The sequence below is a fragment of the Rhinolophus hipposideros genome, assembly GCF_964194185.1.
Source record: "Rhinolophus hipposideros genome assembly, chromosome: 5".
Lineage (NCBI taxonomy): Eukaryota > Metazoa > Chordata > Mammalia > Chiroptera > Rhinolophidae > Rhinolophus > Rhinolophus hipposideros.
The window spans coordinates 10,695,315-10,839,493 of record NC_138051.1 but is presented as its reverse complement, the minus strand read 5'-3'; the positions used below and the strand labels follow the sequence as shown (position 1 = coordinate 10,839,493).

The 144,179-nt window shown below is 36.0% G+C and overlaps 3 protein-coding genes across 9 annotated transcripts; 2 read left to right on the top strand and 1 right to left on the bottom strand.

Annotated features, from left to right (window-relative positions):
• The first annotated feature begins 20,120 nt into the window (after positions 1–20,120).
• DORIP1 (dopamine receptor interacting protein 1) lies at positions 20,121–30,090 on the top strand. Of its 2 annotated transcripts, XM_081048543.1 has the most exons (6): positions 20,121–20,539; positions 23,106–23,630; positions 25,902–25,991; positions 26,263–26,352; positions 27,217–27,351; positions 28,151–30,084. In XM_081048543.1, exons 2-6 carry the CDS (start codon positions 23,107–23,109, stop codon positions 28,332–28,334), a joined length of 1,023 nt encoding a protein of 340 aa, XP_080904669.1. In that variant the 5' UTR covers positions 20,121–20,539; position 23,106; the 3' UTR covers positions 28,335–30,084. The 2 variants fall into 2 exon arrangements, with proteins under 2 accessions (XP_080904669.1, XP_080904670.1); XM_081048544.1 differs by lacking the exon at positions 26,263–26,352 and having other exon boundaries at positions 28,151–30,090.
• Positions 30,091–37,104: 7,014 nt separating this feature from the next.
• KLHL28 (kelch like family member 28) lies at positions 37,105–67,904 on the bottom strand. 5 transcript variants are annotated; one of them, XM_081049196.1, is made up of 6 exons: positions 67,793–67,895; positions 58,315–58,498; positions 50,806–51,704; positions 44,819–45,234; positions 42,688–42,896; positions 37,105–41,591 (listed from the first exon to the last, which is right to left on the bottom strand). In XM_081049196.1, the coding sequence occupies exons 3-5, from the start codon at positions 51,702–51,704 to the stop codon at positions 42,703–42,705; spliced, it is 1,509 nt and encodes a 502-aa protein (XP_080905322.1). In that variant the 5' UTR covers positions 58,315–58,498; positions 67,793–67,895; the 3' UTR covers positions 37,105–41,591; positions 42,688–42,702. The 5 variants fall into 5 exon arrangements, with proteins under 5 accessions (XP_080905322.1, XP_080905320.1, XP_080905318.1 ...); XM_081049194.1 differs by having other exon boundaries at positions 44,791–45,234; positions 67,793–67,886; XM_081049192.1 differs by lacking the exon at positions 58,315–58,498 and having other exon boundaries at positions 44,791–45,234; positions 67,793–67,904.
• Positions 67,905–68,138: 234 nt separating this feature from the next.
• On the top strand, positions 68,139–136,854 carry TOGARAM1 (TOG array regulator of axonemal microtubules 1). Of its 2 annotated transcripts, XM_081049923.1 has the most exons (22): positions 68,145–70,420; positions 83,359–83,515; positions 86,264–86,398; positions 92,824–93,129; positions 94,291–94,553; positions 95,717–95,949; positions 98,632–98,732; positions 105,116–105,268; positions 109,304–109,390; positions 110,544–110,719; positions 111,490–111,643; positions 111,858–111,992; positions 116,110–116,263; positions 122,966–123,071; positions 123,364–123,599; positions 124,012–124,170; positions 126,958–127,084; positions 128,355–128,473; positions 130,650–130,839; positions 132,718–132,937; positions 135,024–135,110; positions 135,706–136,854. In XM_081049923.1, exons 1-22 carry the CDS (start codon positions 68,375–68,377, stop codon positions 135,957–135,959), a joined length of 5,598 nt encoding a protein of 1,865 aa, XP_080906049.1. In that variant the 5' UTR covers positions 68,145–68,374; the 3' UTR covers positions 135,960–136,854. The 2 variants fall into 2 exon arrangements, with proteins under 2 accessions (XP_080906050.1, XP_080906049.1); XM_081049924.1 differs by lacking the exon at positions 105,116–105,268 and having other exon boundaries at positions 68,139–70,420.
• Positions 136,855–144,179: the final 7,325 nt, after the last annotated feature.

Sequence of the window (144,179 nt, the reverse complement as noted above, 5' to 3'; positions counted from 1 at the left end):
CTCAGGGCTCCTAATAAGAAGGAAAACTAGCAATCAAATGACTGGAGATCATCTTGGGTATAAAATCAAGAGACAGATCACCATCAGAGAGAGACCAAGCAGTAACCAGATAATTTCCAGAGCTTGACTGTGATCATGTTTCTTTCAGTCCACCTCTTCTAGGATTGAAGATTGATGAGGAGGTACTTCCATTTCTGCTCATATTTTTGAAAACTTCAGTAGAGGTATCTCACAAGCAGGGGAGGGAGGAAGAGATAAGAAACCAGTAGAGATAATATCTGACTAGTAATGTTATCTTTTCCCCAGGTTTATTGAGGTATTATTGACTCAGTTGCTAAAAGTGTGAGGCAGAGTACCAGAAAGAAGGGAGCTGCTCAGAAAAAAAGATCCAGAAATCAGCATAAAGACCCCTTGAGTCTTTTGCCAAATAGTAAGTTGTGTGCACATAGAGACAGAATCTACAAAGCTGCACAAAGAACTACTATTGGAAAAAAGAATAATTACCAGGCAGCTGTGAGCTGGAGTTCACCCAAGTCTGGGAGCCATTCTAGTTCTGACCTTACTGAAAATCCTGCAGCATTCAGAGGAGACCTCGGAAAGGCTACACTTTAGGAGCAGGGTCCTAAAACATAGACAAGCTTATTCTACAATTTATACAGAAAGGTACAGGACCTAACATAGCCACACACAAAATTTTTTTTTAAAGAATAAAGTAGGAGGAATCACTCTAATCAATAATAAGGCTTACTGTGTTGAGTCCCCAACACCACCCAAGTTCAATGATTTGCCAGGAGGACTCACAGCCCTCAGTCATATTCATGGCTATGATTTATTACAGCATAAGAATATGAAGCAAAGTCAACAAAGGACAAGGTACATAGCGCAAAATTTGGAGGAAAACAGACACATATTTCCAAGAGTCCTTTCCCACTTGAGTCACAGGAGTTGCTTAATTCCTCCCGAAAGGAATTGTGATAACATATGTTTTGAAATGTTGTCTATCAGAGAATCTCATTAAAGACCTAGTGCCCAAAGTTTTTTTGGAGACTGGTCACGTAGGCACATACTGCCTCGCACATATCAAAATTCCAGATTCTCAGATGGAAATCAGGTATTCAGAATAAATCATCTTTATTTGCACAGGTTAGGCACAGTGAGCACAGTTAGGTGGTAAGAGTCCCCCTGAAATCCTAATTCCAAGATGCGAGCGAAGGGCCAGCCTTGGAAGCTGACCTTTCTAAGAATAGCAGTGACAGGTCTGCTATATTAACTTTTTTTGCATGCCATATAGCTTCATCACTGTATAGCTACACTAACCAAGATAATGTGGCAGGGGGATAGACATAGAAATCAATGAAACAGAATAGAGAACCCAGAAATAGACCCACACAAATATACCCAAATAATTTTGGACGAAGCTACAAAAGCAATTCAGTGGAGGAAGGATGGCCTTTTTCAACAAGTGGTGCCAGAACAATTGGACATATATACACAGAAGATGAACCTTATCGTAAACCTCACACCTAACACAAAAATTAACTTCAAATGGATCTTGGACTTAAATGTAAAATATAAAATTATAAAAATTTTAGAAAACAACATAGGAAAGAAAATATTTGGGATTAAGGTTGGGCAAAGTTCTTAGACTTGATACCAAAAGCATAATTCATAGTATAAAAAACTGACAAACTGGGCCACATCAAAATTAAAAATGTTTGCCCTGTGAAAGACCCTGTTAAGAGGATAAAGAGACAAGCTAAAGACTGGCAGAAAATATTTTCAAACTACTAATCCAACAAAGGCTTTTATCTAGAACTTTCAAAAGTAGTAGAAAAAAAATCCAATTAGAAAATGGTAAACAGACATGAATAGACAATTTACTGAAGAGGATGTACAGATGGCAAATAAACACATGAAAAGCTGATAGATATCATTAGCCATTAGGGAAATACAAACGAAAACCACAATGAGATAGTGTTATACATACATCCATCTGAATGGCTAAAATAAAAAATAGTGGTAACACCAAATGCTGGTAAGAATGTGCAAAAATAGAATCACTCAAGAGCCCCAAAGATGCCACCAAAAAACTATTAGAACTAATAAGTGAATTCAATAAAGTAATGGGATACAAAATTAATATTCAGATATCAATTACATTTTTATACACCAATAACGACCTATCAGAAAGAAAAATTAAGAAAATAATCCCATTGCATCAAAAAAAAGATAAAATACCTACAAATAAATTTAACCATAGAGATAAAAGACCAGTACTTGGAAAATTTTAAGACATTGAGAAAGAAATTGAAGAAGAAACAAATAAATTGAAGCTTATACTGTGCTCATGGATAGAAAGAATTAACAGCATTAAAATGTCCATACTACCCAAGTAATTTATAGATTTAATACAATCCCTATCAAAATACCAGAACCAAAATAAATAATCCTAAAATTTATATGGAACCACAAAAGACCCGAATAGCCATGGAAATCTTAAGGAAGAAAAACAAAGATGGAGGTATTATACTACCATAGTAATCAAAACAGCATGGTTTTGGCATAAACACAGACACACAGATCAATGAAACAGAATAGAGAGCACAGAAATAAACCCACATCTATATAGTCATTTAATCTATGACAAAGGAGGCAAGAATATACAACCGGGTAAAGACAATCTAGTCAATAAATGGTTCTGGGAGAACTGGACAGCTACATGCAAAAAAATGAAACTAGACCACAGTCTTACTCCACATAGAAGAATCAAAATAGATTTGAAACTTAAGTGTAAAACCTGAAACCATAAAACTCCTAGAAGAAAACATAGGCAGTATACTCTAACATTACTCGGGTGATATTTTTTCTGATATGTCTCCTCAGGCAAGGAAAACAAAAGAAAAAATAAACAAATGGGACTGCATCAAACTAAAAAAGTTTTTTCATAGCAAAGAAAACCATCAACAAAATGAAAAGACATCTGACTGAATGGGAGAAGATATACATCAATGATACATCTGTTAAGGGGTTAATATTCAAAATGTATAAAGAACTCATGCAATTCCACACCAAAATCAAACAAACAATCCAATTAAAAAATGGGCAGAGAAACTATAATTTTATATATATAATGTGATGGCTCAGTGCGATGTCGGAGGGATAGTGGATGGGGGGATGGGGAAGGGGGCTCCACAGTGTGAGGGATATAAATGATGAACGTCTAAGTATTACCTTGTCTAGTGCACCTGAAACTAATAAAAAAAAAAAAAACTGGAAAAAAAAATGGGCAGAGAGACAACCAAGATGGCGCAGTAGGTAAATGCTGTGCTTACCTTCTCTCACAGTCACATCAAAATTACAACTAATCTACAAAACAACCATTATTGAGAATCATCTAAATTCAAGCTGAACTGAAGCCTTTCAACTAAGAACATGCAGAAGAAACCACCTCTGGGTGGGTAGAAAGGGCAAAGATGCGGAAAGGGCTAGTCCCACACACATGTGACCATTAAAGATCAAGAGGGATATTTTGGCTGTAGAGGTCCTTCACACCTGCCCGAGGAGCAAGAGGTCCCAGCCCCACCCCAGACCAGGGTTCCAGTGCCGGTCTGGAAGTCCCCATAATTTCTGTTTGTGAAAACCAGCGGAGATTGTAACTGAGTGAGACTGAGTGCGGCTATACTCCCAAGCACTTAAAGGGACTGTGTGTGGACTTACCTACCAACTAAACCTACAACGGAATCACTCGCTCTGAGCTCCAGAGCTGGGGCAGCAGCTGGAAAGGTGGCAGGGACATATGGTGGGGAACTGAATTGTCTAGCTTGAGACGGGGGCTGGAGAGGTGGCTTTCTCCTGGATGTGACAGCTGGCAGAGGCCATTGTTTCTTTGCTGAGCCCTCCCCCTTCCCTGCTTGTGGATGCAGGTGGCCACTATTTCTGACTCTCTGCCATTCGTTTGCCCCACCCTGGCAATTTGAGACCCAGCCCCGACCAACTTTCAGGCATAACCAGGCCACTTTCAGCGGCTTTTTCATGTAGACCATCTACCTTGGCTCAAGCTGCAGACTTTGCTAGGGTTTCTCAAAGGTTCAAGGAACCCAGACAAGCAGCATCTGGCTTGAGCATGTCCTGTACCTCTGGCTGAGCAGCCCTAAGCCGGCACTAGTGGCAGCTGGCCTTTCTTCACGGCTTGGCCTCTTAAGGCCCTTCCAAGCACAGCACCAGCAGCAGACATCTGGGGATTTCTTTCTGGCTCCCACTAGGTGGCCCCGGGTGGGGCACAGGCTATGGCTAAAGTAGACCTACAGAAGATCCCCTTCTGGTGGTCCTGGAGCTGGCACCCCAAGTGGCCAGCTTCAAAACGAGCTGGAGCATCACCTAGCTGTCTCCAAATATGACATACCCAAGGGGCAGATTGGGCAGGTGCCACAGTCCTACTGAGGCAGCTCCTGCTCTTCCACTACAATAATTCTTCCATTGTAGTCAAGGCCAGTCCTCACAATTAGTGAGCCCAACGGTCAATTCCTCTCACTGATGTGCATTTATCAATCAAGGTTCAACTACAAGACGAGGGCACACACAACCCACACAATGGACACACCTGGTGTGGCTCAGGTGACCATAAAGACTGCGCCACTGAACCCCACAGCACACTTACTACATAAGGCCACTCTACTAAGACCAGAATACATAGCCACCCTATCTAATACATAGAAACAAACACAGGAGGCAGCCAAAAAGTGGAGACAAAGAAACATGTCCCAAACAAAAGAACAGAACAAAGCTTCAGAAAAATAACTAAGTGAAATGGAGATAAGCAATCTATCAGACACAGAGTTGCAAACATTATTTATAAGGATGCTCACTGATCTCAGGGAGAACTTCAACGGAGAGATAGGAAGCATAAAAATGGAGATGGAAAACATGAAAGAAAACCAGTCAGATACAATAACAGAAATGAAAAATATATTACAGGGAATCAACAATAGATTAGGTGAAGCAGAGGATCCAACCAGCAATGTAGAAGATAAGGTAGCAAAAAACACCCAACTAGAACAGCAAAAACAAAAAAGAATCCAAAAATTGAGAAGAATTTAAGGGGTCTCAAAGACAGTATCAAGCATATCAACAGTCACATTATCGGGGTACCAGAAGGAGAAGAGAGAGAGCGCAAGGAATTGAAAAAGTATTTAAAGAAATAATGACAGAAAACTTCCCTAACCTGATGAAGGAAATAGACAAACAAGCCCAGAAAGCACAAAGTGTCCCAAACAAAATAAACCCAAAGAGGCAACACCAAGACACATCATAATTAAAAAGCCAAAGGTTAAAAACTATGGAAAACAGTATGGAGGTATCTCAGGAATCTGAAAATGGAACTACCCTATGATCCAGTAATTCCACTCCTAGGCATCTACCCGGAGAAATCCAAAACTCCAATTCAAAAATCTGTATGCACTCCTATGTTTATTGCAGCACTTTACACAATAGCCAAGATATGGAAACAACCGAAATGCCCATCGGTAGATGACTGGATTAAGAAGCTGTGGTACATTTATACAATGGAGTATTACGCAGCCATAAAGAAGAAAGAAATCTTATCATTTGCAGCAACATGGATGGATCTAGAGAACATTATGTTAAGTGAAATAAGTCAGAAAGAGAAAGACAAGTACCATATGATCTCACTTATATATGGAATCTAAAGAAAAGACTATGTGAATGAACTAATCAGAGACAGTTTTAGGGACGCAGAGAAAAAAACCGAGAGTGGTTAGATGGGTGTGTGGGAGGGGGTTGGGGATAAGGGGAAAGGTGAAGGGATTTGGAAGCAGCTGGTAACCACAAGATGGCCTCAGGGTTTTTTTGAAAATTAATTTGGGGAAGGTATTCTATAATGTTGTAAAGATTTTGTTGGGTATCCGATGGACATGCGTCCTATTTGGGAGACCACCTAAGGGATACTGTGGATACCTGATCATGGCATTGTACATCAGAAGCTAAACATTAATGAATGCCAACTATAATTTTATATATATAATGTGATGGTTCAGTGTGAGGTCGGAGGGATAGTGGATGGGGGGAGGGGGGTTCACAGTATGAGGGATATAAATGATGAACGTCTAAGTATTACCTTGTTTTGTACACCTGAAACTAATAAATAAATTAATTAATAAAAAAAAATAATAATAAATAAAAAAAATAAATAAATAAAAAAAAAATAAAGTACTCAAAAAAAAAAAAAAAAAAAGAAAATTAATTTGGGGAAGGTATTCTATAATGTTGTAAAGATTTTGTTGGGTATCCGATGGACATGCGTTCTATTTGGGAGACCACCTCAGGGATACTGTGGATACCTGATCATGGCATAGTACACCAGAAGCTAAACATTAATGAATGCCAACTATAATTTTATATATATAATGTGATGGTTCAGTGTGAGGTCGGAGGGATAGTGGATGGGGGGAGGGGGGTTCACAGTATGAGGGATATAAATGATGAACGTCTAAGTATTACCTTGTTTTGTACACCTGAAACTAATAAATTAATTAATTAATTTAAAAAAAAAGAAAAAAAAAAGAAAATGAGAATAAAAAAAAATGTGAATAATAAAATAGCAGTAACTACAAATAAAAAAAAAAAGAATCTTAAAAGCAGCAAGAGAAATGCTGTTAGTTACCTACACGGGAGCCCCCATAAGACTGGCAGCTTATTTCTCAACAGAAACTTAGCAGGCAAGGGAGTGGCAGGAAATATTCCAAGAGATGAAAAGCAATGATATACAACCAAGATTACTCTACCCAGCAAAGCTATCATTTAGAATTGATGGAAAGATAAAGAGCTTCTCAGACAAGAAAAAGCTGAAGGAGTTCATCACCACCAAACCAGTATTACAAGGACTGTTAGAGGAACTTCTTTAAGATGGGAAGGTGGCTGGGTGGGGGATGGGTGAAAGGGGAATGGATTAAGAAGTACAAATTGGTTGTTACACAGTAGTCATGGGGATGTCGGGTATAACATAAGCAATATAGTAAATAATATTGTAATAACTAGGTATGGTGCCAGATAGGTACTAACTCTGTCAAAGTGATAGATGGGAATGATGTTGGGGGAAGGGTGAAAAAGGTGAAGGTATTAAGAAATACAAATTGGTAGTTAATACAGTATGGGGAATATAACCAACAATGTTGTAAAGATCATGCAAGGTGCCAGATGGGCACTAGATTTATCAGGGGGATCATTTCATAGACTGTGTTCAATGTGCTGCACAGCTGAAGCTGAGGTAGAATAGTATTGAATGTCAACTATAACTAAATATATAGGTATATATATAGTCACGGCATGTGGAGTACAACATAGGGAAGATAGTCAATGGTATTGTAGCAGCTATATAAGATGTCAGAAGGGTAGTAGCCTGGGGGGTGGGTTATCACTTTATGAAGGGCTTAAATGTCTAACTATAATGTTGCTTTGTTGCTCTGAAACTAATAAATAAATAAATAAATAGATAAATAAATAAAATGGTCAAAGGACCTGAATAGATATTTGTCCAAAGAGCACATACACATGACCAATTGACATATGAAAAGATGCTTAACGTCACTGAAATATTACCATTTATGATGACATGGATGGACCTAAAGGGTATTATACTAAGTGAAATAAGTCAGAGAGAGACAAATACCATAAGCTCTCAGTTTTGTGTGGAATCTAAAGAAAAAATAAACAACAACAAAAAAACAGAAATGTATACAAAGATGTAGAAAACAAATTGACGGTTACCAGATTTTTTGGGGGGATGGGTTGGAGAGCTGAGTGAAAAAGGTGAAGGAATTAAGAAATACAAATTGTTAGCTACAAAATAGTCATGGGAATGTAAAGTACAGTATAGGGAATATAGTAATAATATTGCAATAACTATGTATAATGCCAAGTGGATACTAAACTTATCAGGGTAATCACTTTGTAAATGTCTAACCACTATGCTGTACATCTGAAACTAATTGATATTGAATGTCAAATAAAAGTAAAACAAATAAAATTAAAAAATAAAATTAAATTTATAAAACTGGATCACTCATACATCACTTGTGTGATTGTAAAATAGTATAGCCACTCTGGAAAGAGTACGACAGTTTCTTTAAAAACTATACATACAGTTACCATATGACCCAACAGTTGCACTCTTAGGCATTTATCTGAGAGAAATAAAAATTATATACACACAAAACCTATACACAAATGTTCATAACAGCTTTATTAATAATTACCAAATTTGGGAACAATTCAAGTGTCCTTCAACACAGGTATGGTTAAACAAATTGTGGTATATCCAAAACATGGAATATTACTTAGCAAAAGTAGGGAATGAACTTTTATACACACAACTTGTATAAATCTCAAGAGAAATATGCTGAGTTAAAATCCCACTGTGGCTATAAAAATGTATCACATGAGATTCTTGTGATGGAACTACTGTGTACCTTGATTGTGTTGGTGGTCACAAAATCTACATGTGATAAAACTTCATGGAACTAAATGCCTCTACACACACACACACATACACATACACACACATACACACCCATGAATGCATGTAAAGCTGGTGAAATCTGAATAAGGTCACTGAGTTGTATCAATGCAAATTTCCTGTTTCTAATATTGTACCATAGTCATGCAAGATGTTATCAATGGGAGAAAATAGGTGAAAGGTACATAAGAGCTCTTTGTATTATTTCCTACAATTGCACGTGAGTGTGGAATTATCTCAAAATTGAACTTAAAAAAAAAACTTCAAAAGAATCAAAATGATATGTAAGTAAATCAACTGCCTGCGAGGCAGTGCCATTAAGGACAACAAAATCTAGACTCACGACAACATAACATCCATTATGTAAAGTATAAATTAAAAATAACTAGACATGTAGAGAAACAGGAAAATATAACCTATAACCAAGAAAAAAAATCAGTCAATAGAAACTGACCTAGAAATGACTGAAATGATGAAATTAGCAGACAAGAATTTTATAACAGCTATTATAAATATGGTCAAAGAGTTACAGGAAAATATTAATGTAATTAAGGAAAAATAGGACATGTCAAAAAAGAACATAGTTAAATATAAAATAAACAAAAAGATTCTACAACTGTAAAATTCAATATCTAAAACAAAAAATTTACTGAATGGGTCTCCATAGCAGCCTAGACTCTGCTGAAGAGAAGACAAGTAAACTTAGAGACAGGAAATAGAAATGAACCTTAGTAAACATAGAAAGGAAAAACAGCTTTAGAAGAAATGAACAGAGCCTCAGTGGATTATACGATAGTAATAAGTGGCTACCATATGTATGTTGGGGAGCAGAGAGACACTGGCACACAAAAAATACATTTTTTAAAGAAAAAGGGAGTTTTCTTTTTCCAAATTTGATGAAAACGTAAACCCATAGATACAAGAAGCTCAACGAAGCAAAGCAGGATAAGGGGGGGAAGCACATGGTCATCAAATTTTTAAAAACCAAAGAGAAAACCTTCAGCATATCCACAAAAAAAGATACATCATATTCAGAGTCAATAAGAATTACTATTGGCTTCTCAAGGGAAAGAATACAAGTCAAAAAACAATAATATATCAGTGCTGAAAAAAAAGACTATCAAAAATTCTATATTTAACAAAAATAATGATTAAAAATGAAGGCAAAAATGAAGATATTTTCTGAAATACAAATGCAGAGATAATTCATCAGCAGCATATGTTCCAGTTACATATTACTGGGTAACTCTGTGGCTTGAAACAAAAAACTTTTTACTATATTTCACAACTTTGTGAGTCAAGAAATTTATGTAGGATATGATTCGGTGATCCTTCCTTTCCTTGAGGTATCAATCAAGTTTACTAGGTAGTATTCACTCACATACCTGGCTCCATACACATGGTTCCTCTCACATATCTAGCACATTGGCAGAGATGGCTAGAAGGCCAGGCTTAGTGTGGACCAAAGAGTCTACCTGTGGCCTCACCAACATGGGGCCTCAGGGTAGTTAGACTTCTTACCTAGTGGCTTCAAGAGCAAGAATTCTAGCAAATAAGATAGAATCTACATGGTCGTTTGTGACTAGGCCCAGAAGTCACAAAGCATTACTTCTGTCATACCCTAGTAGTTGAAGCAATCACAATCTCATGCATTTCAAGGGGAATGAACATAGACATCTAGAAGGGAAGAATGCCAAAGAATCTGTGGAAATGATTTTAAATTGCCATAATCTGCCCTTTGGCCCAAAACTTTCACATTCCTTTCTTATGCAATACACAGAGGGTGACAAAAAAATGTATACACATTTAACGAAAGGAAAAAACTATTAAAATTGTAATACTCAATGTATACCAACAACAAAAGATGAATACAAGTCACGTTTGACTTCTGCAATTACAAGAGGTGCTCGAAGTGATTACCATCAGCATCCAGACACTTCTGATTACAGCGAACTTCTGCTTGAGCAATGTTGACCAAAATGTCCACTTGTATACATTTTTTGGCACGCCCAGTATATTCACCTCTTCCCAAGGCTCCTCCAAACTCTCATCCCATTATGGCATCAAGCTCAGGTTCAAAGCCCACGATCTTAACATCAAATCAAGTCCAGTTATGGATGAGGCTCCATACATTTTTGAGTTCAGATTTTGATCTGAAAATCTGCAAACTAAAAAGACAAATTATCTGTTCCACACACAACTAAAATACAATGGTGTGATGGTCATAGAATAACTGCAATAAATAAAAATCCATTTAATAAAGGAAGAAAATAGGAAGTCATCAATTCATTGAAATTATAAAATCCAGCTGGGTACATGCTACCAGTTCATGATTGGGGCCAAATGTTGGTTCCTGGGAATGATTTTCTATGATTCTTGCCTCTTTGCTCTGAGATCTTGGTTTTGCCCTCTAAATCATTCTTCCTTTTCCATAGAACTATCCATTTCTGCAGCTGAGTAGTCTACTCAGCCTGCTTCCTGCCCATAGAAGTTTGAGGGTACAAAAGTCTCTTTTCATTTGATACAGTCTCTGTGTTTTTCTTTGTTTTGTTTTGTTTTTAGAGTGCAAGCTGACATAATTACTGTAAAAACTTTGTGGATGTTTTGTGTATCAATTTATAATCTCTTCCATTAGATAAAAGCCACATCCACAAATATCTTCCAGATAAGCCCATTTCTACCTCGGGTTCCCTGTGAGTCGGTTGTGAGAGAATGTCCTAAAGATTCTTAAAAGCTTTAGTGTTTAAGAGAGAAAGTCTGTACCATAAGCCCTTAAGAACCTTACAAGCTCTTTTATCTGTTTCTAAACTCTTAACAAAAAGCTTTACAATCTTGGCTTCATCTCTACCTTGAACCCATGCTTTTCTCACAGGACCTTGGATTTGACCTTTGTCCTATGGCTATATCTTACTCTGAGTATCTTCTGCTGAGAGAAACTAAGGATGAGAAATAGCTTCATTTTTTACATCTTGTTCCTACATAGTTTCTCTAAATTCTATTTTACAATTGAACAATTCCTTCTTTAGTACAGCTTTGTCTATCCATACCTTATGATACACAGTTAAAAAACAAACAAAAATACCAGAGGGTAAGGGGTGGGTGATAGAAGAGAGTAAAGGGAGTCAAATATATGGTGAAGGAAAGAAAACTCACTCTGGTTGGTGAGCACACAATGTGATATATAGATGATGTATTATAGAAACCTATGTAATTTTTACTAACCATTACCACCCCAATAAATTTAATTAAAAAGAAAACAACAGTTGACACTTTCAATTTTCTGCCTCAAAATCTAAGCCAGAACCGTCAGTTTATTAAATACATTTTATAATTCTCCATGTTATCACATTTGCTAAGCCATCTGCCATAACAAGATCCTCCCTCCTCTATCTTCCAATAACATTTCCCTTCCTTTCCTTTAAGCCCTCATTGACATCTTCCTCCAAACCTCTCAGGATCCACAAACAGGTCTTTTTGAAACCCTTTCAACTTCTGCTTGATATGTTGCCCCAAAGCCAATGCCACATTTTAGGTTTTTGTTGCAATAGCTCCCGGAATTTTCTTCCATTTATCTAATGCTGTGTAACTACTTCAAAAAAATAATTGTTTGAAACAATGATTTCATTATTCTATCTCACAATTAAGAGTATTGGGAATTTAGGCAGGTTTAGACTAGATGATCTTTCTCTTCCTGTGGCATCAAGGGAGGTCACTCAGTGGTATTCACCTGGTGAATGGGAGTTTTAGTGGGTTCAGGACAGTTTCATCCACATAGCTGGTACCATGGCGGGGGAGACAAGATCGCTGGGCTCAGCTGGCTGTGTTGAGCTGAATGTGCCCTCTCCTGCCTGACACTCTTCTCACATGATGGTTCTAAGAGCAAGTGTTCAAATAAATAAGGCACAACTTCATGGTCTTTTATGACCTCACCTAAAAAGTCACAGCGTCTCATTTCTGCTATATTGCATAGGTCAAAGAAATCTCTAGCCTACCCAGATTTGAGAGGATGGGGCAGAGACCCAGTGTCTTAGTGGACAAAGTGTCAAAGAATGTACAATTATTTTTAGAAACAACATAGCAAATCTGCACTACAAAAAACATTAAGGGAAGTTCTTCAGGCTGAAATGAAATGAGACTACATGGAAACTAGGATCTATACAAAAAGAATGAAGAGGACCCAAAATGGTAAACACGTAAGTAAATAAAAAGGACATCTATTTTTAAGTTTCTTAATTTCCATGTAGCGTTAAAAATATACGGCAACCACAACACAAAAGACAGGAGTTAAAAAAATGGATCTGACCTTATGCAATTGCAGAATCACTCATTTCATCAACCAGCATGGAAATTGCCAATGCTGTCAATCAAAGAAGCAAGGGAGATAGAAAAAGTGCCACTTTCAAATAGCACAATAGTAGAAGTGCTGACACCACATCACAATATCAGAGTGGGGAGGAGAATGAAATCAGAGTTTTTATTCCCTTGGGTCTCTCCTTGAGGGGTCACCAAGAGCTGGTTGTGTCTGTAAGATGGCCTCTTCAAACAGGCTCTCTGTCTCCAAGTTTAGATATCAACATCCCCCTCTCACTTTTTCAGGCACTCTCACTACCCCAGGGCATTTCATTAACCCTTGGGGTACACTCTGGACCTGTTTTGACATCTACTAACAAAGTTTATAGAGTCAAGCAAAAATTCAACTTTTGGAAAAATGACAGTAAAAACAGTGTACTACTAATAATGTGAGTCTTAAACAATACTTATTAAAACTAATATGTTGTTATCTGTGTACATTTAAGGAAAAACATTATTATTAAGTATTTGATATGAAAAATTTGAATGGACTGTAAACCCATTCTCGTTATTACAAGGAATTTCAACCTTAACACTTGTCAGGAAAAGAGCAATTAGATTTAAGAGTAGATTTGATTTTTTAAAAATCAAATCATCTAAATTCTGATTAATAACAATAAAAAAATGTTCTCGGAATTGAAGAAAATCAATGTGTTCTCTTCTAGTATTTGCCATCACCTGCTTCTGTGTACAAAGACTGGCTTAGGCTTTTGAGGTTCAGTCACAGAAAGATATGTGGAATTTGCCTTCTTCACTGACACGCTTGCTCTTACAGACCTGAGCCACTACGAGAGAAGACACCATGTTAGAGAAGCCACAAACTGGTCACCAGAGCCAGCGGAGCCCAGCCTTCTTCTGTCAATGGTAACTCTCCAGAATCTGAGGAATACATTATTAATATGGCTTGATGAGGATTTTGTGTAGTCATCTCCAACATAAAACCTAGTGTTAACAAGCCATGTGTAAAGTAAATATAATGTGAGTTAGGTGCCCCCTTGTGCCTTCCACTTGTTGCGTCAGGGGAATGCTCTGTCCGAGTGGCACTCAGACATTGACTCCCCAGTCAGCAGGAGTAAACTCGGGAAGGCCTCGCCAGACCCCCTGGTTGAACAATAGCTGACCAGCCGGTGGAACGCATGAATAGGATCACGTAGGTTGCCCTGTGGCCATAGTAACTTCATGTACATTGTGAAACTGCCGGAATCATGTCCCCCTGCTTTCTACCCTAGATAATTACCCTGAAACTTGTGATTCATTGTCTCCATGCTTGCTGATTGTAATCGCTATAGCCTAGCATTCTTTCCCGACTGGTAATCTGTTGGAAAAAACCCTATATAATTAGTGTCCTGCGGGAGCCCTAGTCAGAACTCTCTGACGGGGACACTCGCCGGACACACCTGAAGCTAACTAAGATGCTGTCTTGGTTCCCCAGCACCTTGGAAACACTGTTTGGGTGGTGAGAACTCACTGTTGCTCTTTATCTTACTTTGCTTTATTCTGTTTATCTTACTTATTGCCTCACTTAATAAATAGTGTTTTGCTGCCTCAATTCCGTCTCAGTGTGCATGGTGAATGCGTATTTGACACCCAAATTCTGTGGCCACTTAAAATGTAACCCTTTGCTGCTACACCGTGTTCATGATTACTCCCTGCAGGTGGCATAGTTTAGAAAACTGTCTGACAGTATCTACTAAAGTTCAACATGTGCATACCCTAAACCCAGTAATTTCACTCTTACACATATTCTCAACATACATAAGTAGCAAAAGACACATACTGGAACTTCAACAAACAGGACAAAAAAAATATGTGCTATTTCCAAAACAATACTAAACAGTAATAAGAACAATCCATATGGAACAATGTGAATGAATGCCATAATCAATGTTGAGAGAAAAAAGTTAGATACAAAAAGTATATATTTTATGATTCCATTTACATAAAGTACAAAAACAGGGACTACTAATCTATGCTGTTAGAAATCAGGATAGTGATTAGCCTTGGGCAGCAGGTAATGATAGGAAGGCAAGGCTGGGGGACGGATAATGTTCTGCTTCTAAATCAGGGAGCTGGTTAGATAAGGGTGGTAGTTTCAAATATATTCTCAGATCCTTTGACACTCCTCCCATTAGAAGGTGAAGTCCACTTCCCTCCCTTGAATGTGTGACTCACCTCCAGTATGCAGAATGCACTGACACTACATGACTTCCGATGCTACCGTAGGTTAGAAAAGGCCTTAGGGCCTCTACCTGGCTCTCTGTCTTGGGATGCTCGCCTTTGGTACTCAGCCACCAAGCTATGAGAAAGTCAAGGAGTGACGTGAGGTATTCTCGTCACAGACACAGCTCAGGTCCCAGTCAACAGGTGGCATTAACAGCCAAACATGTAAGTGAGGGAGCTTTCAGATGATTCCAGCCCCTAGCCTTCAAATTTTCCAGCCAAGCCCTGACTAACTTGCAAATTCATAAGGAAAAGTAATGTTGCTATTTCAAGCCACTCAGTCTAGGGGTGAATTGTTATGCAAGTATACACAACTGGAACACATCACAGGTGTGCTTATTTTGTGGAAATTTATCAAGATGCATACATACTTATGACATATACACTTTTTCTTATATATTAGTTTGGTTTGAATGAAGGTTTGAAATAAAAATTGTAGAAACAAGCTCAAATTTCTCATCAAATTTTCAAATAGATTTTATTAAGAAGTTTCATATAAATTCAGTATTTCATATCTCCTTAATACTTTGTCTTTTTCTTAAAATTATATAATATAAAGAAAATGTAATAAATATTTGCAGCACATGCCATACAGATACCTCTTAATTTCCATCAGTTTATCCTCACACACTGCCCAATTCTGATCATTTATAATGTGTGGATGTAAAAAAAAAGTTGGGAAGCACTCTTATATCTGCCCAGCACCATTCCCTCTTCTTCTGTTAATAGGATCTCATTGTCCTTCGGGGAACTACCTCCCTGCTGACCAACCAAGGTAGCTCAGATGTGATTTTCAGCTTTTTATTTAATTCTATTATACCTCACATCCTTTCAATAAATTTTTTATTTTAAGACTAGAGAGCCATATCTGCTCTCTAGTCTTTGCAATCTAAGAACACTTACTGATATGAGTACATATCTCCAGTGCTGGCACACTGTGTGACATATAATTGATGATGAATAAATATTAAATAAAATGTTTATAAAGTGACATTGGACAACTGATTTTTTTTTTATTGCTTATTTTATTTTATTTTTATTTTTATTTTTTATTTTTTTTTGTTTGGTGTAATTTTTTTTTATTAGTTTCAGGTGTACAAGACAAGGTAATACTTAGACGTTCATCATTTATATCCCTCACACTGTGAACTCCCCTTCCCCCATCCATTATCCCTCGACCTCACACCCAGCCATCACATTATATATATAAAATTACAGTTGGCATTCATTAATGTTTAGCTTCTGGTGTACAATGCCATGATCAGGCATCCACATTATCTCTGAGGTGGTCTCCCAAATAGGACGCATGTCCATCGGATACCCAACAAAATCTTTACAACATTATTGAATAAGTTCCCCAAATTAATTTTCAGAAAACCCTGAGGCCATCTTGTGGTTACCAGCTGCTTCCTAATCCCTTCACCTTTCCCCTTATCCCCAACCCCCCTCGCCCCCACCCATCTAACAACTCTTGGTTTTTTCTTTGTGTCCTCAAAACTGTCTCTGATTAGTTCATTCACATATTCTTTTCTTTAGATTCCGCATATAAGTGAGATCATATGGTACTTGTCTTTCTCTTTCTGACTTATTTCACTTAACATAATGTTCTCTAGATCCATCCATGTTGTTGCAAATGATAAGATTTCTTTCTTCTTTATGGCTGCGTAATACTCCATTGTATAAATGTACCACAGCTTCTTAATCCAGTCATCTACCGATGGGCATTTTGGTTGTTTCCATATCTTGGCTATTGTGTAAAGTGCTGCAATAAACATAGGAGTGCATACTGATTTTTGAATTGGAGTTTTGGATTTCTCCGGGTAGATGCCTAGGAGTGGAATTACTGGATCATAGGGTAGTTCCATTTTTAGATTCCTGAGATACCTCCAGACTGTTTTCCATAGTGGCTGCACTAATCTGCAATCCCACCAACAGTGCACTAGCATTCCCTTTTCTCCACATCCGCGCCAGCATTTGTTGTTTGTTGGACAACTGATTTTTGACAAAGGCAACACAGTGGGAAAAGAATGGCTTTCAACAAATGTTGCTGGAACAATTGGATATCCATGTGTAACAAATATGAACTTGGATCCATGCCTCAAACCACAAATAAAAATAAACTCAAAATGTGTCAGACCTGAATATATACAGGCTTAAATGTAAAACTTCTAGGAGAAAAGATAGGAAAAGGTCTTTGTGAGCTTAGAGTAGGCAAAGATTTCTTAAAAATGATACCAAAAGCACAATCCATAGAAAAATAGTTTAGATTTGATTAAAATTGAAAACTTCTGTTCTTCAAAATTTACTGTTAAGAGAGTGGGGGAAAAGCCACATACTGGGAGATCTTTACAAAGATAAAAAGATAAAGATAAATTTTTACAAAGCATATACCCGATAAAGAACTTATTTGCAGATAAATATAAAGAACTCTAAAAACAAAACAAACAACCCAATTTTTTTAATGGAACAAAAGTCTGAACAGACACTTCACCAAAAAAAAGATATATAGACGGCAAATGAGCCCGTAAAAAGATGCTCAAAATCGTAAATCATTAGGAATATACAAATTAAAACCATAGCAAGATATGAATACACATCTGTTAGAATGGCTAAAACTAAAAATGACAGTCCACACCAAGTGCTGGTGAGGATGCAGAGGAAATGGAAGTTGAATCCACTCCTGATGGGAATGTAAAATGGTATAACCACTCTGGAAAACAATTTAGCAGTTTTTAAAAAAAGTTACACATCTACCATGTGATGGTAGATCACATCTACCATGTGATCCAACCATTCCAATTCTAGACTTTCACCCAAGAAATGAAGGGAATATATGTCCATATAAAGACTTGTACACAAGTTCATAGCAGCTTTATTGGTTAAAGCCCAAAATTAGATACAACCAAATGTCCATCAACAGATAAGTGGATAAACTGCGGTACACCCATATAATGGAACATATTCAGCAATATAAAGGAATGAACTATTGATACACAGAACAATGTGGATGAATATCACGATAATGATATTGAGTAAAAGAAACCAGACCTCTAAAAAAGAATACATACCATCAGATTCTATTTATATAAAACTTTAGAAAATGCAAATGAATCTTTAATGACAGAAAGTAAATTGGTGGTTGCTTAGGTGTAGGAGGCGGGGAGGGCTGGGAGGAAAAAAATTACAAAGGAACACGGGAAAACTTGAGGATGATGGATATAATCACTTGAGTGTAGTGATGGTTTCAAGGGGTATATGTATGTCAAAACTTATCAAATTATATAATTTAAATACATTCCATGTATTTATGTCAATTATATCTTAATAAAGCTATCTCAAAAAACCCTGCAACACAGCTGACAGATTTTGAGGAAAGTAGAAAGGAAGCAGAATGAAAATCTCAGTAAAGGCCTAATGAGGTTTGTGAGTTATTTAAATATTCAAGCAATGCATGCTTCCTCCACCTCGCCAAGTCTCAGCAGAGTTTAATGAGCCATCTCCCTGCTATTCTCAAGAAATGGTCACAACCACACTATTGGGTCTGTTTGGGGGAAGAAAATGACCCAATCAGTATAAAATGAATTCCCTATCTTGAGAAAGGTTGTCAATTAAACATATAATCCAATTTATAAATATTTTTAACGGGCTTTCTACTTGCAGGGTGGTTTTAATATTGAGAATGAACTTTTTTGCATGTGAATTTCAACGCAGACACAGTATTTAATCTCTCAGAGCCTCAGTTTCCTCATCTGTGAAATACCATAATAAGAAAAACCAGAAAACTAAAAAGAGCAGACTTTGACAGTTATTAGTCGTTGGGGGGCGGCGCAAAGCCATCTTTCCTCCCACTCTGTTCTAGGAGACATCCATTTCTTCCCATCTCCACCAGCACTAATTATCTTCCATAAGTCAAACTTCTCTCTCAGCCTCCATCCCTAACTCCTTGAGAGAGGTGCATGAAGAAGGTCCCTGCTATAGCCCTGGCTGGCCATCACACTAGTCAAAAAGGGGTCCAATCTCAGCCAGACTGGGCTGTGAATAAGGACCACAATGATGTGCTGGGCTGACGCTGAGCTCTATGAATTGTGTATTACGGAGACTAAGCTTTACTTCCCAGACAATCATTATTTGTTGAATGGCTAGATGTGAGAAAATCTCAACAACAACCCATTTCTAACTGCGGGTGGAGGTAGTTTCCCAGGGTGGCCTGTGTTCTTTGGGAGCAGAGCCATGTGGGATTTGACTCTTTAAAGGAGACAAGAATTCGGGCCTACTAAACAGGAATAATGGTTGAACCCACAGATTCTAGCATAGCAACTCTAACTTAAATTTCCTGCTGTCACTTAATGTGTGGGGTCTATCATCTTCAAAACAAAAAAATTTCATCTCAAACTCATAGACACCGACAATAGTTTAGTGGTTACCAGAGGGTAAGGGGGTGGGGGGTGGGTGATGAGGGTAAGGGGGATCAAATGTATGATGATGGAAGGAGAACTGACTCTGGGTGGTGAACACACAATGGGATTTATAGATGATGTAATACAGAATTGTACACCTGAAATCTATGTAAATTTACTAACAATTGTCACCCCAATAAATTTAATTAAAAAAATTTTTTTCATCTCTACAATGAGACAAAGCTATCTTATTTATTTAAATGGCTTTAACTTCCATTACAAATTATAGCATTTTGGCCAATTATTACCTTCAACGCTATCATTTAACACACTAATTCAAATTTTTCCTAAATATATATTTAAATCAAAAGCTTGAACAATTATAACTTATTGAAAACACAAAACTTTCCCTTCTGAGTTAAGAATTTGAGAATACAAGACCTAGAAGAAAATTAAAATCAAGTAAGGTCCCAAAATGGTACAAACCGCAAATAGCCAAACGCGAGTGCCAACAAAGCTCCGCCTCCGTGCAAAGCCTGCCCACTTCCGGCTGCTCCATCCACCCGCAACACTGTAACCCCGCCCCTCTCTGCGAGGTCCCGCCCCCCGCACTTGATCCTGGTTCCCATTGGGCGAAGCTGAACGCTGTACACACGCCAGACACACGCACGTTTGGCCAGGGCGTCTTCGCGCCTGCGCATCTGCACCGTCAGGCGGCTGGGAACTGGGGGTCTGGGGGGAGGGGGGAGGAGGTCAGGCCGAATCTTCCTCCGTAATAAGAACCTACGCGTCCCGCGGTCCTGGCTCCGTGGGTCCGGTCGGATCGGGCCTGGGCGCGGGAGCTGCTGTGGCTCCCGCCGCGGCGGGTGCGATGGAGGCCGTGCCGGAGCCCAGCATTCATATCTGGAGCGGCCGAGACAGCCGGCGGTGCTAGTAGATGAGGCGGCGGGGGCGGCGGCGGCAGCGGCAGCACGGGCTCTCCATGAGCAAGCGGCGGCGGCGACGGGTGCGGCGGCACCGGCGGTTTTCGGTCCCCGGGGAGGTACGAGGAGTCGGCTTCCTAGTGGACGGAGACTGTCGGGTGTGGAAACGCCTTCCACGGCCCGGCCCTCCCGCTCATTGCCCGCAGTCCAGGCGCTCTGCGGGGCCACTGCACGGACGCAGACACGGCGCCTGGCGCCCCACCTCGGGGACCCGCCCGCGGAGCGGGGCCAGCCCTCTGTGCCAGGCCTTCCCGGGTGCAGCGGGCCTGGGGCCGGGTGGGCGTGGTCGGAACGCGGGCAGCCGCCGAGGGTGCCCACCGCGCTCAGCGGGTCCCTGCAGCGAAGCCCGGTGCTGCTTCGAGCAGCAGCGCGCGCCTGTTTTTCAGACTGTTTCGGCGCGCTGATTCTAGAGGGGACCTTTAGGACTCCCCAACTTTTAAGGCGTCCGGCATTCAGTGCTTTGGGCAAAGGGTCTGGTCCTCACGGCCGGCGTGGAGTACCCTTGGAAATGACCGCAAAAAAAAAAAAAAAATGTTTTGCCAAGGAAATAAGAGGTCGGGGGAGTTGAGCAGGTTTATTCAAACTGGAGGGCCTGTTGAGGCAGGAGAATAAAGACAGCAGAATATCTTCTCCAGGGCTCCTAATACAGTGCCTAACGAACAGTATTCTAAGGTGCGGCGAAATCTTGAAACAATTTTAAGTAAAGCTTTTTAACAGCCATTTCTCCATCTTAGTCATTTTTACTGTTATTTACTTTGGGAGAAATCACCATGTTAAGGCCGAAATTAGGTAAAGTGCCCTCTAATTCTTCCAATCCTCTCTACCCTCCTTTTTTTTCCAAAACAAGGCTAGTTTCATTTATACATATATATATATGCGCAAGAAGATCATATATACATATTATATAGGTATAGTATATGTAGTATACATATATACAGTATGTATACAATTGTAGTTTAATTCTCTTAGAATATAACTATTTCTTTACAGAGCTATAGTTACTCTTCATTTAGTCATGTCCAAAAAATAATTTGGAAAAGAACCACACAGATTTACGATTTCTTTCCAATGCAACATTTAGGAATCTGAACTAAAGCTCTTATGACATTGCTACAAAGTTCTTTAAAATTAAACAAATAAATCATGAAGGAAGTTATTTTCATTTTTAAAGTATTTAAAATGAAAGTATTTTAAAGTATTTAAAAGAGTGCCTTATGGTTTTTCAAATCTGCTTCAGAAATGAGTCCGTTCTTATTAAGAAACAGTTTGTGTTTTCCTAGGTTCCAAATTTGCCACGCCCTCTTATTCCTGATTGGTTGACTAAGCTAACCTGTTACTGACTATAAACATCTACATTTCAGACTAAATACAATGTTGAATATTTTAGAGTATACAGTATCTGTCTCCATGCAGAAAATTCTGTTTGTATGTTTAATATATTGTAGAACTGAATTTTTAGTCTGCTAGTATTGCAAAGTCGGTGTGAACTAAATTTCTCACACAAATAAAACACATAGGTCTGCAATATTGAGCGTTAGATTAATGTTGTGCTTGGGTGGGTGTGGCACTTGAAAAGAGGGTCAAAATAAGACACTGACCTCAGTAGCTCACCTCTCTTTTCCTATTCCTCAGATGCTTCCCTATGTTCATAAAAATATACTTTTCCATGTAAGTAATATATTGGGAAACCCTATGATGTGTTTAGTTTAGACATTTTTGTCCCAAGTAAAGTAAAGCAAGTTTTTAATTCAGTTTCATTAAGACATTCTTTATTTTTTTTAAATTTTGCTTTACATAGCATACATATGACATAAACATGTTTATTAGAATACTGTCGTTTACGTTAAAAACAAAATACTTCGCTATCCTCAAGGTTTCAGGGAGGACAGGTGCCAATTTAAATACGGAGGACACCTCAGTTCATTCCCAAGACATGCAGAGAAGGGAATCGGGATACTTAGCAAGTTCTGAATCAGATCTTCACAGCACGGTCTCTAGTTCAAATTATAGGATATCTAGCATGGTCCTAAATTGCAAGTAAAGATCCCAAACTTCATAGAAATGATATTTGTATTATCTGTACTAATATTTAGTTAAGTTCTCTTCACTTGTCTTTCAGAGTTAATTGGCCACTATTCTGTAGCCCAAATAAGGATTCCATTACAGTCTCTCAGTTTCGTGAAACTACACTTATAACGAGAAAATCAAACACAGCTTGTATTTTGGAGAGTGGAAGAGGTTTACATTAGGAATAGCCCTAGCCAAACTTAGATTGCATTTTTAAATAGCTTTACTTTCATTTAGGATTTTTTATTATAGGGGTTTCCTATGTCACATATAAAATCTGCAGTATAATTATATAAAGGCCTATCAAATGGCCATTCTGTACCTCAAAAAGAATGTATTCACCAACCTAATAGCTTCTTAAGTGGTCTTTTCAAAGACCATGCATATTGCCCCTAAAATGCCGCATAGGTTGAACTGTTTTAAAAATTTTTTGTTACACTGGGAGGTCATCTAACCAAATTTAATTTAAATCTTTAGCTTTATTTTCATTTAAACATATCATGCATTTAACATAGGAAGTCACAAATCTACGTGTTCTATTTTTAACTTAAAATGCAGGATGAAGACACTGTTTGAAGAGATCAAAGCATCAATTAAAAATAACTATAACCAAGATCGCTCATTTTGGAGGCCTGTTCTTCCTTGGGGAGGTGTTTTTACTATCAAAGCTGGCCGCAAAGCAGTATCCTGTACACCACTCTATGTCGAAATAAGACTGAAAAATACCTGCACCATAGATGGATTCTTGATGTTACTATATGTCATTCTTAATGAAAATGAAAGTTTTCCCAGGGAACTCTCTCTTCATTTAGGCAGAGAGTTTGTAGACTGCTTTCTTTATTTAATGGACACCTACAGTTTTACAACTGTGAAACTGCTTTGGATTTGGGACAAGATGGAAAAACAGCAATACAAATCTGAAGTTCATAAAGCTTCATTAATAATTGATTTGTTTGGGAATGAACATGATAATTTTACAAAAAATCTTGAAAATCTCATGTCTACCATGCAAGAGAGTTACTGTTCCAACTGGCGATGCCCAACTCGAGTGCAAGAAGATCAGCAGCGCACAATTAATATAAAGTAAGTTGTTCTAAAGTCTGTTTTGTCACTTTTAGCAGAAATAGTATTTTTTAATGAAGTGTAGACCCTGTGTAATTATTTATACATAAAGCAACCACACAAATGCAAGACACTAGTTAGTCCCATGACAAAAACATCCAGACATCTTAGAGTTTACTTCAGTCCAACCACAATGCTGTACACTGAAACTAAGATGACACTGAATGTCAACTGTCATTGAATAAAAAAATTAAGGAAACAAAAAATTTACAAAACCAACTGATAACTTTCAGTGCAAAATAATGAATTATTCAGTGTGCAAAATATTTTGCTCTTGCTTTGAATTTACTAATGTGACTATAGATAATTCGTGTCACAAATTTAACTTCTTAACACTTAAGGGGCCGATGACTTAGGCGGGTGGAGCTCCACACTCCTAACGCCGAAGGCTGCCGGTTCATTTCCCACATGGGCCAGTGGGCTCTCAACCACAAGTTTGCTGGTGCGATTCCTCAACTCCCACAGGGATGGTGGGCTGCACCCCCTGCAAGTCACCTTGAGCTGAGCTGCCGCTGAGGTCCCAGATGGCTCAACCACACAAGGGTGCTGGTTCGACTCCCACAAGGGATGGTGGGCTTTGCCCCCTGCAACTAACAATGGCAACTGGACCTGGAGCTGAACTGCACCCTCCATAACTAAGATTGAAAGTACAACGCATAGACACAGACAATAATTTAGTGGTTACCAGAGGGTAAGGGGGTGGAGGCTGGGTGATGAGGGTAAGGGGGATCAAATATATGGTGATGGAAGGAGAACTGACTCTGGGTGGTGAACACACATGGGATTTATAGATGATGTAATACAGAATTGTACACCTGAAATCTATGTAAATTTACTAACAATTGTCACCCCAATAAATTTAATTAAAAAAGAAAAAAAGGAAGGACGATTTGACTTGAAAAAAACCCTGGAAGTACACACTGTTCCCCAATAAAGTCCTGTTCCCCTCCCCCAATAAAATCTTTAAAAAAAGAGAGAACACTTAATACTGTATCTAATATATGTTTCCAATATATTGTAGTGGGCTAGTTCTACATGAACAAGAAGGGCACAATTATAGACAGAAACCCCAAACTTGGAATCTTAATACCTGGAGAGCATGTGGATGTGACAGGCATTTTCACAGACTAGGCAAAGTGCTGGTTGCCTGCTATGTATTTTTGCCTTTCAGAGGAGGCAGACCTCCAAGGTGGTAAATGATAATGAGGAAAGCCAAAAGCCTTAGTAGAGTGTTGGGAAATATTTAAAGCACCCCAGGGGCATGAGCTGGAAAAGGGATAATTACTAGTAGGGAAAAAAAAAGAAAACAGGACAAAAAGACCCAAACACATTGTTGGAAAGTGTATTTGGCCCTATGGTCCAGAAAAAAACCTAATAAGATTGTTCTCTTTGGGGGATGTACATCACATACCCTAACGTACTACATTCACATTTCTTTATACCATATTTACTTTAATATACTACTTATGGAAAGCTGAAGATATTTTATCCTTTTTAGAGTCTAGCAATTAATGTCTCTTTTTCTGGCATACATTTTGTCCATTTTCCTGCATGGCTGATATGAGGATGTCGATTTTGAAATCTCCATCAGGGGAAAAAGTGCTGTTACTCTAAATCATCATGGATTCAAAAGCATTTCAGAACTTTGTCTTTTTTTTTACTAGTAATTTAATTTGCATATGTTTTGAAACTATAAATATTAATAACCCTATATTAATACTAATATTTATGCTGCCTTAATATTTTTATCATACTCTATAAAATTTTAAAGCTTTTGCCTATTTTTTTTAAATCCTATATTTAAAACAACCTTTGAAGTATACAGAAAAAAAACTTTTTTAAACAAATCAGGTAGCTGAGGCCAACAATGGCTTCCACTTACATTTTGTCTGGTAACTAATTGGCTACTATCCTTATTCTGCATCCTACTTTCTTCCCTCTAAACCATTGAAGAATCCCCTCATTGAATCCTCTGGAAATAATTTTAAAGTAAAAACAACTGCATATTTCAGGATCAGTTTACAGAAAGATTTAATGTTTCTTGGAAAGCTTCGCGCGTTAACGTTAAGTTCAACTGGTTTCCATACTATCTACAAGAAATACAAAGATGGTAACAGAGGCTATACTTTGATTTGCTAATAATGAATTGACCTGTAAATTTTGTTATCCCAGTAATGTATTTACCTGTAAAATGCTGAAACAGTTCTTACATGCATTTTGCAATTGTTGTAGTCCTCCTCAAGAAATTCCACATGGGAACTTAATACGACTGGCTGTGGATGAGTTATTCTGTTCCAGGATTGAACTGTGTGAAGAGCATGGGTGAGTATATGATACTTTCATTTAAAATGAAAGTATTTCTGTGTTGTTTCTAAAGAAACCCAGACTGATCAGCTCTTTTGATGTTAATTCTTTATGAAATAGCAACTCGTAAGTATTTAGGAAGCCTAACGTTTTTGGAATCTTAACACCTTCTAGTTTCCTATGCTATCTTACTCTGTGTTGTCATTATCAAATCAAATAGAATATAATGTTACAGTTAATTGATGAATAAAAAGCAAATGCCTTTTCTTTTTTCCCCACTGCTGAGTAGGTACAATAAAACCTTGGTTAACCATAACCCAGCTAATCGGGACCCTCATTTAACTGGATATTTTCAGCACTCTCCATTTAGGAGAAAGAGGTAAATTAAAACCAAAAAAACTTAACATAGTAAAGGGAAAAAAAAAAAAAAGGAAATCCAAAGGGGCAGAAAGAATATATTCATCCCAATCTCTTACTTTCTGTATCTATAGTATTTTACAATGAGAATTAATATTTAGAAGGATGATCTTACAGCTAATCAATCACAGAAGAAGGAAATAATAAAATATGCTCAGTTAATTGTACTTAGGTTCTAAAAGTGAACTAATGTATTTTAGCAACAACTACTGAAACAAAATGGTTTTCTGGTTAACTTAGTTTAGTTAATAATGTTTGTTAACCAAAATACTGTACCCTGAGCATTCAGGTTAATCAAGATTTTACTGTATAATTGTATTTGTTGTATTCTGATCCATGTGCTTAATATCTAGTACTAATAAGAAAACAGAATTTGCTTCATCCTAATGGCAAAGGAAGCAATTAGGGAATTTTATCCAATCGAAAGAGGCCTGTAAGAATCATATTATTCCACTCCCTGCTACTACTTCCCTTTGAAATCATCTTAGAGAAAAAAAAATGTATCTACAAATAAAAGCTTTCATATCAGTTCATAAGACTGTTACATGCTTTTATAAGCTTATAAGATATAAGCTTATTAAAGATATAAGCTTTATTAGATAAAGTAGCTTTTTGTGGAATTTTAAAAGTATCATTTCTTGTATATAGAATCTCACAGCTTGTAAACTTCTGGTAATAGATATATAAAGTATTAATATAGCCACATCATTACTCTTACATAAAATAATTATGCTATTATGAAATGAAGTAATAAAGACAGCCCAGAAGTGATAAAAGGCAGTTTTTGTTCCAAGTGTAATAAAGTTCATGCCTTTTTCAATTTTAGGTGTGGTGGCTTAAGAGAATTTTCCCAACGAGTTTTCTGCCACGGGGCACCCCCTTTTGTTGTCTTAAATATGCAGCATTGGAAATCTGAAGATCTAGCATATGTACCCTATAACTTGGATTTATCTGATCACAAGTAGGTGTTTATTTGCTTTAAAAAACAAATTTATTTTATACTTTTCTGCTATTCTATTACGACTTTGACCAGCCCTTAAAGAAATACTGTTGAAAAGATCATAGCTATCTCTAAATGTACGTATCCTGAAGAAGATCAGAATCTACTACAGGCAGTCAGTCGCTGGCAGTGTACATAGTGGTTAGGTGTTCGGACTACGGAATAGACAGAATTGCGTTCCAACCCAGCCCCACCCTTTACAAGCTATGTGACCTTGGGTCAGTTTACACATCAGTTTTCTTATCTGTAAAACAGAGCATAGTATCTATCTGGTGCCATTATTGTGAGGATTTAATGAGATGGCACATGTAAAGTGTTTAAGGTAGTACTTGGTACATAGTTACCAGTACCTGCTGGCTATTATTTGTATTTCAAGTCCAAATATAGTATGAGGTCATCATTTAAAAAGAAAATGTTACTGTCATTATTATAGATAATGCATACAAAGTTAGGACATACAGGTTTCTTTCAGCTTTTTGCCTTTGAATGTGTTTTTGTTTGTCTTTTCTCTTATTTAATAGAACCATACAGGTTATGAGTTAAGACATATGTTTTTAATTCGTAAATTACATCAGTTTAAAAAAATTCTTAAACATTTTACTCCTATTACAGTACATGAGTTTTACAGATGGGTGTCTTTTTTAAGGAATAGAATGTAAACAATCTCAATTTTTTATTCCTTAGTTAAGAATTTAAGGAATGTTTTATCTTAAGAACAAGTATTGTAACTTTCTGCTACACTTTGTCATTGAACTTACAGGTATTTTTTGGAAGGTGCCACATTATTTAACAAAGAGGAACATCATTATTCTGCAGCTTTCCAGATTGATGGACATTGGATGCACTATGATGGCCTCAGAAATGTGAATTTAATTTTGTTAAATAAACCCCCAGAGTTTCTCCTCTTGTCATCATTAGTTTATATTCGAGCAACAGAGAAATAAATATAGACTGATGCTAAATTACATTGTTTTCCCTCCTGCCCATGCTCTGCAAGATGGTTTTGTGTGTACTTGGTATCCAAGGAAATAGTTCAACTATACTAGTTTCAGAGATGTATTTTCCAGTGGTTAGCCCCAGGTAAATGTTTTATATAGAGAATCTATGCAAAAACATTGACATTTCCTTTTTCTATATCCTGGGTTATTTTTATACAAGCATATTTTATGTTGAAATGAAATATATCCTCTAGCCTTTGTATTTTTTTATTTATATGTACCTCAAAGATTTTTTACAATTCTGCCATTGAATGCAAGAAAATACTTTGTCAGTTGAATTCTCAATTTCTTTTTTTTTTTAATGGATATCCAAATTAAACCTGGGTACAAGTTAATGTTTCAGTTTATATAAATTGAACAGTTCAAAACGTATCTGACTGCATTTCTTTGCCCTACCTCGCTGTAACCCAAAGTGCACTGTTGCATCAAGTATGTATTTGAATGTACAAGTTTATAGATGGCTTAGTCTATTTTACTTGTTGTTTTGCCTAATTTCCCTGAAGCAATTTAAAAATATTTTTGGTGAGAATGTTTTTCTGGGCTTGAATTATGTCTTTATAATGGCAGATTCTTTTAACCACTTGCTGAAGAATTATTAACTACCAGCAGATTTTAAGTGTTAACTAAGTTCCTAAACTTAAAGTTATTATTACAAATAAGTTGTATAACTAATCTAAACATTTATCTCATAATTAAATGTAATGGAAATTTTCCAATAAAAAAATTATTTTGCAAGTAAGACACCTATAAAAAAAGTAGGCAACTGGATGTTTACTAATGTTGGATTTACAATAGAAATGTACTTTAAACATATACTTAGGAGGAAATGGGTACCTGAGAATAGTTTTCTTAGTAAGTCATATTGGCACAGAGAAACAAAAACTTAAATTTTTGGAGTAACATCTCCTGGTTCCTTTGTAAGTAGTAAATTGGCAGCATGAGGTTTTGATTTGCAATAGAAATCACTAGAATTTTATAGTTATCAGAATATTGTTTCTTTTCAAAGATCCTAAGATCTCTCTTCTTTTTATAATTTAAAGGAAAAAATTAAGTACTATTCTCAAAGGAAAATACTTTTTGTATCACCATTTTTTTATTGTTTACATTTCAACAGACAATCCACCTTATTAGGTTTTCGGTTGAAATTGAACTCAGTACATCTGGAGATTTCTACATGACACCACAGTTCACTGCCACATACCAAATTTCTAAGGTTTAACTCAGTAAATTAAGTCTTACCTTCGCATGGTGCCATATTGAGACAACTTACTGAAGAATGGATAAATGTAAGTGAAACGTTGCTGAGAACGCCTCACTTTGAGCAAATACTATGAAAATTCCTTTTTTATGTAAGATTTAAAAATAGTGATTTATTTTACAAAAAAATCCGATATCCCCAGGATTTGTTTAAATAGTTTCCCACATGTATTTAAATAGGATTTGATTTACAGTGAACTTTTTCTGGGGACACCTTATCGCATGAATCAAGGTATCAAAAAACAAATACTAGCATATACATAAATGGTATCATTAACAAAATGCATATTTTTTTTTTAGAAATTGTACTTTATTTGAAATACTAGTTTATCACAAAACAATGACTTACCTACCTCACAGGGTTGTTGTGAGGATTTAAATGTTAAAATCTTGACTACCTTGAACATGCTAATAAAAAAACATTTTTTCTACCTCTTTCATGTATAGGCAAGTCTCCCATAGTCTGTTTTACTAATGAACTTTTCAGATCTTTGTTCTAATCAGGCAGTAGCTCCTATCAGTAATGGATTGAATGTGTCATGGAATTCAAGTATGCCTCTGGACCCCAGATGGTTGGGGTTTAAAGATAATAGGTAGTGTATTGTTATGCTGGTGGTTGGTTGGTTAGAAAGAAGAAATTATTCCTTGCAGATCAAATAGGGGTGAAAAAAAATGAACTAAACTAGATTATCTGCAGAATGTGAAGGGGAAGATATGGAAAATTCATTACAACCAGTAGAGAAATTGGGAGGGGGTGACAAAAAATAAGGGAATAATCAATATATTTCTCATAAAAATGCCACAAACCATAACTATACGTACCAATGGGAAAGCAAAAATGATTTTAAAACCTTGGTCTCAGAAAGGGATAAAGAATAAATGTAGCATATTTAAGGAGGAATTTCCAACTTGCCTATCTTCATCAAAAGAAACCTTTTCCCTCCCAACTTAGCAAATAATCTTACTTAGATTTATCCTTCAAAGTGGCTTTTTATTATTTATCATTAGAGTCGATTCAATGTCTGAGGTCTCACTGCGTCTAATCCAATCAAAGAGGAAGAGAAAAGATTATGAGGTATGCTTTGCACGCTTACTAGGGTAAATTCCATATTCGATTTCATTTTTAGAGTCTGAGCAAACAACTATGCTATATAAGCAGATAACTACTAGAATACAAAGAGCTGTATGTGTTGAGCAAATCAACAGTTTGGTTTTATAATTAAATGATTGAATGACAATTATTTGAAAATAATTGTAATGCACAATAAGCACAAGGGGTAACCAGTTTATGTAAAAATGACTACAGTAAGTATTACTAAACTACAGCCAGAGCAAACATTCATATTCTCATCTTCTGTTACTGCTCTAACATTTAGAATCAGCATCAAATTATTCTGCATTAAAAGCTAAAATCACAAAGCTTCTGAAACTCATCTCAAGGACCTGATGCCTTACTTCTACTAACGAGTTCCAACCTACCCAGCTGCCCCGAGGTTCACTATATGGTCACCTGGACGGGCTTTAACTTCAAATTTAATTTGATTCCAGGGAAAATAACCTTTTATTCTATCTCTGGAAGATTGAGGAAGAAGTTAGTAGGGAGTCTCTGCAGATAGATAATTTTTTATATGCTGATAACTGTGAGGATGTATATCAGATTATTTATCCTCATATCCTCAGTTCTATAGTCCATCCATTTTCTCAGTAAGGTCTAATGCAAGGTATCAAGAAGAACATCTCTTGAAAATGAAAGTGAGGGCCTGCTCTGACAAGGCCCTCAAAAAGAATGTGCAATGGAACAAGAGTTTAGGGAGCAAATTAGCTATGCAGACAAGTTAGCTAGCCATAGTGGAATTAGAAATCTGCTGTTTGTAGCTTCATTTTCATTACTTATTATCCCTTTGAATTTTGTAGTCTCATTTTTAATATGATTATAAAAATAACATATAAATCAGTAAAAAAAAATCAGCAATTCCAAAAAAATGTGAAGCCTGTTTGAAAAATCCAGCATGACTCTAGTACTGCAGAGAATCAAGAATCAAGGAGTTATGGCTTTGAAGAAACAAGTGTATGAGTATGCTCCTGGGAGCTGGCATAGTGGTGATAGAAATAATCAATCAGCATGAGCAAACTTGGAGAGGAAAGTGAGACTGAAGAAAACTGCTGTGGCCACCTGTTCAGACATTTCCTTATACTTGGATACTTACTTGCCTTCAGAAGCTTTCATCTTCTCAAACCTTCAAGAGCTCATTATTTTATTTTATGAAGGATGCCATTTCTTTACATTCCTCTACCTACATCTCAAAACTAGTATTCCAGGTGCCAGAACTGGGAAGCAATACGTACCCTGTGGTATAAATTGAGCCCAAAATGATACAATGAAATATATTTTGTAGGTTTCGTTTCTCTATTAACCTAATAGAGTGTAACAAAGATTAAAATACACTGAGCATGATTAGCTTGCTTTAAGGTAAAGTAGAAAAAAGTTATCTTAGGGCGTCTGTGAAAAGGATGGAAGTAGACACAAATAGCTCTGCACATTAAACATGAGAATTTTAGGGTAGAAGGAAAGGTGAGGAAGAGAGAAGATAGTGGGAAACAGGAAAGCTGACCTGTACTCAAGCCAAGAAGCAACCAGGTTAAGGCTTGGAGAAAATGGTTGGCTAGGGAAATCCTTGTCCAAGCAAGCTAAGCTTGATGTGGGGGCTACAAGCCGGAACAAATTAATATCAGACATGCCATGTTTCGCCAAAAATAAGACCTAGCCGGACCATCAGCTCTAATGTGTCTTTTGGAGCAAAAATTAATACAAGACCGGGGAAACACGGTACTTTCTTTGCAGCATTCACTTCTTACATACTACTAGTTATTACTTGCTTGTTGAATACATGTCTAGAAAAGAGGAAAGATACAGCAATCACTGATGACTTTACAGAGGGACGTACTATGGCAGGGTAAGCACCTGAGGCTTTGAGAGTCAGAGGACGGGTGGCTCAGCAGACAGCTGCTGTGAGGTCTTAAAAACAGGCCTTTCACAGTTGCTGCCTAGCGTTCCTGGAAGTAGTTTGTGGAGGAAAGACTGTTCTGCTTGTGATTTGAAGGGCAATTGTAAGGTCCTGTTATCTCTACCTTTACCCCCAAAACCTAACCACCTCTAATTTCCATTACTATAAATCCTAAAACTAAAGATAATTTTCAGACACAATCACATTTAAAAAGATAATTTGTTGTAGCTAAAGTAATTCACAAGGATTAATACTTTCAAATATTTTCTACTTTTGAAAAGAGGTAAGACAGTGAGAGGGCCGTTGGGACAATTCCTTCTTAAATATTATACTTGGTGAATGAGCTAGCCGTTGAAGAGGGCAGGGACTATGGATTCCCAACTCTTACAGTCTTCTTCATGAACAGTAGGTGGCAGAGCTCCTCAGTATGGAATGTAAAAGAACTGCAAAGAAAGAACTTGCCAGCCTAAAAACTGTTAACCTACAGACAATGGTTTAGTGGTTACCAGAGGGTAAGGGGGGAGAGAGGTGGTAGATGAAGGTAAACAGGGTCAAATATATAGATGATGTATTACAGAATCATACACCTGAAACCTATGTAATGTTACAAACCATTGTCATCCCAATAAACTTTAATTGAAAAAAAAGTAAAAATAAACAAAATAATCATAATAGTATATTTTACTTAACCCAAGATATCTGAAATATTATTTCAACATGCAATAAATAAAATTGTTAATCAGCAAAAATAAAAAAATAGTATTAACCTAACTTCACAATTTCAGTGAGGCCAAGTTCAGTTTTCCTTCTGTTCTGACACTATACACACTCATTGCGTGGGGTTAACATTCAGTGGTGACATCTTTGGTGAGGTTAGCTAAGCTCTCTGCCAACATCCCAGTTCAAATGATATTTGTAAATTAACTCGGGTTTCTTCATCTGCTTCCCTAACCCTCATGGTTTCTCTATGCTTTCTTTCTTCTCTTGAAAAGGGTTAGGAATTCCTGTCCCTAGAGAGCTTATGGAAATGCCAGAAGACCTGATTCAGGATGGACATTTTTTCACTCAGGAAAAAAGATAAAAGGAATTGCAGGCTTTCGAGGTAAATCATGATATGTGATCACGTTACTACTGGATTATCTGTTATCATCAGTCCTAGATGACTAAATTTTATGCTACCAAGGAGAGGCAAGGGTATGGCAATTAAACACCTGGATTCTAAAGCTAGATTGCCTGAGTTCAAATTTGGACTCTGTCACTGATTGTGTGGCTTTGGGCCTATTACCTAATCTCTCTTCCCGTTTCCAACTACAAAATGGAGATAATTGCAGAATATATGTAATGAGGTTGTGGTGAGGATCAAATGAATTATTACGTATAGCACTTACAGTGTGGTACGTGGTAATAAGCACCATGAAAGTGTTAGCTACCATTATTGTAGATACCTCTTTAAGAAATGAAATTAGTAGGTGAGCAGAGCTGCTGTTGAAAATGAACTAAATGCTGTGTGGGTATTTATTTCAAGTTTGCTGGCTGAAAACAATTGCTGACATTTCTGTGGCAATTAAGCTCACAGAACAAATTATATTAAAACAGTACAAAAAATGTTAAATTCATGAATTAGTTTGAAATGCAAAAACAAAGTGAAAGTTAAAATGTTAGAGAAAAGTGAATAGCTCAAATTTCCGTAGATACTAAGTAATAATAAAATATCCCACCTTGTTCCTGCTCAAAATCGATTATCCACCAGATATTGTCCAGAATCATTTATTCAAAATCTTTTAAAATCTGGCTCTAAAACTTTCTGACACATGACGTCCTCTTCAGTGGGAACCACCTACTTTAGTAGATTCTAGGACCACTGCCTCTTTACTTTCCTCAGGGCACACACAAAACTAGCCTTCCCAAGCCTTTCTTCCTGATCACAATGACAAAAGTGACTGGTCCATCCTTGTTCAGATCCTGCCTTGCTCAATAAAGGATTTAATTAAAGCAGCTTTCAAGTAAACTGAAAATTAGAAACTTTTCATTTCTTTATATTTCAATGTTAGACATAATTTGGGCCAACAAACAAAACCCCTGAGGTCAAGTGTTATCTTTTAACAAGCCTCTGAGTAATAAAAACAGCCTACAAGGTTTTTTTCTTGCCTGTCTTTGATGGGAATGTCTCTTAGGAGAGTTAGACAATGTTACAGGACTGTGTCCCCCTAACATTCATATATTGAAATCCTACCCGCGTCCTTGTGAGGGGATTAGGTGAGGCCTTGGGGAGATAATTAGGATTATATAAAGCCATGAAGAGCCCTCAGGAATGAGATTAGTGTTCTTACAAGATTCAGGACAGCTTTCTTCCCCTCTCTACTCTCTGCCCTATGAGAATACAATGAGAAGTTAGCAGTCTATAACCCTGAGGAGAGTCTCACCAAAACCGCCAATGGTGGAACCTGGACTTGTTACTTCCTATCCTCTAGAACTGTGAGAAATAAATTTCCGTTATTTACAAACCACCAAATCTATGGTATTTTGTCATGGCAGCCTGAATTGACTAAAACAGGCAAGATCTAGCAAAATTACGTATCATCTACCCTTCAACCCAGCAGTTCCTGCTTCAAGTCTATGCCAAAACACAAAATGACAAATTCACAAGGCTATTGATTACAGCATTATTTGTAAATAAAAATACTGCTGTGCATCAGCAGTAAACTTAGAAGTCCTATAGTATATCCACACAGTAAGGTACTATATGTAACTGCAAAAAAGAATTATCTCCATAATTTGATATGGAATAATCTGCTGAATATATTAAGTAAAAAAAGTTTGAAAAAAGTATTTTTATAGTATGCTAATTGTAAGGAAATGGGGAAGAGGGCATATTTATGTTTTCAAAATGAAACAATGGAATCAACATATTATAAATATGATTACCTACAGGGGAATAGAAATAAACAGAGTGAAGAGATGGAAATGCAGACAAAACTTCTGTGACTGTATCTTCTCATATAGTTTCAACCCCATATAGCTGGGGTCAATATTTTATATCATTTAAAAATAAAATATATCCCTAGAAATTAAAACATAAATGGAAATAACCTAAGTGTTACAGTAATGTAAAATTGTTTTGTTTATCCTTAGACAAAAAAGAATCACAAAGGTGGCTGGCCCGGTGGCTCAGGCGGTTAGAGCTCCATGCCCCTAACTCCGAAGACTGCTGGTTCGATTCCCACATGAGCCAGTGGGCTCTCAACCACAAGGCTGCCAGTTCAATTCCTCGAGTCCCGCAAGGGATGGTGGGCTGCGCCCCCTGCAACTAGCAACAGCAACTGGACCTGGAGCTGAGCTGTGCCCTCCACAACTAAGACTGAAAGGACAACAACTTGAAGCTGAACGGCACCCTCCACAACTAAGATTGAAAGGAAAACAACTTGACTTGGAAAAACGTCCTGGAAGTATGCACTGTTCTCCAATAAAGTCCTGTTCCCCTTCCCCAATAAAATATTTTTAAAAAAAGAATCACAAAGGAATCTGAACTGCATTCATTGTTCTTATTTATATTGTTATTGTGAAACTATTAGAAATATGTTGTAAGATAAATCAAATAGGTAATGATGTTAATGTTGATAGAAACCAAGATTTTCAGACTAAGAAAAAACATTAAAATCCAAGAATTTGAGTAAAAGCCCCTTTTCAAAAGTTTATGGACTATCTAAATAAATGAGACATTTCCAATCCCTGCATGGACAGGTTATCTGAATGTTCTCAGCCCGCTAGTTTACACCTTCTTAAAGATGGCGCCTGGGGCACAATCCCGTTTACAGCTTCCCTTAGGGGGACTGCTGATTACCTGCTGCTGGCCATAAAGGTAACAGAATCTTCTGGAATGTTCTCTTGTCTGCCTCAGGTAAACCTTTCTTCCAAGGCTGGTTAGAAAATCTAAAGGGATAGAAAGCTGGACTGCATTGAACTTACAACAGAACTCTTCCGTGCCTGCTTTGTTAATGAATGTTTCTTCAGTAAGCGCCTGAACCTGTGGCTATCCCACACCCACTGCAACTTTTGTGGCTGTGACCTAGAAGAACATAAGAGTTGAGCATAACAAAGTTAGCCTGAGTCAGTTCAATGATGCTATCATCTAGATAGCATCACATTATTAAAAATTACATTATAAAAATAATTGCTTCATTGGGGAAAAAGAGCTTGGATGATAAAGATAACGTGATCTTTCCTAGAGGAATTTTACAAATGATGTTTTTAAGACTATAAGGACATATTCTTATTTCAAGCTACAGATAACAACGTGTTGGTGAAATTTGACTGGAACAAATCTAATTAATATTTTTAAAAGTCTGGGATAGTACATAAAATTGGCAAAATGTGTTGATTTTCTAAATTATCAAAATAAATGGCACTATAGAATCCAAGGCTCAATAAAAAAAAAAAAAAGTGACACATGAAAGTCACGTTTTTCAAATTTATTCTAAACGTTTCACATTAAATGAAATTTAACCATAGTCATTACAGAGCATTACCACAATAGTGCACACAAATAACTTCAAAAATAAAAGACAAAAGAATACAACCTTCAACAAGTTAAATGCCACTTATGTAAACAAAAATAAAATGAAATCCTGATGCTAAAAAGATACATATTCAGAGGTAAAATACATATACAAAAACATTTAAACATTACAATAATCCACAACTAGATCATATTCTTTGTAACAGAGTACATGTATTATTAGTACTCTACATCTACAAAATTTCAGAATCCTGTTAAAATCAAAACCATCTCTGGTTTATGGTACAGCACGATTCATAAGGCAAAAATATAGGCATTATCATCCAGTTCTTTAATTTCACTTGTATTTTAAGGCAAACTTGGAACTTTTTGCTTGGTATTTTAAAATAAATGGGACTTACACATGATAACTTGACAAAATTAACAATAAATTATCTCTAGTTAAATATGTGTAATATAAAAGATATATGGATAACAATTTTTCTCTCTGCAGAGATGTAAACTGGATTTTTGTTTAACTCCATATTCATACCAGTAAGAAAACTTGTAAACCTACAGTACTTAAAACTTACTGTATCCTTCACTCGTCTCAAATGTTTCAACACTGACTCAATATACTGTGAGTGAAAATCCAATATATCCAGCCATAGAGTAACTATCTAATTAATTCATGTCTAATTTAAAGTGCTGTTTTACAAAGGAAAAAAGGTTAAAAGATAGAACTGGATGTTAACTGACATGTGACATCTTAGAATTTCTTGACTTTCTGACTACAGAGGTTATAGAGGTTCTCACAAGTTTATTGAACTTTAAGCAGTATATTTATTGTAGAATCTTATTTTCCTGAAAATGAGCACTTAGGTGACAATACCAGAAATCCAACACCAAAACTGAAAACACAGCATTGTATGTACATATATTTCCTTCAATGTCAGCCAGAGCCTTGATAATATAGTTAAGTACTTTTTTAAAGTTTCTATAACTTTGTTTTTCTACTAGAAAATATATTATCCAATTCCAGGAAATTGGGAATTCTATAAATATTAAGTTTTCTATAATTCTTTTTCCTATCAATAAAACACTGGACACTAAAGGACACAAATATTTATACATAAACTGGGTCTCTAATTACATCTTATGATGTTGGAGATAAAGAATTAGATTCACACTTTATCCATAATAGTTATTTGGGTACAGAACTCCTTCACTATATTTGGTTCTTTGAGTAAAAAGACTGCATCTTTTTTAGATTTCTAGCCCCTATAGCACAGTATCCCATACATATAGTTGACCCGCCATACTTGTCAAGCTATCAAAATAATTTTTCAAAATCTAATGAATGCCATTTTCCTATCACTTGATACCACTTCCTATAATTTAATATTCATTCATATTGAAACAGTATTAGCATTAACCTATGGAACTTACATAAATATTCTTTGGGCTACATTAAAAATCACTTAAATTCTATTACTATATTCAACAAATATTAAACAGCCAAACATTAAGTCTTCATTAAATCATTATAGAAGGTGATTATCTTCCAATTAATTAAACAATTACTATTTCCACAGTCACTTTTTTCAAAAATATTTCTGGGTAATCTTAAATAGCTATCTCCTCCTTGCTTGAGGAAATGAAATTATTTCTAGTATCTTTAACCCTGGGAATTTATAATCAAATATCTTTATCCTTTTTAACATAAGAAACATGTGGCAATTTGTCTGTAAATTGTCACAAATCTGTACAAGAAGGCCCTATCCTAAAATTATCAGTTGTTAGGTCACATTAATACCTCTTGTTATGAACAGTACAATAGGATTAGCAAACCTGAAATAGTTCTAAATTTGGTTTTTCTCTTCCTTTCATAGGTTTTTGTAATTTGTTCTCTGGTATACGGCTCCTACTATTGCCCCAAATGTTTTATATTTATTCTTCTTCAACATGAAATTCAGGTTTTTCCAAAACAATGATAGGTATATGTCTTTGATCTAATTTAGCAAAGGATTATTTTATACTAATTTGATAGTGGGGATGATACATTGAATAAAACGTTAAAATAAAATGTATTGTATAGATATGTTTACAATTAAAATAATTTTCTCGTCTTTCAAACTCCCTTCTGGGGAGACAGGATTAAAAACAGAGTAATAAGATGTACTTAACAATTTCATTGATATAAATAGAAAAAAAATTGAGTTGGGGATTTAAAATTAAGTATGTGATAGATCTATTTTAAATTGCTTTTATTTAAATAAAGTCTAGGCCAATCACAATAGTGCACCTTGTTTCTATTCAATAGATTTATTCAAATCAATTAAAAAGTTATTGCTATATATCATTATTATTTAAACAAAGCAATACAGACAATACTCAGCCTGTCCATTTTATTAGTAGTTCCTGTTGAGTTCTTAATTAGAAGAAACTAAAAATCACTTGCAAGGTTTTATAATCTGTGCAAATATTCATAAAGCATGATAGCACTTATGATTAAAGATGATTTTTACATAGTTTTGTAGTATATATTTAAATCTACAACTAGCAGTGTATGGAAGAATAAGGAAAACCGCAAAATGCCTGGCTATAAATAGTTTTCAAGAAATAACATATATGCTAACAAACGAACTTACATTTTATAATTATAAATGGCTTCTTAACAATAGTTTAGAACATTATGGCACTTAAGAATGCAGTATGAATTTTTCATAGGAAACAAAATATACACTGATTTTGCAGAGACTATAAAGAGATGGGGGTGGGTAAAAAAAAAAAAAGAAGGCCATGGTAAAGGAAATGACTACAGTACCAAAAATAAAAGTACCAATATCCTAATAAAATGCAAGGTAATGTGTTCAAGACTAACAGACATTTACTAAAACATGCTAAAACAAAATGAGCCAACCACCTCTTTTAAATAAGCTGACACCTGGCTATAGCAAACGAATTGCTTTAAAAGATCATTTCTTTAGTCAAAGTAGAACCAAATGTAGAACCATTACTCAAGTAAACATTGAGTTCCAGTTTTCCTCAATAACTTTAAAATATTCAGTTACCTAAGAAGTGTACAAAGTGATGCATAACTAATTGCCTAGTGCTTTATGTTTAATGCATACATTTCTGTTCTTAAGAAGGACATGTAATATCTAGCACAAGAAGATATAGAATGTATCTCTCTAAATCACTATTCAGGAACCATGAAAAGCATAACAGGCATTTAGGTAATTTTTGGATGTTAACATTAGTATAATTACTAATGTTTTTAATAAGCACAAATGAATCAAGCCAATAAAAATGAAAATACGATCAAAACATGTCATGCATATCTCACACTGAACATCCAAAAGAACATCGTTATAGCCTTGTAATAGCTCCTACAGTTAGCACCATTTTTATATGTGAACGCTTTGAAAAAGCAATGGTCTTAAAAACCTGAAATCATTACAGGATATATGAAAAAAATCAATATGCCCTAAGGGTGGTACTAAACATTTGTCACATATTTACATCAACACTGGGAAGCCTCCTGTACTACTACAAAAATATTAAACTGATATGCTTAACTCTTTCTAGCCATGCTTAGCATAGCTTAGATGGGAAAAGTAAATTAATTCATCCAGCATTAACTTGCCCATATAAAAAAAGGCAGAAACAGTATGTATCTGACTTCTTCTTTAAATAGGCCCCCAAATATCATAAGAGTAAAAGCATTTTTTGCAAACTTATTACATCCCCAGCCCTTAAGCCTTTTAGCAGAAAGAATATCCAGGTGACTCACAATGGTATATAATTCATACCCCTTAAAAGTACCAAAAAAAGCAGCCCTTTGTTTAAAATGTGAAGCATATGAATTCACACCCAACAGACAGTATCAGCACTGTGTCCAGTCATTCAATACACTCGAACATCCAGGCATCACTCACCTAAATCCTGGTGTGTTTCAAGGAGGGAGAGAACGAAAATAATAAAAAGCAGGAAAGTTTTCTCCACATGGACACTTATGAACCCAAAACTATTCCAGAATCAGGGGCAAAAGTGCACAATTCAATTGGCAAGATCTTTCCCCCTTTTTTTTTTTTTGATTATTGATTCACTGTGCAATCAAGAACAACCAAAGCTACTTGTCAAAGTACCCAACAAAACCCTTGAGTCTTCATGCCACTTCACGTTAAAAAGAAAGCAATGCTGTTTAGGGGTTTCGGGAAATTGCGCATCCTTTCATGCGGCACAGGTTCATCACTTCAGTTTCTACGAGCCCACACTGTCAAAGTGCAGTTAATCCAAAATTGCAGCGACAGTATATCATGCCAGCTGAATCCAGCCACGTATCTGAGATAGGGTCATATTTCTGCACGGTGTTCAGATAGGAAGACCCTGAGTGACCACCAACTACATAAAGGTAGTTGTCAATGACTGCAGCACCAACTCCTGGGAAAGGGGGATAAAAACGGGAAAAAAACACAGTAACTAGTTAGCAGACTTCTCACTAAAAATGTTCTCTTAAAGTACATGTCAACAATCTATCCTTAATTAGATAAGCAATACAGTAATGTGTGCTCACTGGAAAAATACCCCTGAAGACAAAAGTAAGAGTTGAAGCCTTCCTTTGCCACTCCTCCGCAATCCTACTCTCCCTCCCTCTCCTCCACAACAGGAAAATACTACTACTAAGAAGGCAGTCTGTCTACTTCCATGTGCTTTCTTCTCAATTTCTATTTACAGTTTTCAGAAAATCATTCGTTTTTATTAGGTTTTCAAATACAAGTATCTCCTGCTTTTCTGAAGTTCGTTTCATCACTTTGCTTATACGAAAGACCTGCATTCGTACAGTTGACCTTGAACAAGCGGCGCCAACACCCACAGTCAAAAATCCAAGTAGTTCTGAAAAGAACAAGGTTACTCTAATTTTTTACATCCTCGTTGTTTTATGGCTTTCTCTCCCAAAGACACCACAGAAACTATGTATAGTAAACAAAACAGTTCATTCCACTTTGTCCTTTCAGTTTCCAAAGATTCTTTAATCACAAATGCAAGGTATATTCCTAAGGCTTTCTATCAATAATTTAAATCCTTAAAATAATATGACTTGAGTTTGGGCTCAAAGATAATTTCTTCTTTTCCTTGATGTATTTGTTTCTCTCTGGGAACCCTGAAATTCAACCTTTTCTTGATCAACTATACCCCTTGAGAAGGAGAGAACAATTGAAAGTGAACATATAGGCTGCTGACGTGTATGTAACATATACAAAGATGACAGTTGTTATATGGACAAAAAGAACTTCTATAAGATACATTCCATTACTAGCATTTCTCAAAATGTGTTCTCCAAATATAAGAAATAATAATATGTACACATCTATATAGTAGAAACATCTATATAGTTCTGTCCAATCTAGTTGTCTCTCAGGTTTACCACACACATGTTTATTTTTTCTTGACAAGTAATACTCTTACTATTATGTTCCAAGGAACCACTATTCCAAGAACATTGTCCTACAGTTATAAATTAGTAAGATGTTATTACCTGTTCTGGGTTCTTTCATCGGTCTACACACAGTCCACTGATTTTGATGAGGGTCGTATCTTTCAATGCTTGACAAATGCGAGACCCCATTATGTCCACCCACCACAAAAATAAAGCCCAGCATGACACCCACGCCAAAGTGAATCCTTTTATCTGCCATGGATGCAACCATCTCCCAGGAGTCCTTACTTGGATCATAACGCTCCACACTGCAAATATTCACAAAAGAAAAGAATTAATTCACATATCCTTTGTGTCACTCTTCCTATTAAAGCAAAACTAAATCCCACCATTTGAACTTTTAAAAGTTCAAATAAATACACAGATATAAAACCAGAGTAGTTGGTCCCAAGTGTTTTGATTTTGCTGATTAGATTGCAGGGATAAAAGCTTACTTTGGGGACTGGGTGCAATAACAGCCATACACTATCTCATTATATTATACAAGCAGCAAGGGATATTAAGGTTAGAGTATTCTGGCATTCAGAAAACCTGGGTTCAATTATTAATGCTATGTATCTAGAGCTGAATGAACCTTAGCCCTACCACTATGGAGCTTTGTAATCCTGGATAAGTCATTTCCTCTCACCTGCAAAAATGTCAATAATACAACCTTAAAGGATTCATGTAAGAGTAAAATCAAATGCGTATGCATTTGAAACGACTTTGAAAATCACAAACTTCTGAATATATATGTGCTCTAAGGATACTCAGGTCTACTATACAGCGAAAGAAAAGGGAAGAGAAGGAAAGAATTTCTTACAGAAGAATTCACGTTGGTTTGCTGCAAAGCACACATTGCAGATTTCATAATACAAACTGGCAAATCATAATACTCTCAGAGTGATTGGAGAATTCAGGGATTTAAGTCAAATCTACATTGCAGAGAACCCTTGTCATTTCCAAGCTATATTATGGAAATCAGAATCAAATCAGAATTTCCCAAAAAGCGTCCATATACAATCCCAGAAGGCCTTAAGCCCATGCTGTGCCCTGAAGGGGCATAAAGGCATAATTGTTGAGCTTGTTCTGGTTTTAATCTAACTTCTCAAAAAAACCTAAAGCCTTTGAGAGTCGGTGACATAATTCTATAGAATAGAGACTAGACTATATACTAGAATATAGGCTAAACTATAATTTCCTGAAAGGACACCTGGATAAAAACCTTTACAGCAAAACTACGGGAAAAGAGGAGTTGATAAACTGTAGCAAAAACAAACTTCAAGAGCATTATCTCAAAACTAAGATACTTTTATCTTATAAATTTCTGACAGCAACTTTTCAAAACAGAAACGTATGCCTGGTCCCCAAATACTTTCCTTCAACTAAGGGAACAATAAAAAGGGGAATACTTTAGCTTATACATAAATAAAAATTTATAGTTGAAATGCCATTGTACTATTACTTTCTAGTCAAACAATATATTCTTTCATTAAAATGCTGACAATCAATAAACACATACCAATCTAATTATTATTAGAGATAAAATCTTTGGAACATCAATTTTCAACAAAGGTTTATAATTATGATTAATTTTCCATATAAGCAGTCACTTTATGCTTTTATTTCTCATATATGTCTCTTTTTTATGTATTATTGTAGTATGTATTATTTATTATTATGTATTTATTATTCGGAGAATACAGAAATCTCAAATTCAGACTCTAGCACAACTTAGATACATAATAATGCATGTATTATAAAATAAGAATCCAGAAAGGAATATTTAAATAAGGCTTTAAGTTTATGCATTGTAATAATATTGTGTAAGCATACAGGAGTTACGCTTTTCACTTTTCTATTATATTTGGGCAATGCGGTAATAGGACACACACACACACACACACACACACACACACACACCCCACCCAAAATCTAAAGTAGTCTAACTTCATCTTATTTTAGGTCTGTATTAAATCCCCATGTGAAACAAATAGAATTATACTCATGGAGCAGATTAAGTTTCCTAAATGTCTATCAATATCACTTTAAATATTAAAAAAGGAAGTTCATTTATATACACAAATTGTTTAAAAACCAGAAATCACTGTTAATAACACTTTACAAATCTACAATCATTCACTGCTTGATTAGGTTAAATACCTGTTCATGTGGGCAGGACCATACCCACCAATGGCGTAGATCATTCCATCCAGCACGGCGGCGGCAAAACAACTTCGTGTTGTAGTCATTGGGGCCACAGGCTCCCACTTTCTTATTTTCGGAATATATTTCTCTACAGACTGTAAGTAAGACTGTCCATCATAACCACCTAAAGCATAAAGTTCTCCTGCAAGTACTACTACTCCAAGGGTACTTCGGTTCTCATTCATTCTCTCAAGAGAAGTCCAGGTGTTTGTATCAGGATTCCAGCATTCTACTGAATTTTCATGTTTTCTGATAGTGAAATCAGGACGCACGTCAGTTTCAATGCCACCTATAACATACACTTTTTGGTCTAAAACGCATATTCCAAACTCATAGCGAGGAACGCGCAGCGGTGCCAAACCAATCCAAGAATCATTCTGAGGAAAGTACATCTCCACACTAAAGAATGAGCAAAAACAATTAAATTTTAAAATTCAAAAAGGCCCATAAACAAATAAAAATGTTTAATCTCATTATCAGGGACATGCAAATTAAAATAACAATAAACCACGACACACTTTCCAGACTGGGAAAATTTAAAGGCAGATAATAACAACTATTGGCAAGAATGTGGAGCTAGGAATGTGCACTCTGATGGTGAGAGTGTGAACCGGTACAAACCACTCTGGAAAACAATTTCACGTTATCTGATAAAACTGAAGATACACACATGTTCTGACTCAGCAGTTTCATTCCTGTGTTATCTACTCTACTGAATGCCTATTACAGTCAGTTTTGTACCAGGACCTACACAGAAACATTCACAGCAGCACAATACAATCATCTGTCAAAAGGAGAATGGATAAGTAAGATGTAGTATAACCACCCCATGACTGAGTCATTTCATTCCTAGATGTGTAGCCAAGAAAAATGCACACACATGTGTATGTACAAGGAGGTTCACAGCAGCATTATTTGTAACTGTTAAAAATTAGAAACAATCCAAATGTTCATCAACCATAAAAACTGACAAATTGTGGCATATCATATAATAGAATACTATACAGAAATGAAAATGAACAAACTATAGCTATATGCAACACAGATGAATCTTACATATATATTATTAACGGGAAAAAAGCCAAATGCAATAGACTGTATTTTATAGAGTTTCATGTATATCAAGTTCAAAAACATTTCTAATCTCTGGAATAGAAATGAGGATAGTGGTTACCTTTGGGGAGGAGAGAGAGGGAACTCAAGGGTGGTTTCTGGGTGTTGGTCATGTTTCCTATTTCTCTAACTGGTTTGTAATGTTCACCTTGTGATAATTCACTGAGCTGTACACTTGGAATTTGTGAAGTTTTCTGTACATATGTAACACTTCAATTAAATTTTATAATTAACATTTTCATGGTGGAAAATATTGTATTATGTCCATTACTATAATACCACACACCAATGAAACTAAATGAACTATTTGCTCATGAAGTCTCACAGATGAATTTGAAAAACTTACTGTTCAGTGAGAAAGCACATCCTTGAAGAATATATACAGTATTACTACATTTATATAAAAATGTGTAAAACCTAATGATATATTGAGGCACATGTAAGATGTGGCAAAATTACAACAAAAAGCAAAGAAATAACAGCAAATTCAGGACTGTGGGGGCGGGAAGGAGTCTGCATCAGGAGGGACATAAGGGGACTTTGTTAACAGTTTATTTTTTAAGCTGCTTGATAGGTACTTGAGTATTTATTCTTTATACCCAGCATGCATATTATATACGGTCACTCTTCCATGTATAGATATTTCATTACAAAAAAAAGTTGGGAAAAAGTAGCCAATGTTCCCAGACTCAATAATGCATGGCATAAAAATATATATTCTCTATCCAGTATGATGAAAGTACATTCATTCATTCAATAGTTGTTGAATGTCTATGTACAGTTTTGTTATAGTGCTTGTTTTAAAATATGAATTTGTTCCAATGAGAACAATACATCAGGGAACTATATGACCTTAAGGAGAGCAGTTTCAGTGACGTGATGGGGACAAATTTTGACTAGAGTGGTTCAAGGGAGTGGGAGATGAGCAAGTGAAAACAGTGGTCATAGACAATTTTTTTTATTTTAGTGCAAGGAGTAAGAGAGAGAGGAGGCAGCTATAAAGATGAGCAGAGAAACACGAGAGCCCAGGGTAGGTTAATTTCATCTGGGAGCTTAACCCAGAACATATCTGGTGGTGGTGAAGCAGTGGAGTAGGAGGTGATGATAGAGGAGAGTGACAGGTGAACTGCAGGAGCAAAGTCCTTTTGTGGAGGAGAGGAAATGCGGGCTGGTGACTACACGGAGAAGTGGAGGCTGGTCTTAGCTAGGAAGAACTTGGTGGATTTGCTGATGAGGTAGCTCTCTTCAGGCTGCTTCTGTCTTCTCAGTAGAGTAAGAGACAAGGTCATCAGCTGGATTAGGAGGTGAGGGTAAGAGGCTTTGGCTGTTTTTATGGAGAGAGCAGAAGGTATGAAACAGTCCTCCAGGGACGTGAAAGAGTAAATTAATTAGGGACAGGTAAAGGGGTGGCTGAGAGTGCTGAAGCCCACAAGTGAGACCGGCTAAGATGGGTATGTGTGCTTCTCTAGCCACGATCCGTTGCAACCATGGCGTTAAGTGGAAACCTGAATTTAACTACTAGATGAGTATGACGGAAGGAAAGAAGGGCAAGGGAGCCATGTGTATATTGAAAGTAATGACGACACTGATGTTCCTGGAATCTAAGCTAGGTAAAGAGTGAAGGTGAGGACATGTGGTGGTTGGTGAGCAGTCAGTTTTCCTAACTGATTAGAGAGCCAAAGGATTACAAGTCCTGCAGGGAACAAAGAATGGCTGCAGTGGGTGTACTGAAATAAATGAAGTGGCAAGAAAGGAGGTAGTAGACAGAGTGGAATGTCTGAAACCAAGATTTTCAAAGTGTTGATGTCATTGGTAATGACAAAGTTGAGGGTATGATCATGAGAACAGGTGCCTCAGGTAAGGCAGAAAAGACTGGTAGAAGTGAGATCAAGAAGAGAGGCAAAGGAGTTAGATAATTGTGGATGATACTATGTGTTTGTTGAAATCAGTAAGAATGATTACTTATGTAAAATGGTGAGAAAGAGTAAGACAGCTATAAAAATCTTCAATGAATGAAGTCAGTAAAGGAACAGCAGATGATGACAATAGAAGGGATATCAAGTGATATTATTGCTTGATGGCAAATGCTTGAAATGAGTTGAGGTTTTTGATGGAAGGGAGATGAAAAAATTTTGGAAGTAGCTATGAGAAGCAAACACTTATCCACCTTGAGGACCTGTGATACCTGAGAAATGGGGGGAAGAAACAGTTTTGAGAGGATTTTAGCAAAAACAGTATCTTTACACATCAGCCTATTTCATTAAAACAAGAAGTTGACAATAAAGAGGATTTTTCTTATGATAGAACGTGAGTTCTAGAGGACACAAGAGACAGATCTGAGTCAAAAATAAATAAAAAGGCTGGGCAATAAGGTTAAAATAGATGACATATAGGGCCATACAATAATAGTTTAATAAAAACCATATTTGTTTTTTGTCCTAGGTTCTTAGCACAGAGCTCCTAAACTACTTGGAATTTCCTGAGTAATAGGAAGGATGTGATTTCATCTTATCTCTCTAAATTATACTATACGCTAACTTCCAAATTTCCAGCACTGACCTCTTCTTTGAGCTTTGCAATCATAGCCAGCTGGCAGTAAGATACCTATCGTTGGATATTCAAAAGGCACTTCAAACTCAAGATGTCCCAAACTAAACAAACACATTATTTTCCCCTTTAAAATGGCTCCTCCTGTACTCTCTCGCGCTCGGTTTATAACCATTCATCCAATATCTATGTAACCAAGAAATCTCACTCATCTTTGATTTTCCCTCATCATCCCTTCATATCCATTCAACCACATCCTATCAATGTGCTCTCTTAAAATATTTATTAAATTAATACCCCAGTCTCTATCATACTGTTACTACCCTAATTCAGGGCCTCATGATCTCTTGCCTGTACTTTTATAATAACCTCTTTTCTAATGACTCTGATGCTACCAGGTCCGCTTGATCTTTCCCCATAATGTAGTCAAGAATGATCTAATATACAAATCTGATCATTTCACTACCCTCCTTAAAATAGTTTTTCAACCCACACAATACATATCCTCTCTTCATCATGGCACACAATACCTTCTTTGACATGGCTCTTACTGACCAGAGCCTGCCACATGCCGGTGAAAATTTTATACTTCAGAATACCAAAAAGCTGTGTTTCCTGCATACCCTATAGTAACATCCACTGTGTATTTGTGTACTTCCTGTGACCGTCCCATCATTTTGTGCTTGGCTCTTTCTTTGTCTTCAACACTCAACTTAGATATAAATTTTTCCATAGTATCTTCCCTGAATCTCCCAAATGGGATAAATGCTCCTCCTTAATACTTCCATAGAACTATTTTTAGCACTGTGCTAACACTATGTTATAATTATCTATTTAAACATGTCTCCTTTACTAAATTATGAACTTGTTAAAGATCCATTATCTAGCATAATGTGTCTGATGCACAGGTGTTTAATATTTTTTGTAGAATTAAACTGAATAATTATTCAGGTTGAGTCCAATTTTTCCATAGTTATAAATAATACTACCATAAACAGCTTAGTGCAAATGACATTTAAATTTTTTTCTAAGATGAAAGCTTACAGAACTAAAGATATAAACTGTTCTTATGACTCTTCAATAATTTGCTTGTTATTTTTAATATTACAGAGACCAAGAGGCAACTGCTCAAGCATTTTTACAATGTACATTCATATTTGGAATTCTTTATCATGAAATTTGACTGATTTACTTCATGCCAATAATGAATGCCTTTAAAAATAAGAGAAAACAATTCAGTTACCATAACTAATGTTCTATCTGTAGTCCAATTTCAACAATACTAGTTTTAGGCTACAATTAAGATGTACATTGAAGCTTTTAAAAAAGATACAGAATGTATCAGTTCACACTGATAAAACATCAATAGTTTCCTACCATTCGTGGCAGGGGGAAGCAATCTACCAAATTTTTGGAAATGGCCAGAAAGAAATCCACAGTATTAAAAAAATATATCACACATGAAAGTTTTCATGAAGCAATCCCATTCAAGGGAAAAGTGAAGGTAACATCCAGCTATATTTTCAATGTATAAAGGTTATTTGCATAATGCTATAAATCATGAATTGGCAAACTACGGTTATGAGCCAAATTCAGCCCAGCAGCTACTTTTGTAAATAAAATTTTACTGGAACCCAGCCATGCTCATTTATTTATGGAATGTCTGTGGCTGCTCTCACACTACAGTGGCAGAGTTGAGTAGTTACAACAGAGACCATATGGCCATAAAGTCTAAAAATACTTATTATTTGTTCTATCTTTATAGAACAAGTCTGACAACTCCTAATCTAAGTTATCAGAAAAGAAAATACTTTTTACTACTGTCATTAAAAAATATTTATATTGAAGAAAGTTAATTGCACATAAAGTCCATGATTTGTATCACTACCCTATTTTTTCTTATTTCTTTGGTGGTTTTTTTAAATTAACTATTCATTCAAATCTACTCTTGTCCCCAGTCTCCTTCATCCCAGATTCCTAGCTCTCCTCTTTAGCATCTCTGACCTGGTCTGCCTCAAATAAAGATGTAAATGGTTTCACAAAGGAAAAGAAAGATCTAAAACAGAAGAAAAGTTAGTGAGCAACCAAGACAAAAGAAATTTGTGCACTGGGAGGAAGTGCGGTGATAATAATTGAGAGTGCTCTAGAGAATGGATGACAATGTGATTAAAACAACCAGGTAAGTGTTTAGGAAGAAAAGAAAAAAACACAAAGAAGCAAATTTAAAAAAGAAGAAAAAAGAACTGTTTGAAAATATAGAAAGCATAGTTAAAAAGTATAAAATCTCTTAACATAAATCCTTCTATTTACCTATCCAAACAGGCAAACAGTCCAGATTTTCCTCCCACTGCACAAAGCACTTTGGGAGCACAGCGAGGCCGTGTCACCAGGACTGTCTGATGAGAGAGTCTGTGTTCAGGCATAAAGTGATACTTTAGGGCTTCATTCAAAAGATGTTTACAGGTGCGATCATCACGAATAAGATGATTTGCTTCATAGAGTCTGGTGAGAAATTTCACACTCAGCAGTGGTAATCGCACACTGTTAAGTAGCTGTGCTAAGTATTTCTGGCGTTCTTGTACATCGTACTTGATCCAAGACTCAAGGGCATAAAAAACAGTCTCTTCGGTGGCTACATTCAAACAGTCATTGGAAACAATTTCATCCAAATCAGCATGTGTAAGCTCAAAAAATTCTTCAGTCTGACAAACAGCTTCAAAATTCTGGCATATGTATTTAGTGGCTGCCAAATAAAGGTCATGACAACCATATGTCTCTGCAAAACGAGAAATTCCAATACAATTACCAGGATCAAGTTGGCTTTCAAGAAATGCACAACATTCTTTGAGGACAAGTTTTATCTGTAGTAGGTTTGCTGCTGGAAGGAGCGATTCCACTGTGTCCTGTGAAATAAAAACAGTCCCCGTGTAGGCATACTCCACAATGGCCTGGAGAGCAGTTTCATCAATGCACTGAAACTCAACCTCACTGTTCTCTTTTTCAGAAAGGTTTCCAGTGAACATAGCTTTGAAATAAGGGCTGATGCTGGCCAGGACCACTTTGTGAGCATGGATTTTAACAGCACCTACTCGAAGAATGACGTCACAGAGTTCGTGATGTTGACGAAGAAGATGCAGGCCCTGCAGGAGTTGTTCAGAATGTAGGTGGGTCAAGTTAGCAAGCATGTACGTCGGGGATGTGTGGTCCATCTACAGGGAATCGGAAAGCACAACAGTTACTTCAGAATACTCTTGGCAATGCGATTCTTCTTTCTAATAGTACAAAAGAAATGATGGTTTGTTGTTGCTTGGTGTTCAAATATTTTATACCACATACTAGACAGAAGTTTTTAGAGTTAGAAAGGATGTTACCAATCACATAATTCAACTCCATTAGTATAGATGTTAAGAAAGGTTATGTGTTCCGCCCCAAACCACAAAACTCTCTCGACGGTGGACTTTTGGATTAGAACTCTGCCAACTCTTTACCTTCATTAAATTCAAGTTGAGCTATCACTGAAACAAATGCACATGTGAAAAAAAATAAATCCCTAAAGGAAAATTGGTTTTGAAACCATGCTAGAGGCTATTTGGCTATTTTCTCAATAATGATTATCAATGCCTGTTAATCTGATCAACCGATCCTTTGACTGGAAAGAAATTTCATGTTAACTCACATACTTTACTCAAAGATTTACCCAAATTATTGCTGTCAACTAATTCAACGACGATAAAAATGAACACTATCTGATGTTCTATAATGAGGCCAATAAGTAAGGTTCACCCCACTGATGAAGACCGCACCTCTCACCTCTTGGTCATAACTCTAGAACATACCCACTCAATGTACTTGCCATGATGTGCGTCTGGAAGATGAAAAAGAATAAATAGGAGAGAAGGAAAGAGATGAGAAAAAGAAGACGTGAAAGGCAATCAGGACTGTTGTAGGCTGAATAATGGCTTCCCAAAAAGACATCCCATCCTAATCCCTGGAACCTTTGACTGTTACTTTATATGGCAAAACAAAAACAAAAACAAAAAACCTTTACAGATATGATTAAGGATTCTGAGATGGGGAGTTTAACCTAGATTACCGAGGGAGGCCCTAAATACAATCACAGGTATCTTGTAAGAAGAGGGTAGGAGATTTGGCACAGAGCAAAGAGAGAAAGGTAACGTGGCCACAGAGAGGGAGAGATGAGAGTGATGTGGCCACATATGCTGGCAGCCACCAGAAGCTGCAAGCAGCCAAAGAACAGATTCTCCCCTGGAGCCTCCAGAGGGAGCACAGCCCTGCCCACACCCTGATTTCTGCCCCGTGATACTAACTTCAGACTTTTAGCTTCCAGAACTGTGAGAGAATAATTTTTTGTTTTAAAAAGCAACTGAGTTTGTAGTAATTTGTTACATCCGCCGTAAGAAATTAATACATAAATACTTTAATCATAGTAGCTGCTTAAAATAGATAAAAGTAACATAAAGACATCTATATGATATGAAGTGTTTCCTTCCTGTCTCACACCTCAACCACAAGCGATGGGGATAATAAAAAAGTCGAAGATTTGGTTCCTATGTTTTATTTTTATTTTATTTTATTTTTTTTTACTTATTTGGGTAACTTATTTGAGAATACACCTAGAAGATCTCAACAGACTGAGAAAAGTGCTTCAATTTGGTTCCTATTTTTAACGTATTACCAATAAATTAAAACATTCCAAACATTGTTAAATATGAATACCGGTAGAATTGAAAGAGTACAACTCTTCATTTCTGTGCATTTTTATGTAGAAATATCCAAATATTGAAACTTTCATCTTCATCTAGAACCTCATCATTTGACACTTCTCAGTTGAATTTTAAGTCTGCTAACAAATTTTGTTAATATGGCCACCTTACAGCTGATATCAGCAACCTCCACTTCTGACCTTTCAAGATAATTCTACACATATCTATCAGAATAATCCTCAATCGTGGTATGAACAAGTCTCAAGAAACTTCGGGTTCGTCCAGCAGGTACTTAATTCCGGAAGAGAATATTGGTAAGACGGAAACCACAGGCATCAGTTTTGATCTGGATCATTTTTACTTACTAATAGTGGTGACCTTTTTAACCTATTTAACTTCTTTTAACCTCAGTGTATTAGAAAAAGTGAATATCTAGACTGAACAGTGAAAAATAAACAACAGGAAAGGCAAGTAGATATAGAAAATAAGTGATGGGATTAAGAAAGCAGTCCTAGATACTTCACATCTGGGGAACTTTGCCTTCTCTCATCTTCATTTTCCTTATCTGTAAAATGAGATATACTTAAACTATACACCTCACAAGGTTTATGAGTATCAAATCAGATAATGCACATGAAAACACAATAAACTGTAAGATTTACAAGAGTAGGGTACTGTGGTGAGGCAATAGAGGTATAACAGTATCAGTGAAGAACAGGGACCTTACAAATACAGATAACGAGTTTTAGTCCTATCTAGGTTGCATACTGTTATATAGAATTGGTACATTTTTTAATCTAAGTATTAATTTTTTCATTCATAAAATAGGAATACCGCCAGTCTATCTCAAAATGTTACATGAAAACAGTTTTATAAAGTGAAAAGTCCACACAACTTAGGTGCTACCATGTTTCCCCGAAAATAAGACCGAGTCTTATATTAAGTTTTGCTCCAAAAGACGCATTAGGGCTTATGTTCAGGGGATGTCATCCTGAAAAATCATGCTAAGGCTTATTTTCTGGTTAGGTCTTATTTTCGGGAAAACACGGTCTGAATACAGCACTTACGTCTCATTTTATTAAACTGTTTTTTCCCATGATCTCCACTTTCACTAATGCCCATTCTTTTTACAATGACCTTTCACTCCAATAAAACTCACGTAATTAATACAGCACTATACAGATATTTTCTGACCAGAATGCCAAATTTTGTCTACAACTTTTCTCTTCTCTTGTCTTCTTTTCATCCAATTCAAATTTTCAAAAGGCTAGGTCAAAATTAAATTCACCTGCAAGTCTATAAACATGTAAACACTCAATTTATTCACATGCAATTAATTTAATTATATGTGCTGTTTTGTGAAAAATATCCCTCTCAACTCTCATTTGTCTGATTTAACAAGGAGAACGTTATTCAGACTGAAAAGTGAAGAATAAACAGGAAAGGCAAATGGACACAGAAAATAGAGGAAGAATTGAAAAAGGAGACATAACTAATGCAGAGAAAGGGACATAAAAAATATATTTTGGAAAAGAAAAAATAAAACTGTCTTTGCTGGCAGATGACATGATTGTCTATGTAAAAAATCCAAAACAATCAACAAAAAACTTCTGCAGTTAATAAGCAATTTTAGTAAGGTTGCAAGATATAAGGTTAATATTAAAAAGTCAATCATTTTTCTATGTACCAGCAAAGAACAAGTGAATTTGAAATTGAAAACATATTACCATTTACATTAACACCTAAAAAATGAAACACTTAGGTATAAACCTAACAAAATATGTATAAGATCTATATAAGAACTATTAAAATTTTAATGAAAGCAAACAAAGAACTAATTAAACAAATATGGAGAACCACTCCATGTTCATGGATAGGAAGACTCTATATTATCAAGATGTTAGTTCTTTCCAACTTGAACTCTAGGTTCAACGTAATCCCAATCAAAATTCCAGCAAGTTATTTTGTGGATATTGCAAACTAATTCTAAGTTTCATATGAAGAGGCAAAAGCCCCAGAACAGCAAATTCAATAATGAAGAAGAACAAAGTTGAAAGACTGACACTATCCAACTTCAAGAACCATTACAGAGCTATAGTAATTAAGACTGTGGCACAGGCAGAAGAACAAATAGACCAATGAAACAGAGTAAGGAGCCCAGAAACAGACACACATATATATAGTCAACTGATCTTTAACAAAGAAGTGATGGCAATACAATAGAGAAAAGATAGTCTTTCCAACAAATGGTGCTGGAACAACTGGATACCCACATACTAAAAAGTGAATCTCGGCACAAATCTTAAATCATTCACAAAAATTAGTTCAAAATGGATCAGAGACCTAAATGTAAAATGTAAAACTATAAAACACCCAGATAACAGAGGAAAAAAATCTAGATAACCTTGGGTATGGCAATGACTTTTTAAATATAATATCAAAGGCACAATTCATAAGAGAAAGAACTAATAACCTGGATGTCATTAAAATGAAAAACTTCCGCACTGGGAAAGGCAACGTCAAGAGAGTAAGAAGACAAGCCACACACTAGGAGAAAATATTTGTTACAAGACACATCTGATAAAGGACTGTTATAAAACAAATAACTCTTTAAAAGTCAACAATAAGAAAATAAACAACCTGATTAAAACTAGATGAGATTTTAATAGCCACCTCACCAAAGATATACAGATGTCAAGTAAGCATATGAAAAGATGTTCAAGATCATGTCATTAGGGAATTGCATATTAAAACAATGAAAAACCACCTATTAGAATGGTCAAAATCCAAAACAATGAGAATGCCAAATGCTGGAGCAATAGGAACTCTCGTTTATGGCTGCTGAGAATGCAAAATGATACAGCCACTTTGGTGTCTTACAAAACTAAACATACTCTTAGCATACAATTCACTAATTAACTTCCTGGTATTTACTCCCCAAAATTGATGTCCACACAAAAACCTAAACATGGATGTTTACAGCAGGTTTATTCATAAGTGCCAATACATGGAAGCAACCAATATGCCCATTAGTAGGTGAATGGATAAACTGTGGTACGTAAAGACAATGGAATATTATTCATCGCTAAAAGGAAATGAGGTATCAAGCCATGAATACATGCAGAAAGCTTAAATACATATTACTAAGTGAAAGAAGCCAATCTGAAAAGGCTATATACTGATTCCAACTATGTGACATTCTGAAAAAGGCAAAACTATGGAGTCAGTAAAAAGATCAATGGTTGCCAGGGGTTAGAGGAAGGGAGGGATGAATAGTCGGGGCACACAGGATTTCTAGTAAAATAACCATATATGATACTACAATGGTAGATAGATGTCACTGTACATGTCATTGTACATTTGTCCAAAACCATAGAGTATGCAATACCAAGAATGAACCCTAAGGTAAATACTGAGAAGCCATAAAGTGCTTCCTTTAAGTGAAAAGGTGAGAGTTCTCAACTTATTAAGGAAAGAAAAAAAATCATATGCTGAGGTTGCTATGCTCTACGGCAAGAAAGAATCTTCTGTCCGTGAAATTGTAAAGACGGAAAAAGAAAGTGGTGTTAGTTTTGTAGATGACCTGAAGCTGCAAAGGACAGCAAAACCTCTGGATAACAAAACAGGATCCACAAGAATTGACATCTAACAAGAAGAAATTCAAGAGGAATAAACGTTAAGATTCTATATGGATTCCAAAACAACTATACAAGTAGTAGACTAAGAGGGGGAAAAAAACCTCATCTGTAGGATGTGTTTTAAGGGCTTATAAATGTTAATTTTAGTACTACTGTAGTACACTAATTTATGTAGGTTTAAGCTCCATTGTAACATACAGAACTAGAGCGGAGACACTATTGCTTTGACTGAAAATGTCACACTACATCTAGAGTACAGATTTTGGGGACCATCCTTTAACAGGGAGCTAAACAAAGTATAACACCTGATGAAGAGAAGAAATTCAAATCATGTCTTATGGGTAATGGAACTGAGGATGCTCACTCTGATTTAAAAAAAAAAAGGAAATCTGAGGGTTATCATGTAAAAAAACAAGAGGCACAAGTTATTCAATAATAATATAGGGTTGTTTTCAGGATTAAATGAGTTTATACATATGAAGTGCTTAGAATAGTGCCTATCACTTAGCAAGCTCTTGATAAGTTGTCCTATTACTAGATAATTTTTTTAATTGTCTGCTTAAAAGTTATTCTGCTTTCCATGTTGCACCATCTCCCACTGGAAGGTAAGAAATCCACCATGTACCACTGACACCCTAGGCCACATAAAGTATTGCAGAACTGTTGATTATCAAATCAAGTTCGAGTTATTGGTCAGATTCATTTAGCATAAATAGGAGACATAAAGTGGTAGATCCTCATATTAAACTAATGTTTGGTGTATCCAGTTCAAGACCAATAAGTTACCATTAACATATGACAGCATGATACAATATTGATTTGTAAATATACGTATGCACGCGCACGTGTGTGTGTGTGTGTGTGTGTGTGTGTAAAACACATATCCAGATATGCAGGACAGTAATTTTAAGAGACGTGGCTCTACAATCAGCCCCTAGGGTTACAATATTGTCTGTACTATTTAATAGCTATGTGACCTTGTGAAGGTGATGTTAGTCTCAGTTTTCTAATCTGTAAAATATAGACAAAACAGTACACATAAGCATTCAATAATTGTTAGATGCTACTTATTATTATCATTATCATCCTTCAAAAAGCTGATTTTTGCCAGTTAAACCCACATGACTCTCTTCCATGTTTACCAAAAAAAGAACAAAGCTTACTATCAAGTGAACAAATATAAACAGTACAAGGGTAAAGCCTGACTAATTTGACCAATTAAAGATACCATGAGCCACTTTTAAAATTACAGTTTATTACTTACAATGAAAAGAAGAGTAAGCCAAAGACTAAGCTCCCTGGTTCCTTTTCCTGCACTTGAAAAAAAGGTCAACACCAAACAAAGGGGGCTGGATGACAGCAATATAAACTATAAAGAACCCAAACTAGACAGCAGCTAAGCAGTTTTATATTCTGTAGTTCTATTCTGTGGGATGGGGAAAATGAAAGCTCCATACCTCATCACAACCAGGGAGGTGAAGAGAAACTGTCTCATGACAGACTCCCAGGGGTGATTGAGAGGCAAGTGAGAGATGGCCTTGAGCAGCTCCTTAAAGGCATCCCACCCTCTTGTGTTCCAGAATCAATCACAAGGTGTTCCAAAACACAGATAAGCGGTGGTCCTGCGGTCCAAGCTTTTGCCTACATGGATACATACAAGATGTGATCAAACAATATGGTAAATGTTTAACAAAAATTTATTACAGGGACTGCCCAGTGGCTCAGGTGTTTGGAGCGCTGTGCTTCTAATGCCGAGGTCGCTGGTTCGATTCCCATATGGCAATCGATCTCTCATTCCCAGTGAGCTGCACCCTCTACAGCTAAGATTGTGAACAACGGCGAGACCTGGAACTGGGCTGCGGTGAGCAGCCAGAGGACAGCGTGAGCTGCTGTGTGCTGCCGGGGCTGCCGTGTGTTGCCGTACTCGGCCAGTAGCCAGCATCAGTGGTCGGCTGCTGGCAAGAGCTGCCATGAGCTGCTGTGTGTGAGCTGCTGGCCGTTGGCCGGCGACCAACTGCCTGGGTGGGGGGAGAGTACAAGGCTCATAATACCAACAAGGGCCAGGGAGCTGAGTCCTACACAACTAGACTGAGAAACAACGGCTTGAAGCAGAGTTGGGGGGAAAAGGAAAACTCTATTACAGTAAAAGACACATTGTCATTAACCCCCCTCAAAATGCTCCCCCTTGCTTTGAACACACTTATCCCATCTTTCTTGACACTTTCTGAAGCAATTCTGGAAGTCCTCTTTCGTGAGTGTCTTTAGTTGTGCTGTGTTGCTGTCTCGATGTCCGGAATCATTTTGACTTTGGGGAAGAGTCAGAAGTCACACGGTGCCAGATCCAGTGAATAAGGTGGATGATGACACACCATTATGTTATTTGACAGAAACTGCCATATACCAGAAGCGATGTGTGACACAGAGCTTTTCCATTGTGATCACAAAATACGGTGAATGCTGCTGCCGAGTGCCATCCAACAAGAAGGCAGGGATTTTCAATATGGGAAGTAATGCGTCAAACCTTAGTATCAGTGTGTGACAAGTTTCAACGTGCTTGGTGCAGTCAGTTGGGTGTGAGCTATGGTAGAGAGAAGGTGTGTTTTAAAGTGTGCCGTAAATCATCATCCATCATGACAATGCTCCATGTGACACATCATTTCTGGTATAAGGCAATTTTTTTGTCAAATAAAAACATTACAGTGTGTCCTCATCCACCTTATTCGCTGGACCTGGCAACAATAGATTTTGGCTCTTCCCCAAAGTCAGAATGACCATGAAAGGTAAAGATTTTGAATTGATTCAGGACATCGAGGCACCCACGACAGTGTAACTAAAGACAATCACCAAAGGACTGTCAGAACTGCTCCAGAAAGCGGCAAGAATGATGGGATAAGTATGCTCAAAGCAAGGGGGAGTATTTGAGGGGGATTAACAGCAATGTGTCTTTTACTGTATACATTTTTTAAATTTAAACATTTAAATTTTTTAAAATTTAAACATATTTGTTGATCACACCTCATATAAAGCAAAATTAAATCTTAAAAACACAATCCACAAGAAATATGAAAATAAAAGGAAGCAAAAGAATCCAATGTTCATCTAGTTAGTGGCCTAACCATACCATTCCAATTAACTTTAAAACAGTTATTTAATATACCATCCCTAGTGGGATATGCCCTAAAAAAAAGAAAAAAACTTACACCATTTCCAGTAACCACATTACCAGTGAAAGTGTTATCTGTATTCTGAAACTGCTACATGTGCACTGCCACAAATGCGTAATTACAAGAGTTCTAATTTGATTATCCCTCAGGTCATTGTGATCTGGGATTCTCAGATGGAAGAAAAGAGTTAAAGATGTAAGACTGAGACTTTAAATATAAACTTGGTAGTCTGATTTGAATAAAAGTATCAGAATACATATATAAACATTATTTATATATGCTAATACATAATTTACGTATATAACATATATCAAATATGCATAATATACAAACGTATAAAATATATGTACTCTTACGTTGCTTTGTACACCCAAAACTAATAGAAAAATGTACATAATATTATTTTAAGGAAAAAATAAACTATATTACCTATCTCTGTGTACTGAAAAGGGCTACAAACTATTATCAACCCAGAGGCAAAGAGCACTCCTAGCACCCAGATGTGGTCTCTAAATATCGTTTCCCTCAAAGGGAGGAGAACTCCTTGGACAAATGGCTGACTCCAGGCCTAGGGCAGAAAATGTCAAGATAAATTTGGAATCTTTACATCTAGGTAGCAAGAAAGCTATCAATGACTAAGGGCATAAAAACTTAAAAATCAAAGTGAATAGGGGCTGGCCTGGTGGCTCAGGCGGTTACAGCTCCATGCTCCTAACTCCGAAGGCTGCCGGTTCAATTCCCACATGGGCCAGTAGGCTCTCAACCACAAGGTTGCCAGTTCAATTCCTCGAGTCCCGCAAGGGATGGTGGGCTCTGCCCCCTGCAACTAAGATTGAACAAGGCACCTTGAGCTGAGCTGCTCCTGAGGTCCTGAATGGCTCAGTTGGTTGGAGCGCATCCTCTCAACCACAAGGTTGCCAGTTCGATTCCTCGAATCCTGCAAGATATGGTGGGCTGCAACTAGCAACAGCAACTGGACCTGGAGCTGAGCTGCGCCCTCCCAACTAAGACTGAAAGGACAACAACTTGACTTGGAAAAAAAGTCCTGGAAGTACATACTGATCCCCAACAAAGTCCTGTTCCCCTTCCCCAATAAAATCTAAAAAAAAAAAAAAAAAAAATGTGTGATAACATAAAATGTACCATTTAAAAAAAAAATCAAAGTGAATAGACTTTCACTTTGATGGGACAAACTGATCATCAATAATACGAAATGCAACTGATTATAAAACACATCAGATATGCTTAAATCCATGAGTTCGTAATGATAAAATTATGACTTTTTTTTTTTTAAAAAGACTTAATTGGTTTCCACTGGAGGGTGCTAATGAACCAACTCATTTGAAACTAGTACTAAAAGGACAGAATCAAGCATTTATGATATAACTAAAAGCACTTCCTATACGAACTGTACCACTGGGTTACCAATTAGATGAGCGGAGGTTTCTCGTTATAAAAGTATTCCAGTTAGTAAATGAAGAAATGATAGAATATCACCATTTTGCAATCTTAATGAATTAATGGGGAGATAGGCACTGATTATGAAGTACTGCTAACATCACAAAAAGAGAGACAAACAGACATCAGGGCCTGCTGATGGGAGACCATAACACCTATGAATATTCTTGCACCCCTCCCATATCACACACCAAAATCAAACATGCAGTCAACAGTACAGATCCAACTATTAATTTACAATACAGAGAACAGCAAAAAGAAGATGTTAAACTACACCAGAAGGATGCAATCAGCAAAATCATTCTGAATGAAAAATTTTATGGAATAATCTAGATGCTTCAATAATAAACTGAAAGAACCTACATATTAATATAAACTTAAGACTTCGTATCAATCAAACACAACATGTGAACCATATAGGCATATGCATATACATGCATATGTACACACACACACACACACACACACACACACATACACCAGGAGACCCTGGAAATTTATACACTGACAGAATTGACTATCTTAAGTAATCACTGTTACATTTTGTTGCTAAACAGTGATATTGGATCTATGTTTTTAAAGACTTATCTTTTAAACACATACTGAAATACTTATAGATAAAATAATACAATCTCAGAGATTTGCTTCAAACTAATACAGTATTAGGGAGTGGATAGGAATACAGATGATGTCATGAGCTGATAACTGCTGAAGCTGGGTGACAGGTACATGAGGGTTCATCATCTTCTACTTTTGCATGGTTTTGAAATTTTATGCAGGAAAAAAGAAAAAAATATATATGGCACTCAACTGACTACAGATGAAGAATCTGATGTTCAGAGAGTTTCAATGAATCAACAAGATCACACAATTATAAGAGACATTACTGGGAATATGTTTTCTTAGTGTTTGAACAATGTTCTCTACACATTATATTTAAAAAATTACAATACTGAACAGTGGTGACCAGCTTAAAATATTTACTGACTCTATAATTGTTGCCACTCTTGACAAGACTAAATTATTCTATAAAGAACATCTAGAATACTTAGTCATAATATACATGTATTCACTACTTTCACCCTCAGAGTAAAACCAAGAGATCGGTACTGTTAGTATCATTCCCATTTTACAGATGAAAAAATCTGAGGCACAGAGAAATTAAGCCCAACGGAATATTTAAACCTTGGCACTCAGTCTCCAGAGTCCTTAAATACTATGTTATACTGCCTCCCTTATGAGCTCCTAATTTCCTATTCTTGTTAAAGTTTTAACTCAAACAAAAAACTAAAAAGGTGCAGAATAGAAACGCCCTCCCAAAAAACAGAACCCATACAGATGCATTTACATATGTATGTATACACACACACACACACTGAGGATGCCAAAAAAATATGTACACATGACTTGTACTGATCTTTCGTTATCGGTATATATTGAGTATTACAATTTTAATAGTTTTTTCCTTTCTTAAAATGTATATACATTTTTTGGCACCCTCTGTATACATACATACATACATATAGATAGATACATATATAAAATATAAACATACATTATGTAGACCAGATATGAAAGTACATCAGGGCTTTAAAATGAAATAAAGAAGGATCCATGAAACAATTATTTCGTTCTGTTATTTATATCATAGTGGGATTGATTCTTCTTCCCCCTGCATCCCTGCCATACTTTTTTTTTCTTGTTTTGTTTTGTTTTTAATCTTGGTACCATACAACAAATATTTAGGACAAATCTAAACCCAGGTAACTGGATTAGTTAATATTGAATAAATGGCATTCATTTGAAAAGTTTTAAAAAGGTAATAGTATTATTGTACTTCATTTCTAATCACATTATTACATGAATATCCACAACATAAAGATGATGTTAGATAAAATTAAACTTTCCAGAGTCTACAGCAGATTCACAATTTAGAATTAGGTTCTGAAACAAAGCTAATAAAGGTCAAGCTGTGAGTTTAGTAACTACTTAATTGACACCTAAACTACAAAACAGTGGTGCTGAAATCAGTTGGGAGGCAATTATCTGCTACAATGAAAGCAAATAAACGTGAAGAGAAATGAGGATTGTTTTTTTAAAAATCCAAACACATATACTTTTCTGTAAAAACTGTGATTTATGAATTCAAGAGAGTATTTTATCGTAGCTGTTTTCTTAAATTTCTTTCCCATACTTCAACTCTCCTCACAGAAGAATTCAACTAATGATGGCATATAATTTTATCAGTGAGCCTATGGCACACGTTGACATATTTTCCTTTTCTCTGAGATTGACTTTCATTATATCTGGAGCAACAAAAGTAAAATTAGAGCCTGTTATAATATGAATCATTATATCAAAAATTCAGGAATAGCACAGAAAAAACCAAGTCCTCAAAGCCACTAACTTCAAGTAAAAACCGTAAGTTACAAAGCTGACCCATCCATTGAAAACTGGTAGCAACAGATGTGAAATCTTAACTTATGCAAATCAGTGCTTAAAATGCAACAAAAATTGGGTTTGTTTAAAATTATAGTTGTTTGACGTAGTCAGAAATGTACAATGGTTTTTGAACATAAACCTAAGTAATTTAAAATGTATCACTGATATACACCAAGAAAACCTGTTTTCTTTTAAACCCACATGTGTTAAAAATAAGCTAATAATTTCTTTTTTTTTTTTTTAAAGATTTTATTGGGGAAGGGGAACAGGACTTTATTGGGGAACAGTGTACACTTCCAGGACTTTTTTCCAAGTCGTTGTCCTTTCAGTCTTAGTTGTGGAGGGCGCAGCTCAGCTCCAGGTCCAGTTGCCATTACTAGTTGTAGGGGGCGATGCCCACCATCCCTTGCGGGAGTTGAGGAATCGAACTGGAAACCTTGTGGTTGAGAGGATGCGCTCCAATCAACTGCCATTCGGGAGCTCAGCGGCAATTCACCTTAAGGTGCCTGTTCAATCTTAGTTGTAGGGGGCGCTGCCCACCATCCCTTGAGGGACTTGAGGAATTGAACTGGCAACCTTGTGGTTGAGAGCCCACTGGCCCATGTGACAATCGAACAGGCAGCCTTCGGAGTTAGGAGCATGGAGCTCTAACAGCCTGAGCCACCAGGCCTGCCAAGCTAATAATTTCTTAAACTTTGACTCAAACAAGAAAATACAAAGGTTCAGAACAGAAACCCAAAAAGAAAGATTAAAATATATGCAATCAAATAATACATAATAAAAGATATGAATGATTAATAATGGAAAAATCTAATTTTATCCTAGTTTCAACACTCTTCCCCACCAAAACTTTTCTAAAGCTCCGAGCAAGTAGCTAAATCGACTAATCTGAATTTTACTTTCTCTGTCAAATACTTTCCAATGAAAACATTACTAAAATGCGCCATAGTACAAATGTAGAAGATGTAATCTCAAAAATTTGTTGTGAGAATTAAATGAATTAACATTCATTAAGTACCTAGCACAGTGTATGGCATATACAGCACTCAATAAATGGTAGGTAGTATTTTTATAATTATCTATTAATATTAATAGCATCACCTGTCATTTGTAGACCATTTCTTCACAATGTCTTAAACTATACAAAATTCTTAAGAGTTTATAGAATTCACATTGAGTTCCAATATTCCTGGATATCTGTAAAATTTGAGTAAGAACACAGAAAAAACTATAATATAGTAGTTCACCCAACCAAATGAGATCTTACCACTGATTATGGAAATACAGGATGTTTTTAGGACAACTGTGTTTACCTTGCTTAAATTCAGCTCAAAAATCAAGGTATAAGAGGGTAAGGGGGTGGGGGTGGGTGGGTGAAGAGGGTAAGGGGGATCAAATATATGGTGATGGAAGGAGGATTGACTCTGGGTGGTGAACACACAATGGGATTTATAGATGATGTAATACAGAATTGTACACCTGAAATCTATGTAAATTTACTAACAATTGTCACCCCAATAAATTTAATAAATAAAAAAAATTAAGGTATATATCACAAACACTCCTGTAATCCATTTTTAACTAAATTTTGAAATTACTGACATTTTTTACTTGCTTTACCTGAATTTGCTCTTTTCATTGTATCCTTAATTACCCCCTTTGAATTTTCAGAGGTGTACTATTAATATACCTAATATACATTCTACTATTCTAGATTTTAATTTTTTTAATCCAATGTATCTATGGCTCAATATAAAGGGTTTTTCTAGTCAATACACAATTCCTAGAATTCCCTGGATTCCTAAAATTCAACCAGATTTTTAAAAAAATCTCCTTTGCACAGTTAGCGACATTTACATTTTGAAACGAAATTTATGATTCATTAAAAACAATTTGCTTTGTAATAGAAATAAACAGAATATACAATAAACGGATGAGATTTATCTTCTACAAAATAATCCTAAAAGTTAATTAGTAAGATATGTGATGCTGTTAAGATCCCATTTCCTAAATATCCACCAGACTAATGCATCTTCAAGTATTCATCAAGAAATTAAATGTGACATATAAAATAAATTTCAATCTATAACACGGTGATTGATCTATGAGGCCCTGAGAAAAGTGGTCAAAATAAAGATTCATTTTGCTTTGTTCCAAGGAAAAGGACATGATAACTGGTTGGTTTAAGTATCCAAGCCCTTTGAAAACTATTCTCTATAGAAAGAAGGGATAATTCTTAAGCTTCTACCATAACTTCGATGATGAATATCATTCAAGATTTTCCAAGTTCCTTTTCTTTGATTCTATGATTACCACACATCTACTTATTACTCCCAAGTTCTTGGATACAGGAGAGAGCACACTGGTTTTCAACCTGAAAATTCTGATCACTGGAAAGGGTTATCTTCTATTCCAACATAAACCGGCATTCTAATGTGTACATTCCAATGTAAACATCATTCTCTTCTTTAGTTCAGTTTGAATTGGGTTCCTGAAGTCTGAGCATACACCAGTAAAAGTATAAATCTGAACTTCTTACATTGGAAATATGAGAAGTAGACATTCCTTTTCATTGACAACTGTTACAATCATCTCGTTTTTCACTCCCTGTCCTTATCCTTTCCCTAAAATAAAAAATGTAAAACAAAAGAAGTGGTTTGTTTTTTTGGTCTACTGAAATACAGCCAAACCAAATTTAGGCAGATTCATTTAACCACCAAAATGAGTAATTATGAAGGAACAACCCAGAACTTCAAAACAAAACAAGATGCAAGTTTACACAAGCCTCATTTACATCTCCTCTATCCCCCCACCCCAAAAGAAGAAACCTATGATATTCAGTTTGTGCTTTAAGAGAGCATCCAGAAGTTATTTTTAAACTTACATCATTCAAAATTATAAAGTAGTTTGGCATATGAGACTCAATTACTTTAAGACTTAAAAATGTATCTAAGAGACATCCCATGTGGCACAGAGCAGGGTAGGAACCTTTGCATTTGAAGTGCATGGAGAATGCAAATGATAACTCAGACTTTTTTCACTGGGTCATTCAAAAGCACTCCAAAAACTTTGGCCGTACACCAGACACTCCATCTCTTCAATTGTGTCCGCTTAACTTTCATTTACAAGGAGGAGAAAATGCTCACCAAATTCACAGTTCACCCAAAACCAAGACACGTCTATTACCAGCTTTAAATCTACAGGGTAGAATTCTCTTAGGACCGTGATGCCAAGAACTTCTACCGCACCTGAAATTGTCTTTGCAGCCTTCGTCTCCAGGAGACTGAAAGGCGGCGGAGTCGCCGGAGTATATACTGCAGGGAGGATGGGGCGGCGGAGCGAGCGGGAGGGGGGAAGAGGTGAGTCCCACAGAGGAACTGCATTAGGAGACTCTGAGAACGTACAAGGGAACGGCGGTTAGCTATGGGGGGAAAACACAGATTTATCTCCAGATAAAGTACGTTTTCAAAGAGAACTTAAAGTGATGAAGATAAGGAAAAATGACAGAAAACCATTAACCCTCCACGGCCGGAGGACAAACAAAGTAGGGGAAGGGGTTGGGGGAGAAGTCACGGAGAGTAAGGGCCCCAAAAGACCAGGGTTTGAAAACAAGTACGCAAGCTCTGAGCTTGGCCTTGACCCGGACCTTCTGCCCCAGTAAGCGGATGGCAGAGGGAAAGGATCGCACTTCCTCACGGTTGTAGAGACCTAAGCGTTTACAACGCTAACGGGTCCTGCACCAGAAGATGTCTCCTCTCTCCCGGCTTGCTCCCTCCCGTTCATTTCTTGACCTCTTACTCCAGTAGCAGCGGCACTCCGGCAAAACTCTGCCAATGCCTGCGCCGCAGGTGGATAGCAAAAGGAAAAATACCTGAATTCCAAGAATCGCGCCGGCGGCAACCGGAGGTGGAGCACTGGACAACTAGAGCCGGGCCAGGATCCTCACTGGCTTGTAGTCCAACCTCAATTCTTACGGGTGGGGCAGGGAACTTCCGCCGTAAGCAAAGAGGGCGTCACTTCCGCTCTGTGCCTTTCCTCCCACCCACAAAGCCTCCTCGCCTTCCCCGCTTTAGATACGTTCGCAACGTTCTCACTTCCTTTTCCAGGAGACTTCAGCCTAGGCTTCGTACTTGACATGGACTACATGACCCAACATTCACTACGGCAGGTTGATTTCCGGGTCAAGAGGTCCGTGCTGGGTACATCACCATGGGAGCGATCGGTTTGGTCACGTGGAGCTCCTGGTTACGCCCGGTGGTAGCTGTGGGGTCTGGGGCTTACGCGGGGGCCATTTTGCCCGAGGCTCCCGGACTTGGGGGCGCTGGTAGCTGTCTTAAGCTGTTTCTTTTCCTCCTATGCAGCTTGGGGCTTGGCGAGGAACAAAAAGGTTGGGCTCCATCAAGCCCTTCAGAGGCGATGGTTTCCTCCAGCCTCCGCCACCTAACGATCCTGTATGGCGGCTGCGTCCTCCGCGCTGCTCCTGCTGCCGCCCCTTCCAGCCCAATGTTCCTTTCGTCTCCGGAGCCGCAGAGGTCCTTCCGCCTCAGAGACTGATGGTAGTCGAGGTGGGGGCACCATGAGAGGCGAGAAAAACTACTGCTGCCGCGGAGCTGCAGGAGACCACGGTTCCTGCCCCCCAACCCCTTCACGTCTGGCCTCGACCTTCTTGATGCCGGCGGAGGCAATCTCCAGTAGTTGGTCTGAGTCTGGAGGTGGTTTGTCGGGGGGAGATGAGGAGGAGACTCAGCTCCTTCAACTCCTCCGGACCGCGCCGGATCCGTCTGAGGCCTTCCAGGCGTTGCAGGCTGCTTTGCCGCGGCGGGGCGGACGACTGGGCTTTCCCAGACGGAAGGCAGCATTGTATCGCGCCCTGGGTCGCGTGCTTGTGGAAGGAGGGAGTGAGGAAAAGCGACTCTGCTTGCAACTCCTCTCGGACGTTCTCCGCGGTCAGGGGGAAGCAGGCCAGCTCGAAGAGGCCTTCAGCTTAGCACTTCTGCCTCAACTAGTTGTCTCCTTACGAGAAGAGAATCCAGCCCTGCGGAAAGATGCGCTGCAGATCCTACACATATGTCTGAAACGCAGTTCTGGACCCGTGCTGAGATCGCTTATACAACAAGGACTGGAAAGTACCGATGCTCGGCTTCGAGCTTCCACAGCTCTACTATTCCCCATCTTGCTTACTCCTGAGGATTTGTTGCTAGGCCTAGACCTTACCGAGGTGATAATATCCCTAGCGCGAAAGCTTGGTGATCAGGAGACAGAAGAAGAATCTGAGACAGCTTTCTCTGCACTTCAACAAATTGGGGAGCGACTTGGCAAAGAGAGGTTTCAATCCTATGTCTCTCGCCTGCCCTCTGCCCTGAGGAGACAATACAACCGCCGCCTGGAAGCCCAGTTTGGCAGTCAGGTTCCTTATTATTTGGAACTTGAAGCCTCTGGATTTCCTGAAGATCCCCTTCCCTGTGCAGTGTCTCTTTCCAACAGCAATCTTAAATTTGGGATCATTCCTCAGGAGCTGCATTCAAGATTGTTAGATCAGGAAGACTATAAGAACCGGACTCAGGCCGTCGAGGAACTAAAACAGGTGATGGGACGATTTAACCCTAGTTCTACCCCTCATTCGAGTCTTATCAGTTTCATTAGTTTGCTGTATAATTTGTTAGATGATTCCAACTTCAGAGTGGTCCATGGCACACTTCAGGTTCTGCATTTACTGGTTATTCGACTTGGAGAGCAGGTACAGCACTTCTTGGGACCAGTGATAGCAGCTTCTGTCAAAGTGCTGGCAGACAACAAGTTGGTGATCAAACAAGAATACATGAAAATTTTCCTCAAGCTAATGAAGGAAGTAGGTCCTCAACAGGTGCTTTGTTTACTCCTGGAACATCTCAAACATAAGCATTCCAGAGTGAGAGAGGAGGTGGTGAACATTTGCATCTGCTCCCTCCTGACCTATCCCAGTGAGGATTTTGACTTACCCAAACTGTCTTTTGATCTTGCCCCTGCTCTTGTAGATAGCAAACGGAGGGTCCGCCAAGCAGCTCTGGAAGCCTTTGCTGTGCTGGCATCGTCAATGGGCTCAAGTAAAACCAGCATCCTTTTCAAAGCTGTGGATACTGTTGAACTGCAAGATAATGGAGATGGAGTGATGAATGCTGTGCAGGCCAGATTGGCTAGGAAAACCCTCCCAAGGTTAACGGAACAGGGATTTGTGGAGTATGCAGTACTCGTGCCATCATCAGCCCAGGGTAGGTCAAGCCATTTGGCACATGGAGCAGATACAGACTGGCTTTTGGCTGGTAACAGAACTCAGAGTGCACACTGTCACTGTGGTGATCACACGAGGGATAGCATGCAAATTTATGGATCTTACAGTCCAACTATCTGTACCCGAAGGGTATTAAGTGCAGGAAAAGGAAAAAATAAGTTACCTTGGGAAAATGAGCAGCCTGGAGTCCTAGGAGAAAACCAGACCTCCAATTCCAAGGATATAGAACAGGTATGCATCTTCTCCAATTTTCTTGAGTTGAAACTGGAAGAATTTAAAATGAAAATATACCTGTAATGAGTTAAGAGTGAGGCTGCTTTATGGTTGTTATGCTTTGTGTTTAATACATTTGCTGATGTATTTGAATGCTGATGTGTGTTATAATGGTACAGATGACATAAACGTTTAATAGGCTTTCTGCTTCGTGGATCTGATTAAATTCTAGGCACAATGTGATATAGTCCATACCTGGATTTCAGTTTGGGCCTGTCACTTTGGCATATCAGTTATTAATACAACAAACGCTGTATATCTAGGAGGTGCTAGACAAAGAGCTAAATTCTGGGAATGATGATGAGACTGGTTTCACAAAGTTCAGGGAGAAGATCAGACCTGTAAATAGGCAGTTAAGAATTTGTTAAGTGCTAAAATAGAAATACAAAGATTCTGGTGGGAATACTGAAAATAGAAAAAAATAATTCCATTAGAAAAGTCAAAAGCCTTCCAAGAATATGTGACATCTGAACTGAAATTTGCTGCCCTCCCAAATTTTATGTTAAAAATTCCAAATCTAAAAAAAAAAAAAATTCCAAATCTACAGATAACTTAAAAGTACAATAATATCCATATACTCTATCTGTATTTACTAGTTGTTGTTATCTTGCCATGTGTATTCTATATTTGCCAAACCATTTGAAAGTAAGTGCAGATATCTTAACATTTTGTTCCTAAATATTTCTGCATATATCTCCTAAGGATGACATTCTTTATAACTATTGTACCATTATCACACCTCAGAATATAAATATTAATTCGTTAGTATCTAATATGTAGCCTGTATTTAAATTTCTCCAATGTTTATGGTATTTGTTTTACTGTTATCATCCAGGATTCAGTCAAGATTCATGTGGTTAGTAAAATCTAGAACAAGATGCCACCAGTTTGTTTTTTGTTTTTTCATGACATTGAGTTTTTTGAAGAGTGGGGTAGTTGTTTTGTAGAATTTTTCACCTTCTTAATTTGTGTGACTGTTTCTTTAGGATTACGTTCAATATAACAGTTTAGCAGAAATATTGCATAGAAGAGATGTTGTGAACTTCACATTACATCGCATCACGAGGCATATAACTCCAGATTGTCCTACATTTGGTGATGCTAAATGTTATCACTTGGCTAAGGTGGTGATAATCAGATCACTCCATAGTAGAGGTTTATTTTCCTCTTTATGATTAGCACATGATCTGTAGGATGATACTTTGAGACTCTATGGATACCCCAGCAACTTTCACTCACTGTTCTTAGCACCCATTAATGACCTGTATCTGCATTTATTACATTAGGGGCTACAAAAAAGGGTAACTTTTTTTTTCAATTCTAGCATTTCTCCTTATTTGTTAGCAGCATTCATTTTTTACTGTGTGTAAATAATTAAATCAGTGTTCCTTTTGATGCTAAAATAGCTTCAAATTTGACCAGTGGCTGGTTCCTGATATGACTTTGAACACTTCCTTAATTTAAACATGACATGTCCAGATTTCCCTTATACTTTTTTTGCTCCAGACCCAGAATGAACCATTTTTTTCAAGAGCCATGGAACTGCTTTTTTAATGAAGTGTGGAATTTAAAACCTAAAATCTGGGTATAGATGTGTTTATTGCTACTGCTTACCATTGAGGAATGGTCCTTTCACTGACAGAACCAGGGAGTGTTGTCGTTTTTTGTGTGTTTTTTTTAATGAATTCATACTGGTATTTCAAAGTCAGCACTACATAGTTCTTCCTCATATTGTTTTAATCCATATTTGTATCTTTCTTCTTCCAAAGTAAACCTCTGGTTCTCAACATCAGTCATATTTATTCATGTGCTGTATCTACAATACACGAAAAATAATTACTACACTAATAACTACCTATTAAATAAAGTTCAAGATTTCTTTGCAGTTCTTTTTCTGCTTAGAATTATCCCACAGAGTTTTATGTTGCAACTTTTCTTAAATTAATTGTTTTCTGGGTGATTAAAGATGAATAGAAGTTTGTTAACAGTGGAGGAGTCCCGGTGAATTTCAGAACAAAGGAATATATGTTCAGAGACACTGAGTTATGAAAGGACTTAGCAAATTAATAAGAAATAGTGAGTTTCTGCACAGCTGAACAAGTGGCAGAAGATGATACTGGAAATGTACACAGGGGCAGACAGAGTATGGAGATCATTTTTGGAGTTTGGAGATCAGACAAATAAGGAGTTTGTCTTTTTTGTGGTAGATCACAAAGGGATGGTAGTGAACTAAGTGTTCCCTCTTACAGTTTGTCAATGTTTTTGAAATAATTTTCAAAACATAATCTAACTAGATTTACATAATCTAGTTAGATGGTTATTCTCATGTATTGTAAACATTACCTGGTAGTGGATGATTTTCTGTAAGCATTGATCGTAACACTGCCTGTTATGCGTCAACTCTGAAATGTTGGCGTATTTAGAAGAATCGAGTGCTAGCCAAAGCACTAAAAATCTGAAAATAATTGCATTTCCGAAATCTCAGTGCAGACCTATGTTGCTTTTGAAAGCTGCTTTGGTGAAATTAAAACTGATCGCAGAAATTAAGTTGTAGTTTTTTTGTTCAGAAATGGTATGTAGAAGAACTAACATCGGAAACTATCTTAATGGAGGACAGGGATTAAATATTTAAATATTTTTATGTGTGCAGTTTTTAAATATATATATTTAATAAACATTTTTTAGAGCAGTTTTAGGTTCACAGCAAAATGGAACAGAAAGTACAGTGATTTCCCACACACGCACAGCCTCCCACACACGCACAGCCTTCCACACGCGCACAACCTCCCACACGCGCACAGCTTCCCACACGTGCACAGCCTCCCACACTACAACCAGCGCCACAGTGGTGCATTGTTACAATTGCTGAACCAATAATGACACATCATTATCACCCAAAGTCCATAGTTTTGTGTTAGGGTTCACTCTTGGTGTTGCACATTCTGTGGGTTTGGACAAATGTATCCATGTTCAGTATCCACCATTGTATCCTACAGACAAGTTTCACTGCCCTAAAAATCCTCTGTGCTCTGCCTGTGCAGCCTTACCTCTCTCCCTCCCTAACTCCTGGTAATCACTGATCTTTTTCCTGTCTCCATAGTTTGCCTTTTCCAGAATGTCATGGCCCCTGGTCTGCTTTGTACTGACTCTTGCCCAGGCTCTGCCTTCACATTTGCAGTCTGCTGTGAATCTGTTATTTCTGTCTTGTCCACGTGCAGCATTGGCCAGTGACATTAAACAGCAACGCTTCCAGAAAAACTCATGACTGTTTAACTCACATACTTATATTTTGAAGACAAATAGTTTGCTTGGAACGATGATTTTTGTAATGTAGTGGTAGGAAATAAGGTTATAAGAGGGAGGTAGAGGCTAGATTGGAGACCCTGGAATGCCAGACTAAAGAGTTCAGCCTGTTATTTAGACAGTGATTTGAAACTATCGCGTTATTTTTTTTCTTGTTTTTTTTTTTTTAAGCAATGTTTTAGGAAAATTAATTACAACAGCTGCAGTGTGTAGGGGTGTGTGTGTGTGTGTGTGTGTGTGTGTGTGTGTGTGTGTGTGTGTTACAGAAGCCAGAGACTGGAGACTTAGAAGATCAATTAGACTCACACTTATTGGACTGCTTTAGTTGTGAGGTGCTGATTTTTATGAGGATTTGCAGGGTATCAGGATTAGATTGGAAAGAAAGCGATGGATGTAAGAGATATTTCAAAGGATTTAGTGACTAAGTGTTGAGGAGAGAGAAGGAAAAAGGGATAACTTTAAAATCTGAATGAGGTGACAAAATGCATAATAGATCCATGGATATACATAGGAAGATCCAAAAAGAAGAAGTTAATTTGGAGATAAATGAATTTTAGATGGAGGAAGATAGAATATTCCAATGGAGTTTGAAAACTATTCAAGAGATAAGAACTAGAGATGTAGATCCTGGAAGTCACATCCTGAGCCGTAAGTGCTGAAACTGAGAGTGGCTGGGCTTTCCATTGAAGGGCATACAGAAGACTCAGCCTTGGCCTGCGTCCGCATTTAGGGAGTAGCAGTAGGAAACAGAACCAAACAAGGCAAAGAGAAAGGATGCTGAAGCATTGGAAGAGAACAAGGTTTTAGACGTGAAGTAAGGAGTTTCCGGAAGTGATATCAGCACTATTAGGTGCAGGAGAGATTAAAGAGAATGCAAACTGAAAAGTGTGACTTGTTCTTGCATGTTCAGTCTGCCATGTATAAAATAATTCTTGTGGTACTCTTAGTTTTATCTTTCTTCGTTTCCTCTTAATAATTCTTCTGATTGTAAAAATGTTATATGTGCTCATTATAGAAAATTTGGAAAGTGTGAAAAAAGCACAAAGAAGAAATTTAAATGTTTCGGCAAATTCCACTACTAGGAGAGGTCTGCAGTGAATAATTTGTTGCTTGTACTTCAAGTGTGATTTCAATTTATGTATATAGGTGTAGATTCTTTTTTCCATATGTGAAAGTCTCCCCTTTTCATTTACTTTGCCATGAACATTTTTTTCTTCAACATCAAATAATCTGTAGTAGGATCTTTAATGACTTTAATACTAGATCATATAATATGGTCTGTTGAACTGTTCTCTTACTTGAATATGTAGTCTTTTTAATTGTTTTTGTTTCTACATTTAGTCAATTCTTTTTGTGCCCTGACTAAGACTGATGACTAGATTCCTGTGATGTTCTAACTTTGCATCTCTTTCTGTGTTTTTATGAGTGTTTTAATGTGCTAGTAAAATAATCAGGCATAACTAGCTGGCTACCACATTAGCTGTATTTTTCCTAACAGATTTCTCTACAATGTAGTAAGAGTCGTAGTGTTACAGGAAAAAAGCGTTCTTGCCTTCACATAGGAAATAATTCAAATGTGAGCCAATATAGTTTAAAGGAAAAGTAAGTTTATTCAGCAGAGAGTAAGTAAGAAAAGGGTGATCTCTCAGACAGAGTGGTGGTCTCTAATCGCTAGTGGAAGAGAGATCCCCTCCATCCCAGGCTGGGGTTTATGTGTGTTTTTTGCTTCCATGGAAAATTCATTGCTATGGGAGGAAAGGAGGCTAGAAGAACAGTCAGCTTTATCTTTAATTTCAGTAAGATGCAAGAACAGGGGCAAGTTTGTCTTTAACTCTTGCAAAGCACAACCTGTGTTTTCTTTCCGGGGGCTTAACTACAGGTATGGTCATGATGGAGTCTCTAGTCGTTCCATAGTTTGCTCTGTGTCACTGATTAGCAAGTGCGTGAGCTCTGTGTCGTGGAGCATGCAGGCAGCAGCCTTGGGAATCCGACCTCTTAGTTCCTTCTGCAAAAGCAGTCCTCCTGCCTCTTCCCTATAGTAATAGTAGTCAGTAACCTAGACTGAAAAGTGAGGAGCATACTTATTTCATGTGTATGTAGTTATTACGTCTGTAGCTTTTTCAAGGAAGAGCATTTGGTTATTGGAAGGTCATTGGGACATGGAAAGGAGTGGCTTTAGAAGAATGTTGTAGACCAACTTTAAAAGTTTACGAGGTGAGTTGATAAGGAAACACAGGCAGTAAGCATTTATTCAACATTTTTTTGATCATTCTCTATTTGCGAAGCCAAGCGCGAGCTTATAGACTACTCTTTAAAGTACTACCTAGTCTTTTTTCCTCTTTTGGTATTTAGCACATGTGAACCATGTCTTTTTTCTCCTCAGTGATGGTAAGCACTGTGATAGTAGGCCCTGTATGTTTGTTTTTGTAACAGTACTAACCATGGTGCTGTGTCTACAAGCAGCACCAACAAATATCTGTTAACTGTAAAAACATCTAAGGGTTTGACAGTGAAAGAAAAGACCAAGCGAGATACCGCAGGATGCAGCAGGATGAGTTATCACTGTGTTTTATTTTAAAATAAGAAACATTTAATATATGGTGATGGAAGGAGAACTGACTGTGGGTGGTGAACACACAATGTGACACATAGGTGATGCGTTACAGAATTGTACACCCGAAATCTATGTATCTTTACTAACAATTGTCACCCCAATTAAATTTAATTTAAAAAAATAAGAAACACCTGATTTGAAAGAGGCAGAGAAAGGAGACACTTGTGAGTTCAGCATGCCTACTGTGTCTTGTGCTGGTAGATTTAGACATGAAGATATACACAGTTTGCTCTCTGTAATCGTACTGGAGAATCATATTTGAGAAAGACGAGGAATGTCTCTAAATAAAGACTGAATGAGTCAAGAACACAGGTATAGAGAAAGGTTAGCTTTGGAACAGGGGAGGAAGTCTTTTCTTCTAAAACTGAAGAAAAAAACAGCAGGAAGATGATTTAAGGTACAGAAAATTTTTGAGATAGCAAGAAGGGTGTGTGTGTGTGTTTGTGTGTGTACGCACACGCGCAAGCACGTGTAAGTCTAAAGAAAAGATATGAACTCTAGAACAGTGCTTAACAAACTTCAGTGTGTATATGAATTGCCTCAGGATCTTGTTAAAATACAGACCTGATTCAGTTTGTCTAGATGGGATTCTGAGTCTACATGTCAAGTAAACTAAATGTTGTTGATGCTGCTGATTCGTAAACCACATTTTGAGAGCAGAGCTCTAATATTAGACTTCCGTATTCTGGTCAACTAAAGGCAAGCTGAGAATGAAAATAGAGGATCCAGGATTTGAAGAATGTGGGAAAGATTTAGAATACTCGCCATGACATTATAACAGCTGTCAGAGGGGTAGTAGATTGGGGGAGAAGGGATATCACTTTGTGAGGAATGTAAATGTCTAACTATTACATTGTTTTGTACACCTGAAACTAATAAAAAAAAGGAATACTCAGTATGACAATTTTAAAGGTAATAGAAAATCTGAATTCATTATTAAGTTGCACAAATGTATTTGATGTGAACTTAACCCTAAAAAGTGAGATTTTCCTTGGGATTGTTTCCAGTACGTAGTATTTAATTTTCTTTTTCTTTTTTTTTTATTGGGGAATATTGGGGAACAGTGTGTTTCTCCAGGGCCCATCAGCTCCAAGTCATTGTCCTTCAATCTAGTTGTGGAGGGTGCAGCTCAGCTCCAAGTCCAGTCACCATTTTTAATTTTTAGTTGCAGGGGGCGCAGCCCACCATCCCATGCAGGAATTGAACCAGCAACCTTGTTGAGAGCTTGCATTCTAACTAACTGAGCCATCCTGCCTCCCCTCTGGCAGCTCAGGGGCAGCTTGTTGTCTTCAATCTAGTTGTGGAGGACACAGCTCACTGGCCCATGTGGGAATTGAACCAGCAATCCTGTTGTTCAGAGCTCACGCTCTAACCAACTGAGCTATCCGGCTGCCCCTAATTTTTGTTTAAAATATGATTGGAGCTTCTGAATAAAAAAAACCCTTAGTTTTAAAGCATGTCAAAGTCATGAACAACTCTAAAAGCATATCTAATATCAGTGTAGATGTTGGGTTGTTTCCAATAAGTAATCATTAATTTTCTTTTTAAAATTTTATTAGATAACCTAAAGAATGTGAAAAACTTTTATTTTTAATGCTTTTCAGAATCATGAGCAACCTAAAAGCATATCTCTTCTCAGTGTAGATGATCTATTTAAAAACTTAAAAATAATTTTTACATTTTTAATGAACCTTAAAAGCATATTAAGTAAAACAATATATATTATATTGATTTTTCCATCTTAAAAAAAGGCTATAACAATTCCCTTGATAAATGCACAAAGCCTACTCATTACCTTGTATACATATTTTTATTTTCCTGTAACTTTTGTTTTACCTACGGCAGTGTTACCTATATCTATTAAATACAACTTTTGTTTTCTCACAGACACAGAAAAAACGAAGTCATCAAACTAGAGCTATCTCTATCTTTTCATTCTCTTCATGAGTACACATTTCTTATCTTTTTTATAATGATTTAAGTGACACAATAAACATGTATTTAAGATCATCCAAAGGCATTTATATATCCTTCAATCTGTTTATTTGATGACTGTTCTATAATGTGTAATAGACGGGTAAATTAAAAACATATTTGGTGACCAGTGATTTGCATTTTTATCTTAATTAGAAATTGAGATCTCAAGATTTTTCATTAATTCCATTTTACATTAGTCGGAAATTTTAAAGTTAACTAAGAGTCTGAAAATTACAATGTAAACTAATATATTAAGCATTATAAGAGTTGTGGCATTGTAAGACTTTATCCTTTTGATAAAGATATTATCTATTATAAAATTTAATTGAACACATGATTTTACAATTTTATATTTTGAAAAGGAGTGTGTTAAATGTGTTTAATTTGTGAAACCAGTATAGGAAGACATTGAAGTTAATTAGGCTTTTCCTGAGAAGGTAAGTTGAAGTTTGTACAATTACATTGTACTAATACTAAAAACTATTAAATATTGTTTTGTTTAGCTTTGAAAACCACCAATTTTCTGAGTTTGTCTAATTTATAATTAAGTTATAAATCTTTATAATCTTTACCATCTTTAGCTTTAGAATTCTACAGTAATGTTAATTTGCAGTTACTCAATCATTTAGAGAAATTGAAGAAAGCTGACAGTTGAATGTTAGGGGTTTTGTTTCCTTTCATCTTTGGTATAGAAATTTGATTTTGTAGATATTGACAGGTATTGGGCCCATAAGTAAACATGAAAATACATTTAAGTTTTAGATGGAAGAAATGGGCTCTGTTTATTACAGTAAAGGAGTTTATATCAGTATGGTTAAAAACAAACATAAACGGAACACACCAATAAGGAAACAAGATTCCAGATTCCCTGACCAGGGATGCTGTCATCTAGCAGAAATCACCAAATAAATCATAAAATCAAAACTCATTTCCACCACTGCTGCCATCTATGTGCAAACCATGTGCTCAGTCAAAATCGGAACCAGATACAGGCTTTGCCCAGAGTCAGACTCACCGTAAGGGCCATATTGTTCATTCAGTTATATGAGGAAGATTAACTGAAGACTCAAGGCAAGGGTCCAACTCTCAGAAAAGGTGCACTTTCAAGTCATGTGTTTGATTCTCATGTTAGGACCCAGAAGGACGGTCAGTATATTAGTGAAATCTCTAGAAATAACATCAAACAAGGAGTCAGAAACGTTTGATTTGTTATTTTGTTAATTTGTAAGAAAGTCAGCTAATATGCTAAATCAAGAACTGAGAACCAGAACTGAGAAAAAAGAAAAAATATATTGCAGATTGGACATAGTAAGTCTTGTTTGCACATTTTATGGATAAACTGGTTAGCTGACAGCTACAAAGCATTCAGTCTGGGTGCTTTGCCTTTGTGTAGGAAGCCTAAGGATATCAAAGAAAACATTTCAGTTGTTTTAAAATAATATTTTAACAGGATCAAATATATGGTAATGGAAAGAGAACTGACTCTGGGTGGTGAACACACAATGTGAGATATAGATGATGTATTACAGAATTGTACACCTGAAATCTATGTAATTTTACTAACCATTGTCACCCCAATAAACTTTTAAGTTAAAAACATACATATATTTAGCTATATGATGTATGTGACAGTCTTTCTAAGGTCTACCCATCTCCTATTAGCACTAAACCAGGTAGGTACCATTTCGCTCACTGAAATTTCTTTATCAATAGTAAAAAACAAAATTTTGGAAGCAACCCAAATAAATGTTCCATAATAGGAGAATGGCATATCTAGTCAGTAGAATATTATACTGCCTTTAAAATAGTTTACATCCTTAGACCTAAGAATTCCATGTGATACACAAGAATCTGTGCATAACCGTATTCACTACAAGATTGTAATAGTGAAAAGTTATGACAAAGGAAATGTCCATCAGTAGGGAACTATGAGTCCAACCATTAAAAAGAACAAGCAGATATGTATGGATTAACATGGAAGGATGTCTACAATATGCTGAATACGTACTATGTGCCAGAGCATTATGTCATCTATTTTTATCTTTGAAAGTAGCTTATTGAAGAATATTTATATATAGAAAAAGACGAGTTACCAGAGTTTCAATTGGATTCTAGTGAAATGGGGTACCAAAGAAGAATTTCGTTTTATATATTATTTAGTTCTATATTGTTTTTTGGGTTTTTTTTACAATAAGTAGTTACTGCTTCTGTAATTAAATTTCAGCACTTATGAGAGGTTTTAACAACATGGGAAATACTTTTATTGTAATGTTAACTGCAAAAATGGCATATAAAACTTTACACACAGTATCACAACTATGTTTTCTTAAAGTGTACATAGAAAGTGATTTGAAAAAAAACAACACACAAAGATGTTCCAAAAAGTGACTTTGGGTAATTGGAATAAGCTTTTTTTGTTTGTTTGTTTTTAAAGATTGTATTGGGGAAGGGGAACAGGACTTTATTGGGAACAGTGTGTACTTCCAGGACTTTTTGTTGACCTTTCAATCTTAGTTGTGGAGGGCACAGCTTAGCTCCAGGTCCAGGTCCAGTTGCCATTGTTAGTTGCAGGGAGCGGAGCCCACCATCCCTTGTGGGAGTGGAACCGGCAGCCTTGTGGTTGAGAGCCCACTTGCCCATGTGGGAATCGAACCGGCAGACTTCGGTGTTAGGAGCACAGAGCTCCAACCGCCTGAGCCACCGAGCCGGCCCTGGAATAAGCTTTTTAATGACCACCATATAGGAGCAAGATTGGAGTCTAGATAAAACCAGAATGAATTTGTAGAAGGTAAAAGGCTCCAAAAACTGGAGATCAAGGTATTTTGTACAGGTTCAATAAAGGTAGGAGTGTAGGTGGTTTCTGAGAGCATTAGCTATTAAAAGGTCCCTTCCTCATAATTTGCTACTAACTCTACCAAAATACAATTAAATTATTTTTGTCTTCTTAGACTCCTTGACAAAAGCTGAAATGAAATGCTCTAGGTAAAAGAATCTTTTTATGAAAATTATACAAGGAATCAAATACAAAGATTAAGGGATAATAAAAAGCAAGATTAAAATAGTAGATAAGACTATATGAATTTCAAATCATTGCTAATATTAAGTGTCAAACTTATCTAACATTTTCATTTACTATAACTCTAAGGAATTAAATGAATTAAATTTTTAGATATTAACTTCAAAGACCAAAATCTCAGTCTCTGTGTTTCTAAGATTCACAAGGTGCTCTAAACAGACTGCTTCATATTTTGTAAATTGAATTCATAACTCTTTCAAAATATATCTGTGCTTGTCTCTTTTATTCGAACTCACTTTTCTTTCCCTTATTCATTGAATAAAGGTTAAGCTTATCCTGATGAAAAATCATTTGATTACTTTTAAGAGAGACCAAAAAGGCCACTCATATTAATAATAATTGGTGTGTCCTATAGTCTGGTTTCAAATACTTGCAGAATATTCTATAGCAAAATTTAATCTCTGACTGACTTCTCCTAGATTCTTGAAACACATACACACACATTCTCCAATACTACCACCGCTCCCTTCTTAATCCCCTTCACCACTAGTTGTTTCTGGCATACAGACTAATGTTCTGTTCTCTAAACAGAAATTAACTACATAGTAATCTAATATAAAATGTATTCCATACTGGAGAATTATTTCTGGCTTACTCACTATTTTAACTGTTAGTATGTCTTTAAATGTATCTAATCAGAAGTTGATTGTAATTGGTTTCATTTTTATTCCATCGTGTCCTTCTAATACTGACTGTATAATCAGTCTGCAATTATAATATTAGATTTTGAGAAAGTAAAATCATGCTTTTTCATCTGGGGCATTCTTTTTTTCCTCATCAGTATTTTCTGTGTTAATTTGTGAAGAAGTTAACAGATTTAACACAAAATGTGATAAAGAATAACAAGTTCCCTAAGGTATACTTGGTAGTTTATAGGCTTTTAATTGTCAAGTAGCTAAAAAGTTTTCAAGTAGACATCGCTTTAATTTTATTGTATTTCAGTGCGGTTTGATAATTGGCAAATTTTGCAAAGAAGCATTAGTGAGAAGGCTTATAGTTCATTATATGCCTTAATTTAATTGCGTCTGTAAGCTCTAAATAAATATATAGACAGTAAGTATAATTTCTTGTCTGTTCACTGAATTTTTAAAATCTTCTATGGCCGTGTTGAATGTGAAGTGATCCAGGACAAATGAGGTTGTTACTAATGAAGAATTATGAATACTTGAATTATGCTCTCATTTAGTTGTTTAACTGTCATTAGATAGAACTTGAAATTTCTATGCTGGCACTTTTGTACCTTAAGGATCAAAAGGGGGTATATGAAAAAAGAACTGGAAACTATAAAGTACTCTCTATACATAAAGTGCTGTGTACTTTGTTTTAACTAAAAGACCTATCATAGGAAAATATTTTAAGGGAACCGTTACCATATATACATTTACATTTGGGCTGCAGATTATGAATAATAAATCTGCTTCAGATTTACTACTATTCAGAAGAATAGTAGAGTAAGATGCTTTTTGGTTCAGTGACCAACAAGTAGGATGCTTGTTGGTTCAGTGACCAAAAATGGATACTTCACTTGACATTTATTGTCTAATGCTGAAACACAGCTGGCAACTGGCATAGGGTGATGGGCTATGCTGCTTAACCAAAATGTTCTTTTCTCTATTAAAGTTGTCGTTTCACTCTTTCTCTTATTTTTATTCTTTCCTTCCTAGCTGCCAGATGTGTTACTGTAGGAAGGCAAAGTACAGAAAAGATTTGGGGTGAAGTAGTAAGAAAGAGGGAAAAAATGGTATTTCTATCATAGAATGGAAAATACTGTTAGTGCACTATGCTGTATGTGGATGTTTATTTGTATCATTATATATTTGAAAAATTTAAGTTTTTTCTTTGAATTTCATAATTGGGTCTAAATTATTCTCTCATTTATTACAAGTAGACAGCACACACATGCTAACTTATTGTTCTGTTCTATAGTTTTCAGCATACGATTTCATCCCATCTCCAAAATTAAAGCCCTCCCAAGGAATGCCAGTCAATGACGATTTATGTTTTAGCAGAAAAAAAGTGTCAAGAAACTTATTTCAGAATAGTCGGGATTTTAACTCAGATTCTCTTCCAGTATGTGCTGCTGGTAAGTAACTGGTGCAGGTAATGGACATGTTGGAATAAGTTAAAGATTTCTCTAAACTTCTTAGTTCATTGGAGGGCTCATAGAACTTAGAATCTAGTAAACAATTCAGATTCAATAAATATTTGTGAAAGATCTGATAAAAATGGATACTTTGGCATATATTGTGTCATAAGACCCTAGAAGGGCTTCTCACGAAAACCCTTTAAGTCCTAATGTAAGTCAGTATTTGCTTGTTCAAAAACCTGTATTTCCCTTCTAGGTATCAGGAACTTTGCTAAGTACTGGGGATGTAGCAGTCAACAAAAGAGGGAAAACTTTCTGCCTAATAGATGTTGCATTCTATTTGGGGCAAATCAGACATTAAATAAATGCAAAAAAAAAAAAAAAAGTAGGTTAGATGGTGATAAATGCTATGGAGAAAAATAAAACAGAGAAGAAGAATATGGAGGGAGGGCTATTTTAGATGATATGGTGAAAGAAGGCCATATTCAGAAAGGAATATTTGAAGCAAACCACAAAGATATCAAGAGAGAAGAGCAAATAATTCCAGGAAGAAGCAACAGTAAGTGCAGTGTATGGGACATGTTTGAGAAAGATCAACGAGGCTAGTAACTCTGGAATGAAATGAGTAAGGGGAAGAGAAGGAGAAAATGAAATTAAAGAGATATGAGGAGTCTTTTATTTATAAGTCTTCGTGGGCTATTGAATGAACTTTGGCTTTTACTCTGAGTGAAGAACACCTTGAGAAAAGAAATAACATCATTTACCTTATGTTTTCCAGGCTTGTCTTGGATGTTACATTTAAAGTAGACTTTAGGTGGGCAAGAGTGGAAACAGGGAGTCTGTTGTAATAATCCAGGCTAGAGTTAATGGAGGCTGTGACCAGGTAGCGGTGAATGTAGTGAAAAGTGTGTGGGTTCTGATTGTATGTCATAGGTAGAGTTCATATGATTTGTTGATATGATTGGGGCGGGGGGAGAGAGAGAAAGAGAAGAATGCTTTAGGGCTTTTTGGCCAGAGCAACTGGAAAGATGTTTGATTGCTAAACACACGTTACAGAAAGTAAATATTACGGTAATTCAGAGGACATGGTCATTGTCATGGGCCATATCAGTTAGAAAAGGTGTTGAAGAGAAGATAGTAATTGAACTGCATCTTTTTTGGATGTATATGGTACTTGTACAAGTAGTTAGAGGGGAGATAGGAGGCAAGCAAAAGCTTGCATCAGGAATGGCCTTGAGATAGTCTGGGAGCTTTGTAAAGACTAGATTCTTTTTTTTTTTTTTTTTTTTTTTATATTTTATTTATTTTTTTGTTTTTTGTTGAGAGCCCACTGGCCCATGTGGGAATCGAACCCGCAGCCTTCGGAGTTAGGAGCACGGAGCTCTAACCCCCTGCGCCACCGGGCCAGCCCCAAGACTAGATTCATTTTAGATGGCCAAAGATAAATTGGGATATGGGGAACCCCTATGTGATGGGCTTAAAAAGTTCAGCTCATACTTATAAGCTATAGGGAGCTAATGGAAATTTTTTCATTGAGGAAATTTTTCATTGAGTTTGTCATGGATGTTAACATTTATTTAATATCCAAATGATGTCAGTTACTGGAATTTGGCTATGAGTTTGGACACAATGTTTAGAAAACATTGTTAACCTTAGGAGAACTTATAGATATTTATGAAGTAATATTCCATAATATTTTTATATAAAAACAAAGTTTTGTAATGATTGTGTAGGTTAATGTTTATTTAATAAATAAATGCAAGAGAAAAATAAGTGACATACTCATGCCATTGGTACTCCATACCATTACTTTGCATTTTTATAAGGCTCGTGTTTTCTGTACCACTGAGCAGCTCTTAACCTAGTAGTACACATTTTAAATAACTGTGTGATAAGACAACATATAACCTAATGCTAGATTGGATGATACAGATTGTAAGTGCTATAGGTGTTTGAGGAAGGAAAAGACCATAGGTATTGAAGTGGTTTACAAAAACTCGAGGAAAGAGGTTGGACTTGAGCTGGACTTTAAAAAAGGGAAGGCAGTGAGGCAAGGACTATTGCAGGTAGGGAGAAAGTATACCCAAAGCATAGAGGTGAGAATTAACTTAGAAGATGTCCAGAACATGAAGAATAAAAGGGCTTGAAATCATAGGGGAAGAATTTTAAAAATCATAGAATTTCAGAACTACAAGGGATCAACTCATTTTATAGATGAATAAACTGAATGCCAGAGAGGTCATTCTTACCTTCTTTCATTCAGGTTTATTCTCCTGCCCAGGAATAACCTTAACCAGCCACAGGAGAGGGACAGCAATCTGGGAAATACAGCTGGATAAGCTATGTGAATGCTGTGTTACATGTCAGGAAAGAAGCTAGAAGCATTCTACAGTAGAACTTTCTGTGTAGCGTGTATACGATAAACACTAGGAAGAAGGAACAGCAGGTCTGGAGAACATTCCATGGGAAGAGAAGGGAGTGTGTGGGGGAAAAACTGCCTTTGTCTGTATTTGTCAATATACTTTTCTGTGTACCTTACCAGCCTATTTTCTGTCCTTGAACACCTGTCACTAATCAGATCTGCCAGTAGCAAAAGTTTTATCCCTTTCATGCCTGCCTGGCTCACTGTCCATATACTTCTACATTTATTCCTACACAAATGACTCCAACATTTATGAAATTAGATGTGTTCGTGAAATAAAGCTAACTTTCACTTTTATGCTTTTCTCCTTCTTCCTTCCAAAGGCACTACTGGGACTCATCAGACAAATCTTTCTGGGAAATGTGGACACCTTGGATTTTCACAGATACGTGGTAAAACTGGAAGTGTGGATTCTGACTTACAGTACCTGGGGACAACCAACAGTCATCAAGATAAAGGTTTAAATTCCACATTTATGTGGATACAAATGATTTATAAATACTATGTGGAGTTTCCAAATCTAGCTTATGTGTTATTTTGTGTAATTATATTTGTCACAAAAAGACGTGTTATATTTTCAGTAAAAATTTTTAATAATTTTTTATAACTGTTAACACTAAAATGTAACATTTTGTAATCTTGATATAAATATGACTGATTAAAATTAGAGTTTAGAAACTCATGGTGGAGATGAACATCATCCATTAAGGAGTACTGTGTTAGCAGAAGACAATTATTTTCCGTAACAGTTTTAAACTTTAAGGCTATTTAGAATTTATTATGTCCTCTGTTAGGAACCATAACTTCCTGACTAGCTATCTTTTCAGATATCTTATACGTCCATAAGATACAGAAGAAAAGGAAGGGTTTGAGCCTGTCAGACGTGAATTTTGGATTTGAAGAGATTTCTTAATTTTCCATGCTAATTAATAGCTTTATCAATTATTATTTAGAGGTAGAATTAAATGAAATATTTCTAGAGATATTTTAGTTTTTGTTATATATCCTTTACTAAAATTTTTTGAGTGATGAGAGATGTACTTCTATCAGTGTTTGTTGATAAAAAAAGTAATGCTTTTGTGAGGCAAAACTATTACATTGTTTTGTACACCTGAAACTTAAAAAAAAAAAAAAAAGCAATGCTCATTTGAAATTAGTAAAGATTATTTAGTAAATACCGCACTTATATTTTAGTCACCCTTTCCTCCATCTACACCGAAGGGCCACAGGATGCCATAAAGTTTTTCTTTGTGGTGTTGTTCCCAGTAAAATAATCCATCTTTCTTAATGATACAGGTATTTTCTAACTCTTGATTAGTTATCTTTGGGACTCATAACTAGGAGAAGCAGAGAGGACTCTGTGCTTAGCTGTTCCTATTTACGATGTCACTGAATGATTACTTTACCTTTGAAGACTATCTTCACTCTCGGGTAAATCAGATCTTTGTAGCTTTGTAGTGCATCTGGTTTTCTACAACCTCAGAATACCTGTTAGAGCAGCTACTGAAGGGATATCATGTTCTTCTAAAGTCAATATTTAATTTAACAGTAGGTTATACATTAAAAATTCTGTCAGGACCACCAGCTCAGCTAACATTCTCCAGGGGTTTCTGAAGGACCTGGGGTATGAATGCCAGATGCCAAATCATCTAGAAGTTCCCATCCCAGTTTTAACTGCTTCAGTGATCCACACCAAATGTTGCAAATGTTGGTATATTTTATTGTATTCCATTGGTTCTATTTATATGGATAAAAAGATCGGATATTTGATTTCTTTGTAAGGAATATTTTTAAATTTCTTAATAAAAGGAATGTCTATTGAGACACTGACATGGAAACATCCTAATCTATTAATAGAATACTGACATTGAAATCAGGAAACTGAAAGTTTCCATTCTGTATGTAATTTGTGACCACTGTAGTCTATTTTCCACCCATGAAAGATTTAGGTAGAAGTAGAGGTTCTAACCATGTCAGATATGAATTAAAAGGAAATGATATATAATATACATAGTTGGTTAAGTCTTCTGAAGAATATTGTATTTGTTAGGGATACATAAGCTAGGTCTTTTGTCGTGGAAAGTCTTCAAAAAAAGTATTGAAGGAAAATTTAAGGGAACCCCTGAAAGGTTACAAGAGACTTTTATATATTAGTTGTGTCCCAAAAAGGGAAGGTCAATAAAAGGCAAGAAAAAAGTAATAGAGAAAAAACGCAATTCATAGGAAGCACAAAATAAGATAGTAGAATTAAAACCATATCAGTAGTTATCGTAAGTATAAATGGACCGAACTTACCATTTAAATAACAGATGATCAGATGTTTTTTTTAAATTTAAGTGCTATTTTTAAGAGTCAGACCTAAAATACATCAAAACAGAGTGAGAGAAACTAAAGCATGGAAAACATACGGCAATCCCTCATATCCATGCTTTTGATTTCTGCAGTTTCAGTTACCTCCCCTTGGATCCCTCCCCAAGGATCAAGTCAACCTTGATCCGGAAATACTAAATGGAAAATTCCAGAAATAATAAGTTTTCAAATAGGTGCCATTCTGAGTATCGTGATGAAATCTCAAGCTGTCTCACTTGTCCCATCCAGGACTGTGAATCATCCCTTTGTATCCACACTGCATAAACACTGCATAAACTACCCACCCATTGGTCACTTAGTAGCCATCTTGGTTATCAGATCGACTGTTGAGGTATTGCAGTGTTTGTGTTCAAGTACCTCTTATTTTACTCAATACTAGCCCCAAAGCGCAAGAGTAGTGATGCTAGCAATTTGGATATTCCATAGAGAAGCTGTGCAGTGCTTCCTTTAAGTGAAAAGTTGAGCACAATATAATAAGATCTTTTGAAAGAGAGAGACCACATTCATGTAACTTTCATTACAGTACATAGTTATAAACATCCTACTTTATTAGTTATTGTTGTTAATCTCTTACTGTGCTTAATTTATAAATTAAACTAGATCTTGTTAATGTATGTGTAGGAAAAAACGTAGTATATGCAGGGTTCAGTACTATTTGTGGTTTCAGGCATCCGCTGGGGGTCTTGGAACATATCCCCCGGGATAAGAGGGTAACTACTGTACTCGGCAACTATCAAAGCAGGTATAAAAATATTGATGTTAAGGAAAATATGCCTACTAAAGCTAAAAATATTGTTAGGGCTAAAGGGGTCATTGTAATGAAAAGTGAATAATTCACTAAGAAGATGAGACTTTTCTAAAATATGTGTACATATATGAGTGTGTATAAATATATATGTGTGTGTGTGCATGTGTGTGTAATTTGACAAAATTACGAGGAGAAAGTTAACAAATCTACAGATGTTAGTAGAAAATTGTAATAAGATAAATAAGTTTGGGATTACATGATACAGAATATTTGAATAATGCAATTAATATGTTTGTAAAAGTTGTCTCAGAAATAGAAAAACTGAATAGACCTATAATGATTAAAGGAATTTTAGATTTATGATTTTACCCACAAAAACAAATAAAAAGTCCTAGGCCAGATGGTTTTCTTAGCGTCCTGTCAAAACTTTAGGGCAGGGGCCGGCCTGGTGGCTCAGGTAGTTAGAGCTCCGTGCTCCTAACTCCGAAGGCTGCCGGTTCGATTCCCACATGGGCCAGTGGGCTCTCAACCACGAGGTTGCCAGTTCAATTCCTCGAATCCCGCAAGGGATGGTGAGCAGCGCCCCCTGCAACTAAGATTGAACGTGGCACCTTGAGCTGAGCTGCCGCTGAGCTGCTGGATGGCTCAGTTGGTTGGAGTGCATCTTCTCAACCACAAGGTTGCCAATTCGATTCCTCAACTCCCACAAGGGATGGTGGGCTGCTCCCCCTGCAACTACCAATGGCAACTGGACCTGGAGCTGAGCTGCGCCCCCCACAACTAAGACTGAAAGAACAACTTGAAGCTGAACGGCACCCTCCACAACTAAGATTGAAAGGACAACAACTTGACTTGGAAAAAAAGTCCTGGAAGTACACACTGTTCCCCAATAAAGTCCTGTTCTCCTTCCCCAATAAAATCTTTAAAAAAAACAAAAAACAACTTTAGAGCAGCGGTAAATCTTATCTTATACAGAGTAAGAGAATTAAGAAAAAAATAAGCCTCCTTAATTCATTTTATTAAATGAATATAACCGTAATACCATGACCAGATATAGTCAATAAATAAAGAAAAATAAATGGTGGTGGCCGGTTAGCTCAATTGGTTAGAGCGTGGTGCTAATAACACCAAAGTTGCCGGTTTGATCCCTGCATGGGCCACTGTGAGCTGCGCCCTCCTTAAAAAGAAGAAAAATAAATGAGTCTAGTCTCACTTTTATGAAAGAGTCCTAAAGTATTAGCAAACCATATCTAGCAATGTGTTCTTAAAATTCGTATGTTATATATTACATCTAAGTAGGAGTTTTCCAGAAAAACCTGTTTTAACCTTATCAGATACATAGGAGAAAAGTTATATAATTATGTCAATAGATGTAGTAAAACTGATTGAAAAAAATTCAAAATCCATGCATAATTACAAACTCAAAACAACCCAAGAATAACTTCCTTAACCTGATTAATGATATCTATTCATACCTATACCAAATATACTTAGTGGTAAAATCTTAGAATTCACTTTAAAGTCATGAACAAGACACAGATCCTCACTGTTACCACTGCTATTGAGTATTTACATACTAACTCCTCTTTTATTGAGAACCAGACACTGTTCTAGAATCTAAAGATCAAAATCTAGTAGAGGAGAAGAAGCTAACCAATAAATGAGCAGTAAGAATGGAAATAAGTGCTGTGAAGAAAAATTAATATAAGGGGACAGAATGTGACAGGGAAGGCATTTCTGAAGTGATGGCATTTAAACAGAAACCTGAATGAAGTGAAACGGTGAGCCACGTGAATATCTGGAGAAAGAACATTCCAGGCAGAGAGAACGACACAGTACAAATGCTCCTAGGTAGGACCATATTTGGCTTTGGAGAGGAATAGCAAGGTAGTCAGAGGAATGACTGAAGGGGAGAATAATTACAGGATATACCATGTGGCTTTGTAGGGCATGGTGAGGATCGAGGATTTCATTCTAGTGGGATAGGAAGTCTTTGGCTGTGTTTGAGGAGAGAAATAGTGTGATCTGACTGCCTTTTAAAAGGATCAGACTTGCTATATAGAGAACAGGCTTGGAGGAGTGGGGTGGGGTACAAAGCAAACCGGTTAGGAAGTTATGGCAGAAGTAGTAAAAGGGAGAGATGACATGGCTTGGATTAGAGAGAGCAATGAAAGTGATGAAAAGTGGTTGAATTCTGATATACAGCGTAGCCGAAAAGTTTGGAAACATAGTTAACATTATGTTACATGTATATTAATGTATCATGAAGAAGCCATTTATTCTGTATTCACCTAAGTTTCCAGACTTAGTAATCACCCTGTATTGCTAATGAGATTTGCTAATTGGATTAGGTATGAATTTTAAGAGAAGAGAGGAGTCAAGGATAAGTCTAATGCTGGTGGCCTGAGCAACTTGTAGAGCAGAGCTGCCATTTACCAAGAAGAGGAAGATTAGGAGAAGAGCAGATTTGATTGGGAAATCAGGTTTTGTTTTGGACATGTAAAGTTTGGGATATCTGTCTCTTTGGAGAAGATGTCAAGTGGCATTTTGATGTTGGGTCTGGAGTTTAAGGGAAAAATCAGTCCTAAAAATTTGGGAGTCATTGTATTACCTATCTAGGGAGTACCTAGCTCAAAATTAAAAGTATAAATTTGAAGAGGAAGAAACAGAAATTGTCATTATTCCCAGATGAAACAATGCAATGTAGCGGTTAAGAGCACATACTTGGGCCAGAGTGCCTGGGTTGATATCCCAGTTTTATAATTTCCTAGTGTGTGACTTTTAGCGATTTACTTATTATCCCTCTGCATTTTCAATCTGTAAATTAGGAATAGTAACTACCCTCGTTACGTATTAAATTAGTTAATACTTATAAAGTGCTTAGAACACCATTTGGCACATAGTAAGAACTCAATAAACATTAACTCTCATTATTATCATCATAGTCACCACCATCATTATTATTATTATCAGTGTTCAATTATCTACATAGAAAATCCTTAAGGATATACAGAACACTATTAAAATATTAAATAATTCAGCAGGGTTGCCAGAATGTAAAGCTCAATAAAGTTCCTAGAGACTAGGAAATTTCAGGAAATGTAGTTTTTAAGAAAGATATAGTATCAACAAAATTTGTAAAAATCTGGAAATCTAACAAAAGATTTGCATATCCTTTATTATGAAAGCTAAAATACTTTTTTAGAGACATAAAAGGAGACCTGAATAAAAGAGATCTCATATTTTTAAACAGGGAGACTCAATATCAGGAAAATGACAGTTATGGCCAGATTAATCTGTCAATTCAATGTCATTTGAACCAAAATCCCAGCAGGATCCTTTTCAGAGCCTGACAATCTGATTCTGAAATACACATGAAAGAATGGAGGGCCAGGAATGGCCTAGGTAATTTAAAGAATATCAGAATGAAAGGGGACTTATCCTGTCAGATAGAATGATTATAAATAAAACATTGTAATAGGTACAGACAAATAGACTAATGGAACCACTAAGAAGCATCTAAGAATAGACTCAATATATAGGAGATTTATAGATGAAAGGGAAAGAATGGACAGTTCAAAAAGTGGCAATGGGAAAATTGCACTTTATATACAGAAATATTAAATTAGATCTTTACCTTACACCTTACAAAAATATAAACGCCAGATCAAATAAAAATGTTAAATGTTAAAAGCAAAAATCCGAAAACTCTTTGTAGTTGTATATATATATATAAATGACATATTCTCTTTTGTTTCATTACAGTGTATGCTAGCCTAAATTTTGGCAGTAAGACACAGCAAACATTTGGTAGTCAAACAGAACGTACTTCGCCATATCCTGGTCCAAATCCAAGTCCAGGAGCCTTCATCCTTCCATCCTATCCTCTCTCATCACCTCGAACTAGCCCAAAGCACACATCTCTTACTGTATCTCCAAAGAAGTCTCAAGATAATTCTGTCAATTTCTCAAATTCCTGGCCTCTTAAAAGCTTTGAAGGTCTGTCAAAGCCAAGTCCTCAGAAAAAGCTTGTCAGCCAAAAATCATCTGGCCCCACAGGAAGAAATGATGGTAAAAATTAATGTTTTGTTCAAATTTATTCGTATGTTTGAATTACTATTTTTATGTTAGGATTGTTAGATCTTTAAAAGCTGATAAATTGCATTTTATTTCTGTGCATTAGTAAACATTTTGAAAAATATTTAACTTTGTTAAATAGATCAAATGTGTAATATAAAATTCAGTTGAAATTGTCATTTCTATTTTTGCTGATATTGCCACTTCAAAATCCTTTTTCAGAACTAGGCAAATAATCCTTTTTCAGAACTAGGGATGGAAACATAAATAGCCTGAAAGCCTATTAACAAATTTTAGCTTTACAAATATAAAATATCATTCACATGTTTACTGTAATTAATATCTAGTATTAATTACATTTAACATTTATTGAATGTTTAGTATATGTTAAAATTATTTTGATGGCTTTTCTATTATTTGTTTTTAGCTAAAATATTCTTAACAATAGCCCACTCCAAAATCGTGAAATTAGTATACATATTTAATCAAGACAGATTCAGTCTCAAAATAAAGTCTGTTAAAGACACTCCCTATATCCCACATGCTTTCCTGTCCCCAGCCTCTGAGGTAAGATGTTCCACCTGTAAACTACCCCATAACACTAATTTCAGTTTATAACCAACCATAAGGTCACCTTACTGCGTAGTCAATTTTATCACTTTCTGTTAGCACTGAGCGTTCATGCCCTTCTTTAATTTCTTTCTATATTTGTCTTTCCTACAAGATCAAATATTATACTGAAAGCTGACACATTATTCAGCTTGTTCTCCTCAGTGACCAGTATTACTGCTTTGCATATAGGAGTCCTTCAAATGTTGCTTACATAGTTAAATCAAGCCAGAAAAGTAGCCCGTGTAGCTTATGGACTGTACCATGCAAATATTAGTCATGGTGGTATGTATAAAGATAGAAGCTTAATTGGTATATAATTTTTAAAATTTATTACAAAAGGACTTGGGGTGGCTCTCTTTTGTTATATTTGTTTAAAGGACACTGATATGTTTATTTTATCTCAATTTAAGTAGTAATATTTATTTCTAGTAGAAAATCATGTGCTTTTTAATTTAAAAACACTATATTCCAAACACTTGTGATTATAACATCCACTTCTCTTAAATTTTTTTTTAAAAAGTAAAATTCGTATTTTTCAAACAGGAGAAAATTCTCAGGAAAAACCTTCTTCAGCTCAGCTTATACCTGCCTTGGTGAGATCACCATCTTGCCGACGAGGCCTGAATGGAACCAAGCCTGTCCCTCCCATACCAAGAGGAATCAGCCTTTTGCCTGATAAAGCTGATTTAAGCACAGTAGGACCCAAAAAGAAAGAGCCTGATGATATTTGGAAGAGTGAAAAAGATACTCTTACAATTGATCTTTCAGAATTAAATATCAGGGATAAAGATTTGGATCAAGAAGAGGTTAGAACCAAATATAATTTTTAATAATTTTAAAATGCTTGTAATTTTCTATAATATAGTACCTTTATTTAAGGAAAAATCAAGTAATTTTTAATACTATACCATCTTTTCTTATTTGTAAACATATTTCACATTCATATTATAGAAAATGGAATCTTTAGTGAAGTACTAGGAAGAAACTCCATCACACCAAATCCCACTACCCAGAATACTTTACTGTTAACATTCTAATGTGTTTCCATCAAGTGTTTCTTCTATGCATATATTGTTCCTTTTTTAAAATAAGAATAACAGAGCAATATGTATGCTCTTGCACTAACTCCTCCCAAATGAACAATTTGTTATATTTGTTTTTTAATAATTGAAACATAATATAGTTCCCTACCCATTCTCGAGCATGTCCCTTGTGCATACGAGTATGTGCAAATTTATTTATCTTTATGAAATTGAGATAATATTGGATACTCATCTTTGAAACCTCAGTCACTCCATGCATACTATAAAAATGTACTGCCAATATGATAACTCTGCCAGAGAAGGAATATGGCTGCTATATTACTTTGGATTCAGAACACTGTTTTCATAGATGTTTCCTTTTTATCATTTCAATTAGCCTAGTTTCAGGTTTTAAAAAGTGTTTAACATTAAATATGTAAAGTGAAACATTCAGTGTTGATATGTTATGATCTTATTATAACCGATTTTTAAGATATAAGTATCATATACAGATTGCTGGATGTGAACTTTAAATTTTAGAAAACTGATTACTTTTTGCTGACCTACTCATAGAACTTCTAAAGAGCCAGATAAGCACACAACTGACCTAAGATTAGCTGGACCTCTGTAACTTTAACTCACTTTGCTGTCTACCATCTGATTCAATGATTCATTTATTAATCAAATTATTGCAATATATTAGTCATTGTGCCAGTGCTAGAAATACCATGGTGAATAATAGCTTGAGATCCTTCCTCTTAAGGGATTTATAAATACCTAAGTGATGAAATCACATACTGTTTATACTATGTACAGATATGTTAACATACATCTTATTAGTCCTGGATTGAAGGGTGGCTAGCTAGAGTTAATGGATATTAAAATCTAAGGATTACTTTCACTAATATAATTATTTTGTAAAGTTCATTGTTTTTGTTTTTTCTTAGATGCAGACCTCTCTTAGGTCCCTGCGTAACAGTGCAGCTAAGAAAAGAGCAAAACTGAGTGGTAGTACTTCTGATCTGGAAAGCCCTGATTCTGCAATGAAGCTCGACTTAACTGTGGATTCGCCGTCCCGATCTTCCTCTCCAAACATCAGCTCTTACAGCGAAAGTGGAGTTTACAGCCAAGAGTCACTGACTTCTTCTCTGTCTACAACTCCCCAGGGGAAGAGAATAATGTATTTTACTTTTTAACATGTTAAATGAATGCTAATCTGTAACTTGTAGTCCGAAGCCCTAATATCATATCTGAAAAAAATCTTCAAAATGATTTATTTTCTAGTTCTTTAAATGTTGAAATACAGTGGTACCTCGGTTTTTGAACGTAATGCACAAGCTCTGAAACATTCAAAAACAGCCGACAGCTAGGCCTCAGGATCTTGCACTCGGGAAGCTGTGTGACATATCAGACTTCTAAGTCGTGTTCAAAAACCGAAGCATTTACTTCCATTTACGGCATTCATAAACCAAAATGTTCGTCAACAGAGATGTTCGAAAACCGAGGTACCACTGTACATTTAAAAGACAATAGAAAAGTTTACACTTACTACCTTGCTTGGCTTTGGCTTGGGATGGGGGTGGAGAGAGAGAATACGTACGACCCCAAGTGTAATCTAGAGCACCTAAATCAATACGTAGAAGTCTGTTCCCCAAGCCCCAGTTGTTGTTTTGCCTTAGATTTGTCCTACTATTCTTTGTTCTTGGGCTCTTTTCAGGATCATGGACTCTTTAGCAGTTGACCTGTAGCTGTTATTATTGCTTTTGTTTAAAACTTAGCACCAGTTTCCTTTAATTTATGGATGAACTCCACCAAACAGTTACCCTACTGTTTCTTATATTTTGTTACTCCATTATTTTATGGAAACTTAGGACTCCATGCCATAGCTTTCACAGCCCTCTCAGTAGACTCCTTACAGCAATAGAGCTGGAATTAGAGTCCTGTCCACCCCTCACTGACAGAATATTTTCCAGCAAAGCAATTTGACAAACTTTTCCAGAGTACCTCAATAAACTCGAAGTCTTATGCAGTAAACTTGATTTCGGAGAATCTGTAATCCTATTCTAGGATTTAGGGAATTCTTTCCTTCTAAAATAAATTTAGACAAAAAGCAAAGAGTAGTATTGCTAGGCCATAGGAGAAATGTACATTTAACTTTTTAAGTAACTGCTAGGCAGTTTTCTAAGATGTTCGTGCAATTTTACACTCCCACCAGCAGTGTTCCAGCTGTTTCACATACTTATTAATATGTGGTGTTGTCAGTCTTTTTAATTTTGATTTTACTTTCCTTTGATTTTTTTCCTGAACCATGTTTACATATAGCTGTTAGAAGTAAATTTTTAAAAATTAAATTTATTTAGAGCCTCTAATAATTTAGGTAAATAGACATTGTGTAATCAAAGGAGAGATGGTATTCTTTTAACTTTAATGAAAAAGGGTGTTTTATTTCAGCAGTTCATAGAATTAAACCAAATTTTTGTGTCCCGTTGTGAGAGGTTTTTCTCATCCCATGATTTCCTTCTCCACATTTTAAATTTAAATAGCTTATTTTACAGTTGGAGTTTTTTTTTTCTTACTGGAAATTCCTTTGTTGTAATTACCTAGGTAGACTAATGCAATATATTTACAAAATGAATTTGGAATGGGTATGTGGGCTGATGAAGTAACTATTTTACTAGACATTAATTAAATTACCAGACATCTAAAATATATGTATTTATCTTTTACACCTAAAGTCCTTCCCTTATCTTTATGAATGAGAGATTTTATATTATATATTCCTACAGTTGCAAGGTTCTGTAAGTAATTTGGAACCCAGTTGGGAAGAAAACTTCATTTGATACTATAACATTTAGAATTCACTATTCCCTGTATTATCTCATGGATATATTCTTTTCAGATATTGAACTCTGTGAGAAGGGATTTCAATATACCCTTGTTTATGGACTGAATTACCTTTAATGAATTCAGTATTTCCACATTTAAGGTTAATAGCATTAGAGTAATTGTTCTCAATCAGTTTGCATTCTGCCTTAAGAATCATGGCCAAAGAAAGCTACTAAGGAGGGGTTTGATCCCTAATTAAGTTGGGGAGGAAAAATTGCTGAGAACCATTGTTCTAGAGACTGAAGTATTTTCTTTCATCCAAGTCAAATATATTGAGTATAAATGTAAATTTACAGTAATCTATTCTAGAGAAAATACTCTTAAAATATTTAACATTGATTTGTCACGAGGCCAGTTAACAAATAATGAATACCTAAGAATTGTACTCCTTTGTGAAATCTCTTTTTTATAATATCTATCATTAGACTTACTGACATCACACACTTACTGATGTAAAATATTTTCCTCCCATTGAGTTAACATTCCTCAGTTGGCTTTCTTTGTGAAACAAGGCCTGGAAGCGCTTATAAAGTCAGGCAAGTACAGCAAATGATAGTCCAAGGAGAAAGTGGCGTTGACTAAATTCACTTGCTGCTGATCTCTTATTGGTGATATCGTTCAGTCTCTATTTTTATATAGCATATGAAGGTAGATAGTATATTAGATAATTAGAATCATTTGATTTAGTTTTAGAATGGATACTCTTTGAATTAGTTGTTTTTTTGACCCAACAAAAGATTATACGGCACAAGTTTGAGAGTCTTCAATGCCTTTGGCAATCTTGTCATGAATAATTAAGAAATAAAGGTTGGAAATTCAAAAGGTGAACTAGGAATACCAATAAAAAACATTATTGTCCATAGTTTTTCATACTTGTTGCTGCCTAAGTTTAGTGAGTATATAGAATGTATGATATAAGCGTACTGAACAGCTCTCGATCTTAAATGTTTATTGAAATTTCTTTGTTTCATTGTAGGTCAGACATATTTCCAACATTTGGAGCAAAACCTTGTCCAACAAGGCATTCTTCTGCAAAGAACAAAATCACTCAGATAGCAGAACAGAGCCCCAGTGCAGGTATCCTATGACTATTTTGTAAACATGATTTATGGAAAGAATGATTTGTAAATGGTGTCAAAAATAATAATGGATGCGTTTCAGAGTTCTAATTTTTGTAGTTACCAATTAAGACTAATCATCATTTTAACTCCTTAAAAAGACATTTTGGCCAGAATAAAAACTGTATGATATTTGGAAGAAAAAATATTTACCTGAATAATCTCCCTTTAAGCCCCTTTATGCCTCGCTCCCACACCCAGACATTTAGACTTGAGTGATATGGAATGAGACCTGGCCATCAGAGTTTTGAAGCCTCTCCAGGGGTTTCTACTATGCAGCTTAATTTGAGACCCGCTGGGCACCACAAAAGATAATTTCTTTTAAAAAAAGAAATTTAATTAGTAGTTAAATGCATGTGTATCTTGTGTTAAAAATTTGTGAACTAACCTGGAAGTTTTTAATTCATAACATCCCTTTTCACAAAAAGAACTTATGAGTAATGAGTTAAAAAAGTATTTGGATTATGATCCATTTAGATTGGGAACTGCATGTGATTCTTCTTTATGATTAGTAAAACTTTTGAATTATGAATGAGTTTTAACAAATTGGGATACGATATTTATTTTCATATGATCTCAGGGTAAAAGTCCTCACAATTTGAAGGCTACTTTACCTTACATCATAATTATGTTCCTTCAAAGCTGTGTATATATCTAATTGTTTGCTAAGATTTTTAATTTCTTGCTACTAAGTATGTATTAAATTCATCTCATTTTAATTCCCACTATCACTCTTACTCATTTCTTACCTACTTAGCCTCCTAAGATTTCTCTCCAGCTTCAGTCTCATTCACTTACAATCCATTTTCCACAATGCAAATCTGACTGTATTGCCCAGCCTATATTTATTCAGGACATTCTTCTATCATCTGGCCCCTGCCTACTTCTCCAGCCTCATTTTTTACTACCCTCTTTGTATTTTGTGCCCCAGTTATATCAGACCACCTTCAGTACCATTTCCTAGCTCTTTGCAGTGGTACATACTATTTCTCATGGATGAAATCTGGAATTCACATCACACCCCATTCAGCTATGAAAACAGCTCAGTTTCATTCTCTGGAATACTTCCCCTATTTATAAACAAAATTGATTATTATTTTGTGATATCGTTAAATTTTACACTGATATCTTTATACTAGTATCTCAGTTTTACTGTTTTGGATTCTCAGATTTTTTTTTTTTATTTAAGATTTTATTGGGGAAGGGGAACAGGACTTTATTGGGGAACAGTGTGTACTTCCAGGCCTTTTTCTCCAAGTCAAGTTGTTGTCCTTTCAGTCTTAGTTGTGGAGGGTGCCATTCAACTTCAAGTTGTTGTCCTTTTAGTCTTAGTTGTGGAGGGCGCAGCTCAGCTCCAGGTCCAGTTGCCGTTTTTCTAGTTGCAGGGGGCACAGCCCACCATCCCTTGCAGGAGTCGAACCAGCAACCTTGTGGTTGAGAGGATACGCTCCAACCAACTGAGCCATCCGGGAGCTCAGCAGCAGCTCAGCTCAAGGTGCCGTGTTCAATCTTAGTTGTAGGGGGCAGAGCCCACCATCCCTTGCGGGACTCGAGGAATTGAACTGGAAACCTTGTAGTTGAGAGCCCACTGGCACATGTGGGAATCGAACCGGCAGCCTTCGGAGTAAGTAGCATTGAGCTCTAACCGCCTGAGCCACCGGGCCGGCCGGATTCTCAGATTCTTGATACCCAGAGATTATTTACCTCTGATTCCCTACCAAGTTCCTGTCATAATCATGAAAGCCAAGCTCAGGGATGTGTGCCTGGTGTGCTGGCCTCCACAGAGGTAACATTCAACAAAGAGATGTACTCTACCAGGCACAGAAAGACAGTGTTTAAGTGCTTTGGAGTCTGAAATACCCCAGCTGGAATGCCAACTTGATATTTAATACCCATTGTCATGAGCTGTGCAAGTTACTTAACTGCTTTGAAGCTCAGTTTCCTCTTCTGATAATGTAAATCCTAGGAAGGATAATGAAGATTTAGGTATAAAACATACATAAAGCAGCCAGTGCTAGTGGACACATGGTATCTGTTCCCCTAAAGGGAAAGACACAAAGAAATATAATATGTAAACTTATTCTTTAATCCTTTTTTAAGGATGATCATCCTAATAAATTATTTATAACTGTACAAATATTTATATAAGGTTGAAGAGACATGTTATTGCTAGGTTGTATCTAGTTAATAAAAATGGAGCCCTCTTTTTGGAAGAATATCTTTGGAATTAGAAAAGAACAGACTTCAAAAACCTAGATTTGAATTTCTCTCTGACCCTAGTCGTATGACCTTGTGAGTCACTTAGCTTTTGTTAGATTGACAGCTCTTATAACACTGCTTACTACATAACATATGCAATTTCCCAAAGTTGTCTAGTATTCAGTGGTTCTCAAACTTGCCTAATCCTAGGAATCACCAGAGTTGCATGTAACATACAGATTCTGGGGACTTACCCTCATACCTGGTGAATCTTCAGGGTTAAAAATCTATATCTATATATTTTTTAAATTTTTAAAAATTTTTTTTATCAGGGAATATTGGGGAACAGTGAGTTTTTCCAGGACCCATCAGATCCATGTCAAGTCGTTCTCAATCTAGTTGTGGAGGGCGCAGGTCACTGGCCTATGGGAATCGAACCGGCAACCTTGGTGTTATGAGCACTGTGCTCTAACCACAGAGCCAACCAGCTGCCCTGAAACCTATTTTTTAACAAGTAGCTTACGTATTTCTAGGATCAAGTTTTACAAGCATTGTTAATGAATTCACTGTAAGATATTCTTGGTTAAATGTAATATGCTCTCAAAATGCAAAGTTGCTCATGGTTTTGGATTTTATAAACTTGGGTTTATATTTTTGTTTATGTGGCATGGGGTTTGCTCTATTTTCAGTAAGCAAATGACCCCTACAAGTTTATTATTTAATTGGTAAAATGTGAAAATGATAATGCTCAGAATAAGAATATCTGAAGACCAAAACAAAAATTATTCTGTAAAAACTATAAATCTAATCTATCTTTACAATGGCATTTCTAATAAATTATTTCCACATATATTCATTACACCACTATCTATTATAGCACGTGGTGCTAAATTTCCTGAATGATGTTATAGTGAACTTTTCCTCTACTATTAGATTAGTATCACCTATTCATTTTTTTGTTTTTTTAATTGAGATATAATATACGTTATATTAGTTTCAGGTATATAACATAATGAATGAATATTTGTATATATTGCGAAATGATCACCACAAGTCTAGTTAACATTCATCACCACGAAGTTACAGAATTTTTTTTCTTCTGATGAGAACTTTTAAGATCTACTCTTTTTAGCAACTTTCAATTATGCGGTACCATATTATTAACTATAGTTGCCATGCTGTACATAACATCTTAATGACTGACTTATTTTATAACTGGAGGTTTGTACCTTTGGCCCACCCCCAACCTCTGACAACCAACCTTCTGATCTCTGTCTATGAGCTTTTTTTTTTTTAGATTCCACATATAAGTGAGATATGCTATTTGTCTTCTTCTGTCTGTCTTACTTCATTTAGCCCTCAAGGTTTATCCATGATGTTGCAAATGGCAAGATTTTCTTTTTTATGGGTGAATACTATTCTGTTGTGTATCTATAGCTCATCTTCTTTATCCATTCATCCATAAATAGACACTTAAGTTGTTTCCATATCTTGGTTTTGTAAATAATGCTTCAGTGAATGTGAAGGTGCAGAGATCTTCTCAAATTAGTGTTTTTGTTTTCTTTGGATGTATACCCAGAAGTGGAATTGCTGGGTCATAAGGTAGTTCTATCTTTAATTTTTTGAGAAGCCTCCATACTGTTTTCCATAGTGGCTGCGCTAATTTACATTCTCACCAACAGTGTACAAGGGTTCCCTTTTCTCCACATCCTTGCCAACACATATTTCTTATCTTTTGGATAATAGGTGTGAGGTGATAATATCATTGTGATTTGACTTGCATTTCTCTGATGATTAGTGATGTTGAGCATCTTTTCATGTACCTGCTGGCCATCTTTATGTCTTCTTTGGGAAAATTTCTATTCAGATCTGCCCATGTTTTTATTGAATTATTTGTTTTTTTGCTGTTGAGTTATATGAGGTTTTTAAATATATTTTGGATATTAACTCCTGATCTGCAAATACTTCTCCCATTCTGTAAGTTGCTTTTTCATTTTGTTGATGGTTTCCTTGGCTGTGCAAAAGCTTTTTGGTTAGATATAATCCCCCTTACTTATTTTTGCTTTTGTTGCCTTTGCTTTCGGTGTCAAATCCAAAAAAAATCAGTGCCAAGACTGATGTCAAGGAGCTTATCGCCTAATCCACTTGAGTTCATCTTTGTGTATTTTGTAAGGTAATGGTCCAGCTTCATTTTTTTGCATGTAGCTGTCCAGTTTTCCCAACACTGTTCATTGCAGAGACTGTCCTTTCTCGACTGTATATTTTTGGCTCCTTTGTTATAAATGAAATGACCATATATGTATAGGTTTATTTCTGGGCTCTCTGTTCTGTTCCATTGGTTTATGTGTCTGTTTTTATGCCAGTACCATGCTGTTTTGATTATTATAGCCTTGTAATATAGTTTCAAATCAGAGTGTGATGCTAAAAGGTTTGTCGATTTTAACTTTTAAACAACAAGCTCTTAGTTTCAATGATTAGTCTCAGCTATTAATAGAAAACATTTCCACTCAAAGCCAGTGTCTTCATGAGGCTTATTTTATGAATTATCAAAACTAAGAAGAATTTAGAAAGATATCCATGTTACTCCTGGAAGTTCTCTATCATTTAATATCAGGTATTTTTATTTTTTTATCAAAATTTGTTAGGGTGTCAATGGTTAGTAAAGTTATTAGTTTTAAGTGTACAATTCTGTAATACATCATTTATATATCACATTGTGTGTTCACCACCCAGAGTCAGTTCTTCCATCACCAAATATTTGACCCACCTTAACCCTCATCTACCACCCCTCCCCTCTTACCCTCTGGTAACCACTAAACTATTGTCTATGTCTATGAGTTTTTCTTTATGTGTTTGTCTTGTTTCCTTGTTGCTTTCAGTTTTATATCCCACATACCAGTGAAGTCATATGGTTCTGGACTTTTTCTGTCTGACTTATTTCACTCAGCATTACAATCTCAAGATTCATCAATGCTGTTGCAAGTGGCATTTTTCTTATGACAGAGGAGTGTTCAGATATTTTTAAAATCATTCTCTATGAACTGGCTTAGTGCCCTTTATAGCCCTGTCTAGCCAAGCTTCTACCAGCTACCTCCTTTCCTCATTATCCTGTTTTTATTAAAATGACCACTGTAATACTAAAAAGAAATTATATTTCATTATTACAACTTAATGGTTTACATAGGAGATATATATATATATATATATATATATATATATATATATATATATATATATATATATATATAAAACTGGATGGTGAATCAAATATATATTACCTAGGATTTTCCATTTAGTAGACATTTTGTGGTTTTCACAGCTGCAAAATACTAGTATAGGGTGGTCAGTTTAAATATTGAAACTTATAGATTAATTTTTGGTTTTTGTTAAAAGGAGATCTGCATTATGGTTTCGATTTATTTTTAATTAGGAATGTAACATTTGGGTATTTGCAATATGCTAGATACTGTGCTAAGCCCTGTACATGTATTTTCTTCATTTCATTTTTACGGCAATTGTGGAAGAGGTACTACTGTTATCCCCATTTTACAAATAAGGGTAAGCGTCATCCCAGGTTCTTTCAGTGGTTTAAGTGACAATGCTACGATTTAGAGACAGGAAGCAAGAGTCCAGATTCTGAGCTCTTGTCACTATGTAGTTTACTGTCTCACCAGGCTAACCAGGATAGACCCATTACGTGAAAGTGGGAGAAAAGAGAGAAATGAAGAATATAGGCATCTCTCAAGATACAGATTAAAAATTCTAGATTAATTTTTTTTCTTTTTGCTGTAAAGTTTAAAATGCCATTTAAACATTAAATGTTTGTCATTTTTAAAATATATACATTTGATTATCTTTTTCAAACATTGAGTTTTGTATTTCATTGTAATTTTAAAGCCTGTTTTATAAAATGTTGGTGTATAGCTTATAATGAATATTTTTATCTGCTAGTAAAGTCAAAACTATTACAAAATTTAAAATAAGATAAAACTTTTAAAATTACTATAATGTTATAATTTCTACTGTTTTGTTAGACATTTTTAAAAGACTGCAAGGCAAGATAGATTTAGAGGGAGAGATATGTACTTCTCGTAAGATTACATAAATCATTCAAATAAATATTTTATGTATTTTATTTCATAGGGATTATAACATCCAATGTAAGCATAATTGGTCAACGTATGAACTATGGGTTTGGATGTGGTGATTTTGAAGAGGATAGGTCACATGACATTTCACCTAGTGTTTTAAAAGCACAAAATAAGGAACACCCAAGACATTATAAGCATACAAAAGGTTAGTAAATTTCATGACAAGTTTAATTTTTAAGATTGACTGTCTTAAATCAGAGTCCTCCCTAGAGCGTGCCAATAAAGAAATATTAATTAAGAATTCTCAGTTTTGAGATTTTTCTTCTTACCCTTCCGCTGTTATGTTGTTGTTTAATTTTGTCAAGTGGAACACACAGGCTGATGGGCTTTTCTGATCAGCCAGTGCATAGAAGTGACAGCCCTGCATGTTTAAAAGTAGGGAATCCCTCGTGACCTCTTCTCCCAGGATGCATCCACGCATGCATGCACGCATTTTGTTTATAAGACATTTTACCACTAAAATGCGGTGGAGAACTCATGTAAGTAAATGACTCCCAGATGCCTACTTAGGTTGTAACTAGGGAGTAAACTGAAAACATAAACTGAATATATTTCAACAGTAAACTGAATATATTTCAACAATAAACTGAATATATTTCCCTGTGGTAGAACATGGGAAGGCTTCTTTGTTATCACTAACCATTGTTAACAATTTACATTTTTAAAAATTTTTTGTAACTTAAAAAAAAAAAATTTGTAACTTAGTAGCAAGTAGCACCTCTGTGACTGCTCTATTTTTTTCAGGTTTCCTATTATAGCAGTATTTTAAATTCTCCCTTAGGGCAAAGAGGAAGTGATTTTAAAGGATATAAATATTTATATAGAATTAAAAGTTACCTGTATCTAAACATTGTAATCATCCAGTAAGTGTAAGGAGCTGTCATTTTTGTGTGTGTAGAAAGTATGGTTGTAATAAGGTCAAATTTTGTTATTTCTGCTCATCTTAAGTCATATGTGTAAGCAATCAGGCATTCTAGGACATGAATATTTTTTGTGGAAAAAGATTAAGAGTGAACTTGGTTACAAACCTATGCTGCTTTTGTTTTTGGTGGTTTTTTTTTTGTAAATTTCTTAAAATGTGATCTATAATGTAATTCAGTATCTAATGAGAGATTAGTTCATTGTTTTTATAAAAGAGAATAACAAGGTATTTTCATATTTACTTACATATTTTATTTCTCATGTAAAGAAAATCATGTAAAAATATACTTTTCTTCCTAAGGGTAATTCATACCCTAACATATAATTTTAAATTTTTAGTTTTTTGAATTATTTTGAAATAATGGCTGAATATGTTCATTCACTGCTAGTGGCATCCTTTTTTGGACAGCAAAATCATAAAAATATTTCTCTCTTTTGACCAGCAGTTAATTCTGCTCCAGAAAATTCCTCACACTCACCCTCCAACTCTAAACCAACCAGGTAGTAGAGCTCTCTGGTCAACAAAAATAAACATGTTCAAAACTAAACTTCCTTTCCAGATCTGCTCCTCTTCCTTTGTTATCCATTTTTGTTAGTAGCATCAGCATTTTCCCAGTAATGCAGACTTAAAACTTTAGAGTCATCTTCTTACTCTGCAAGTTCAGTCAGTGACCCATCATCCCATCATCTGATTAATTTAATTAAACTAATTAAATTAGTTTGATTTAGAATTAAACTAAATTCTCAGTTTAATTTGGGCCTTCATTACCAGTTTTCTGGATAATTACCGAAACCTTCTGATAAGACATCTTGCCTCTTATTTTCATTCTTTTCTAATCCAGGCTACATACTCTTTCAGAATTATCTTTCTTAAGTATAGTCATCTTCTCTTGTATACTCAAGGCTTCGAGTGGTTCCCTGTTTCTCACAGAATAAATTTTCTACCCTGAAGCTTAATTTTTCAGACATTTAATAAGACTGCCTTAGCTTAACTTTCTTTTTTTTCTTTTTTTAGATTTTATTGGGAAGGGGAACAGGACTTTATTGGGAACAGTGTGTACTTCCAGGACTTTTTCCAAGTCAAGTTGTTGTCCTTCCAATCATAGTTATGGAGGTACAGCTCAGCTTCAGGTCCAGTTGCCATTGTTAGTTGCAGGGGGTGTAACCCACCATCTCTTGCGGGAGTCGAACAGGCAACCTTGTGATTGAGAGCCCACTGGTCCATGTGGGAATCGGACCAGCAGCCTTTGGCGTTAGGAGCACAGAGCTCCTACCGCCTGAGCCACCTGGCCAGCCCTAGCTTAACTTTCTTGCATTACCTCTTACTATACCACTTTTCATGCCCAGTTCTCTAGCATTGTTTTGTTGTAGTTAAGGCGAGCGCAGCTCACAGTGGCCCATGCAGGAATTGAACCAGCAACCTTGGTGTTATTAGCACCACGCTCTAACCAATGGAGCTAACCAACCACCACTCTAGCATTCTTTTTTTTTTTTTTTAATTTATTGGGGTGACAATTGTTAGTGAAATTACATAGATTTCAGGTGTACAATTCTGTATTACATCATCTATAAATCCCATTGTGTGTTCACCACCCAGAGTCAGTTCTCCTTCCATCACCATATATTTGATCCCCCTTACCCTCAGCTCCCTCCCCCAACCCCCTCGAGCATTCTTAATACTAGTAGTTTTCTTAGTTGGCATGTGAAGTCTGCCTAGATGCCCTTTCCCAATCTTAATGTGTCCACATCATGTCTACTTTTTGAATACTGGTTTAAAAGCCATTCCTTTAGAAAGCTTTCCCCACTTTCAGGGTCTGGAGTAGGATAAGATACTTAAAAGTAAACATACTGTTATCTTTATAGCACTATTATGCTTAGTATACAAAAGTTTTCAGTGCCACATGTTAAAGGAATGAAATGGTGATGAGACAACCAAAGCTAATAGTGTAGTCTTGGGCACAATCACTCAAAAAATTGCATTCCCAAATAATCACATTAAAGTAAATACTGAGTGCAGTGTTGAAGGGAATGAAAAGACTTCCAAAAAAATATTGGCAATGAGTTGTATGTGTGAGTGGATTCATTGTGCAAGAAACCTCAGACACCTTTAGGATTAGATCTTAGAACCGCCTCATCTTCCCATTCCTCTCCTGCTGGTTGTCCCTCTGAACCTGCCTATTTTCTAACATAATAACAACCTAGAGCCCCAATTAATTGAGAAAGTGATTAGTGGTGGATGCTTAGAGTGTTAGAAAATTAGATTCCATGAGTGAATTTTAATGAATTGGACAGAAATATCAAAAAGATTGCATAAGGATAGTTTATATGTAAAGGATCTTTTAAGCATATTTTGTCTTCATATTTTAGAATTGAGATTTGAGCAACATTTCAATAGAGCTATGTTTGTTTATTTACTGAAACTTGCTTCCCTTTCTCACCAAACACCTTTTGGGACTATTTGATGTTTCTGTTAGTTGGCATGTGCACATCAATTTTGATTACTCCAAACTATACTTAAAGGAAAATATGAAAAATGATCACCTACATAAGTTTCTTTCTTTAATTCCCGCCGTGTTCACACGTAGCCAAAAGAAGTCATTAGCTTTAGCAAGTTCGCAAAATAATCTATGAGCTTAATTTAAAAAAAGAATAGTTTTTAATTTAAATTTGATGGTAGTTAATTGATTTTCATACATTCTAATATTTTGCTTTCCATTTTTTCTGCCTTGTAACAGTCATCTAAGAGATTTACTGAACACTTACTACAGGACTGAGCACTGTAAAATAATGGTAATCAAAACTAGATATAGGGTCTATCCCCATAGAGCTTACAGTCTAGTAGGAAAGAGAATGAGTAAATAAATAATCACAAATGGAGGTAAAGGTTAACATAGAAAATTACAGATTGCTGTGAGATTGATTTGATCTATTTCCAGGGGTTAGAGGCTTTCCTTCATGGTGACCCTTCTGTTACTTGATTATCGTGCTGTGATTATTTTCTTGTATATCTTTCCCACTCTTAACCCTGGTATATGTAAACTTCTTAGGGGAAGGAAGGTGTCATATATCTCTAGTGCCTAGTCTATACTAGGTATTCTAACTATAAACATTTACTGAATCAAATGAATGTGTGCAAATAAATTGTTAATTCTTTGTATGAAGTAAATTTTCAGTTTTAGAAGGCCATATTATGATATCATAAAATACTATATAATAAATATTTTTAAATATGTATTTTTTTGTCCTTTGGGATTTACAGGGTCGTCAAATTTACAACAAATTTCCAGTTTTGACTTCACATCCACAAACACCTTATCAGAAGACTCAGTAGTAGTTGTTGGAAAAGGTATTTCAAAGTTATTTAGCTTTTTAATTATATGTGCTTTTCACACATAAGCAAAGCATATCAGTAGAGATGAGAGAAGAGTGTGATTCGGGTGTGAGTAAAACTTTCTTTTTAAACAGTTATTAAATTGAAAGAATTAGTAGTGAATACTTCATGTCTGTCCCCTAAGGAAACTCCTGTGAATGCATGCCAGTAATTTTCAGAGATATGTACATTGTGTACATGACAGCTGCAGTTTGGATACTTCTAAGACACTTTTAGAATAACTAAGACAGTTTTACCATAGTTTAAATTCAAATGGTAGTCCTTATTTATCAGTTTAGTAATCAGTATAAAATTAATTTTATATTAATTATATTAGGGGGAACTTTGAACAATATATTTGCAAATATCTTTTAAAACTTGGTGGGTTTTGGGTTTTTTTTTTATTTATTGATGTAATTGACAAATAAAATTGTAAGACATTTGAAGTGTAAAACATGATTGATATCCATATACACTGAAAGGATTCCCCTATCAAGTTAATTATCACATCCCAATTAGTCTCTTTTTTAATAGAAAAATTCAAATGTAATGATAGGCATTGAGGGGATACATCTTATTTTTGGTAAATAGATTGAAATGCTTGGAAAGCTTTCCTAACTTCTTTGCTTAATAGAATCTCATTAAGTTAATTTAAGGCCTTCTTCAGATTGGCTCCAACCTACTCCGGCAAACTTATTTTCTGTTATCCCTCTATGTGCCTTGTGCCGAACCAAACTAATTTATTCACTCCACATACATGCTTTATACTTATTCAGCTCTGCTTTTAAGCATCCCCTTCTCACAGCATGTCCTCCACTCCTTTCTCACTTGTCTCCAAATTCATTGTCCTCCAATTCTAGCTCAAATCCTTGCTCCTTGAAACCATCTTAAACACTCAGCTCACACCAAACTTTCCTTCCTGTGAACTCAGCACTTACTTTATACAGTTCTCATTTGATGTTATTGTCCCCTTGGGGTAGTTGCTTTTATATTTTATGATGATTTAGCACATTTTTATTATTAACTATATTGTTTATTTCTTGAAGGGATGAGCTTTGTCTTAAACTTTGTTGTCCAGAGTGACATCACGTAAATATTTAATGACAACTGGATTGTTGGTTGATTTTAGGTGTATTTGGAAGTCCAAATTCAGCACCAGCAACCTGCAGCCAATCAGTGATACCTTCTGTGGAAAATGGGGATAAATTTTCAGTCAAACAAAGCATCGAACCACCATCAGGGATTTACGGAAAAGCAGTCCAGCAAAGTATTCCATCATATCTTGATGTTGAGAATGAAAAAGATGTAAGGTTATTTGCTAATTATTAGGTTAAATTTAAGCCTATAACACGTCACTGTTTTGTGTATATCAGATTTAGCATGGTAAAGTACTTTAATTAAAATTTTAAAAATTGCAAAGTAATTTTAAAAATTGATGCTTAATCATTTAAATAATAGGTTATTCTTCTTACTCACCAAATATGTTCTTATTCTGGTGTAATACATCTAGTATATTTTATACTTTGCATGTACTCTATATACATATATGCATATGTGTGTGTGTGTACATACATACATACATACATATATTTATCTACATCTATATCTATATACCATGTTTCCCTGAAATTAAGACCTAGCCGGACAATTAGCTCTAAAGCGTCTTTTGGAGCACAAATTAATATAAGACCCAGTCTTATATTTTATATAAGACTGGGTTTTATATTATTTATATTATATTATATTGGGTCTTATATTAATTTTTGCTCCAAAATACGCATTAGAGCTGATTGTCCAGCTAGGTCTTATTTTCAGGGACACACGGTATATCTATATATAATAATTTTCTAGGATATACTCAAGGAGTAACAGACTAATATCCTCAGGCACAGATTTTCTTGGCTGTTTGCACCATATAATTCTATTTTAGAATCCCTGAAATAAAAACTAAGAAATGTATAGTTAATTTTGTATATAGACATTTAATGGCTATATACGGTTGTCTGAGATGAAGATAGTTATTTTAAATGTCAGGCTCCCTGAATACTTTCAGACTTTTCAACTTTTTCTTGCAGATCAAAGTTTCTATTTCAAAATCTACTTTTGACAAGATGAGACAAAAGAGAAAAGAGGAAAAAGAACTTTTTGACATTAAAGATTGTGAAAAGAAGGACCAGAATCCTTGGGAACGAATAAAACATATAGGAACTGAGAAAATAGCATCTGAAAGTAAGTGAAATTTAGCTTTTGGTGTGTTTTTTTAACTAGTAATATTCTAAAGCTAGTGTACTGTGGTTTAACTGAGCATGATGATGTATGGCTAATAGTGGAATATGTTAAACTATAATGCTGAAATTCGCAAGACCCAGTAGCTTCTAACTATTATAATAAATAATTATTTCTCAGAAAAAAGAAATTGATTGATTGTTTTTCTCCCTTCTAGACTTAAATAACTTTGGAGACGAGGTGGGAGTAACAAAAAGTGAGAGTTCCTCTTTAGAAAACATTGCTTTCAATCCTCCATTGAAAGGAGGGGCTAGTTTAAAAAGGTCGCCATCTTTAGTGTTTTCAGATTCAGGTAAGTCACTTTTTCAATGTAAAGAATAAAGTCACAAATGCTTGTTAAGCTGAAGAGACCACATCTGGTTCAGTTCATTTGTGATAGAAAAAGCACTGAACTAGTAAGAGCCATTAGACAGACCTGGCTTTCACATTTTTATTGGGGAACACTGGTAGGGGCCCCCTCCTTGTCAGTGGAGCTGCTCAGAGTATCTTCAGCTACTCCAAGCTTGGGCTCTGGAGGTCCTGAGGGTGGCTGGGTATGTCAGGCATGTTCCCATCCTTTCAGACCTGCACTGGGTAGTTGTAGTGTATGACCTGTTTGATCATGGCGGTGTACTTGGTGTAGGGAGGCAGAATTACAGTCCCAGCAATCTTGGTTTCCACCCAGACCTGGCTTTTTAAGTATCAGTTCTACCTTTTAATTAGCTTTGTGACTTGGAAACAGGCCTCATTTTCTGCCCTCATACATCTGTAAATTATCTCAAGGGTTGAGATTATCTCAAAGATCTCTTCCATGCTCCCGGCAAATATTCCTGTTTTGCCGAGGTATAGCATTATAAAATGCTATACCATTTTATAACTAAGGTAACTGAAATTGTGAAGCTAATTTATATTAGATCATGATTTTAAAAATTGCATTTATCATTTATTCAGCCTCTCATTGATTACTTGACAAGATTCTGTACCAAGCCAAAAGTACGTTCCATGTTTTCTGTGCTATTTTTAAAAATACTGAATAGGTCTTAAGTATAGTAGCAAATAGGTTAAATCAGAGGTTGAAATGAAATACTATGTGAACTATAGTAAACATTAAGGATTATTGCTTATTATTTTTGTTTATTATTATTATTTCTGAGGAATAAACTGTGTGAACTGTAATACACATTCTTAAGTTTAATTGGGTCTGACGTCTAGGTATCAACTAAAAACCTAAGAAATATACAAAAAAACAAATCTATAAATCTGATCTTGGACAACGTAGTTTGACCTCTCTCAAAGATAAATATAAAAGAGATTTGAACCAGAGGAATGTCTGAGGTTCTTCCTAGCTTGTATTTCTTTTATAATGCAAGAAATGTAGAGAAGTTTTTAAAACTCTGTATATGCAAGAACAGATTGATGGTTACCAGAGGTGGCGGGATGGAGGGTGGTTTGAAATGGATGGAGTCAAAAGGTACAAACTTCCAGTTATAAATAAGTAATGGGGATGTAATGCACAGCATGGAGACTATAGTTAATAATACCATAATGCGGATTTGAAAGTTGCCAAGAGTAAGTCTTAAAAATTATCATCACAAGAAAAAAATTTTTTTAACTATGTATGGTGACAATGGTAGCTAGATTTACTGTGGTGATCATTTTGCAGTATCTACAAATATCGAATCATTGTGTTGTACTCCTGAAACTAATATGTTATGTGTCAATTATACCTCAATTTAAAAAGTAAGATAAAATTTGTTTAAAAACAAGAAAAAATTATGTATCCTTAAAACTAATAATTGTTGAGAGTATGCCTGATGAGAGATGTTGGCCTGTAAAATTACTGGATAAACATGGCCCTAAGAGCTGGTTGAGTGTAGGCCTTCATGAATTTTAAGCTTGTTTAGTAGCATTGTCAAATAATTTCATTATTTATTCATGTCATAAAATCTATGGGGAGAAAAACCACAAAACTTCTTACCTGTACCAGTAGTTAATAGTAGCAATAGAAGTACAAATAGTAGCAAATAGTATAAACAGTAACAAATCATATATTTTAAGTATTCATTCTTGCGAGAGACATCAACTAATTTTGTGATTTTCACCTATAGCAGAGACTTCTCAGATTTTGTTTCTAGGAAGTATGAGGAGAGTGCTTCCTTAAAGTTGCCGTTGTATTATTTGAACAGAAGAATATGCTTATGAGATAAATACAAGCAGTGAGAGTAAACTTTTAGAAACTATTTTAACAGTTTGACCTTGCCATGACACTTTTATTGTAGTTAATAAAAGTATCAGTCTATAAAAGAGAGGAAATTTTTTTTAAAAAGCTTAGTTTGATCATTGTTGGTTTAAATTGATACTCTGTATACCTCCTTTTCCAGAGTAATGTTTTGTTTTGTTTCATTTTTTTTTTTTCAGATGAAAACAGTAAAGATACTGTTATAACCCTAAGGTTGAAATTCTGGTGTTTATCTGCATCTCTTTCATAATGAGTTGATATAGAGAAGAGGTCCTTAAAACTTTAGCATCAGTTTCTTCATCTGTAATGTAGGAGTAATAGCTATCACATAGGGATGTTGAATGAATCAAATGAGATCATGTAAATGAAGCACTTAGCACAATGCTAGGCAAGAACTTAAGTCAGTGATAGCTAGTAATCCTGGTGTGTGTTTTTTGTGGTTTTTTGTGGTTTTTTTTTTTTGGGGGGGGAAGGATAACAGGACTTTATTGGTGAACAGTGTGTACTTCCAGGACTTTTTTCCAAGTCAAGTTGTTGTCCTTTCAGTCTTAGTTGTGGAGGGCGCAGCTCAGCTCCAGGTCCAGTTGCCATTGTTAGTTGCAGGGGGCGCAGCCCACCATCCTTTGCGGGAGTCTAACCAGCAGCCTTGTGGTTGAGAGCCCACTAGCCCATGTGGGAATCGAACCGTCAGCCTTCGGAGTTAGGAGCATGGAGCTCTAACCGCCTGAGCCACCGGGCTGGACCTGCTAGTAATCCTGTTTTGTATTTTCTATTCTTTCTGGGTTGTGAAATTCCAAAGTTGTGAAAATCCAAAAGTTGGAGGATTTTATTTATACATATGAGGCCTATATATGAAACTTACTGAGGATACATCTGAATCATCAAAAAAATAAAATTAGGTCTATTTATTATATTTTGTAATTGTTACATCATCTTCCTCATGTATGATATACTCTAGCAAAAACTGGTACTAATTTATCAGTATTCCAGAATACTATATTTATCTATTTGAGTACCTCTTCGAGTTAGGAATGTGATCAATTTCTGGAAAGCAGGAATTTTGTTAGGCGTCTTTATATGAAATCGCAGGTGACTGGACCTAGATCTAAGTCTTTCCTTTGCCACTCATTAACAGTGAGACCTTGAATAAATTTTTTAGCCTCTAAACTCGATTATTTTCTCAGCTGCAAAATAGTGATAATGAGAGAATCTACCTCAACTTTATTGAGAGAATATAGTAAAGTTTGTAAAGTAGTTACCGGAAGATCTGGCATAAAATATTTAATGTTAACTAATATCATTAATACCTTGTTGCCTTTGGATTTTAAATGCATTTCAATACATAATTAGCATACAGCATCAAGTGAAATTCCTTATATTTGTGTATTTCATGTGTTTCACATTACATTTTCTTACAAATAGCATGGTGGATAAATACTTTTATGATGATCATTTTCTAGTGCTTGTTACTTTTTAAAAATATCTCTTAACATAAAAAAATGGCTAGTAAATCTTTACCTATTTACAAAAGCCATTATGCATTCTCTCTGATCTTTTTGATCTTTTCCTTTCTTATACCTTGACCGCCAGTGGCTTACACTTTGCAGCCCCCTCAGAACCCTGAGTACTCAGGGATGATGATGGTTTGTTTGTTTCCCCAACATCTGGGGCAATGCCTTACATCTGGACAGCGGTTAGTAAATGTTCGATTATGGAAGAAACGTTGTTTTTATTACTACACATAGGCTTAGGGTTTATAATACATTATTAATTCTATACCAATAACAAAAATTGCTATTTTTAGAATTCAACTAGAATTTATATAGAGAGGCCATGAAGCTTCATTTTTAGTTATTGGTTGTATAGTAAAACAGTATATATCCTGTTTCTACAAAATGGGATCATATGCTTCTTACTGACTTTTAGTTCTTAAAGCTAGACTTTGTTATATGACTCATGACTGAAAACCCACTTATATATTTATATTAAGCGTAATTTAATAATTTTATACATTAAAAAGTAAAGTTTCAAAAGCTTTGGTAGCTGGGTATTATAATTTTGTTGGAGACTAATAATACTAGTTTCTATAAGAAATATTCATAGAATCTAATCAGAATGCCATTTGTATCCCTTTGTGTCAAAATTCCCTGATGCTTTATTTAATAGTGTGGTTTTTTTGTTGTTGTTTTAGGTGAAGCATCTCCTGGAGCTATTCCACAGTATAAAGAAAGGATGCCTTCTGTCACTCATAGTCCAGAAATAATGGAGTCATCAGAACTACGGCCATTTTCTAAACCAGAAATAGCACTGACAGAAGCCCTGAAGCTCTTAGCTGATGAGGATTGGTAAGTTCACCATTGTTAAAACTGAGCTGAGTTCTAAACGTTTTCTGTAAATTTTTAATGAAAAACCTTAAAACATTTCCTATTAAAATGGTCTTAGCAATGATTATTTTTGTCCTTAGGTAGTCTGAGTTTTTTTCAGCTTATCAACGTAGCTGAACTCTGGTTCTAATAATACTTTATTACCATTTACGTTATAAATTATATACCACAAGACATAGTTTAGCTTTATTGCGGATTACACAAACATTTTGATATTGGAATATAAATATCACCATTTCTCCAAATGTTTCTCTGTGAAGGATATCCTACAGCAATCCCGGAAATACTTCCGTGTTCCTACCACAGCTGCAGCAGCCCCCAGCCAGCCCAGCTAATACCTGAAGGGAAACAGACAGACAGTGGCGTCCCATTTGCTTCAACTTGAGCCTCCCCTGGCTGCCCTCACCCCATTCCTTCCCCTGTGCCTTCAGCATCTCTCTCCATCCCCATCCTACACCTTATCATCAGTTTTGCCTCTTTGCTAGATCATATTTATCAACATAAAAGGTCCTATAATATCTTTTATTTTTAAGAAAACTGCCAAAATCGTACATCTTCACATTTGCTTCCTCCCCTTTCGAAAGAAAAAGTTCTTAAAAAGACTAACTCATTGTCTCTAACTTTTCACCTCATGTTCTCTTCTCAACCTCTTTTATTGGCTTTCAACCCTCCCCATCATGACTACCACTTCACTAAAACTGCAAAAGTGACCATTTTGCTAAATCTACACTGGTCATTTATTAGTCGTCATCTTATTTAGCCTTTCAGCAACATTTGATATAGTTGACACTCCCTCCTTGATAACACTTTTTTCATTTCACCTTGGAAAATTCAGTCTCTTGATTTTTATTCGGCTTCAGTATTTTCTTCCTTCCTTCTTTCCTTCCTTCCTTCCTTTCTTCCTTTCTTTTTTTTTTTCTTTGAACTAATCTGCCATCTTGTTCCTTTCTCGACAGTGATCTCTATTCATTAATTTCTGATTCCTTCTCCTCTGTTTCACCTCAAAATTGGGGAGTATTTCAGAATTCAGTCCATTGGGATTCTCCATCCATTCCATAGATCCAGGCTGGTAATTTTTTTCTGTATGAGCCAGACAGTAAATATTTTAAACTTTTCAGTCCAGATGTTTCTGTTGCTACGACTCAACTTTGCTGTTGTAGAACAAAAGCAGCCTTAGACAATATGAAAACAAATGTGTATGGCTTTGTTCCACCAAACTTTACTCATAAAGAAACTTTACTTATAAAAAAACTTTACCAATACTATATGATCCATTTATATGAGGAACTTAGAGTAGACAGTCATAGAAACAGAAAGTAGAATGGTGGTGGCCAGGGGCTGGGGAGAGAGGGGAATAGGATGTTGTTTAATGATTATAGAATTTCAATTAGGCAGATGAAAAAGTTCTGGAGATAGATAGTGGTGATGGTTGCATAACATTTGAATGTACTTAATGCCACTGAATTGTACACTTAAAAGGAGTTTAAATGGCAAACTTTATGTTATGTGTTTTACCACAATAAACAATTGATTAAAAAAAAAAAAAAACTTTACTTATTAAAAAGAAATCTGATGGGTCCAGATTTGGTCTGTGAACCATAGTTTGCTAACTCCTTTCTTAAATGATTTCATTCAGTTCCATAGCTTTAAATTTCATCCACACTCTGATTTCTCATAAATGTATATCTGGGTTCCTGGTATCTTCTTGAGCTCTAGTCTTGTACTCCAACTGCCTCCTGACACTTCCACTTGGATGCCAATAGACATCTTAAATTTAACGTGTCCAACACAGAACTCTGGAACTTCTACTTCCTGCCATTTAACAGGCATTAGATTTAACTTCACATTTGAAAGAACTAAAGAAACCAAACAAAATTCAAAATAATGTTCATCAGGCCCTGAGATATAATGATCCCTGAGAAACAGGAAATAAGCAAGGTGAGCCCTACAATTGCCCTGGCTTCCTTTCTGGAGAGAGATTTCAGGTCACAGCTCATGGAAGGGAAAACCATCTAGATATCAGCAGAGATGGAACTGGAGCTGGGAGTTTGGGGAAACCATGGTAGCTAGAGTTCGCAGGGCAGAATGCCAGAGGGTAGAGCTCCACAAAGAACTCCAGAGGCCTTCAGAGGATTCTTCTGAAACGTTTAGCTTAAGTACTGGTCAGGGCATGCATGTGAATCAATTACCTGAAACCAGGACAAGTTTCCCCCTAAGAAGTTATAGGGAACAATCCCTAGAGCATATACAAGGCCAAGAATACTTCCTCTTCCCACTGGCAGAATGGAAAACTTCATAATTCACAGAGCTTAGGGTAGAACACTCAGAAGAGTTTTGCTTCATCTATGGAATGAATAAACCCTAAGCTAAAGACTGGATTGGTCCCATCTAACAAAGCATAAATGCAAGACCTAAGAGGGTCAAACTTTTCAAATAACTACATGCTGGAAGAAAGTTAAAAAATATTCATAGAAATACAAAAATATCTAAGGTAAAATGCATAGCATCAAATAAAAAATTGCCAGGCATTTAAAGTGCAGGAAAATGCAACCCATAATGAGAAGAAAAACAAATTAAACAATTGAAACTAATGAAAAAATGATACAGATGAGACAATTAGTAGACAAAGACATTGTAACTATAGTTATAATTCTAATCTATGTGCTAAAGAAGCTAGAAGAAAGATGTGAACAATCAGTGAGCTGTAGGACAGCTTGCAAAATCCCTTTTGCTGTATAATTTAATATGATTGAGGGAAGAGATTTCCCATCATATGCACCCTCAAGGCAAGGGTATTATACAGGCATGTACACCAGGGGGGCAGGATTTGTGAGTACCATTTTAAAAATCACATGCCATCAGGAATAAAGAGGGTCGTTTTATAATAAAGGGTAATTAATCAAAAGGACATAGCAATCCTGAATATTTATTTACCATATAACAGAGCTTCAGAATACATTAAGCAAAAACTGGTAGGCCTCGAAGGAGAAATAAACAAATCAACAATTATAGTTGGAATTTCAACAACCATCTTCTCATTAGTTGCTAGAACTAGTAGAAAGAAAATCAGTAAGGATACAGAAGACTCGAACACTATTGAGCAACTTAACGTAATTGATATTTATAGAGTACTCCATCTAAAACAATAGAATTTGCATTGTTTTCAAGTCCACAAGGAACATTTATCAAGAAAGACCATATTCTAGGGCCGGCCCGATGGCTTAGGCGGTTGGAGCTCCGTGCTCCTAATGCTGCCAGTTCGATTCCCACATGGGCCAGTGGGCTCTCAACCACAAGGTTGCCGGTTCAACTCCGCGACTCCTCGAGTCCCTCAAGGCACCTTGAGCTGAGCTGCCGCTGAGCTCCCGGATGGCTCAGTTGGTTGGAGTGCATCCTCCTAATCACAAGGTTGTTGGTTTGACTCCCTCAAGGGATGGTGGGCTGTGCCCCCTGAAACTAACAACAGCAACTGGACCTGGAGCTGAGCTGTGCCCTCCACAACTATGACTGAAAGGACAACTTGACTTGGAAAAAGTCCTGGAAGTACACACTGTTCCCCAATAGTCCTGTTCCCCTTCCCCAATAAAATGTGAAAAAAAAAAAAAGAGAGAGACTATATTCTGGAACATGAAACAAGTAATTTAAAAGGGTTCAGATTATACAAGTTTTGTTCTCTGACCACAGTAGAATTAAATTAGTTAGGAATTAAGAATGAAACATAAAAATTTGTGGGATGTAGCTAGTAAATTAGAGGGGAATTTATAGTACTGTAACATCTCTATTAGAAAAGAAGAAAAGTTTTATGTCAGTGACCTCAGCTTTCACCTTAAACTAGAAACAGAAGAGCCAATGAAGCCCAAAATAAGCAAAGAAAGAAAATAATAAAGATCGAGTGGAAATCAACAAAATACAAAATAGAAGCAGTGAAATTTTTTTTTGAAAAAATCAATTAAAACAAAAGTGTGTTCTTGGAAAAGATCAATAAAATTGATAAACATCTAGTTAGATGTATCAAGAGAGAAAAAACAAATGACCACATCAGGAATGAAAGAAGGAACATCACTACTGATCATACAGCTATTAAACAAATAATAAAAGAATGTGATAAACAACTTTATGCCCATAAATTTGACAACTTAGTGAAATGGACAAATTCCTTAAAGTACACAAACTACCAAAACTCACTCAAAAACAAGTAAATAATCTGTATAACCCAATGTCATTAAGGAAATTGAATTTGAGTTTAAAACTTTCTCATAAAGAAAATTGCAGGCTGGAATGGTTTTACTAGTGAATTACACCAAACATTTTTGGAAGAAATCGATTTTACACATACCCCTAGAACATTGAAGAGGCTGGAGTACTTCCCATCTCATTCTTCGAGTCCAGTTTTATTCTGATACCAAAACCATACAAAGACAAGAAAAGTAAATTACAGAATGATATCCAGTATATCTCATGAACATAGATGCAAAAATCCTTAAAACAGAATTTATTTCCCCTTTTCCAAATCCCAATCTGCTTCTCCGTCAGTATTCACCAGTTTAGTTAATAGCCCTCCATGGACATTTTGTTGTTCTTACTAAGTAAGTGTTGACCTTTTCTCATTTTTTCACATTCTATCAGTTTCTCTACTTTCAAAACATACCCTGCACCCAATTACTTACTGCGTTCTTTGCTTCTGATCTTCTAATCTAAGCCACAATTACCTCTCACCTGGCTATAGTGGTGTCTTGCTGCTGATCTTCTAATCTAAGCCACAATCACTTCTCACCTGGCTATAGTGGTGTCATCACTAGTTTCTATGCTAGTTTTATTTGCAGTGTATGAGTACAACAGCCAGAGTGATGCTGTTAAAACATAAATCAGACGATGGGATTCCCCCATGCAAAACCCTCCAGTGGCTTGCTCCCTAATACAATAGAAAAAAAAATTTTTTTAACTTACTGTAGCTTACAGGGTCCTTCATTCTGTAGCTTCACTGCCTACTATGCTCTGCCTTATTTATCCACTGTAGTCCCCTGGCTGTTTCCTGAACCCAAGCTCATTTCCTACTTCAAGATCTTTGTACTTCATTCTTTGAACACTTTCCTGATGGCTTTCTCTCTCCCTTCCTTCAGATACCTGTCAGATGTGTCAAACTCACCTCAGAAAAGCCTTCCTTCCTGACCCTCACTAAAATAGTGTTCTTTCCCCCATCCTCTTATGCTGCTTTATTTTTAATATCCCGTATTGCTACCTGACCTTATATTTTATTTTCTTGTCATTGTAAGATCCATGAGGACAGATGTTTTCTTTTTCAGATGAACGTTTCACATAAACTGAAAAGAATCTGCATTCTGCTATTGTTGGTTATAGTGTTCTATAAGTGTTAAGTAGTTAAAGTTTGTTGATAGTGTGAAGTTTTCCATATCCTTACTGATTTCCTGTCTATTTATTCTATCAATTGCTGTGGAAGGGCTTTTGAAATCTCCAACTGTAATGGAAAATTTGTTGTTGATTATTGCTGTTGCTTGTTTTCTTAAGCATTTAGATTTTATGGTTTCTGGCTTTCATATTTCTGACCTGAAGTCTTCTGCAATTATTATCTTTGTTCCTCTGTATATAATGCCTTTATTTTGTCCTATGGCTACCTTTAAGAATATCCCTTTAACACTCTTCTTTGCAATTTGATTATGATGTTCCATGTTGTGGTTTTTTTGTGGTTATTCTGTTTGGGGTTTGTTCTTGGATCTGAAAGTTTATAGTTTTGATCAAATTTGGAAAAATTTCAGCCACTATTTTTTCATTTCTTTTTCTACCTCCCTGCTCTTGACTCTACTTTCTATTTACTTTTATGTGTATTGAATCGGATTATTTCTGCATCTAAACTGTAACTGTAAACTATTTTATGCTTATCCAAAAAATGAAAATTTTGAGCCAGCTAATTGTTAAATAGGTTTACTCGTACCACTTTGGCATCTTAGGTCTTTTCTGTTTTCCATAACTATTCAGAGGATTTAAATGCTTAAAAAAATAACCACCATTAAGACTACCAACTAAGACTCAGCTCACATTTTTCAAACCCACAATATGAAAACCATCAAGTTTGAAATTTTATATCTAAATCCCACTTGAATCCATCCTCTTGGGTACGTTAGTATACACGTACCCTTCCTCTGGCTCATTATGTTAGATAATGAAAAAGAAATATAAGTTACAAAAATTACAGACCCACCAGGTGGTGGTTTTCTGTTCTTGGATTATATATTCACCAACAATGTAAACAGGTGGTTACTTTTCTCCTTCCGTTTTTGTTTTACTTCTTCCTTTACCTTTTGTTTGCCATTCATTTCCGTCTGTTCTCTAGAAAGAATATGGCATTCTTACTAGGGGAAAAATTATGTTCCTTTTTATTTACAAAGAAACTTAGTTTGTTTATTTACAAAGGAACTTAGTTTGTCCATAGTGCTTTGGGCTCTTAAAAGATCTTTTGAATAATGAAAGAGCACTATTAGAACAAACAAAACTTTACATATTTTTTATTTGAGATTCCTACATGATAACGGAAAATAGTCAAGGTCTCCTCATTGGCAATATTTCATACACACAAAAGAAGACATCCTATTCCAGTTGAGCTCTATTTTAATAAGATTTTTTTTCATTGTTTTCTTTTTCCTATAGGGAGAAGAAAATTGAGGGACTGAATTTTATTAGATGCTTAGCTGCTTTTCATCCTGAAATATTGAACACAAAGTTGCATGAAACAAATTTTGCAGTAGTTCAAGAGGTAAACTTATTTTGAGCTGAGTTAAGAATTGTTTGAATAACAAAGAGTAAATATGCCACATTTATTTGACCTATAAAGAAACCAAACTAAGTGATATGAGTAGACTTATATGTAAAGTAACTCATGCCATACTTTGCAATACTGAAAAAAATTATTAAATATTCATATTTAAGACATAAGATAATACATATTAAAACATGTTACCTTAATAGTAAATGTGGTTTCAAAGTCATTATTACTGGTTTTCTTTCAGAATATCAGCAAAATGTACATTTTGGACATTTTTTTTTAGGTGAAAAATTTACGCTCTGGAGTTTCTCGCGCTGCTGTGGTGTGTTTAAGTGATCTTTTCACTTATCTGAAAAAGAGCATGGATCAAGAACTAGATACTACAGTAAAGGTTTTGTTGCATAAGGCAGGAGAATCAAATACTTTTATAAGAGAAGATGTTGACAAAGCGTTGAGAGCTATGGTCAACAACGTAACTCCTGCACGTGCAGTTGTTTCTCTTATCAATGGAGGACAAAGGTAATGTTCAGAATAGTCCTGATATGTCCTTAAACTGGTAATGCAGCTCTTTGTAATCTGGGGTGTAGAACAAACAAGCAGATCTCAGTATTATTTCAGTTGAAAAACATTTATTTAAATAATTTGTATGTGATAAACATATTAAGTGCTGAACGTACAAAGAGTAATATTGTTATTCTAATAATGCTACCTACATTGATAGATCTGGAACTAAATAAATGTTAGTGATGGACGTTTGGGGGGGGTTGTTTTTAACTTCTTAGTGAGGAGTAGCCAAAGCAAATAATTTGCCATTTTAACTTTCAGGGGTGATGAAGGTTCGTAGTTTAATCATTTAACTAACTTCAAAGGTATATCTTTGGAAAATTGTTCGTGCATCAGCTTTGTTTTAATTGACCATGTTTCCTTATAGCCATTTACACATTGCAGTAAGAAGATGTACAGCACAGCACTTATCAGATGTGGTGGAATTTATGGAACCAGAGCGTATTTTATCTGGAGCAAAAGATTTAGCTGACCGTATATTACCAGCCGCCGCTAAGTTCACTCAGGACAGCTCACAAGAAACCAGGTGAATAGCTGCTAATAATATTTGCTGAATCTCTCAGTATAAGGACTTAAAAGAAAGAAACAAAGGTTTAAAAAGAATGAACATTTTTCTAAATGGATAAGTGGGATCCCCAGGGATTGGTGCTGAAGGATGGTCTTATTTAACCAGTTTGTAAGTGATCCTGAGGGAGTGCACAGGGCATTCTCCAGACTTACAGATGACACCACTTACTTCCGGGAAGTGAGATGTCATGTCACGGAGGGCCTGCATGAAAATGGCACAAGACTGTGTGAGTGGGCAAAAAATGGCAGAAGAACTTCATTGTGGGCAAATGTAAGGCAGTGAGTTTAGGGGAAAAGGATACATTTTCTAACCAGTCAGGTAAAATCAAGGAAATAGGTGCACATGAAAAAATGGATAGCAAAATGAATAGCATGTATCTGCTGAAGCATGAGATATCTGCACTTAGAAAACTCCATGAATTTCTGACTCCTGTCTGTGCCTGAAGAACATTTTTATGAAGGTTAAGAACATTCCGAGAAAGATGACAAAATAAGATGTGGATGGTACAATAGCTGTGGTGACGAATATTGAATGCAGTCAGAAGTCTAGGTTCAATTCTTAGCCCCATTCACTGTTTGCCCTTAAGCAAGTTACTCAGCCTCTGTTAGTCTGTTTCCTTGTCTATAAAATCAGGAAGGTTGGACTGGGTGATTGATAACATTGCACACAAAATCTAAACGATTAAGGCAGTTTTATGTGAAATTAGATTAAAAGGGGAGAGGGAGAACCCTGAGTTCATAGAGACTAACGTAAGAAGGATATCAAATTTTTAACATTTTAAGACAAAGATGTCCCTTACTTTAGGTAACGAGTTAATCATGTGAAGTCATTATACCAAAAGCTAATATAGATGGTGTGTTCATTTTTTATTGCTGCGTAACAAATTACCACAAGTATAATGGTTTAAGGCAACACAGATTTTGTTTTTTAGCTTTTTGTTTTTGGGGGTTTTTGTTTGTTTGTTTTTTAGAAGTCTGGCATGGCCCAACTGGCTTCCACTTAGGGTCTCACAGGGTGGAAATCAAGGTGATGACAGTTCTCGACCCTTATCTAGAGGCTCTGTAGAAGAATCTGCTGACAAACTCATTCAGGTTGTTGGCCAAATCTAGTTCTTTGTGGTTATAGGACTGAGATCCCCATTTCCTTGCTGACTGTCAGCCAGGGTCCTCTTTCAGCTCTGAAGGCCACTGAATTCCTTGTCAGGCAGCCCCCTCCGACTTCAAGCCAGCCAACAACAGCACATCAAATTCTCCTCATACTTAGAATCTCTCTGGCTTCCTTGCCTGCTACCAGCCACAGAAAGCTCCCTGCTTTTATGGGCTCATGTGACTAGGTGAAATCCAGATAATTTCCCTGTCTTAAAGTCCACTGTACCGTATAACATAACATAATGCTGGAAGAGTAGGACATCTTTGAGGAACCATTTTAGAAATTTCGCACACCACACTAATGTTCAAAACAACTTAGTAGGGTTGGAGTATAATACAAGTAGACTGGTTAGGAAGAAGAAAAGATTCATAATGATGGTTTTATGTCTTAACCTTTCCTTAATGGCATAGTATCTTATAATCCTTTTGTCACTTCCTAGATTTTTATTTGTAGTTTTAAAATTATAAAATGGTTACAACTTCCCAGTTTTGATATTTGTCCCATTTTGTGTCCCTATTGCTTGCTTGCTTGTTTGTTTTAGCCATTCCCATATCATTAGGGCCTCTAGTAAGCCTATATCCTTAACATTCTGAGCCAAAACTTAGAATCATCTTTGAAACTATAACTGATTAGGAGCTACCTGTCTGGGTATAGACATTATTCTGATTGTGAGGAGAGAAAAAGTAATTTTTGTTTGCTGATATTATCTCCCTTTTTGTAATTTCATTATATTTGAGAGTCTGGTTGATACAGGTGATACTGAGATCATCCTATACCCCTCCTTCTCAAAAGCCTTGCCTTCTCTGTTCTAGTTCCATATACATATTCTAAGTTGTAGGCAAAAAGATAACTGTAATTTGTTTTAGGGTCAAGCCTCCTTGAAGAATAATTATATTGTATTGTTATGAGATACTATAAGATCACTCTATCCAAAAATATCTCCAATGTATACTTCCATGATATCGTAGGTTTTACTATTAAAATGATATCCTGGTTTAAGGTATTATCCTGAAAGAATTCTTCTAAAATTCATAGAACATTAAAATCCTAGTTTGCAGAGCATTACACATTCATTAATATACCAACCACAATTTATCAACTAACTTTGAGTGTGTTTAGGTAGCAGAGAAAAGGCTTTTGAAGAATTGGAACTCAGGTAAGTTGTGGCTTTAGGAAAAAAGAGATAGAAGGTCAGAAAGACAGAACCTAAGGAAGGTCAACTCAGGCCTAAACACCTAGCCAGCAGATAAGCAGCAAAAGGTCATTTTGGGCAGGGAACCCAGGACTCCCATAAGACTTCTCCTAACTCGCAATTCCGCCAAGTGCCAGCCATGGTATGAACCTTAGGGTCCTAAAAAATAGAATCAAAGCTTTTGGCTTTTCATCTGACACACAAATAAATAGTGTTTTTAAAAGGTGGCTGGCAAGAGAATTCTATACTCTCTAGTCCAATTAGTGTAACTAAATTTCAGTACTTACTTAAAATAGGGATGGTGATCTTGATGTTGATAGGTTTTTTTCTGTTGAAAAGTAAGGACAGAAACTGAGCTTGTTAAAATATGTAAAATTATTTACATATTTCTCAAATATCTACAGGTATTATGGTCGAAAGATGCTTTTTCTAATGATGTGTCATCCTAACTTTGATAAAATGCTTGAAAAGTGTGTCCCATCTAAAGATTTGCCATATATTAAGGAATCTGTTAAAAGTTTACGGCAAAAGGTATGTGGAAAGAGTTTATTTTATAAACAACTTTCAAAGCAGAGTTTGTTTGTACAGGAAGGTAAAGGATAGAAATGATTACTTCTTCGATTATTTCTGTTAACCGTTTACAATGTATCTACAGTGGCGTTTCAGCAACTATAGTACTAAGTAGACATTCACAGTGTCAGTCAATGTTTATTGAACAGAAACCTGATATTTGGTAGAATGTAGTGTGGCTTATAGGAGTTATGAGACTTGGGTTTGAATCACAACTCTGAGAATTAGCAATTACATATATATAATTTTAGGCACATCATTTCTTTAACCAGAATTTTTATTTTTATAAAATGAGGATAGTGATGCTCGTCATGCTGGGTGCCTGCTTTATTTACCTCTCATGTCCCACTATTCAAGCTCCCACCACACTGCAGAGTACCGATAGGGAGCTCCTTGAGGGGAAGCCCCAGGTCTTACTTATCCTGGTAGGTAATGGGATTCAGAAATGTCTGTGAAACCAGTGACTGAGGGAATACCAAGTGAAATAAAACATGACATTGTCTTATAAGAAAGTGCTCCATTTACATATTATTTTTTGCAAAAAATATGTTTAGTAATATAAAATTTTTCTACATTAATTTATGTTATTCTTCTCTGATTAACTTATGAAAGGATATTTCAAAGGTGTATGGTACATATACATTTCAGAACATTTTTTTCTGCCTATTGATGTTAAAGATTTTAGCTTAATTCCTATAGAACTTATTCAAGTAAGCATAAAATATCTTACTCAAATGAGTAAAGTAAGCATAAAATATCTTAAAGTAAGCAAAAAATATCTTACTCAAATGACGCAGATTATATTTGTGAGTCATTTCAAGTATCAGGGGAAAAAAGGTTTTAAATAGTTCTTATCGAAATGTTTAACTCACACTGGTATTTCATAGGAATTCATTGTTTATGTAATATATGCATATTTTCTATATTGGTTTTAAGTTTTAAGAAGAGTAGTTATAAAATATAGCATATTAATTTTTAAAATGTTAAACACTTTTATCAAGCCAATATCATTTCCTATTAATTCGTCACTTATTTTGTTTATTTACTACTAATCACAAGGTATTCTATATACCTGATACCCTTTAATGCATAAGCATAGCAGATTAATAAAATACATTAAATCTTAAAAATGATCAATAATAGTTTCTATGAAAATTACATTTTATGCGTTATTTCACTTTACTAGTTTTAAGACTTTTATTACATTGCCTTTCTTTATATTTACTTATAGGGCTTGGGAGATTTACCACTAGATACTCCTTCGGCAAAAGGAAGACGATCTCATACTGGTGGTGTTGGAAATACAAGGTCATCATCTGTTTCTAGAGATGTTACCAATTCAGCCGAAAGGTAGGTTCATTTGATAGTTCACATCATTAGAGAAATTGTTCTCTGGTGGTGGTAGTCTCATTTGGATGTTTTCATGAGGTATCCCAGAGGTATTTGTCAAAATTTAACAGAGTTGTAAAAGTTGTTGAGGACTTAGATTTAATAAGGCAATTATACACTCACAGCAACTAGCTTTTACGTGCATTAAACATTAGTAAAGCTTTAGTGTTATTGAACCTGTTGATATTAGACCTGTGTTAGACAATTCTGATTTTTTAAAAAATTTATAGCCTTTACTTTTTCCCCTTGATTATATAAGTAATACATAATTATGGTTAAGAAAAAAAACTTTAGAAAATACAAACATTAAAAGAATTTAACCAATCACCTATAATACCACCAACTAGTAAAAAAACTACTTTAAAAATTTTTACAAATATAATTGTATATGCAGTTGTCTCACCTGTTTAAGCTCTAGCAACATATTAAGAATTTGATTGTATAACTTAAAAAAATCTTTCACAAGTATTATGATCTCTGGTATATTTTTAAGTATATTTGAAACATGATTTTAAAACTGCATGAGTAAATACATAGGTATATTTTATATTTTCTGTATTTGTATATCTTTAAAATATTTTATAAACTAAAACAGTAAATTTTACAAAAGAAAAATTCATGTGACAGTATATGCTTTGGGGACCTTGCTATTCAAAGTACAATCCACAGAACAGCCGTATTGGCATCACCTAGGAGCTTATTAGAAATGCAAAACCTCGTACTCCTCCGGGCCTAAGTCAGAAGCTGCCATTTTCCCACATTAAGATATAACCACGGGTGGCCAGTTGGCTCAGTCATTAGAGCACAATGCTCATAACAGCAAGGTCGCAGTTTCGATTCCCACATGGGCCAGTGAGCTAGCTCCACAACTAGATTGAAAACGAGGACTTGACATGGAGCTGATGAGTCCTGGAAAAACACACTGTTCCCCAATATCCCCCGCCCCCCACTCTTACCCCCCAAAAAAGAAAAGAGAGATAACCACTTAAGATCCTGGAACAGATATTTCGGTCAAAAATCTTTTTTCGCATCCAACGAAAAATGCTTTTCTGACATACGTTGAGAGTATACTGTGTTTCAGGCTTTTTCTAAATACTTTACTAGCCAGTTACTTATTTTATAGTTGTCTCTCAATTTCGGTTTGTCTGATATTTTTTCACAGTTTGTTTCGGTTATGCATTTTTGACAAGAATACGACAAAAATGGTGTTGTGTCCTTCTCAGTGCATCGTTTCACGAAGTGGATGATGTTGTTATATCTTATTACTGAAAATCTTAACCTTGATCACTAGGTGAAAGTGGTTTCTACTGGGTTTCTTCACTACAAAGTTACTATTTTTCCCTTTGTAAAAGATATCTTGGCATACTTTGAAATATTCTATTTCTCATCATATATTTGCACACTAATTTTAGCAACGATTCATAGAGCTTGCCTACAGCAACTATTGTGGTTGTTTTGGTCTAATGGTGATCTATTATTTCCCTTATTCCTTCTACATTTATTGAATTTTTCTGGAAAGAAAAACTGCCACTTTACCCCCACGTATTTATTTATTCAAATGTTTATTTATTATTGTGGATTAATGATTTTTACTTTATTCTGTGCGTTATACTCATTGTTTACTGTGCCTAAATTATTTGAGCAAGCAATGTGGTTTATCCTGAAGTCCTGCTTTCCTTTTGGGAGTGGGGGACTGTGGTACTTCCTAGGCAGAGGACCAGCCATGACCAGGTCCCAGTAAAAACCCTGGGCACTATCTAATAAGCTTCATTGCGAGACAACATTTCACATGTGTTGTCACAATTTGTTGCTAAAGGAATTAAGTTTATACTGTGCGACTCAACTGGGAAAGGACTCTTGGAAGCTTGCATCTAGTTTCCACCAGACTTGGACCCCTGCGCCTTCTCCCTATGCAGATTTTGCTTTGTATCCTTCTGCTGTAATACATCTTAGCCATAAGGAAAACTACATGCTGAACCCTGGGAGTCCTGCTAGCAAATCACCAACACAGGTCTCGTGGCTGTAGGTTAGATCATTTTGTGAATTTTTTAAAAAGTGAATATATAATGAGGATTATTTATCATATTTTTAATAGGAAATTAATCATGAAATTAAATTTACCTCTCTTTTACTTTAGCGAGGTAACTGAAATTCGTGAAGTCACCAGAAAATCAGTTCCCCGTAATTCCCTAGAAAGTGCTGAGTACATTAAAGTCATAACCGGTTTATTGAATGCAAAGGACTTTCGTGACCGAATTAGTGGGATTAAGCAGCTTTTATCAGATACTGAAAACAGTCAAGAGCTTGTTGTTGGGAACATTGTGAAGGTAAGGACAGGTCAAAATTAATTTTCATTTTCAGTCAATGGCTAATAAAGTTTATTAGTATAAAAAGTTGCCCTAAATCTTGTTTTTGTTTTGTTTTGTTTTTAATTTTTATTGGGGAATATTGGGAAACAGTATGCTTCTCCAGGACCCACCAGCCCCATGCCAAGTTGTTATTTTCAATCTAGTTGTGTGGGGGGATGCAGCTCACTGGCCCATGTTGGAATCCAACCCCCTACGTTGGGGTTATGAGCACTGCACTCTAATAACTGAGCCAACCGGCCGCCCCTTAGTATTTTATATATATAATTTTAAGTTGTTAAAATAAACAGTGAAAAGAATGGATTGCTTAGGTTTTGCTTTTTAAAAAACATTGTAGAACAATTCAAAGTAATTGGAAAAAAATAAGAGGGCGGCTGGTTAGCTCAGTTGGTTAGAGCACGGTGCTCTTAACAAGGTTGCCGGTTAGATCCCCACATGGGCCACTGTGAGCTGCGCTCTTCACAACTAGATTGAAACAACTATATGACTTGGAGCTGATGGGTCCTGGAAAAACACACTTCAAATAAATTTTAAAAGTTTAAAAAAATATGTAAGTAAGAAAATAACTGCTTATTTGTATGAATCCTCTCACTAGAGGGTAACTCCTTGAAAGAGCTTAAAACCTGGCATTCAGTAAATATATGTTGAGTGAATCGATAAATGTTTTAAAAAGCAGAGGAGATAAGAGACTTGGTAATACTTCAGAATATATATTAAAACTTTTCATATGTAGGATAGACATCTAAATATACTAATTTATGTATCTTACCTTTAGGAAAACAAGAAGTAATAGAGAGATAATAATAAACATTAGTGATATTAGAGCATAGACTATTTATGCTTCATTACTGTTTAGTTTAGTTAATTCCGTTAGTAATTTATTAAATTCTATTTAAAATTTGTATTATGTGCATTAAACTTGGCAAACATACTAAAACTACTCTTTTATTTCCAGTGGTGATGTCTTTTAATATTCAGAAGAAGAGTACCACATTACCATCTAATAGGAACCAGAAAGTTACATTTTGGATTAAATCTCTTGGGAAGATTATTCTTAACATGAAAATATTGTATACCGTGTTTCCCCCGAAAATAAGATCTAGCCGGACAATCAGCTCTAATGCGTCTTTTGGAGCAAAAATTAATATAAGTGATAAGTGGTCTTATATTAATTTTTGCTCCAAAAGACGCATTAGAGCTGATTGTCCGGCTAGATCTTATTTTCGGGGGAAACACGGTATACCAGGAATTACTAGTTAATAGTCTCAGTCTCAGAGAATAGCTTTTCACTCACCTGACATGACTTAACAATTGCTTAGCCTTCACTTTATTATATGTTTTATTTATGAAAGTTAAGAATTCTGAAGAGCAAGGAACAATTGTTAATTAAGAGGTAATAATAAAAACTTAACTCTAAAATTGAATCTAAAATTCTCATAAGAAACCTAAACTGAAATCTCTACAGTGAAACTTATATGTCTACTTCTGCTACAAATAAAAATAGGAACTTTTCTTAAGTTCTTAGAGTTAGCTAAGCTAACTTGCACTTTCCAGAAAACGGCATTTTTATCACAGTTATAGTAAGTCATCTGCCTATTGAGTCAAATTTCTCAACCTTAATTTATTAGGATGTCTTTTGGGATGATTTTTGAAGTCTTCTCTTTTCACTATAAGAAAATTCAACACTTAGATTTGTCATCCAAATTTTTATAAAGTTCCTATTTTCTAAATTCAGGTTAAATAAATGTGTGTGTGTGTGTGTGTGTGTGTGTGTTTAAACAGAATTTAAATGTACTTGCTATAAACAGTATTTCATTTTAAATAATTTACCACTTTCAGATTTTTGATGCTTTTAAATCTCGACTTCATGATTCCAATAGTAAAGTAAATCTGGTGGCTTTAGAAACAATGCACAAAATGATTCCTTTGCTTAGAGACAACTTATCTCCTATAATCAACATGCTAATTCCAGCAATAGTAGATAACAATCTGAATTCCAAGAATCCAGGCATCTATGCTGCTGCCACAAATGTTATTCAGGCACTGAGTCAGCACGTAGGTAAGAAATCTTACTTTGGCATCTAGTTTCTTTGACTTGACTTCTGTACTTTCTGATTCTACTTATTTTTAATAATGCTGAAATCCTAGCTATTCAATTTTTGTCATTTAATATCATGAATTTTTTTCATTTCGTTAGTAGCATTTTTATTTGCTTTTAGTGATTACATGTTATCCCATTAAATTGACTTTCTCTTCCCTTATTTTTGACTTTTCAGTTTGTTTTTTTCTACCTCAGCCTGACATCTCACAATATTAACTCAAAATGGATAATAGATTTAAATGAAAAACTTAACTGTAAAACTTTAGAAGATCACATAGGAGAAAATCCTCAGGACCTTAGGGCTTGGTGAAGAGTTGCTAACATGACACTAAAAGCATAATCCATAAAAGTCAATAAATTGGACTTCATCAAAAACATTTGCTCTGCAAAAGACTAGGGACAAAATACTTACAAACCACATATGTGACAAAGAACTCATATATAGAATATATAAAGAATTTAAAAACTCAGCATTAAAAAGAATCCAATTAGAAAATGGGCAAAAAACATGAAGAAACATTTTACCGAAGAGGATTTATGGATGACAAATAAAGACATAAAAAGATGTTCAGCATGACTAGTTACTAGGGAAATGCATATGCAAATTAAGTCCATGATCACTACAAAAGTATCTTAGTCTGTTAGGGCTACTATAACAAACTACACAGACTGGATGGCTTCACTTCAAAACAACAAACATTTATTTCTCATGGTTCTGGAGGCTGGGAAGTCCAAGACCAAGGTGCTGGCAGATTCAGTGTCTGGTGAGGGCCCACTTCCTGATTCTTTGTTGGCCATCTCACATGGAGAAGGGGCAAGGGAGCTCTCTGGGGCACTTTTCTAAGAAAGGGCACTAACCCCATTCATGATGGCTCTACCTTCGTGGCTTACTCACCACCCAAATGCCCCACCTCCTAATATTGTCTGTCACATTGGAGATTGGGTTTCAACATATGAATTTGGTGGGGAACACAGATGTTCAGTCTGTAGCAAGTACTATAACAGCTAAAATTAAAAATAGTGACAACAGCAAATGCTAACAAGGTTACAGAGAAACTAGATCTCTCATACATTGCTGTACAATGTAAATAAAATGGTATGGCCAGTTTAGAAAGTAGTTTGGCAGTTTCTCTAAAAATTAAACATGCACTTACCATATAACCCATCAATTGCATTCCTAGGCATTCATCCCAGAGAAATGAAAACTTCTGTCCATGCAAAAACCTGTACACGATGGTTAATAGCAGCTTTATGTATAATAGCCAACAACCTGAACAACCTACATGTAATTCACTGGGTTAGTGGTGAAACAAACTGATACATCCATACCATAGAATACTACTTAGTAATAAAAAGGAATGAACTGTTGACACACAGCACAATTTGGATTGACCTCAAGGGCATTATGCTGAGTGAAAAAAGCCAATCCCAAAAAGTCACGTGCTATTGTGTTCCATTTGTATAATCTTCTCAGAGTGACAAAATTACACAGATAGAAATCTGCTTAGTGGTTGTCAGGGTTTAGGTGGAGTTAAGAAAGAGAGTCTGCATGTGACTAAAGAGGTAGCACTAGGGAGATCTTTGTGGTGATGGAATAGAAAAATTAGTAAAGGTAAAAACTACCCCCCAAAAAGCAATTTTTTTTTCTGTTGTTGTTTTTTTTTTTTTAATAAACTTCTATAATATTTAGAATAAGATGCCTAGGAGGTAGGCAATTCTTTTTTCATATACCTTATGATAGCTCCTTTAATATTCTGATGTATTTTTATTTCTCATTTGCTATAAAGTTTTTTTTTCCTTTTTTTATTATTAAATTTATTGGGGTGACAATTGTTAGTAAATTTACATAGATTTCAGGTGTACAATTCTGTATTATATCATCTATAAATTGCTATAAAGTTTTATAGAGAATTTTAAATAAGATTAAGTAGGTAGATTAAAAAACCTTTTTAACACATTTGCATATTTTTTCCTTTCAATTCTATGTAATGGAAAATAACAGATCTCATAACTCTTTAAACATCTCTGTGTTCTTTTTGTTTAGACAATTACTTACTTCTACAGCCATTTTGCACAAAAGCTCAGTTTTTGAATGGAAAAGCAAAACAGGATATGACTGAAAAGCTTGCTGGTAAATATTTTTAAATTGTTATTTCTAAAGAAGTGTTTTGTTAATTAAGGATAAACTAATGGGTATTAAATTTTATTTTTAGGATAGCTACCAAATTTAGTATCATTATCTATGAAGTAGAAATAAATTGTATAATGATCCACAATAGGATCTTTTAACACTTTTACACCAAAAATTGTCTTCAAAAGAATTTTATCCTTTTTCCCTCCAGTGTTTAGTCTTCCTGTTAGTAGAAATAAACAGGTTAAATAAAAAGAATTAAAATCAAATACTAGTATTCATAGAAAACTTCTGTTTCAAATTATGTGTTTGATAAAAGGTCTATGGATCAAAAATGTATAAATTTTTAATTAATTGCATTTGGGAAACATTGAGATGAATTTGGGATTTGATTCCTGTCTTTACTATTTTTGCCTGAACTAATCATCATATATGGTATTCTAATAAGTTATGATCCCAGTCTTTGGGAGTAAAATTTTTGACCTGCTTTTTTTAAGATGCCTAAAATAGTATATATTTGGTATGCTTTTTGATTAGCACAATTTGAATTCATGTTTTTAAAACCCTCAATGTTTACCATATTTTTGTGTTTCAGATATTGTCATGGAACTCTATCAAAGGAAGCCCCATGCCACTGAACAGAAAGTATTGGTTGTTTTATGGCATCTCTTAGGGAACATGACAAATAGTGGCTCTCTGCCTGGAGCAGGAGGAAATATACGAACAGCCACAGCTAAATTATCAAAAGCACTTTTTGCACACATGGGCCAGAATCTGTTAAATCAGGCTGCATCTCAACCACCACATATCAAAAAGAGTTTAGAGGAATTGCTTGATATGACAATTTGAAATGAATTATGAATCTTTCATGAAATATAATATGATGAACAAAACTGTTTACATGGTGACAAATGGAACTTTTTTGAAGTTACATTTTCAGTGCCTGCACTTTTCATTCAGTAAATTACGTCAATGGCTATTTTTATTCGCAGCCTATGAGTACACATCTGTCCTATATCAACCCTACCCCTTGTACCCATCACATAAAAACCTAAAATAATTAACACAACCTAATATTCTTGAAGTCTGAGGCACGTGGAATGAGTCCAATTTTAATATTTTGGAGAAAAGTCCTGCTCATTTGCACTATCCTATATAGAAACCGCAATCTGTTGCCCTATATGTACAATTAGATTTGTAATTAAAAATACACTTTTTATTATGTAATCATGTTCTGCTATGTCTCATTACTCAGTCTTACTTTATGAAGTGGAAGAAAAGTCAATGAACTATGTTATCACAAAGTTTTGTGTGCTGTTTGTGAAAAACATGTATTTCTCAAATCAGTCCGCTAATATGATTGTGCAGTATTAGCTTGCTTTTGCTGTTTTGTATTCATGTGATATATTTGCTTACCACTTGGGTTTAATCATCTACATAATTGTGTAATTTAACAAGTTATAATAAAGCATGATGACCAAAGTTTTAGGAAACATTTAAACATTTTAAATGCACGTTTAAGAAAACGTGTTGAATGTAACTTCCCTATTTTTTGTGCAAACACTAAATTTTATTTCTATATGCCCTGACATTTATAAAGGTGTTATTTTGCTGCCCAGTTGTGTAATTCTCAAAAATAGTGCCAGGTATTCTATAGCTTTTCTTAGAATTCTTGGGCTACAAGTACTGTATGCATCCTTAAAAAGAACAGGAATGTTATAAAATAAAAGGATTTATTTCTGTAGATGTGTGAGAGGTGTCCTATTTTTCCAACTTCCATACATGTTAAAATGGAAAAAATATATATAGTATTGACCGATCACTTTTACTTGATATACTTGGTATAATATTGACCTATCTCTATTGATCTATGTGTGACATAGTTCTAGCTTTACAGGAAAGTAGCTGTGTGACCTATGCAAGTCACTTGCCAGATCTAGTCCTCAGTTTTCTCATGTCTAAAATGTGAGGGCTGGACTAGATGATTTTTAAGGTCTCATCTTACTCTAAAATTCCATGGTTCTATGTTGGAGTTTATATAGTGTATTAGAATTGTGGACTATTTGCATTCTTTTTCACTTCTTTCATCACTGACCAGTTTTTTAATGTATTTGGCTGCTTTTTAAATTGCGAGTCTTTGTATTATATTCTGTGATTTCTGAGGAAAAAACAAACGTTTTTAATGCCTTTAGAAACTAAACTGAAAGAATAATAAAGACTGGGTTACTTTTTCTATTTATATGCACTGTTTTATAGTTACATACGTACTTTTAAAATACTTTATCTTTTCTCTTAAGTGTATTTTATTGTGTTCCTATAGTTTAGGTCTGAAGTTGGCAAACTTTTTCTGTAAAGGATCAGAAAGTAAATATTTTTGGCTTTTTAAGGCACAGATTATGTTATAGTCTTTGTTTTTTGGTTTGTTTGTCTTTTTTTTACAACCCTTTAAAAATGTGAAAAACATTCTTAGCTCAGGTCAAACAAAAACAGGCCTCTGGCATAGTTTGCCAATACCTGGTTTAGACTCTTTAACTTCAGTTGTAAATCTGAAATTCTCATGAAATTTTGCTTCAACACTTTACAATATACAACGTTGAAACCATAGTTTAAAGATTCCAAGTTTTATTAATATTAATTTTGACCACTGACCTTGTGTCTTTGGAATGTGCCTACTAAGTTTGTATTGATTGATTGTTGGATAAGGTAAATTTAAATTTCAAAGGCAGAAGAAGACCATTACTTTATGGATAAGCTTACTTACCTCTTGTTTTAAATAGATGTAGTTTGAGGTTTGCATTGGAAAAAGCACACTAAATATAATCACTGCTAGAAGGTGGAGACTTCACATAATCTGTGTGCTTTATCATAAAGAGAATAGCCATAGTGTGACAGAGTCCCAAGCCTTAAAGATTTTCTCTATTTTAGTAACTTCTTGATATTGAGCATTCAGAAGTCTAGCATTCTGTTATCAAGAACGTTATCTATCAACCCAGAAGTCAAGAAAGAGTAGGAGACTGCTCATTGAGTGATTGAAAGAACTAAAGAAAATCCAAAGGCCTGGGTAAACTGGAATAAAGGATGTTTTTTTCACAAGCAGTGATAATTATAAAAGTCTAACCCCACTAGCACGCACTGCAACTGAAAATAAGAGAAAAATATTTTAATGGAATATTTACCCAGTGGAATTCATATCATTTAGTCATTAAAATGTGAAATACTTGAATCACAGGACAATGTTCATAATGTTAAAGAGCCTAACTATAAAGTAACTACAGTGTCTCTATCAAATATATACGTACAGAGGGGCCAGCCCGATGGCTCAGGCGGTTGGAGCTCTGTGCTAACACTGACGGCTGCCGGTTTGATTCCCACATGGGCCAGTGGGCTCTCAACCACAAGATTGCCGGTTCAACTCCTGGACTCCCGCAAGGGATGGTGGGCTGCACCCCCTGCAACTAGCAATGGCAACTGCTGAGCTGCGCCCTCCATAGCTAAGACAGAAAGGACAACTTGAAGCTGAACAGCACCCTCCACAACTAAGATTGAAAGGACAACGACTTGACTTGGAAAAAGTCCTGGAAGTATACACTGTTCCCCAATAAAATCTTTAAAAAAAAAAACTTTGAATTCTCTTAGAAAGGTAACATTCCTTTGCAGCAAACGAAGATGAAGAAAGCTGAACAGAAACCCTATAGAAATCTTTAGTGCTAGGATAAGCTAAGCCTACTTATTTCATTGCTAGTTAGCTGGCTGAATATGTCAAGCGAAGGCAAAATCAAGCGCTGTAGTATTATGAATGATTTATAGTCTTGTGTACTGTAAAGGAGAACTTAATTCATACTTAAACTCTGCTCTGGGCAGAACAGGACAAGCAGAAATTAAAGGCATTAAAGTAAATTGCAGATTTAGCAAAGTAGTGATTTTTTTATAAATATATACGGAAACATGGAGTTTGTGAGATATTACGTAAAATGAAGACTGATCTGGTGGTACACCAAATTATGACCAATCTTGAATGACTTTTTTTTTCCACCACTATGCCTGAAACAGTACCTTGGCCTATACTAGGTGCTAACCAAATAGTACTTGAATAAAATGGTAAATGATATAGAAGTTTGAAATTTATTCTGGAGACAGGAAGCAATGTTTTCAAGATTGGAAGTGGTGTGTTTAAAATAACCAGTAGTGTAGGGATAGTTGTATACCGAAGAGATGCTGGATTGTTTACCTCTGCGCAGACCGTTCTGTGTTGTATGTGACACTCATTATGGGCTATAATCAGGGAGACTAATTGTATTTAGTGATACAAATAAAATGTTTTCTTTTTTGATAAAAAAGAAAAAAAAAGAAAGGATATAGGCAAGGAAATCAATTTGGAAGCACTGATCCAGAGCCCACCCATGGCGAATGGATTTCATTAAACGTTCCAGCCTAAAGGATTAATAGTAGCTGCCTGTACTATGGATTGAAAAAGATTGTTAGGTTACATCAAGTTTCGATAGGAAGGAGTGTAGTGATCTAGCTCGGGCTTGGCCTCTGTATATATTATAGTAAAGGTCTAAACTATATTGGAAGCAGTGGGAGAAGAATGAATCTGAAAGGTATTCTGGTGATAGGACTGAACTGAATTGGTGACACGCTTAGATTTGGAAGACAAAGGAGTCAACATGTAATGATGCTTGTAACACTAGTGAGTTTCTCTAGTGAGGCTTTGCTTTTTTATTTAGGAAAGAAGGCCCTTCATATTTACTTCTACCTATATCTCTTTGGCCATGCTCAGATTCAAAGGAGACTGAGAAATTGTTTAATTCCTAGTCTCAATAGCAGAGGAAGATAATAGGGAAGGTAGCAGGAATGGATATGAGTGATGAACCTATAACCTGTTATATGCTAAAGTACCTACTCTGTCTGATGAACCACAATGGCATTCTATGCCCCCAGGAATTGATACTAGTTTAGAACCAGTGTCCCATAAATTCTGAAAAGTCAGCACATTCTTCCCAGTGTGAAATTACCTTGATCAGTATCCAAAAGTCTCTTTGGAGGAATAGTGTTATAGAACAGAAACACTTCATCCACTTGGTGCTAGCAGAGCCAAATACTTAACACCGAGAATTGCAGTGGAGAAATATCAGCTATTTTATTAAGAATGGCGTCATGCAGGAGAACAGGAGGCTGTTGCTCAAAAGCCCACACACCCCGATGGCTTGTAGGTTACAGATTATACAAGGCAAAATCAAGACACCGCAGATTAGGAGTCTGGGGTCATCTTGGGAGCTGATTAGTCGAAGGTGCTGTAAGGGTAATGAATCATTTCTTCAGCTCTTGGGGACAGCTCCGAGGTCTTTTCCGGAGTCCCTCTGTTCAGTCTCATGGAAAAGTAGCCAGGGGGTTGTTCCACCTTAGGGCTCAAGAGCTGAAACATAACTTAGGTTGAGGTTGCTGATTATCCGGGGAAAGGCTAGGTCTCTGAGGAGCAGAGAGAGAGGGATATGATTTCTAGAGCTAGGATTTAAAAGCAAATGTAATCAAAGTCATAAGGACCCTCAGTTTTAATAGGAAGATTATTCATAGTGATATTACTGTAGAATCCTCTTTTAGGGTTATTTGCCTTCAAGTGGTCCTGGGAACTGTTGTGTCATTGAAATGAACCCCTGAAGGTTCACAAAAGGTGAAAAAAATTCACAGACTCAGCCTGAAATGAGGAGAGCAAGGAACAAGGAAGTAAGTTTATTCATGAAGACAGAAGCCGGCCTAGACATTGCCAAGGCAGAGGACTGCACCTAACTTTAGGTTAGCTTTTTCTTACATAGGAAAGTGTAGGCAAATTTCCTTATGGCAGGAGATGTGACACATAGACTGAGGTCATTTGATTGACATATGTTGGTTATATAACTAGTTCCTTTCTGCACATGCTCTTACCCAGAATGCATACAGAAAAACCCACAGGGGGCCAAGCCTTAATGTTTATGCCATTCTAATTACATTGTAATTAGGCTAGAGTCCAACTAATGGGCAGGTTTTGGCAGTTTGCACATGCGTAAAAAACCAGTTAAAACCAGTTGGGGCTTATCTGCTCTTTTTATAAGGGTTTAGCCATCTTAGATTTATTTCTAGACAATGAGCCTGGTGGTTCGTGGGGAGGGGATGCAGGCCTGGGCAGTCCCCCTTCAGGTTCACCTTTATTAACCCTTTTCTGCCTCATCAGGAACTAGGTTGGAGATTGTGATTCTCTTCACCAGTCTAGAGGGATTTTAAAAATATAAAACAACAAAGACTTTAGCATTTTACCCATCTATTTTGGTCCCAGGATCAGTTAGATATTGCTAGATATCCCTGCTGGCCAGACCATTCAATTACCACAAGGCCCTGCTCCGTGTTATCCTAAATATGCCTCTTTGCCTCCGACAGAAGAGTTCTCTGCCATCTAGGAATCCGTATCACCATGGAAATCATGGCACCAATATCAACTGTAGCATCTCCAGCCAAAGAGAACAAGCACTACAATATTTTTTAAAGATGTTGACTTCCCTTCACCTGTGTATTTCTTTTATTTTTGGGGGGGAAGGAGAACAGGACTTTATTGGGGAACAGTGTGTACTTCCAGGACTGTTTTCCAAGTCAAGTTGTTGTCCTTTCAGTCTTAGTTGTGGAGGGCGCAGCTCAGCTCCAGGTTCAGTTGCCCTTAGCCAGTTGTAGGGGGCACAGCCCACCATCCCTTGCAGGAGTCGAATCAGACAACCTTGTGGTTGAGAGGATGCACTCCAACCAACTGAGCCATTGGGGAGCTCAGCGGCAGCTCAGCTCAAGGTGCCGTGTTCAATCTTAGTTGCAGGGGGCAGAGTCCATCATCCCTTGTAGGACTGGAGAAATTGAACTGGCAACCTTGTGGTTGAGAGCCCACTGGCCCATGTGGGAATTGAACCGCTAGTCTTCGGAGTTAGGAGCATGAAGCTCTAACCGCCTGAGCCACCGGGCTGGCCCACCTGTGTATTTTTAAAATTCTTGGTGAAGGGACTGTACCTAGCACTCTAAAGATACATAGTTACAGGTGAGTTACACTAAATACAGGAGTCTAAATGTTTCTAACTAATACAACAGGCACCATAATTTAGTGATTAATTCATAATGTAAATGAACAAATTCCATTTCTGAGAGCAAATATACCGTGTTAAGTGAGCCATGTGGTCTTTTATGCACTTTTTCATTGCATGTTATATTCTGAAGAGAGAAACAGGAAATGTGTACTGAACAGCCCAGAAAAAAAGTTGGATTAACACTGAGCATGACAAGAAGCTTTTTGCTCTTTTAATAGTCAAGGTCCCATAAGGAAATACATGGCATATCAACATCAGGGTAATTTGAGAAGTAGTTAATAAGGGACTATTTACAATTCAGGCTTTCTTTTTGGGAAACCTGGAGCCTGGAAGAAGAAAGTGATGTGGAGAGAGTCACCTTAATCAGAGCTGAGACCCCACATGGAGAGAGCTAGGGGAATAAATATTCTGACCTCACTCCTCTCTACCATTCTGCCAGGACTCTGTGGGTGAGACCCAAGTGAAACCAGGGATCAGGGGATGTAATTCATGAAGGTCAATCTCTGGAGAATGGAGTGTGGAGAAAGATGGATAGTTGATCTGGAGAGCCAAACGGAAGAAATTCATTGCCTTAATAAGTAACACCTTTCCCCATCTGTCTGATCTCTGTCCTGTTTCTGAGATCACCTGACTTTAGAACTCACCACCCCTAAAACTATAATATTTGGTGAGTCTTTTTTTTCTTCCCAAAGCTTATAATTGTGATATACAATTTTTCGGAAGCCAACTAAGGCTAACTCGATTTAAAAAATTATTTGCACCCTATGATTTCACTGATATGTGGTATATAAACCAAAAAGAACAAGACAAACAAATGAGAAACAAAAACTCATAGACACAGACAATAATTTAGTGGTTACCAGAGGGTAAGGGGGTGGGGGGTGGGTGATGAGGGTAAAGGGGATCAAATATATGGTGATGGAAGGAGAACTGACTCTGGGTGGTGAACACACAATGGGATTTATAGACGATGTAATACAGAATTGTACACCTGAAATCTATGTAAATTTACTAACAATTGTCACCCCAATAAAATTAATTAAAAAAAAATTATTTGCTTTTGCTGGTGGGGAGAGCATTCTACGCAGAGGGAAAAGCGCACTGAAAGATTAAGACATAAAAGACACAAAAGGAAGCGATTTTGTGGAGTTATGGGGAGGCAGAAACTAGTAAGAAGGCTGTCATGATTATGAAGCACTGTATTTTCAATGCTAAAACATTTAGGTTTCTCTTGTAACTAGTGGGGAAGACCAGGAGAGTAAAAGCAATAGCACTGGCTTGAAAGGTAAGATGTAGAAAAATAGATAAAGGGAAACAATGAATCTACAGTGAATAAAATTGAAGAAGTAGATGTTTTTGCAAAATGTCTAATAGAGGGGGATAGGATCTCAGAGCTAATCTTATTTAGTGATGAAGAATTGGAGATCACCTTAGGAAGAGTTGAAAGGACCAGAAAAGGAGGTGGCATTCAGAGCCACTGAACAACGCCTGTAGCAAACTCTGCCTGCCTTCCCAATGTATCATTCTCTTCACTGCTCCTTCCTGTAGTAAATATCTAAATGTTGCTGGTTAAACCAATGAAAAGCATGGCTGCACTGTCAGAGAATCCCAAACAGGTAGCTTCAAGAATAGGAAAGGGAAAGCTGCAACCAGACGCATTCCGATGAACGTGAAAGGCAGGTGGTAAGAAGAGTGATTTTAACAGTTGGAAGCAAACGTGCTGTTGGAGATTTATGATTAACAGGGCTGAGGACAGGAGACATCATCCTGCAGCGAAATATTTCTGGAAACATAGATTCCAGAGGAGTAAGTTATATATAGCCCACTTCTACTACTGAACCTTCAACAAGAGAGGGCCTGACACGTGATGGGTGAACTCAGGAATGTTGTAACAGAAACAGGAGGCCAGATCTGAGGGGGGAATTTTTTTTTTTTTTTAAGTGAGGATAAGAGTACAACTGAAGAGGACTCC

Coding starts and splice junctions, on each gene's coding strand:
- DORIP1 (XM_081048543.1), top strand. CDS start 23,107: ATGAAGACACTGTTTGAAGAGATCAAAGCATCAATTAAAAATAACTAT. Junction 23,631..25,901: donor CAGCGCACAATTAATATAAA/GTAAGTTGTTCT, acceptor CAATTGTTGTAG/TCCTCCTCAAGAAATTCCAC. Junction 27,352..28,150: donor TTGGATTTATCTGATCACAA/GTAGGTGTTTAT, acceptor TTGAACTTACAG/GTATTTTTTGGAAGGTGCCA.
- KLHL28 (XM_081049192.1), bottom strand. CDS start 51,704: ATGGACCACACATCCCCGACGTACATGCTTGCTAACTTGACCCACCTA. Junction 45,235..50,805: donor CTGTTTGCCTGTTTGGATAG/GTAAATAGAAGG, acceptor CTCATTCTTTAG/TGTGGAGATGTACTTTCCTC. Junction 42,897..44,790: donor GGTCCTGCCCACATGAACAG/GTATTTAACCTA, acceptor GAATATTTGCAG/TGTGGAGCGTTATGATCCAA.
- TOGARAM1 (XM_081049923.1), top strand. CDS start 68,375: ATGGCGGCTGCGTCCTCCGCGCTGCTCCTGCTGCCGCCCCTTCCAGCC. Junction 123,072..123,363: donor ATTTTGCAGTAGTTCAAGAG/GTAAACTTATTT, acceptor ATTTTTTTTTAG/GTGAAAAATTTACGCTCTGG. Junction 132,938..135,023: donor GGCACTGAGTCAGCACGTAG/GTAAGAAATCTT, acceptor CTTTTTGTTTAG/ACAATTACTTACTTCTACAG.